The 101,512-nt window shown below is 42.3% G+C and overlaps 1 protein-coding gene across 1 annotated transcript; it reads right to left on the bottom strand.

Moving 5' to 3' along the window:
• Nucleotides 1-5,077: 5,077 nt before the first annotated feature.
• SMURF2 (SMAD specific E3 ubiquitin protein ligase 2) lies at nucleotides 5,078-99,579 on the bottom strand. Its single transcript, XM_004592976.3, has 19 exons — nucleotides 99,443-99,579; nucleotides 56,391-56,429; nucleotides 54,010-54,118; nucleotides 49,515-49,648; nucleotides 47,018-47,083; nucleotides 42,403-42,487; nucleotides 38,782-38,865; nucleotides 36,919-37,121; nucleotides 34,911-34,995; nucleotides 32,048-32,206; nucleotides 27,365-27,560; nucleotides 25,742-25,845; nucleotides 21,866-21,980; nucleotides 16,316-16,494; nucleotides 14,304-14,441; nucleotides 11,367-11,487; nucleotides 8,014-8,215; nucleotides 6,602-6,677; nucleotides 5,078-6,168 (listed from the first exon to the last, which is right to left on the bottom strand). The coding sequence occupies exons 1-19, from the start codon at nucleotides 99,492-99,494 to the stop codon at nucleotides 6,069-6,071; spliced, it is 2,247 nt and encodes a 748-aa protein (XP_004593033.2). The 5' UTR covers nucleotides 99,495-99,579; the 3' UTR covers nucleotides 5,078-6,068.
• Nucleotides 99,580-101,512: the final 1,933 nt, after the last annotated feature.

Genomic DNA, 101,512 nt, shown 5'->3' with positions numbered 1-101,512 from the left:
GCAGTGGGCTCCACAGCTAAGCCCCCAACACTGTACATATGGGTTTGGCCAGCATGACTGGACAATGAGAAAATTGCTACACTACAGCTTCTCCCTAGGAGATGCGGCAGCAGGGGCCAGAGAGCCAGTTTGCAGACCACAGGTATACCAGTCACCACCACAGGTGAGCAGCCACAGTGCACTGGAAATGGGCCCGTCCAAGCAGAACTACACTCGGTGGTAGGATCCTTTGGTGAAAGCCAAGACTTACGCACAGCTGAAGATACGGCGACTGTGTTGATGAAAGCCAGAGAGGAGCAGAACAGAGCTGGCAGCGAGCTTAATGCCCCATGGGGGCACAGAGAAGGCAGCAGAGATGAGAGTTCCTAGGGCCCGTGCAGGTGTGAAGGGGTGAGAGCCGACCGCCCTGGAGGGAAGCATAGGTGAAGAGCCACTTCCATGGCCACGGTGCTGCCCTTGTGGAATGACAGCTGACAGAAGGCTGCACCGGCAGGCAGGGCTTTCTGTGAAGACCTGATGACGCAGCCAAGTTTAGGGCACCATGAAGAGAGAGACCCGCAGACAACACACACACTGACAAGGCAGCAAATGCAGAAGAGAAATGCATGAGGTGAGGCCAGCAAGGGAAGACCTGGAATCTAGGCTGCGGAGAGATACAGTAGACCTGCATAGAAAGATTGCTATAGTGTATTCTTGAGTAAAATGGGTGAATCAGAAACTATAAAGTATGCTATTTTAAAAACTGATCAGCCTTATAGAATGTATACAGTAAAATGATTTTAAAGGACACATCCCCAAACATAATCATACGTGATTCTAAATGGTAGATTGTCAACTTTCTGCTAAACATACTTTAATCTGAATTTGTTTAGGCAACTTTAACAATGTGCAGTATTTTAACATTCTTAAGTCTTTAGTTTTGGTAAATGATTGCCACAACATGGTAAAAAAAGTAGCTAGAAATGTCTGAGAACTGACTGAAGAATAGGACTGCTCAGCAAATGTCAAAAACCAGAAGGGACAGGCAGGGATTCAGCCTTCACTTCAGAGTCCCCGGCTTGGAGCGTGGCTGCACTCTGACCCAGCTTCCTGTTCGTGTGCACCTGACAGGCAGCAGCAGCTTCTCCCACACGGGAGGCCGGATGGGGGTTCCTGCCTCTGACTGCAGCCTGGCTCAGCCTCGGCCCGGGGGCCTCCAAAAAGGTAGTTGGCAGATGAAGATCAATAGCTCTATTTCAAGTAAATAAATCTTGAGCACTTAAAAGAACCAAAATAAAAGTATCATGAGGACTCTTTAATAAGCGCATGGAAAATGTATTTGTGGTTTTTTTCATGAGCTACACAGATTGCAACAACAAAAAATTTGCTCCAAAGGAAACATCTTTTAAGTGCATTTTCCATGAACTCTGAACCCACCTCAGGTTTCTGGCAAACAGCAAATAAAATGACAAATGTAGCAAGAGGAGGACACTGAGATTCAGTTGCTACGGGGAGAGAGTTTTACCTGAAGCCAGCTTGCTCATCCTCGCACTTTTCAAACATTATTTAGAAACTGACATAATCATACAGATACGGGCTCAGTGGTGGAGAAAGGGGTACAGTGAGCCGCCTGCTGTGAGAACCAAACCTCTACTGCTAACAATTGCAAACGACAATAACGGAAAGACCAGAAAGGCAAAAAGCTTTAAAACAATTCAAGTCTTAAAAAATTATTTTTGGAAGGCAAAGAGATCTTCATTCACTCCTTCATTCCCCCAAATCCCTCCAAACATCCAGGGCTGACCAGGCTGAAACCACAACCTGGCTCTTTGTTGGGTGCCAGGGGTCCAAGCATTTGGGCCATCATCCATTGCCTCCCAAGAGCATTATTTGAAGCTCGACTGGAGTTGCACCAGCCAGGGCAGTGTGACCTGCTGTGCTACAACACCTTGCCTGTCCCTGTCCCTCTCCACGCTTTTTTTTTTGCCATACTAGCATGAACACGCACGCTTAAGATCATCTGCCTGATTCCAGAGTGACCAAATTTGAGGCATCATGGAGGCAAAGGTCACAGATTCTTCTGGAGTCAAACCAGTGTTTTTAACACCAAGTCCGATTTGGGTCCTTGCTGAGCTACAGTATTTAATCATGTGCCTTATCCTGACCAACCTCGTTGCTGAACACAAATCCGTTTAGGGTACTTCGGTTTGAACCAAGACAGAAGCTGGGAACAGTCTGGAAGCTTTCTAGCCGCTTCGCCCAGAGCCTGGCACACAGATAGTAAGAGTGTTAACACGGTGTTCGCCTTTCTGGGTAATTCTCTCCTTCCTTGCTGTGTGGTGTATGTCCTGTTGGAGGCAATTGGCACATCAAGTACAAATCCATGCAGTGAGTGACAGGATACCACATGCAGGTAAGACTTCTCATATTATTCAGGCGAAACTTCTGAGTAATTTATGGATTACAACACCAAAAATCTTTAATGTACTAAAACTTCACAAACTATGAGTAAAAACCAATAAGTGTGGCAACATAAAATGAAGTAAAAAATAAGAGATTATAAAAAAGACTACATTTCCCCTTTGAATAATGTACCACTGCTACTCACATGGCACATCCTGGTGGCGCCATCCTGCTGGCAGGCCACACTGCAGGCGCACACGTCCGTCATTCCTCCTCTGCCCGCATATCTGGTTGGACTTGCATCCACTGGCATGCAGAGCTGTGACTCATAAACCTTCCCGTCCATGGCTGCTGCTTTTCTCTGGGCAATGCCGAGTGTGAGGCCCTGCCCACAGCTCTGCCCTCCAAGCCCTAACAGACATGGCTGCACAACAAATCACCCTGACATTCAGACCAGCCTCAGAACTCCATCACTACATGGCCTCCAACAGCCAGCGCCAGCCAGTGCCAGCCAGTGCCAGCCAGCGCCAGCCAGTGCCAGCCAGCGCCGGGCCCTCCTTCCCACCGAAGGAGCCCTGAGCCCGCCACAGCTCTGCAAGGGCCCCAATTCAGGGAGATGCGTTTGAGTCTCCCGTTCTACAGCTGACCCTCTCAAAGCCAGTCTGCAGCTTTTCAAAGCAATTACAAACTCCAGATTCTTTAAAAACAATGCTGTGGCAGTGCAAACAGCATTCATTTTATTGCTCAATGCCGCATGGACACATACAAGTTAATTTTTAAAAACCATTTATACAGATGTTATTGATAAAGCTCATGTAACAACTGAGTAAAAATACAAATATCAAAGCTAAAACACTCTGTAATAAATACAAATACAACGAAAATGATAAAACTTTTTTTAAAGTCAGTTTGAGAAAAGGAAGAATATTACAAAAAGTGAACTAAGTACATTTAGCAGTAAAACAACTCAGTGTTTGGTACAATCATCATCCTAACACAAGAGTGTTAAATCCCGTAGATGGCACGTGCTCCCCTTAAGCAGCAGCAGCTGCTGGGACCAGACTGCGAAAGTGGCGGCACAGCCATCTCTGCACTGAAGCTCAAAGCAGAGTTAGTGTTAACATGAAGCCATTACCTTGTATGTGAAAGGGAAACCTGTGTGTGCTCTGGACTGTAAATACAAGAAAAAAAATGACTTGTACAAAATGAGCCCATCCAGGGCAACAAACTATGTGCAAACAAAATTACACTAGACACGGCACCACTTGAGAACTCCGAGACACACAGCCCTTGGACACACTCACCTCCACACTGCACGTGAGCTCTACACAGCAATCACTGCTCATAATCAAGCACTCAGTCATGGCGGAAAGGCAGTCACATGGAAAGGTGACATCACACACCTGAAATCACAGAACTAGAGGGAGGATAAGAAAAAACTCGGTTAAGAGGGACATGTGGAAATAAATATTCACATTAAACATGAAGTGCAAGTCCAAAGTGGGATGACATCTTGGGGATCTGTTTGCTTAGCACCTATATGGAAGCCATCAGCAAATAACTAATTTTGAAACTGAAATCTGAAATCATGTTTTCATGTATCACATAGGTGATAATACAGACTGTGTTGGAGGGTAATTTCTTTTAAAGCTGTATTAAAGTTCTAACATTAAAAAGGCACTCAAAGCGATGGTATCTGCCTGCTTTACAGTGATCGGAGCATTGCATCCTAACTGCATCCCTGTCCACTAGGACTTGTATAAAGTGTTCACCATGTAGTTTTACTGAAAGGTTTTAACAGTAGGCACAAACTGTGCTAGTGCTTTAAGACAGAAGAAAGATGGTCCTCAAACAGAAAGGTGCTGTCATGAAAGCTAAGAATGACTGATAATGAAAGACACAGAAGCCACTGCTATACATTCCAAGATGCTCTATTATCAATACAACCAAGAATGTGATGCAAATACTTGGAGAGGCTCGTGTAAGCACTGCAGTTAGGACTGTACGTAGCTTACTGTATGTAGCAGCTGAATATGCCCAAATGAACTTAGAGAAACTACACAAGTAGTTAACGTGGTTTTTTTTTTTTTCAAAGCAGCAAAATTTCCACTTCTTTAATTCCCCAACCTTTCCCCAAACCCACCCGATGAGAACTTAGTGGAGATTAACTAGAGCCTCTCTGTGTACAGGGGCTGGGCAGTTTGATACACCCCCTACTCAAATCCTGAAGAGACAGGCCCCCCCTCTCCCTTGCCCTCCTCTCTGCATTACTTCTGAGGTGCTCTGAGGAACTCTTCGGCTTCAACAACACAGAAACTGCTCAGTCACATGAGACAACACAGAGGACCTGTTCACTTCTTATTACATATTCAACAGAAGTGGAAAAAAATATGCGTTTTGGGTGGTTGAATGTAGAAATCCAACCACAATTTCCCGGTTTTCCAATTCCTCACCCCACATTTAGGTTGCCTCTGGACTACGCAACGTACTGTACAGCCTCTCTGACACCGAAGCAGCTGGTTCCCTTACCTCCAACGTCAGCCGTCAATCCCAAGTAACGCCTCCCCTGTCCAGCTCCCCCTGCACTCTTCCCAGCTCACTGTGGTAGGGACAAGCTGTTTTCTAAGCTTACTGAACAATCTAGAGCAACATTTTTCCTTTTTTCATGATTTTAAATTAAGATTTCAAGCATCTAAAAGTTTCAGGATTTTTTACTTGATAGAAATATACACTGTAACTGAAGTATAAATTAGGTGCACTTGTCAGACTTTTTGGTTTACAGGAATAGTATACATACATATAAAGGTAAACTGACCCGGCAGAAGAATGCAAATCCTATCCTGTCCAATGCTCCACAAAGCTAGCAGAATGCAGTAATTTAAAATGAAAGCTAAAGCCAAAATACATGATCATATTAATATAGAAATACTGGGTTTTTTTAAAAAGTTATTTAAGAATGGAACCCCTGAACATATTTTACTGCAGCAAATAAACTACTAAATTTAGACCATATGGTTGCATTAGAAATCTGACAACCAAAATGACACAGCTGGACTCCAGGAAATTCATGCTTTAAAAATATAAAAACCCACTTAGGCTAGACTGAAACATATATAATGCAAAATATAATGCTCTGTTATAGAAAAACACAACATGTAAATGGTTTAACTTCTTAAAGATAATGATCCTTTTAGCCAGTTGTTTATAAAGGTAGAATAATTCAAAATAACTTTATTATTATTTTTTTTTACAAAGAACAAGTACAGGAGCTGTTCAAAATCATGTATTTGATCAAAATGAAATGTGACTTGTACCGACTGCTGAAGTTGTCTTGATGTTTGAGAACGTGAAATCTTTGAAGCAATTTGAATAGATTACCTTTTACAAAAATAGTAGTAGTCTTTAAGTGTAGAATACTGCCTAACTCTGGAAATGTAGGAAAAGCCAGCATTCTTTAGGTTCAAGATATTAATTTTAAATAGCAGCTGAATCTGGCCTCATGGCAAAGCATAAAGACCTTCTATTCCTTGAAAAGGAATTTCAGAATTGTCCTTTCCCCTCACAGTGTCCTACAAACAATTGAAGCAGGGAGGGAGGTTTTCCTGTATTTCAGCATTCTTTCAAATTCTGCTGAAAAGGAGGCGGTCAGGGGTATAAATAGCGTCCAGGTAAGTCCTTGAAGTCCGTCACTCCACAGCAAAGCCACATGTCTCTTCGATGGCCGTTAGCAGCTTCTCATAGAGCTTTTCATAGCTTTCATAGGGCGGAATGTCTATTCGATTGAAACTGTGAATAAGCAAATCACATTTTATACAGTTCACTCAAAATAAGTAGACGTGTCTAGCAAATGTACACTGGCAATGGCCACACTGCTCTCTCACAGAAACTTTAAAGGCTATACTTTCTATTAATTTCTGAATAAACTTTAAATCACTTAGAAGAGTTGCTTATCATTCCTCCTTTAAAAAATCCTTATTTGGGCTCGGCAGCGTGGCCTAGTGGCTAAGCCTCGCCTTGATCCCATATGGCTGCTGGTTCTAATCCCGGCAGCTCCACTTCCTCTCTGTCTCTCCTCCTCTCAGTATATCTGACTTTGTAATAAAAATAAAATAAATCTTTAAAAAAAAAATCCTTATTTGCTAGTACAAATGATGATGAAAAATCAAGTATTTCACCTATGCACACAGAGTAGGGGTAGGGGTCACCCACAGTAACTCACCAAGTGTGGGCTTTTGGCAGATGGTTAGTGCAGGCATCGATCTGGTGTATGGTAAAGAGCCGCGGGCCTGCAGCACCTGCAAGCGAAGGAAACGTGGGTCACGGCACTGCAGGCCAATCACCAGGCTGTAAACTCTTCGGCTCAGAGTGGTACCAAAACCACAGGGTCCACGGATAGGGAAGACTGGCAAACCCACACATGCGACCCAAAGGCAGCAGCAAGGACTCTCCATTTGAAAGCAGAATTGCTCTTGGATACGGCTGGATTTCTTAATATGCTGGCATTTCAGAAATAGTTCAAAACCGAAATCCTTTTGCCATCTTTTATAGAAAGTCAGTATCCCAAAAGAAAGCAAGCTGAAATTACATATGCAAAAACTGAAAAAAATGGCAACCTAATACAAATTTAGATTTCATGATTCCAACTGGGCGGACGGCACAGGTTAACAGCCTATGCCATCAATTCCAGTTAACATGGAAATCCATACAACCAGCTGCAGGAAACTGCAGCCCATGACGCCTCTGCAGCAGCCAGGTACTCTCTAAACAGAGGCGGTAAACGTGACTCAGCAGGCCGAGCCCACACGGTGTGCGGTAAACGTGACTCAGCAGGCCGAGCCCACACGGTGTGCGGTAAACGTGACTCAGCAGGCCGAGCCCACACAGTGTGCGGTAAACGTGACTCAGCAGGCCGAGCCCACACGGTGTGCGGTAAACGTGACTCAGCAGGCCGAGCCCACACCGTGTGCGGCCCTGGGGACACCTGCACCTGCCGTGCTTTGTCATGCGTCACCAGCAGCGGCAACTGACAAGGTAAAGGAAGCAGCTGCCACCCAGGATGCAGTTATTAGCAGTATTACCAGTTTATCCGAAATTAAACAGCTATTCCAAGGAAACAATTCTTTAAAATGGAACATGGTTGTAAATAAATGGTTGTCATGCAATGGTTTAAGGGCTCTGATCAAACAGATGGCTTCCGTGACTCATGCCTGTTTCTATTAAGAGAAAGAATAAAAAGACAGGAGATGCATCCAGGTGGGTAGATGTTTTGCCAAGATGAGATGTGAAGATGAAAGTGGAAAACTTCCCCTACAACGATGTGCAACAGAATCAAAAGCAGAGTGGGCAGAAGATCAAAGGCGAGCATTACCACGTACAGTGCAATCTAACATGCGGCACTCACTACAATCACAGAGAACCCCGCAGAAAAGGCTCTTGGGAGAGGAACAAGAGGAAGGAAGGAGAAGAAGGCGTCATGGTGTGAGAGTTCCAGGTAAGACACAGAGTGAAAACAGAATCTGTTCATAAACACATGGTTTGTAAAATATCCATATTAACCAAACACTGTCACTCCCACCCCCAGCCCAGCCCAGGGGCGACGCCCAGTGGCATGTCTGGCCCTAGCCTTTTTACCCTGTAACGCCTTGAAGCCCTGGAGAGGCACTCTAGACGACCCTGTCACAAACTGGAGTAATCGTGCTCGCCGCTCTTCATCAAAAAACTCCACAGCTTTCCAGAACCACTTGACCACATTGCTGTCTGGCGTGCAGTGTTTCAACCTGGTGTTTAGCTTCCAGTCACTCACATCTATCTTTCCAAGTCCGCAAACAATGAGCTGTCAAAACAGTACACAAGTCAGTACCCATGGCAACCAAAGCCACACCTTCAGTTCCTTACTACATAACTCAGAATTTGAAGTGTTGGCCCTGTTTTGGTGGTTTTTTAATTCAAAGTTATACATCACTATCATCTGGAAAGCTTTTCAAGTCCACACTCCAGCTCTATGCCCAGAGATGCCAATTCTGGGCATTGGGGCTGGGAAGATGCAGATTTTGAGATCTTTTTTTTTGTCACTGATTCAGTACTTTATTTCGTGTCAAAACATCTGAACTGTGGGTTATATAAGTGATCTCATCAATAACTTTAGAAGAAATTCTTGAAAATATTAATTGTGCTATTTGAAATATTGAAGGAGTTACCTGCATAAATGTTCCATCAAGTTAATTCAGTTATTTTTAATCATTTAGATATAAAACTTTTTGTAAGAAAACTTATTGCATTATAATTTCATATATTAAAGGAGTCAATGCAAACTCACAGGCATAAATATATACATGATGGAACCAAATCATAATGTAATCACTAAAAGATTTAAAATGTAAAATTCAAATTTAACAGGCAAAATACTTAATATGGCTTTTAATGGAAAATAACTCTTAAGAAATAATTCATATTGCCCATTCTAGTCATTCCCCATCAAGTAAAGATAAAATTATGATTCCCCTTTTTAAAATGGTACATGTTTTATAAGCCCATATGTTACACTTTGTAACATCTAATAGGATTGGTGACCTTTCACAAATATACATACATATATACAGATATTCAGTACAAGACAGTGCTGTAATACCCCTGAACATCTTGGTTAAAACTGTTACAATTTTTCTATTATAAAACTACTTGAAAAGTTGGCATAACTTCTTGGTATTGCAGTTCAGTCTTACAGAATTTTTTTTAAAAAGTTGGCTATAAATACATAATACATTCTTTACAAAAGAAATGAATAGTGGTCCCGCACTCTGTTTATATTATAATGAAAACACTGTATTCATTGGAAGGTATTTACATCTCGTTGCCCTTGGTTTCTGTGTGAAATATACAGAAGTTAAGAGTGAGGGTCAGAACCACCACCGCGATGGAGTGGACGAGATCAAAGAATTCTGTTTCCTGATTTCATAACAGAATTCGACACTTTCTTCAAGTTGAGAGATTAACTACAGCTCCTATGTGTCTTCCACAGACCTGCATCATCTTAGCCTGGCCTTCCGAGATTCGCGAGTTGGGCAGCCCAGCTCACTCCCTCGGTTAGCAGTTCTCCGCTGTCACAGGGAAGCAGCCACATCTGTTTCACTAGCTCCTGTGAAAACAACCCATGGTGCCCAGCAACCCACAGAATGTGTGCTGAGTAAATAGTGCTTATGAATCAGCTATGATTCACTGTGATTAATCTTAAAATCATGTTCAACATAAACTACACGAACACAGAGAGCTCTGCTTGGCAGCCTCATGCAGGCTCGGCACAGATGAACAAAGTCAAAATCTCATTGATATTATCAGTGCTCATGTCTCCCTAGGCTCCTAGACCAACGCTATTGCCAACCTAACATGCTTATGACACTGAATCATGACAGTGTGTAAAATAAAATATAACTGGTCAATTTTATATAATAAATCCTGTTGATACAGTACAACACTAGTAATGTTTTTTTCCTAAAATTATAAGGCTTTGTTAGTGGAAACCACATATTAACACAACTGCTGCTAAACAAAACACCTGACAAAGCTACTGTGGAGCCCTTCAACACTGTTGAATCCAAGCCACACTTAAGAGAGACCAGGAAAAAAAAAAAAAAAACAACTATGGATTTTTGCTTTTAATACAAAAGATAGCACCTAAATTCCTTTCCTTAGAGTAGTGGCAATTACAAGGCCAAATTCCTCAATCATTGTTTAAACAGATGAAAACCAGATGATATTCTTGCTACATTCTCCTCCTTCTGGCCACTCTGCTACAGATAATTTAATCATAAAGATGCGAGGATATGATGGTTCAATCTGGGACCTTTGGTAGAACATCATTTAAAAAAAAAAGATTTATTTTATTTCAAAGGCAGAGTTTCACAGAGAGAGACAGACAGCTCCATCCATGGGCCCACTTGGCCAGTCTCCCACCTGGCTGTAAGGGGGTGCCAAATCATTTGGGCTGTGTGCTGCTGCTTGGCTAGGCCATTAGCAGGGAGCTGGATGAAAACTGTAGTGGCCAGTACTGGAACTGGCATTCATACGGGAATTACTGGTGCCACAAGCAGAGATTCAACTTACTTACCATGCTACTGTGCCGATCCCAAACTTCATTTTTTTGAAATAGTTCAGCAGAATATTCAGATACATCTGATTTATGAAATAGAAAACCAGATCTGAAATGCTTGAAGAATCAGCCTTAAGAGGAAACAAAATGCCAGCATTGTGGCACAGCACACGCCCGTGACGCTGGCATCCCACAAGGCTGCCAGTCGAGTCCTGGCTGTTTCAATTCAGCTCCCGCTAATAGCCAGGGAAAACAGCAGCAGTTAGCCCAAGTCCTTGTGCCCCTGCACCCATGGATGGACTCTGAGGCTGCTGGCTTTAACCTGTCCCAGCGTCAGCCACTGCAGCTATTTGCGGGGTGAGCTAGTGGAGAAAGACTTCTCTCCCTGGCTCGCCTCTCTGTAAATCTGTAATTTTGCCTTTCAAATAAATAAATCAATCTTAAAAAATAACAATAATAAAATAAAGAGATGTTAAATGGTTAGAGTGTTCTAATTATTTCTTCTATGACCTTGTTGACCAAACACCTTCTTGTAAATCAGTTTAGTGAAAACCCATTGGAGCTAGTCTTCTCCACAGAAATTTTAACATAGTGGCACCAGGTAATGAGGATTTCTTTACGACAATAACCACTCTACCAGGGAATAGGGAAAAAGCATTTAAAAAACATATGTTAGACATGAAATCTGTTCTGGAAAGGACAACATGAAAAAATAAAAATGTTCACAACATTTAAACATAAGAGACTGCTCATTTAGAAATTCTGAACTATAAAAAGAATTCTCACAGCATTGAACCACAAAATTGTAAAAGCACCAGAAACACAACTTTCCTCTAAAACTGAGAAAAGAGCCAGTCCTTTGTTTCTCTGGATGATGTAACAGCGTGAATGCACTAACCTCTAACTCCTTTTCATCAAACGTCTTCAGCAGATGCTGTGGGATGACCTCATTAAATCCCTTCTGCAGGGCCAGGAACTGAGCCTCAATGCCTCGTAAGAACCTCCAGTTCACATACAGCCTGCAGTGTGCGGTAAGAGTTTCACAGGACCACATACATTTAGATTTGGAAATAACTATGTATTTCTCCCTCAAGTAACACAGCACAACAAGCATCCAGCAGAAAGAATTCAGCCTGAAGTCCGGAAGAAGTTCAGACTAAGGGGATAAATGGAGCCTCCACTGTAAGACCATCCAATATGGATAGTAGGTGGTAACCCTCCACTAACAGGAGCCGCATCAAACCCGAGAAGTCCCTAGGGAACTTTCTTGATAAAAATGTCTTTATAAACTTAAGCATACACACCGATAACCAGAACATAGTGTTCATTCATCCAAAAAATGGTAATTTTTCTGGTTTTACTTGAAAATATAATTGAATGCTGGGTACACTGTTAATGTATGGTGGGAGTTTGTGAAGAGAAAGCAGGGGAGGGTTGTGTTAGGAAATCTGGAAGTGATAGTGACAGCCAACAGGAAGCAGCTTTTGACGGCCAATCAGTCCCTCCTAGATACTGCAAAAACCCTGAAGAGACGCTGTTCAACAAGAACACACGGAACTACTACCGCGCAATGTTACCTCTTGCGCACGGCCTGCAATCACACATGTACTGTTTTTATTGATCTATCCGTCCAGTGAAACCTGTCTCAAAAATCTTGTCAAATTTGTTACTGACATTTGCTTTTCTAAACTAGGGAATTTTTTTTTTCTGGTTGGTTTAAGGGACAGAAAAGTTGCACAACTGTGAAAGTCTGTCTTTGTAATTTTTCTCCTGCACATCTAGAGTCGGCCATCTCTGTCCCTGCAGCCGTGCCTGCTGGGCCTTCCTGAGCCCAGCGAAGCAGCCAGCCACGAGCAAGCCAGCTCAGCCCTCCTCGCTGACATCTGTGGAAGAGCAGTAGGCCATTCGTCCCTGCTGATCTCTGCCCAAATTAGTCGACCCTGGATTTGTGAAAAATAAGACAATGGTGGTTTTTAAGTCGCTAGACTGTCGAAGCCTGTTCTGTAACAGTAACTAAAACTATTTAAATACCTAAATGCCTCAGCTGTAGGCAACTGCTTGGGTTGCACTGTACCTAGGTAAGTGTTCCACTGCTGGGAGAAAAGCAGCTAATAGCTGGCAGGCATCCTGGGCCTGGTTAATGCCAAATTTGTGTTAACTGTACCAGTATGCCAGCATAATTAGCTATTCTATTTTTTGTTTGCTTGCTTTAAGATATGTGGGGGCAGATGCCAGCACACCAGCAGATAGGGTCTGGGGACCTACACATGGGTGTGCATGGGCCTTGGGTAGGTTGGTAGGCCCCAGGCTGGCACAGCACATGGCTAGAGGACCAGGCTTGGGGATTTCTACACTTGCAGGATGAGGAAGTGTGGATTGCTCAAGAAGTGGGTCTGGAGATGTGTGGCAGGAAGACTGCTGAGGGAGAACCTGACAGATAGGGAGTGACTTCTGGGGGACTTCCACCAACCAGACCACGGCACTTGCAGGTAACTGTGGGGGCTAAGACCGGAGGACCTTTTAGAGCCAAACCAATACACCTGCACACGTGGGAGACCTGCGCTGGACTGTTGTTATCAACCATCTCCTACTGGCACATACAAAAGCCATGGCTGCGGGGCCTGCCCGGTAGGGCTCAACCACAATACCCGCCAACGAGTGCTGGAACAGGGAGTGGACCATGTTAAGCTGGGCCATGACATTAACCAGCTCATGAGAGAACTGGTCTGGGAGCAGATTCTGTGGGGAAAATCAGAGGTTCACCCCTGAGGGGCTGCAGTACTAAGTGATTTGCTTGAGGGCTGGATGTGGTGACAGGCCGAGCTATGACCATGTAACTCACCAACACTCATGGGTACTGGGGTTGGGAACAGGTTGGGCTGTTCCATGCTGTAGCACCCACAGGCGCACTTAAGAACTGGAGCTGAGGCAGGCTGGGCCACAACATCCACCAGCACCCATAAAAGCCAACAATGGGGGTCAGACTGTGCTGCAGTTCCCACTGGTATATGTGAGGACAAGTGTGTGATGGGCAGGGTTAGGCTGGACTGATTGTGGTTGACAGACTGAATTGGACTCCGCACTAACTAGCACACACAGGAGTCACATTGGGGTCACCTCTGGTGAGATTTCATTGGATGTACCCTCAACTGGATCACTGGACTCAGAAGAACCATGGTGCAAATCACAGGATTTGACCGTACATGTGTCAGAACTGGGTCTCCACAGATGCTGAGGCCTGCGCAGCGGACAACAAGCTCATACTCATGGGGCACATGACGACCAGTTCACTGAGGCCTGCACAGAATGTCTAGTACCATGCAGGGCAGAACAAATTGGACATTTCTCCCAATCAAGCTTTGACACCAAGCATCTTGGCAAATTGAGACTCTACGGTGTTCTGTGTCAGCAAATGGACTTTGGAAGGATTTTCTCAACCTTGGAACAATAAAATCAACAGCCTTTTAGAACATTCAAAACCACGTATTAGTATCCTCATAACATGCTCCACGTTCAGGACCCTGAGCTAACACCAGGTGGCCTTCCCCAATTCCTGGGTACTGATGCGGTTGGGCTGCTGGGAGTGACCTCTCCCCTCTCTCCCCACTTCCCCCAGATACAGAAGAAAAAAAAGAGATTGTCTCATTGACAAAAAATGAGAGTTGTCTCACTGGCTTTCTCCCATTCCTGGACCTTCCCCACTCTAATGCTAATCAGTGGTTCACATGGGCATGCATCCTTCTCAACTATGTCAACATCATGAAAAATAAAATGTTTTATGCACTGCCATTCTGGAGAAAAAACCCTTCATCACTGACAACATAAAAGTATTTACCTGACATACTCTTTTTTATTTTCTTCAGTAACAGGGATACTTTTGCCATTTGGTTTAAGTTCATGCTGGATAATTTCACCATATGCATTGTGTTCAACACAAAAGGTATGGTCCAACACACCTGTAATATCATTTTCACTGGGCAGGAAAGAGAGGAAAGGAAAGATAATTAGAAAATCTAAAATACAGACCTGTTAAGTACACTGAATAGCAAGACATACAAATAGGACAGCTCCATTTGGGACACACAGGTCAGATTTCTCTGAGTATTCTTGTGTTCCCTCACTACTTAGTTCATGGAAAAAACAGAGCTGTAACCTTCATACCCATCAGAAAACATTTCACTTCCTGAGGACTGAGGAACAGCTCTGGTCAAGGCTGGGCTCTGCTAGAAATCACCACCTAAGACAATTTCACATCTTGGCAGTGAGGTGGGAAAGTCTACTGAATGTGGGCACCGCAAGTGTCCAAATGCCTTAGAATCTTCAGTATTGTCAGTGTATCTTCATAAAACAATGGGCTCCTGCAAATAACACTGATTCTTATCTTAAACAGCATTTATTTCTGACTTTTAAAGTACAGTACTGTGGGGTTAGCATGTTAATTTACCACTTGCGGTGCTGGTATGAGGTCCTGGCTGCTGCACTTCCGAGGCGGAGAAAGCAGCAGCAGATGGTCCAGGTACCAGGGTCCTGACCGATGTGGGAGACCTGGAAGCAACTCTTGGCTGCTCACGGCTCCAGCTCTGGCCACCGCAGCCACATGGGGAGTGAACCAGCAGATGGAAGATCTTTTCCTCTGTATTTTTTTCTTTTCCCTACCTTTCTCTCTAACTCTGCATTTCAAATAAATATATACATAAATATGTATATGCATACATATATACGTTGTATATAAATATATACATAAATATGTATATGTATACATATATTTGTGTGTATATACTTCTTATTTAGGAAAAAAAAGGAAGCAGTTCTAGCAATCACTTCATTAAAAACAATGGAGAAGGAATTTGCCTATCGTAACACATGCAGGATTTGGAAAGAATTTGCAGTACATTGAGGATATCATTATACATAGTTTTTTGGCTTGTTTGTTTGTTTTAATTGGAAGGCAAATCTACAGAGAAAGATCTTCCAACTGCTGGTTCATTCCCCAAATGGCCACAATGGCCAGAGTTGAGCCAATTGTAAGCCAGAAGCCAAAAGCCTTCTCTAAGTATCCCACGACAGGTGCAGGGTCCCAAGGCTTTGGGCCGTCCTCGGCTGCTGTCCCAGGCCCCGAGCATGGAGCTGCATGGGAAGCAAACTGGTGTTCATATGGGATCCTGGCGCTTGAAGTGGACAAGCCAATCAAGCATTGCGGCTGGCCCCATATATACTACTTTTAAAATTGATAAACAGGTTGACTACCTCTTTAAAAACAAAAATGTTCCAAAATCTAAAACTTTCGGTGCTGATGTAACACCATTTCACAAATCTGGCCTCTTGAGATAGGTCATAATAGAAGCACAGCACCAAAAATATTAGATACAATGACCTTCAAGGCAGGGTTAGTAGATATCTATGTAGCATAAATAAACCTCCAAAATGTCTCCTGCCTGAGGGCACTTCAGAGAGTTTTGGGGAAATGGAATTAACAGAAAAGCTCATTTTGATGCAAAAAATGCTGAAATCCAAGTATTTTTGTAATACATATTTTCCACGAACTTTTTAAGAGCCTTCATATATATGCAAATATTTCAAAATCCAAAGCACTTCTAGACCCAAGCATTTGAATAAATAATATTTAACCAGCATGAGATTTTCACCCTTTTAAAAGTAATAATATTAACAACTTGAAACAGATAGGAAAGCAATGGCAAAGAGAAAATTCTGATATGGTCATGTCATTCAAACACCCTTAATATAGTTTGTGCACAGTCTTTAAAGAGGTACATAAATTCTTTCTTTTTTTTTTTAGTACATGAGTTGTAACAGATGTGGGCAGATAAAGAAATACTCCATACATACAGTATCCACACTAAACTGTTATGAAGATCTGGATCAACTAACTCCATGTCATCCAAAGTAATTGACTTCCCAAGCAACTGTTTATAAAATGGCAATGTGAAGCCACCATCAATATAATGTCCATGAAATACAGCCATTCCCATTATTCGTCCAACAAAATGGAAATATGACAAATGTTCCTGAAAAACAAAAGTTTATATAAATTCTCAAGTCATAAACATCTAGAGAATCTAGCACATTTTAAATGAACACTGATCTTGATAATTTCAAGTTCGTATTCTACATGCATTTAGAACACAATGAATCATCAGGAAGTGTTCTATAAGGCACACTCAATTCTCCACATTACTATAAAACGGGTGAAGACCATCTGGCCTGCCATCCTATGACCCACGAGACCACCTGGCCTAGCCCTGCTAATGCACCTTCAGGCTGGACTCAACATCCAGCAGATCCTCAGCAGGCTAACTGGTCAGCTGATAATTTTGCGTGTGCTGCATATGTTATAAATATCCATATGGTCCTTGGTAGGAAAAAGGTTCTTCAGCCCTGCTATAATATATACCTGTTTATGTATATGTGTATAGCACATGTCTATGTGTATGTACACAAACACACACAATGCCTCTACAGCATTCTGTGCAGTTGACTTTTTAACCATTAAGCTTGACCCCATAGTTCACAGTGGTCTTATTACACCCCTGGGAGACCCAGTTCTGCCCTCACCTCTCACCTCCTGCTGAGCCCTTTGTCATGGAAAAAAGCTGTCAGGATTCTGACAGTTGCTAGCTATGCATACTTGGATTAACCCCATGGGAGTAATTGTCCACAAGTGGAAATGGGAAGATACAAGTTATCTAAACACAGTCTCTCTCTGGGAAGTACAACAAGGTCATAAAACTCAAGACATAGGCCCAGCACAGTAGCCTAGCGGCTAAAGTCCTCGCCTTGAAAGCCCCGGGATCCCATATGGGCACCGGTTCTTATCCCGGCAGCTCCACTTCCCATCCAGCTCCCTGCTTGTGGCCTGGGAAAGCAGTCGAGGACGGCCCAAAGCTTTGGGACCCTGCACCCACACAGGAGATCAAGAGGAGGATCCTGGCTCCTGGTTTCAGATTGGCTCTGCTTCCGCCATTGTGGCACTTGGGGAGTGAATCATCAGACAGAAGATCTTCCTCTCTGTCTCTCCTCTCTGTATATCTGACTTTCCAATAAAAATAAATAAATCTTTAAAGAGACAACAACCACCACCAAAAAAAAACCCTCAAAGAAAATCAAGATGGTGGAATAGGATAAGGGCACGTTTAAACAGACTGAGAAATATTAGCCAGTGTGAAGCAGAAAGGGCACATTCCAGGAAATAGGAGAGCACAGTACAACAGCAGAGGGGTACCCAGAGACTGCCAGACACAGGAAAGCGGCAGACACAACAGTGTGGTGTTGCAGTGACTGATACTCCAGCGGCATTCAGCGAATGGCAATCTGAACTCCACAGCCACCAGCAACAAGGTGGAAAGAGACGTTTACCCGGAGCCTAGGAAGTGAACCCAAAGACCTGCTGCTCGTCCAGCTGATCTGTTTGATTTGACCAGGAGCAGAGACAGAGTAGCAGGTCCCAGATGGGCAGTGTAGGAACAGGGTGGATTTCACAGCCCAGTTTGCCTCCTACAGCTGAATTAGGCACCATTTTGTTTAAGGAGGCAAGGGCTATGGACAGTACTGCACTGAGCTGTGAGGGAACTCATTTCTGACTCAGTGAACTGCAACAACGTGGCATTCTACAGGTTACACCGAAGACAGGACCAGGTAACCCTCAGACCTGATGGCCAGCAGATCAAGAACTCTAATAGTGGCACATCAGGCACCATTTCTTACAGTGTGGCAAAGAATTTAAGACTGCAGGGACAATAGTGAGCTGTGCATTTGCTGAGCTCAGTGGGAACTCACTGTGGCCCTCAGACCTAATAGCCAACAGGTTCTGGCAAGACCACAACCACCAAAAACCTAGCTATATAGGACACCTGGTGTCTCACTAATCCTGGGACCTGCTCCAACTGGAAGTGGGAGAAAGGTTGTACAGACAACGATGCAGCCTCAGCACTGTATCACAAGAGGTGGAGACAGGTGAGCCAGGAGCTGGGGCTACGGAGACCATGGTGGAAACCTAACATGAGAACCCAGACCTGGAACTAGCTGGAGGGAGTGGCACAAGTGACTGTAAACAAAGAGCCATGTACCAACTATAATAAGTAAAATCAAACTGTACACCTGTGTGTGACACAGCTTAGAAACCTGCCCCCAAAAGAATCTGCTAACCAGAAGCACAATGACCAAGAGCAAAAGAAGAGTAGAGGCACAATGAATATTACTGAAGACTCCCCTGCAAAGGAGCAAAACCCTTTGCCAACCTCAGAGTTAACTGTGGAGGATATTGAGAAAATGGGGGATACAGAATTCAAAACACTTGTTATAAAACTTATCAACAATGAGAAGCACGTAAAGCAGGCATTCAAGGAATTTAAGGAACATGTCACACAGGAAATGAATCAAATGAAAGCCGATTTATCAGAAATGAAGAATACAGTGGAGAAAATTAAAAGCACAGTGGAGAGTCTCCAAAATAGAATGAAGCAGGCAGAAGAAAGAATCTCAGAATTAGAAGATATTTCCTGTCACCAGGGGGAAACAAACAAAAAGCTGGAAGCAGAGCTGGACCAAGCCAAAAAAAGTATTCAAGAACTCATCTGACCCAGTGATGTGAATAAAGGTTTATTAATTTACAGAAAAAAAAAAAAAAAAAAAAAAAAAAAAAAAAAAAAAAAGAACTGAAAGACACTATTAAAAGGTCAAACATGAGAGTTATGGGATTCCCAAAAGGTGCAGAAAGAGAAGCTGGGTTTACAAATGTATTTACTGAAATAATAAGGGAAAATTTCCCTAATCTAGAGAAAGAATTGGGAAACAACATCTAGGAGGGGCACAGAACTCCCAAAAAGTTTGACCAAAAGCGATCTTCACCACGACAAATGATCATCAAGCTCGAACCTAAGGAAAAGATCCTCAAATGTGCATGTGAAAAAAATCAACTGACATATAGAGAAATGCCAATTAAACTCACAGCTGACCTCTCACAGGAAACTCTGCAGGCCAGAAGAGAATGGGGTGAAATATTTCAGATTCTAAAAGCAAAAGATTGTTGGCCCAGGCTAATGTACCAGCAAAACTTTCCTTTGTCTTTGAAAATGAAATAAAATTCTTCCACAGTAAAAAAAAAAAGTTAAAAGAATATGCCTTGGGCCCGGCAGCGTGGCCTAGCGGCTAAAGTCCTCGCCTTGAATGCCCCGGGATCCCATATGGGCGCCGGTTCTAGTCCCGGCAGCTCCACTTCCCATCCAGTTCCCTGCTTGTGGCCCGGGAAAGCAGTCGAGGACGGCCCAATGCATTGGGACCCTGCACCCGCGTGGGAGACCCGGAGGAGGTTCCTGGTCCCGGCATCGGATTGGCGCGTACTGGCCCGTTGCGGCTCACTTGGGGAGTGAAACATCGGATGGAAGATCTTCCTCTCTGTCTCTCCTCCTCTCTGTATATCTGGCTTTCCAATAATAATAAAATCTTCAAAAAAAAAAAAAAGAATATGCCTCTTCCAAACCTGCCCTACAAATGATACTTAAAGATGTTCTCTTGTCAGAGAAAAGGAATAGCGCCCACCAAAACTAAAGGCAAATGCAAAGAACATCCCAGTAAAATAACAAGACTAAATCAATGGACAACCCATGGTTAAAATGACAGAACCAAATTACCACCTATTTGTATAAACCCTGAATGTAAACAGCTTAAACTCATCGATAAATTAGAAGGCTGTATTAAAATCAAAACTCATCTATTTGTTGCCTACAGGAGACACATTTCACCAACAAAGATCAGTGAAAACTATATCTCATGGATTTTGTGTTGTTTTGTTAGTTTCACCTCTTAAAAACACTTTGTTCTGATTAAATTCTTCAATGGCTCATAGATCATACAGTAACATCATTTTCTTCAAAAAGGTTCTTGATTTTCTTTATTTCTTTAGCAACACATTAGTCATTCAGTAGCATGTTATTTAACTTCACAGTGCTGCTAATTTCTTTTTGCATTCCTGTTGTTGATTTCATTTTGTGGTGTTTTATTTAAGGGGATGTATAGTATCTGTGTTGGAGACTATCATATCTAACAGCATGTTATTTAACTTGATGGTATTGTAAATTTCTATTTTTCTTCCTGTTGTATCCTATCATACCCAGATGTGAGGATACATTGCAGTATGCATCTCTACTTCCAGACAAAGATGGACTTACAACGAAACTGTTTACTATATCTTGACAATAGGATGCTGGACTCTCTGCCATTGTCCATTCCCGCAATGATGGACGTATGACTGTGTATGAAGAACTACAGTATAGCAATCATACAGGGGAACTCAGTGAGGGACCTATGAAACTGTATCATAAAATGATAATAGTAAAAATAAGTAAAATTAAAACAAAAACTCAAGATGTAGATCTGGCCTTTGGGAGGCAACCCCAGAGGTGAACTGCCACTGCAGTGGGGATGGGGGGCTTCCATGAAGAATCTCCATCTGAAAAGCTTCCCCTAAGACTTCCCTGCAACAAATCTTACATTGTGATAATGTTGGCACATACATGCTATTTCCAGTTCTGTTAGCTGGATATTTTAAAGTTTCTTTACTTCCCCAATTATATTCAACTAAACTTTACATCTTAAAGATTTTTATTCTTTTTAAAAATATATTCACTACAAAATATTTACATAAAATAGGGAAGTGTAAAAATAATCACCCATTATCTACTACTTACTCTCAAAATTATACAGCCTTTCAATGTTTACATATGTATCTACTAAAATTGCATCATACCACTTAATAACTTTCTTTTCTGTTAACACATCTTCACATGTCATTACCTATCACATAATATATGATAGCATTTTGGTGGCCGTGTAGTATGCCCTTGTATGGAAAGATATCACAACACAAAACAACAAAAATTCCAAAACTGAATTTGTTGAATGCCTACTAATGTATAATACAATGGAAAGGGTCCTATTTAATTCTCACCACTCTCCTCTGAGGTATGTGCTGTGGTTATTATTATTGACAATAACACTGAGGCTGATGTCAATGAACTCATCCAAGGCTACAAAGCTTGTAAGTGATCAGACCAGGATATTCTTCCACATCTAATTCCAGACTCTACGCTCTTCCTCGCGCAAACTGTTTTACTTTATAACTTAACACCACCAAAGCCCCACTCTTGGGGACAGCTGTGTGGTTTCTAACTGGGACCATTACAAACAATATCATCCTGGGACCAAAACTATACATATACATAGTGATTTACTTGAGAATTATTTCCCAAAAGAAATTGCTGAATTAAAATATAAGACAAGGCTAAGGACAACAATTCTTACATAATTAACTGAACTGACATTTCAGATGTAAAGCACTGGAGGTCACAACTGAATTCACATCACCGTAACTGTAAATCATACCGGATTTACTGCAGAGTCGGGGTTTATCTGCAACGTATAGATATCATCTCTTGAATACTGGAAAAGGCCATAGTATGGATTCAACATTTCATGTGACAGGAGATACAACCATTCCCTAGAAAATCAGAAATGACAAGGGGATTTTTTTGTCAATGAAAATATCTTTTATCAAAAGATGCCATTAACTACTTCAATAAATTAAAAAAAATAATAATTTTTTTATTTTTACTGGAGAGTCAGTTATACAGAGAGGAGGAGAGACAGAGAAAAAGATCTTCTGTCCGATGGTTCACTCCCCAAGCGGCTGCAACAGGCAGAGCTGTGCTAATCTGCAGCCAGGAGCCAGCAGCCTGTTCTGGGTCTCCCACACGGGGGCAGGGTCCCAAGGACTTGAGGCATCTTCTGCTGCTTTCCCAGGCCTTAAGCAAGGAGCTGGATCAGAAGTGGAGAAGCCAGGACTAGAATCAACAATATATGGGATGCTGGCTCCGACAGGCAGATTAGCCTGTGAGCCACCGTGCTGGTCAATTTACAATAGCAAAGACATGGAAACAACTCACGCCCATCCAGAGAAGTGGCTAAAGAAACTGTGGTATATCTACTCCATGGAATATTATTCAGCCATTAAAAAGAATAAAATAATAAATTTGCAACTAGATGGTCCCAACTAGAGACCATTATGCTCAGTGAAATAAGTCAATCACAAAAAGAGAAATACCATATGTTCTAATATAAGGAATCCATCATGCAAATTGGAATGTATAGTGGTGGAGTAATGGACACTAGCATATCCAGAAGTGAAGACACAATACAACATGCATCTCTGCTTCCAAACAAAATACGGGCTCCCAATGAAAGTGTTGGATATATCTACACAATGGGATGATGGACTGTCTGACATTGTCTGTACCAGCAATGTTGAGGCACACTTAAATCGCAGACTGATGGAACTGTAACTCCTTATGAAGAGTGTGACATTATGGGAAAAATCAATCGGGGGCTGGAAAATGGGGGGAGGGGAATCCCACACAATACAAAATTGTACAATAAATTTCAAAAAAATCTGCAAAGTATAAGTTACTACTCATCTTGTTAAAACAAAATCACTGTCCTGGGACTCAAATATAGTTCTAGTTTTCATTCTTGCCATTCTTCACCCAGGGAAGATTACCTAAATAACATGTTCTGATGATTATTAAACCAATCAGCTTACTTTTAGCAAATGCAATGGAATACTACTAACGTCTGAAGAGAAATGTCTCAAAATCTATGATGTGGTACAACCTAAATCAAATTATTACCATTATGAAACATGTGAAAAATCTGTGCAGAGATTTTTTAAAACTCTCCACATAAGTAGTCTCCTGAATACACAAGGCACTCACCTGATGTTTGCAATGTATATATATGTGTGTTTCTTTAACAGAAAGCTCAAATGTTTGTTTCATTTCCTTAAGTATTTTAAACATACACAAGAGAAGAACTCAACTATTTTAGGGTTCTCCTATGGAAGAAAGTTCAAGAAAAGCAGTTTACTGCCTAAACACTAACAGTACTAAGGTTAAAAAGCAAACAAAAGGGGGCCAGCATGGTGGCTCAACAGGCTAATCCTTCACCTGCAAGCACTGGCATCCCATACAGGTGCTGGTCTAAACCCAGGTCCTCCACTTCCCATCAGCTTTCTGCTTATTGACTGGGAAAGCAGGAGATGGCCCAAAGCCTTGGGCCCTGCACTCATGTGGGAGACCTGGAAAAAGCTCCTGACTGGAGGTTTGTGATTGGATCAGCTCTGGCCACTGTGGCCATTTGGGGAGTGAACCAACAGGTGGAAGATCTTTCTCTCTGTATCTCCTTCTCTCTGGAAATCCGCCTTTCCAATTACAAAAAAACCACTATAAATAAAATAAAAACAAAAGTAGGGACACTGAAACCAACCCCCAATTAAATATAAAAAGTAAACAAAAAGCACATTACCTGTTTGATCTACACATACATGCCATGAACAAGCCACCCAAAAAAAACCCCACGAATTCCAGAGAAATTATCAAATCCTAAGTATGATGCTCAAGCAAACATTTAAGAAAACTCAAAGATTTTTGTAGGGTAAATGACAGGATGAAAAGTTTTAAAAACACAATGATGCTAAATCACAATGATGAGATTTAGTGAACCGAGGTTAGGTTTATAGGAAGCCGAATTATGACAGGCCCTGCAACATTTCAACAGAAAGCTATAATATTGCTCCAATATCTACATCAAGTTAATTTCCACACATGGGAAAGTATTTTGGTAGTATACATGTACTATCAACAATAAAACCAGTGACTTGATGTATAAATCATGAGTGCAGCGACACAGCTGTTACACAGACACACTTAAAGGATTATCATGACACAGACATGTACACACACATGGGCAAGCACACAGGCACCTGCAAGCAGATAAAAACACACGGCAGGAGTGGGTGTTTGATGCAGTAAGTAATACACCATGTGAAACACCCACATCTTTTACTGAGAGTCTAGCTTTGAATTTTGGCTCTGTCTTCAACTCTAGCTTCCTACTATGCCATTCTTGGTGGCAAGTGCTGGCTCAAGCGTGTGGGTTCTTGCCACACCCCTATGTGGGAGACCCCAGTTGACTTCCAGCCCCCTCACATGAGCCTGGTCCAGCCCCCTCACATGAGCCTGGTCCAGCCCCCTCACATGAGCCTGGTCCAGCCCCCTCACTTGAGCCTGGTCCAGCCCCCTCACTTGAGCCTGGTCCAGCCCCCTCACATGAGCCTGGTCCAGCCCCCTCACATGAGCCTGGTCCAGCCCCAGCTGCTGGGAGCAAATGGGGAGTGAATCAACAGCTGGAAGATCTCTGCTTCAGTCTCTTTCTGCTTCTAAAAAAAAAAGTGTGAGGTGGGGGTCAGTGCTGGGGTGTAGTCATAAAGTTGTCACCTGTGATACTGGCACTGCATATGTGCTGGTTCAAGTCCTGGCTGCTCTACTTCCACTTCTGATCCAGCTCTCTGCTAATGTGCCTAAGAAGGCAGAGGAGTATGGCCCAAGACCTTGAGCCAGGATGGCCACATGGGAGACCCCTAAGAAGCTTGTGGCTCCTAGTTTTGGACCAACCCAGATATAACCATTGTGGCCATTTTGGGAGTGAACTAATAGATGCAAGATACCTCTTCCCTACATAACTCTGCCTTTCAAATAAATAAATAAAGCATAAAACAAAAAAAGTGAGGCAGGGAAGGGATATTGAGATGAGAGGGAAAACTGCTGGTTGCAACAGCAGCAACCTGTATGTGCGCCAGTTCATGTCCTGGCTGCTGCACTTCCCATCCAACTCCCTGTCGAGGGGCTAGTACTTGAGCTCTTGGACCCATAAAGGAGTCTTAGATGAAGCTCCTGGCTTTGGCCCAGTTCAATCCTAGTCATTGGTATTTTTGAAATAGGTCACCAAATTAAAACTTTGAGTCTTCCCTTATAACTCTTCCAAATAAATAAATCTTAAAAAAAAAAAAAGGCATGACAATGGAAACAAAGGGATACAGTAGTCAATTTAGATTAAGTATCATTAGAGTCTCAAGACTTCCTGAGATGGAGAAAACACAGGCTCTGGGGCTGGCTGTCAGAACAGGGCTCCCTGGGCTAAATGATCCACGATGGAGTTCTAAAATACCCACCAGCCAGCAATACTACTGCAAGTACTCTGTATATGAACTTATCTGTTGATAGCTTCTGTGTTGCAAACAAGAGAATATTACATTAGAGAAATAAATATCAGTGAGATAAGTTAAACCACAGAGAGTATTTTATATCTACAAGCATAAAGATTAACACAAAAACCCACACCATCATGAAATGACAAGCAAGTCTTTACCTGGCAACCCCTCCATAGTCAAGACCTTCTTCTCCACGGAACTTTATCATTAATCGTTTCCAGAGATCTTTTGGTCTCATTTTCATAACCTGTCGATACGATTCCTGAAAAAAATTTATAATAAACTATTGTGTGCTTGTAGCCTATAACTATTTAAACCCTCTCACATTCTACCCACAAAACATAAGTTAATTTAAATAAGGTAAAATAAGTTCATTAAAACAATGGATCAACTCCAAGTGCTTAAAACTTCATAAGATTAAAAAAATAGGTATAGCTTAATCCCACCAAAAGCTAATCTTTGATAGATATTGTATTACAAGTCTACTAGGTACAAAACTTCTTATTTTAGTTCTGAGGACCAAAGCAATGGTACATCATTGACATTAAAAATAGAATTTGGTAGAAGTAGCAAATTATTTTTAAACTTGGCTGACTGATTTCTAGTTAGGACACAGACAGTAGTAGAAACTAAACATAAGAAAAAGTTTTAAAGAAACATACATATCATTAATATGACTATTACACAGAAAACTATCATATTACAATACAAATGACTGACCACAAAGGTCGGTTCTGTTCTGAGAGAAAAAGCTCATCCTTGCCCTGGAATCTTCTTATTAGTGGGAAGCCCCTGCCTTTGGATGTCACTTGCTGTGCATTGATTTTGAAGCTGGTATTAGGGCTATAGTACAAAGAGAAGTATATACCAGAAAGCAAAATAATTCAATAAACTATGGAAGGAGGCAAATAATAGACAAAAGACCCTTGTAAGAGTCCCTTGGGCCTAGTGGTATGCACTTCAGGTTAAGCTAACGCCTGCTATATCAGCACCCCTTATGAGTATCAGCTGAATTCCCCGACACCCACTTCTGAGCCAGGTCCCTGTTAATGAACCTGGGAGAACAGCAGAAGGTGGCCCAAGTGCTTAGGACCTTCGTCCACATGGGAGAACTAGATGAAGCTCCAGGTCTCGGCCTAGCACAATCCCATCCACTGCAGCCATTTGAGGAGCGAACCAGTAAATGGAAGCTCCTTCCCACTTTCTCTTTAATTGCACCTTTTAAATAAATACGTTTAAAAAACAGTCCCCCTCCTTTTTTAAAAGATTTATCTATTTTTGTGGAAAAGGAAAATACACAGAGAGAAGGAGAGACAGGAATATGTTCCATCTATTGATTCACTCCCCAAGTGGCTGCAAAGGCCAGAGCTGAGCTGCTCCAAAGCCATGAGTCACAGGAGCTTTTTCTGGGTCTCCCACTCAGGGGCAAGGTCCCAAAGGCTCTGGGCCATCCTCCACTGCTTTCCCAGGTCACAAGCAGGGAGTTGGGAGGGAAGTGGAGCAGCTGGGGCAGGAACCAGTGTCCTTATGGGATTCCAGTACATGCAAGGGGAGGACTTTAGTCACTAGGCTACTATGCCAGGTCCTCTTCATTTCATTCAATAGCTCACCTTGCTTATGAAACTTCTCCAACTGGATTGCCTCCACTCCCCATCACTGAGAGAAATTAATGAGAATTCTCTCAAAGAGAAATGCGTCCCAAAAAAGTATTTTTGGAAAGAGAAAAGTCAAATTCTAAATTCAGTTTTTCTCTGTTTTAAAATAAGACTTACAGAATTTACCTCAAAAATCTCTTCCCTGGAAACCTCGACGCGGCAGTGGCCAGCCTGAGGCTGCTGTTGAGAAAGTTCCTGCCGCAAAATTTTTAGTTTCTGAACCAGGTCTCGTTTATACCTTGGGACTGTCAGACACTCTGTGTCATCAGGGCACAATGGTACCACTTGCTGTTGCTGTTGGTCTTTCAACTGGTTTTGCCGGCTAGAAAAGAAAAGAGATGTTACTATTAAACTATTTTTAAGTAGACATTGCAATTATACATTTAAAATAGCATCATACTGTAAAACAAGTTATACCATGCCACTGTCTAAGCATTACTAGGACCAGCTAGTATTTTTGGCACTAAACCAACTCCAAAGTTTACTTCCCATATGAATTAGCATAATCAGATAATGGAGTTTTATACAGTTGCTGGGAACCAACTTTTCAAATACGGTCTCCTTATTCTTCCACATAGTTTACAATCAGCATTTCAGAATCCAAGCATATACCAAATACTGCTTGTTTCTGAGTCTGTTTTTCCAGAAGACCCAGACCAGCAGCTTGACAGCAACTCCTAGACCTGCCACAGTCTAGACCATGGGCATGTGGGCAATCTCATCTATGGTACTGGCAAAGAAAAGCAAGCACTTTACAAACAAGTGTATGTGGCTCATCAAGTGGCTGCTTTTTGTGCGTGGTAAAATACACATGTACCATTTGAATAAATGTTCAGGTATACACTTCAGTTCTAGATTAAGTATGCTCATATTATTGTGTTAGTTATTTCTAACTGCATATTATGTGTTTATCAAAACATGAAAGTAGGGCCCCGGCGCGATGGCCTAACGGCCAAAGTTCTCGCCTTGAATGTGCCGGGTTCCCATATGGGCGCCGGTTCTAACCCCGGCAGCTCCATTTCCCATCCAGCTCCCTGCTTATGGCCTGGGAAAGCAGTGGAGGACGGCCCAAAGCCTGGGACGCAGTACCCACATGGGAGATCTGGAGGAAGTTCCTGGCTCCTGGCTTCAGATTAGCACAGCACCGGCCGTTGTGGTCACTTGGGGAGTAAATCATTGGACAGAAGATCTTTCTGTCTCTCCTCCTCTCTGTATATCTGACTTTGTAATAAAACTAAAATAAATTTTTTTTAAAAATATGAAAGTAAAAAGATACTTTGTCCAAACTGTTTATTCTCCTGGCATAAAATATTGTATAACACACCTGAGAATTTTTCAGGACTTCATGATACAATGTAGCTAATTTCAACAGGCTATCAAGAAAATTCGAAAATACAAGACTCACTGATATCTATGCAGTCCCTGAGGGACATAGTTGAGGCTTAAAATTTATTTTATGGGGCCCGGCGGTGTGGCCTAGCAGCTAAAGTCCTCGCCTTGAAAGCCCCGGGATCCCACATGGGCACCGGTTCTAATCCTGGCAGCTCCACTTCCCATCCAGCTCCCTGCTTGTGGCCTGGGAAAGCAGTTGAGGATGGCCCAATGCATTGGGACCCTGCACCCGCATGGGAGACCCGGAGGAGGTTCCAGGTTCCCGGCATCGGATCGGCGCGCATTGGCCCGTTGCGGCTCACTTGGGGAGTGAATCATCGGATGGAAGATCTTCCTCTCTGTCTCTCCTCCTCTGTGTATATCTGGCTGTAATAAGAATGAATAAATCTTTAAAAAAAATTTATTTTATGCATAATGGACGAATAAAGTCTCCTTTAAAAGTGAAAGGCAAGGGTAGTTACATAATACAAAATAAATTTCCATTCTAACAGATCATCCAAATTTATTCTGCATATACTGACGTGCTAGGCCAAATCTTGCACCTAAAACATTATCAGAGAAAATTCAGCCTTGTCTAAAATGTCAAGTCAACATGAGCTGTTTTTTGCAATATTATAATAAAGGTGGTTTTATACACATGCACAGAACCCAAATAGATATTATAACTATTCTATAAATAATAGCATAATTCTGTTTTTTAATGAACTTGGGTATATCTCACATCAGAAAAAAAATTTTTAAATGTACTGCAGACTTCAATTAAAAACCTAAAGCCATACAACTTCTACACAAAAGAAGAAACATGTGAACTATGTTGGGCAATGACTTCTTAGATACACCACACTCCAAAGAACCAACGCACAAATGGGATTGAGTCAAAATTAAAAAAAAAAAAAAATTTCTGGTCTTGAAAAGACACCCAAGAAAATAAAAGGACAAGCCACAGACTATAAAAAAAAGTTTTGCAAAAACTTCTATTTAATCTCGACATATCTAAGGAACACTTAAAACACAACAATACTTTGGGAGTGAACCAGCAGATGGAAGCGCTCTCCTTCTGTCTCCGCTCTTTCTAACTCTGCCTTTCAAATAAACAAATCTTAAATAAATAAATAAATAAAATCCCAAATAGCTCAGTTGAAAAGTGGGTAGAGGGGCAGAAAATTTCAAAGATGACAAGATACTCAACATCACAAGTTACTAGAGAATTGCAGTCAAACTTGAATGAGATACCAATAGCACCTCTTAGAATGGATAAAATCAGTAAGAGTAAGCAGCTGGAACTCTCTCAAACTGATGGTGGAGATGAAAATAATACACCTGCTTTGAACAACAATCTAGCAATTTAGACGTTAAACATAAATCTCATATGCTTCAGCAATTGATTACAAGGTATATATTTACCCAGTAAACAGTAACATTATGTCCATACAGAGGCTTGTGCATTAATGTTCACAACAGTGTGTACTTGTCATAAAAGCAATGCAAACAATCCAAACGTCCATCGACAGGCACATGGATAACGGAACCATGGTATGGTCACACCATGGGAGGGTGAGAGGGAGGAGAGGTGCAAACAAAGAAAGGCAAAATAGAAAGCAAAGAGAAAGAAGGAAGGAAAGAAATGAACAGTGTGGGCAAAGCACAGTAGTTCAGTGGCTCAAGTCCTTGCCCTGCACGCCCCGGGATCCCATACGGGCATCAGTTCATCTTTCGGCTGCTCCACTTCCCTGCCAGCTCCCTGCTTATGGCCTGGCTGAGCAGCTGAGGACAGCCCACAGCCTTGGGACCCTGCACCCGCGTGGGAAGAGCTCCTGGCTCCTGGCTTCAGATTGGCTCAGCTCCATACATACCTCAAAATAATACTGGGTAAAAGAGACCAAATGAAAGAGCTGCTGTGTGGCTCCCTTTCTCGACAAGTGAAATACAGTGACAGGAAGCAGTTCCTGGCTGGCTGAGGGTGGGTGTGCTATGGTTTAAACTATGTCCCCTAAAAAATCTGCAGAAGTCCTAACCGCTGGCAACTGTGAATGTGACTTTGCTTGGAAACAGGGTCTTCATAGATGCAACCAAGATGAAGTCACACTGAGTGAGGCCCTAAATCCATTAGTCTTCTTATAAACTGGAATCCTTATTAAAAGGAGTAAATCCGGATTACAGACATATAGGAAAAAAGGGACAGAAGACAAAATAGAGTTAACACATCTACATGCCAAGGAACACCAAGAAGCGAGGTGAAAGGTATAAAACAGATTCGGTATCCAGAAGGAATCAACCCTGCCTAACCCCTCACTCCAGAACAGAGCTTCAAGAACTGTAGCAGAGGGCCCAGTACAGTGGCCTAGCAGCTAAAGTCCTCGCCTTGAACACAGAGATCCCATATAGACGCTGGCTCTAATCCCTGCAGCCCTGTTTCCAGGATGGAAGATCTTCCTGTCTCTGCTCCTCTCTGTATATCAGACTTTGCAATAAAAAATAAAATAAATCTTACAACAAAACAAAACTGTAACAGAATGAATTTCTGCCATTTTTAGGACACAAAGTTTGTTACTACTTTCTGGTGTTTTTTAAACTTATTTTTAATATTGTTTTACCTAGTTGAAAGAGATGTATACCTATGTGGGCCTCAAATGAGGGAGGGAAAGGTGGAGGTATGGAGGAAGGTAGGTGAATGTTTAATTTTTTTTCTCCTGTGCCCACAGGAGAGTGGAGGGTGGGAAGGGGGATCCACTCCTTGCTGCCAAAACTACATCAGCACCAGGGCTGGGGAAACAGGTACTTGCTGATGCCTTAGGGACCCTGACACGGAGAAAAATGTTCTGAGGCTACTATTCAAGTGGTTTTGATGTTATTACTTGGTTACAGCAGTTCTAGGAAGCTAATATCCATCACATGAGGACAGGAGGGGAAAAATTACAAAGGTGCAAGAAAACTCCTGTGGGTGAGAGGGTATGTTCTCTCTTCACTGTGGTGAGAGCTTCCTGGGTAAACTCGCGTAACAATTGATGCAAGTGGTCATCAGATCAAAAGATATGATGACAATCTTCACAAAAATGGGAAATCTGAATGGTCAATAAATCTACAGAAAGGTATTCAATCTAATTAGTAATTAGGTGAAATCAAATTAAAGACACAAAGAGATGACAAAAAACATCATACTGGCAAAGGAAAAAAAAAAACTTAAGGTCCAACACCTGCAAGCACTGACAAAGTTCTACAGCAACAGGAACTCTAGATACTGTCTACTGGGAGTAAAGAAGGTTGGCACCACCACCTAGACAAGTTAGCCTCATCTACCGATGTCAGACAGGACAGGGCAACTATTACCACGCAAGCACCGGAGCAGCGTTACTCAAAGGGTAGAGCTTCCTCTTGTTCAGACTCACACCGTTAACATGTACTGTTTCAAAAACTTACTTTAAAACTAAATGCAAGTTAGCAGAAAGCCGAGGATCTGTAAATTGTGTTGTTCTGTTGTTATGGTCAACAAAATACACTCTGCCTGTGGCCGTATTACGAATCTCCCATCCAGGAGGCAAAGGCCCAAGCTCTTCACAATTGATGTTGCTAAGATCCCTGCGAAAACAAACATTAAAAATACCTCACTGCTGAGTCTGCTGAGCAAGCAAGTTTAATGACACAGGACAATTCCATAAAGTCTGAGAAAAAAGTATTCCTCAGAAACTTGAGATATCCAGCTGGAATCCTTAGTTCCCACTGGTTTAACAAACATTCAAAGCCCAATTCATAAATGTATCAGAAAAACTTATCATAAACCCTACATCTGGGGCCCGGCACGATGGTCTAGCGGCTAAAGTCCTCGCCTTGAAAGCCCCAGGATCCCATATGGGCGCCGGTTCAAATCCCGGCAGCTCCACTTCCCATCCAGCTCCCTGCTTATGGCCTGGGAAAGCAGTTGAGGACGGCCCAAGGCTTTGGGACCCTGCTCCTGTGTGGGAGACCTGGAAGAAGTTCCTGGCTCCTGGCTCCTGGCTTCAGATCGGCACAGCACCGGCCATTGTGGTCACTTGGGGAGTGAATCAACGGACAGAGGATCCCCCTCTCTGTTCGCTCCTCCTCTCTGTATATCTGACTTTGTAATAAAAATAAATAAGTCTTTAAAAAAACAAACAAAACCCCTACATCTGTACTAAGTTCTTGCACTTCTAATATACAGAGTTTAAGTTAATATAACAACAATCAGAACATTCGCCAACATAAACTGTAAAAAGGTACTTGTTTGGACAAGAAATGTTTTAAAAGGGTCAGTAACCTATTTTCTAAAAATTTCCTTCAATTATTTCTTTCTTTACTGCACCATAACATTTGTGTAAATAAATGTATATTCCAGGATTTTTACTTCTTCAACAAAGCACAACTGGGAATGTTCATTGCTGTTATGATTCTTAAAATAACCTCAGTGTATTGCTTAAAGGATAACCTTTCCTGGGCCCAGTGCAGTAGCCTAGTGGCTAAAGTTCCCGCCGTGCATACGCTGGGATCCCATATGGGCACTGGTTCATGTCCCAACAGTCCTGCTTCCCATCTGGCTTCCTGCTTGTGGCCTGGGAAAGCATCGAGGACAGCCTAAGGCCTTGGGACTCTGCACCTGTGTGGGAGGCCCAGAAAAAGCTCTGGGCCCCTGGTTTCAGATCGGCACCGCTCCAGCCTTTGCAGCTGCTTGAGGAGCGCATCAACAGATGGAAGATCTTTCTCTCTGTCTCTCCTCCTCTTTGTATATCTGACTTCGCAATAAATAAGTAAATTAAAAAAAAAACAGGGCAGGCATTTGGCACAGGGGTTAAGACACCACTTGGACTACCAATGTGCCAAGTTGGAGTGTCTTAAGTTTGATTTGCTGCTTCTATTCCAATTCCAGCTTCCTGCTAATGTGCACCCGAAAGGCAGCAGTGATGAGTCATACTCAGATGTCTGCTACCCACGTGGGAGACTCAGATTGAGTTCCAGTTTCTGGCTCTGGCCTGACCCAGCTTCAGCTGTTGCAGGGATCTTGGGGAGTGAACCAGTAGATACAAGATCTCTATCTCTGCTTTTGCTTTCCAAATGAAATGAAAGTAAGGAAATACACATTTTTTAAAAACACAATGGGGGGTTGGCATTGTGGTGCAGCACATTAAGAAACTGCCTGTGATGCTGGCATTCCTATTGAGTGCTGGTTCATGTCCCAGCTTCTCCACTTTTGATCCAGCTCCCTGCTCGAGTGCCTGCCAAGGAAGCATAGGTACTTGGTACCAGGTACTTGGGCCCCTCCCACTGACATGGAAAACCCAGAAGAATCTCCTGGATCTTGGCTTTGGTCTGGCCAGTGCTGCCATGTGGCCACTGGTGGAACGAACCAGCAGATGGAAGACTTCTTCCTCCCTCCCTCTCTGTAACTCTGCCTTTCAAATAAATAATCTTATGGTTGGGGGAGGGACAGTAGAAACAAACTTTATATACACTGAGTAACTGACAGAGAACAACAGAGTGTTACGTAGCCATAAAAAGTAAGACAGGCCTGTATTTCCAGGCCACAGTCAATATGTAACATAATGAGACAAGGCAATAATGATTGTTTTGAAGAAAAATATAAAACATGGTAAAATGGGATTCCTCAGATAAATCTAAATAATTAAATACATTAGATATCTATACATATTATATCTAAATATATTAGATATCGTTAAAGCTTTTTTATTAATTTTTAAGATTTCTTTATTTGAAACATAGAGTCTGAGAGTGAGAGACAGAGATCGTCCATCCACTGGGTCACTCACCCAATGCCTGCAATGGCTGGGGCTGGGCCCAGCTTTTCCAAGTTTACCCAAGGGACAATCTCTAAACTCCAAAAAGACTAATGTTTTTGCCCTTTTTTAAAGGGGAGCAGAGAAGAGGGTTCCAACTCTGTGGTGATAAAGAACTGTGCTGTGACTGCAGAAACAGGGAGGACTTTCTCCTCAATGCCAAACAAGTCTTGGCCGTAACAGTTAAGTACCTGACTCCCATACTCGGAAGCTGATACAACAGCTGGGTGTTCTTGTCTCCCTCTCCTTCTTCCCTCCCTTCTTTCCTTCCTGCCTCCCTCAATCTCCACTTCCACCACTTTCCCTTCTCTCTGCCCCTCAAATTAAAAAACAAATAATAAATCTAAATAAAGATGTTAAACTAAAATGTCTCAGAAAACTACATGAACTATTTTTAGAATTACAGATTTACAAAGCAAAGGAATTCTAAGTAAAATGAATAGTCAATGGTATGAGGAGTTAAAATACATGCTTACCGAGGCACCCTTGGATCATGCCACGTACTCACACCAGTCTGAGTATGTAAGAAGTACACCTGACCTTGCTGCGTTGTCCTCTGTTCTGTAAAACAAAAAAACACTAATAATAGAAATGTATTCAGAATATTCAAATTAAAGTCCCATATACTTGAACGATATATGGGTGAAATTTTCAAATTACCTCATTACAAAAAATGGATTTATAATTTTGTTCTGCCCCCAGGAAATAGTATTTTAAGTGCTGATAAGGGTCACAACCAGGTATTTGAAAGCTAATTAAATTTATGATGTGGTTTAAATAGTAAATGTTGCAATAGAAAACAGAAAACAAGGCTGTCACAATACTAGCAAGTAAAAGATGAAGAAATGATCTCGGTTTGTCTTCAATGCAGAGACTAACAGGAATGAGCTCAGGGGAAGAAGCTGGCAAGTTTGGGGAGGGTCGAAGGGGACTTTCAGAAATTTTCCAATAAATGGAGACTGATAATGCTTTTTATCATGATCAATTTGTATCTTTTCCTGACAGAGGTAGAGTCTAAAGAATACATATGGGCTGAAACAAAAGCAAAGCTGATGGTATACCAGGGAGGAATTCTAAAGTCAAGAACAGGTAAAGATAAAAAAATAGCCAAGTTAGAAAACAGAGGACTAATAAGCAAGTGTATACTCTGAGGCAGAAAAAAAATTAAAGATGAAATAAGCTCAAAGTCCTTAGGAAATAACTGGGGAAGCCAGAGAGAAGAAAAAGAATCTATAAAAAGCATGCCCGGTGCAGTAGGAGATGGTTCAAGCATCTGGCTCCTTGTCACCCAAAGGGAGACATGGATGATGTCTGGGCTCCCAGCTTTGGTTGGCCCAGTCCTGGCTCTTACGGGCATTTGGCAGGTAAACTAGCGTCCTGAAGACCCATCTGTTTGCCTTCACATAACATGGAAATAACAACAGAGAAAGAAATGACATCTGAAGCACTTTCTACGCCAAACATTGTCATGTACTTAGTGAGAATACATCATCTACTTCTTGCAATAAATCAACATGATTGGTACTTATTTTTTTCCATTGTATAAAAGATAAAACTGAGGGTTAGAGAGGTTCATGTGCTCCTCATAAGGTGGCCAGGCCAATATATGAACCTTTGTCTACTTCATACTCTTACCACGTTATAAGTTAATTTGTGAAGGCACGTTAATGGGGTAATTTTTTTTCCTGTGGTTACAGAGCCAATATGTCACACAAAAAATTAAAATCTTGCTTTTACAGAATGTTTTAAAAAATATTTTCAAATGAAAATCAATCACGGGTTAAGTGCAGCAGCTCCCAGTGTTGGCCATTAGGTGTCACCATCAGCCCAAAATAACACAAATACGCTGGCTAAATTTAGCGAAGAAGGACTGCACACAAATGTGATCAAGCTGTGATCAATTTAGAAAGTTCTATATTCAATTAAGTCAGGTTCTGTGTCACCGTCCGTGCAAAATTCTATGGTCGACACTAGATAGCGCTGTTTTCATTTTAGAGGAACACAGAAGCCATGTCATTTACAACTATCCAATCACTCAGATAATTCAAAATTACACATAATACCGACATTACGCATTTAAAATATGCCTTGGAATTATTTCTAAACATGGCTGTCCAGAAAATTATTAATAGGTCTGATTTCAGATTACTATTATCAGGAACAGTACCACCTTTACCTTTATGTAGTGCCTATTTACAAGATAGTCCCATCGTTTCATACGCTCCTCACAATGTATTTGTGATAAGGTGTTCACCTTGTTTCATCACAAAACAGCACAAAAGCTGAGCTTAAACGATGAGCCCAAGGTCATACAGTCTTCTAACACTTCAAAGGCTTTTCAAAATTGGGAGTTTTCACACTATTTTTTGTTTTCATGTAGAATCCCTAAACCTAGATTAGTAACTCCTTTGGAAATTGATTTTCCACTGTCAATCAAGCTGAATACAGGCAAATCCCACTATTCTCCTCTGCTAGCTGTCATACCATAGCCTTCTGGGAGGTCCGGAGGGGTATGCAGGTGTGTTCTGCTCATGTAATTCCTATGGCGCTGTGACCTGACCCTCCTCTCTGCCAGTCTGGGATCTGAGGACTGCCCACACGTTGCACCATTTGTTCCACTAATTGGAGTGTTCTCATCAACAAAGCAGCTAAGAGGTCTGCCAGGACTAGAATATTCAGAAGCCGGCCTGTTGAGAAGTCAAAAGGAAAAAAATGTATTAATTTAGATATGAAAGGTAACTTTCTCTACACAATATATATACTGCAGTAACAATCATGTATAAGAAAACAGAATGACTAATACAAATTTAATGTTCTCAAAAACTCTAGTGAAACTAAGCCTGCATTCTCTAAGCACCAAAAAAACTGGGTTGATAAGCATGTCATTAAATATGTTTAAATGATTTTATGTTAACGTCTATCACATTTTATATAAAATCCGCATAAAATATGGATATGAGTACTGTTTTACAACCTACTCTTTGATCCAACTGTAGGCCCATCTCTCAGACCTGATTCACCAACGTCCTTCTCACTCTGCCTTGCCGCACTAATGCTGTTCCTGTGTCCTGAACAAAGACTGTTACTCTTTGACGGAAGCTGCTTTTCCTTCCACCTGGAATAGTCTTTCCTATTTTCCCTAGATTTGGTTCTTTAGTGACATCTAAACACTGCCTACACTGTCCCTCCAGCCTCCCAACCTAAAGAAGTCACCTAGTCACTGGATGGTACACATGTTCCCCAAATTATAATGATCCAACTTAATGATTTTCTGACTTCAGGATGGCGTCAAAGGCAATCTGCATTTGGAAACCACTACTTTGAGTTTAATCTTTTCCAAGATGGTGTTATGCAGTGTAATACTCCAGCCTCACCGCCCATCAGCCCTGTAAACACAAGGGAAGCCAGAACACTCTCTACAGTGTGCTGTGCAGCTAAACTGCAAGGTTTGGCTGCCTGCTGCCATTCAATGTATTTTTTACTTCAAGTACTTTCAGCCCACAGTGGGCGTACCAAACATAATCCCATCACAAGTCAGCACATCCGCACAGCTTAGCTTCGCAGTTCAGCAACGACTTCACATATGTTTGCTGCTTAATGGTGCCCTTGATTGTGTTCATCTCCGCCCCCTCCCCAGAGTACTTCTTCAGAGAAGAGAGCCTGCCTAATTCATTCCCAACAATAAATATTCAGAGCACCTATCACTGGACATATAATAGTTTGTCTCTTCAAGAGGCTGTCAATCTATTGTAGGCCATTGTGGTCACCTAGAGAGAAACCTGGCATATGGAAGATCTCTGCCTCTTTCTCCACCTTGACCTCTAACTCTACCTTTCAAATAAAAGTGAAATAAAATTTATAAACAAAGTAAAATAAATTTTTTTAAATGTCACCACCTAGAAGATCTACTGGTCTGTTGCAGTATAAACCAAAGGCGGAAAAAAATCTAATAAAGCTACCAAAGAGCAGAAAAGAAAGGAACTCAGGGGCCCGGCGGCATGGCCTAGCAGCTAAAGTCCTTGCTTTGAGTGCCAGCATCCCATATGGGCACAGGTTCTAATCCCGGCAGCTCCACTTCCCATCCAGCTCCCTGCTTGTGGCCTGGGAAAGTGTTGAGGACGGCCCAAGGCTTTGGGACTCTGCATCCGTGTGAGAGACCCGGAAGAGGTTCCTGGTTCCCAGCCATGGTGGTCACTTGGGGAGTGAATCATCGGATGGAAGATCTTCCTCTCTGTCTCTCCTCCTCTCTGTATATCTGACTTTGTAATAAAAATAAATCAATCTTAAAAAAGAAAGGAACTCGGGAATATGACTAACATAGAGGATGCAGAACATCCGTGTTCTTACCGTGTTGGACGTTCCCACTGTGTAGTTCTTGTTATGTGGTTTAGATATTGGATTCTCCCAGATGCAGTTCGCCTTTCTTCCCAACTTAAAAAAATATTGAAATATAAGACATTAACAGACATTAATGGACATGGAATGTTTATAGTACAGCTTGGCAAAGCCAGGAACGCACCTTCTGTCACAAAACAGGAAGACCAACTGAAAGATTAATTCATAGATTTGGACTTTAACTTTGGTAACGACATTTTATGGAATTTCAAGGCATCCACGACATTAAAACTGAAATGTAAAAAGCGTTTGCCATGAGCCAAATTCTGAGAATACTGTAATAATGTCAACACTCAATTCTATTAATTTCTGCAGAACTGTGTGGAAAATTAATACCCTAAAAATACATTTAGCAGGCGTTGGCATTATTCGCAGGTACAGCCGCTACCGTGATGCCAGCATACAGTAAGGGCACAAATGGGCTCGGAAAAGCAGCAGCAGATGACCAAGTGCTTGGGTGCCTGCACCCATGCAGGAGATCCACAAGATGCCCCTTTCTTCCGGCTTCAGCCTAACCAGCCGCAGCCATTAAAACCATCTGAAGAGTAAACCAGCAGACAGAATCCCTCTCTCTTCCTCTGCTCTTCAAATAAACAAATCTTCAAAAACATAACTAAAAATGCATTTATCTATACAGTTAATTATATTTGCTATTAGGTTAGTAGGCAAAAGAGTAAAAAATAATGCCAAAGTGGTTTAAAAGTAAAAATCAGGGCAGGTGCTGGCCCTAACAAGGAAGGCACTGGATACAATGCCCCACAGCTCACACAGGAGGACCATCCTGACATACCGCAGTGAGCCCAGCGGGAGTACTTGGGCTCACTGTGCACCTCAAGCTCCTGATTCCACCCTGGAAGCATCAGGGATTTCTCAATACTGAGTTCCTGTCACTCACATGAGCTCCCAGCTTCAGGCCCAGCCAGGGCCTCAGGGGCAACTGTGGCCATCTGAGGAATCAAACAGGAGACAGGAAAATCCTCTCTTTTCCTTTCTAATAAATTTGACATAAACAAATACAATATATTTTAACCAAAATTGACCATGAAGCATATAAAAGTTTTCTAAAACATTCAATGTACTCATTTTTTTAAATTAAGAAAAATGGGCCTGGCACAATAGCTCAACTCACTAATCTTCCTTCAAGCACCAGGTTCCCATATGGGTACCAATTTGTGTCCTGGCTGCTCCACTTTCCTTCCAGCTCCCTGCTTGTAGCCTGGGAAAGCAGTGGAGGATGGCCCCAAGAGTTAGGACCCTGCACCCATGTGGGAGACCTGGAAGAAGCTCTTGGCTCCTGGCTTTGGATTGGCTCATCTCCAACCATTTGATACATGGGCAGTGCATCAGTGGATGAAAAATCCTTCCCTGTCCTTGCTTCTTTCCGTAAATCTGCCTTTTCAATAAAAATAAACATTTAAAAAAAAAACAAAACTAATTCATTCTCAACCCTTTATTATAATTCACATGACTACACAAATGTATTAATATTTCTACCAAATATTGGCAGAGACTTGGAGTATTAAAACAGAAAAAGCAAGTGTTTGTAGTAGCAATTAAGTCACAGCTTAGAACACTCACATCCTACATCAAAGTGACTGGGTTCTAGTCCCCAACTCTGCTTCCAACTCGAGTTCCTTCCTGCTCATGTGCAGCCTCAGGAGGCAGCAGGTGATACCTTAAATACCTGGTCCACGACACTCACATGAGAGAATCAGAATGAGTTCCAGGCTCTCACAACTACTGCCTGGCCCTGACTCAGCTACGATGGGCACTAGCAGAATGAATCAGCAGATAGATCTCTCAGGGATGAAGTTGTGTCATAGTAAGCTAAGCCTCCTCCTGCAACACCAGCATCCCATTTGGGCGCTGGTTCAAGTCTCAGTTGCTCCACTTTAGATCCAGTTCCCTGTTAATGCACCTGCGAAAGCAGTGGAATATTCCCCAACTGCCTGGACCCCTGCACCCACTTGGCAGATCTGAAAGAAGCTCCAGGCTCCAAGTTTCGACCTGGCCCAGCCCTGATTGTTACAGCAAACAACTAAGTAGATGGAAGAGTCTCTTTATCTTTGCTTCTCTCTTTGTAACACTATTTTTCAAAAAAATAAATAAATCTTCTTAAAAAAAATCTTTTAAAGTTAATCTAGAAAGTGACAGAACTGGCACTTAAGACAGCAGTGATAAACATTGCAAGCTTCAGAATTTTGATTAAGGTTTATATTCCAGCTCTGCTATCTATGTGGACTTAAGCTAATTAAAGTCTGAATTTCAGTGGTTTTTTAACCTTAAAAAATGAATGAAAATTAGAAAGTATAGTAGCTAATTATTTAGTAAGTTCTTACTCCTCCCTCTTTGAATAATGTAAACTTAGTTTACAGAATTTAAATAAATCAGTTCAGGAGGTAAGGCTAGTAAACAGAAGTATACCGACTGGAACCTTGGTCATCTAATTCCAGAATGACAGGCAGTGCACTACTACCTACTACCTACCAATAAGCCATGAGAACTGAAAGACAAAATCTGCTTATAACAGTATGTGACACATAATGCTACTTTGTGGGCCCAGCGTGGTAGCTTAGTGGCTGAAGTCCTTGCCTTGCAGTCGCCAGGATCCCATGTGGGTACTGTGTATCCCAGCTGCTCCACTTCCCTTCCAGCTCCCTGCTTGTGGACTGGGAAAGCAGGGGAAGACGGCCGAAAGCCTTGGGACCCTAAACCCTTGTAGGAGATCTGGAAGAAATTCCTGGCTCCTGGCATTGGATTGGCTCAGTTCCGGTCACTATAGCTGTTTGGGGAGTGAATCAGCAGATGGAAGATTTTTCTTTGTCTCTCCCTCTCTCTGTAAATCTGACTTCCCAATAAATAAATAAATCTTTAAAAAGAAAATGCTATTTTGTTATAATTGCTACTACCTAAATTCTCTTTCCCATCCTTCAAAAAGCAGTATTTCAAATTCAGAACTGGTATATCCCATTTTGAATTACTTAATCAAGCAAAAAAACCTTCTTTCAAATTGTGCTTACAGAACTCTACCCATCAAGAAATCTGATTTATTTCTTAGCTAAAACTCTTAAAAATCAATGGCAAAACAGGTAAAGCTTCCATCTGTGATGCCAGCATCCCTTATGGGCATTGGTTCAAGTCCTGGCTACTCCAATTCTGATCCAGGTCCCTACCAATGGTCAGGTAAAGCAGCAGAGAACAGTCCAATGCTTGGGTTCCTTCATCCATGTGGAAGATCTGGAAGAAGCTCCTGGCTTCATTTGGGCCCAGCTATGGTCACTGCAGCCATTTGGAGAGTGAACCAACGGATAAAAGATTGCTGACTATGTGTGTCTCTCTCTCCATAAATTTCCCGTTCAAATAAAAATACCTTAACCTTATTTAAAAAATCAAATTTAACGTGTCAAATCCGTGTTTTAATAATTATTAACTAATCAATTTTCTGAGAAGGATAATCTCTACCTGGAATTTTTCATAGCACATTTCCAAAGTTAAGTATTTAAGAAGCAACTTATTTCTCATTATTTAAAGGAAGCTCTCTATTTCTCTAATGATTTTGTAATGTAAGCTTACCCGTCTGGTAAATCATTGTCAAACAAACGACTGCAGTCCACAACTTGTCCTCCCGTGCCTATGCGATCTCTGGACTGAAGACTCACTGGTAAACAACAGAAACGTTACTGATCCACAGGACTGGGCAGAATCATTACATAAACATACTTACCTGTGAAAGTGGACCTGGCTGGCTCATTTCATTCTTTGTTTTTCATTAGAATCTATGAATTCTTTCCCCATAGATTTTAAAAAATCACTTTAATAGGGCATTGCAAGGTCACAATGCACTTAGGAAGCAGTCTAACACATTAAGGTTATAAAATACATATACACTGGATTCTGGCAACAGGGCATTCCTTGGATTCCGGGAGCTTTAAGCATACACATCATCACATAAAAGCACCTCTATAAACTTGAAGCAGTAGAAATACAGTAGGCTCTATCAACTAGTTGAGTACCGATACCTTGGACAAAACACTTAACATGCTTATGGCACTACCTGAATAATGAGGAAGTTAAATAGTATCCCTGAAGTCCTTCCTTGTTGCTTAGTGTTTATTCTGTTTTTAATAACTTTCCCAAAAGAATGAAGTACAAATTTGACTATAACTCACCTTTCTTTTCCTTAAAGTATATGTGTGTGCATACATACATACAGATATGTATGCATGTATTTTTATTTTATGTGAAAGGCAGACAGAGAATGTGAAAGAGATCTTTTATTTGCTGATCCGCTCCCTTCAATGGCCTCAACAGTCATAGCTGATAATCCAACTTATGAAAAAATTAAGGTGGGGCCAGTGTTGTGGCAACAGTGAGTAAACCTGCCACCTGTGATGTCAGCATCCCATATGGGGGCTGCTTTGTGTCCCGGCTGCTGCACTCCTGATCCAGCTCCCTGGGATGGCCTGGGAAAAACAGCAGCAGATGGTCCAAATGCTTGGGTTCCTGCCACCCCAGTGGGAATTCCAGAAGCTCCTGGCTTTGGCCAGGCTCAGGCCCAGCCATCGTGGCCACCTGCGGATTAGACCAATAGATGGAAGATCGCTCCCTGACTCTCCCTAATTCTATTTTTCAAAAAATAAATAATTTTAATAAAAGGAATTAAGAAGGTTATCACACAAAGTATGGTTTCTAGGGACTCTCAACTCAACAAAAGGTCTCCAAAATCTGAAAGTCGACACCTTTGTAAAAACGTGTTAAGTTGGGGGCCAACACTGTAGCAGAGAGGATTAAACTACCTCTTACCACATATCAAAGCACTGGATGCAGTGCTCCAGCCAGCTCCAAAGATGTGCCCAGTAAATGGAACAGGATGGCCCAAGGGCTGGGGCCTCCGCTACCCAAGTGGGGAACCTGGACGGAGTTCCAGAATGCTGGCTTCAGCCTAAACCAGTTCTGGCTTTTACAGCCATTAGGGAAGCAAACCAGCAGGTGGAAGACCTCTTTGTCAGTCTGCCCTTTAAATACATAAATATTTTTAAAGTTTTTTTTTTTTGAAAAATCAAGAAGTTCCATTTACAAGACAGAACAAAGCAACAGAACTCCTCAATGGATATAAACAAAATGTTATATGAAAACTGTACTAAAAGCCATTACTAATTTTCCATATGTATTTATCTTTATTGGAAAGGCAGATCAGATTTAGAGAGAGGAGAGACAGAAAATGATCTAGTAATTCCCAACTATGAACCCAGTTCACAGCCTTGTCCTCTAAGTGCCTTTGGGAACTAAAACTTCTTTAGATTCATAAGGAAATCACCTTATTCTAAACACCCCTATCACTAAGGGATAAGAGTCCAATTGCATTTACCTACTTTAATGCAAAAGGGGCCTCAAAGACACCCTCCTTAAGGGCATAACAGTAACTATTACAATTACATGCAAAAAGTCTTGGTCAATCAGGAGCAGGCCAGGCTGAATCAGTTCATGTCATCCTCTGGCAAATCCGATCACCAGAACAGAGTGTGGAATGGGCCGGGTTTGGTTGCGACAAAACCAGTACACATTCTGGAACGCCAGGGCGTGGTTGCCTGTACTGGATATGAATGCAACACCCATCCAGCACACGTGAGATCCAGGAAGGGAGGGGCAGAGCTGGCGGGGGGGTTAAGGGGCTGGTCCCCTCGCTGGACAACCACTCCCACTGGAGAGTGTTGGCTGGGATAGAGACAGACACGACTAAGCAAGGCTACAACACCTGTGCGCTGCATGTGGACAAGATCAGGGCCACAGCATCAGCTGGCAGAAGCTGGCACTGGGGACTAATTCTGTCGAGTCAAATCACAGGACCACCTAAAGAGTGCATAAACCGGGACAGAGAGACCTGGGAGGGAAAAAGTGGGTTCCCCCTTCTTGGGTCACTATTCCCGTGGGAGGGCATGAAAACTAGGACGGGGGCTGGGATGGCTAGACAGAGGCACTCAACAACATCTGTGAGGGCTGGATGGTTGAGTCGATTAGATAGAACTAAGCTTTAATACCCATTGACAAGTACCAGAGCCAAATGGGATGGGGGACAGACTGGTCTTCTGCTACACAAATTGGCAAACCAGGGTAGGGGGCAGGCTTGGTGGGGGTTATTGTGGGTCGCCCCGACTAGGCTGCAGCTCCCACTGGTTGATGTAAGGGCCGAACCAGACTGGACTGCAACACCCATTGGTTCCAGTGCAACTCGGGACTGAAAACAGAACCAACACAGCAATTGCAACCACCAGCTGATCAGGGTGATGGACTGTGCCGGGCCCTGTGCTTGCTAGAACATACAAGAATCTGGTCTGGGAATACCTCAAAGTATCTTTGGAGATCTCCCCACTTGAACTGCTGGACTCAGAATTCTAACCAAGAAAAGACAGAAGACAGAATAGGACAATCATTCATCCCAGCTACATGTTGGCAGCGAAATATGGGACAAATGGAGACTTCATGATGGACAATATCAATCAGTGGACCACCTCATCGAGCGAAACTGGCAGTGACTCATAACTGGAGAACTATTAACTCCACTTGAGCACATATCTCAGAGCATGCCCCACATATGGGACTTGGGGTGGGCGGGAAACCGGGTGGGGCTTCTCCCTCAATACCCCCTTTTACCTCAGATACATGATGGAAACAATATGGACATAATAGCATTGCCCACCTCCCTATCCCCCTGAACCTTTTTTTTTTTCCTTCTCTTTCTTGATTTTCCTTCAACTATAGTTAACTATGTAAAGATTGTCAACAACAATACAATAAAATGGATTATATATAAAAAAAAAAAAAAAAAAAAAAAAAAACAAACAGAAAGAGGAAATACAAAATTTGAAAATAATCACACCCACTTATCACTATCTCTCAATCCTTCCTACTGATCAACGATGTAAACAACAAATAAATATATAATTGATCAAATTGCAGCACCAATTCTTAAGAAAAGCCTCAAGAAATTTTATATCAACCATTTCCTCTAGGTCAATTCAAAATAAACTAACAGTCCATATCTACCAAGTACCTTATAAATAAGTCAACAGACAAGATTGGGGGTGCTCAGAGTGGTATGGCTGGAGACAGGACCTGGCATGGTAGCTCAGTGACTAAAGTCCTTGCCCTGCATTTGCCAGGATGTTCGGCTGCTCCGCTTCCCTTCCAGCTCCCTGCTTGTGGCCTGGGAAAGCAGCAGAGGATGGCCCAAAGCCTTGGGACCCTGGACCCACTGGGGATACCCAACGGAAGCTCCTAACTTCTGGCTTTAGATCAACTCAGCTTCAGTCATGAACCAGTGGATGGAAGATCTTTATCTCTCCTCTCTGTAAATCTAACTTTCCAATAAAAATAAATTTAAAAAATAATAAGGCAACAGTTTCTTCGTTTTTCCAATCAGCATGACATTACCACTGCTTACACCACTTTTTTTCCAATCAGCACATATATGTATCTTTTTAACTGTGACGCACTGGGCCCAGCACAATGGCTCAATTGGCTAATCCTTCCTCTGCTAGCACTGAGATCCCAAATGGGCGCAGGTTTATGTCCCAACAGCTCCGCTTCCCTTCCAGCTCCCTGCTTGTAGCCTGGGAAAGCAGCCGAGGATGGCCCAAAAGTTTTGAGTTCCTGCACCGATTTGGGAAACTCAGAGGAAACTCCTGGCTCCTGGTTTTGGATTGGCTCAGCTCTGGCAATTACAGTCATTTGGGATGTGAACCAGCAGATGAAAGATCTTTCTGTCTCTCCTCCTATCTATAAATCTGCCTTTCCAAAGAAAATTAACTAAATAAACTGTAAAGTACTAACCATTAAACAAAGAGTTCAACAAAAAATGTTCTTATTACTCAAAATGTGTTTGAGACTAATTTTTAGAAAAATTAAACATCATGTATACAGGTATACCATTCTCTCAGTGCTGTACTTTATTTGTATCTTTTGAAATATTATTTCCTACAAGATCACAGTTCTTTACAAACAAGTTGCTATTTTCCTTTATATTATATAAATTAATGATTAACCTTATCCACTTTTTGTAGCACATTACTTGATTCACATTTAATTAATACCAATAATGATGTTTGTAATTAAACTTTGATTGTAAAACACTCAGATTTCTGGTCAGTGTGTACAAGCCCAAAATTCATACTTTAAACTTCATACTTACCTACTATCTGTCCTCTAACTGTATCATTGTCATTTGGCCCAAGCTTGCATAGATCCAACCTCTGATCTATTTCAAATCAATTTAAAAGAACAATTGCAAAATTAGCTAGTATCAGAAACTCTAACAGCCATACAATAACAAATTTACCCAATCCTTTTAAATCACCTGAACAATTACATTTTAACTACAAACCCAGTGTACAAAATTCTCTAATTGCATACACAATTGATATGTCCACAAATTTTAATAAATTCAGTTTTCAAAATAATAAAACACCTCATGTTCTACTGCCACTGTGAAGTTACTTTCTCTACAAAGCTTGCAGTTCATGCTGGTCTGTGTCTTGGCTTGTCACGTCCTAACTAATGATTTTAGGCAATTTGTGGTGACCATGTTATCTCCCATACAACAATATTTATCTCCGATTTTTTAAAGACCAACTCAAATAATACATAAATCTCACAGCAAAGTCTGTACACAGGTGTTCAATAAATGACAGTTGCTATCAAAGTTATTATTTATCTAATCATTTCAAATGACATACACAAAAAGAATATTAATATGAAGCTAAGCAAAAAATGTTGGGTGACTCAATCCTGCCATTAACTCATTTAGGGTCATCCCTCAACTCGTATCTAAAACAAATATAATACTGGCCTGGCACTCAAAGTTACATAGAAGAACAAGGTCACTCACATGGCATGCTGGTTTCACTTTTAATATAGCATTTATAGCTTAATTCTTTTACATCTGTATACCATAAATAAGTGTGAACTAGTAGAAGGAGAACATGTTAAGTCTACATTCTCCACTGCAATCTGGTAGAATTCTGCATCAAGTGCCCAATAAATATTTGATCAGTACAGCTGTACATAAGGAAATGTCAATCAATGTAACACAGCAGAAAAAGAATTCTATTCCCAAACCATAGCCTTTAGCTATCCAGTCAAAACTACAGACACTTCTCCCTCTGCAAAATAAATGGGCACTTCTAAGTCAGCTGCAGAGTGGACTTCCGCCGTCCAGGTGCCCACTCCCTGTCAGGTCTTTGTCCTGGCTGCTGAGAGGGCTTTTTCACCCGTGTATCACCAGTGTTTAGAACAGGGGACATGAGGGTTTTAACTATTTCAAGAGATTGCTGTTTTCAGTTCATTCGTGATAAATTGTGTGTTTTACTTTTAATTTCATGATTCATCAGCTTTAAACTATATCTGCTAACTGAGGGAAAATGAGCTTAAATCATCACACTAACTTTCAACTTTACTAGCGCCCAATATTTATTATTTATATTATTATGATTCTTGGCATCATATTTAAGACTTTATATTCGTCAATACATGCTTCTTGATTTTTGTAACTGAATACTATTGTGTAATTTCACATTACTCAATATGAGAAAACTAACAACAAAAAAATGCTGTCAGGGATAACTACAAGTATCTCATCTCCACAGTTTTAGTTTGCCCGCTGGAACAGGTAAGAAAACCACTTGCTTTTTAGTATATAGATTATCTCCAGTTCTCTTATCTTCTCTGTCCTGTTGGTCATTTTGTCACCCCGGAAGCACGGATTCCACAGGCAACTTTACATTTCCATACCTGACTCAGAACTTCTAGCTCAGTCTTCTCCCATTCTCTTTTTAACAGGTCAGTATTTATGTATGAGAGCTGTGAAATGCTACATTCAAAGGGATCATCTCTTAATATACCTAACATTCAATGCTAAATTCACTGTTTTCTGCTAACTGATATCCTTAGCTAGATTTTGAGTTTATTTAGTACAGTATTCTGGGCTAAAATCTCATGACAATGTTTAACAATATTTTTTATACTATATGAAAATTCTGAAACAAAAAATGCTAAAAATACATCATTATCTATGTTTCAATGGAAAAAAAGCCCCCAAAAGATTCTCTGTCACCTGACTGTAGGAGTCACTTACACGCTAAGCCAGTTTATCATTCCATTGTGGAAATGCTGTGATCTTGTGTCATCTCCTAAACGTCCAGAATTGTGATAAACTGAGCTATGACTAAGTAATTAACACAACCACCTTAGGCTCAGATAGAGTTATAGCTTATCTTTCTGTATAATTCACAGCTTTTCTGTATTATACTACTGTTACCCACCACCAATTCCCCTTTAACTGTTACCTCTAACACTCCAATCACCTAAACAAACACTTACTTCAGCTTACAAACCCACCGCACCAAGAAGACTGAGAAGCTCAAAGGCATATCCTCTTTGACACTGTTCACCCTTCCGGGTATCAGTCACTTCTTAACATTTACACATTCAGGAAGTTAAGCATCAGCTCTGATTCGGCTCCAGGTCATAAAAATTAAAAACGTTTCGTTTTTCCAAAATAAATTCAGACCAGGAATTTTAACCAATATTTCAGAGATACACAGGGAATTTTGGAGTCCAATCAACATAAATATTCATGTGTACATAGATCTATTTCTTTTTTAATTCACAAAGCTCTAGTATCTACTCACAGCCCGTGTCTTTGAGGCGGTTGATGGCATTGGACAGAAGACGGACACAACCAAGAAACCCAGCACCCTGTTTTTTATGAATCTTCTTGTGATTCCATACGCTGATCGTGACGGAATCAGATTTTCCAATATACCTACAAAACAAAAAGGCTACATGAATTACCTGACACAAGTAGAATAAAAATTTTCTTTTTATATTCTGAAGTTACAAATATGCTGCAGAGCATGACTAGATAACTCAAAACATGTTCAAAGTTCAGGCAATTCATAGCATGGAATTATGAAAATCTTAAAAAGTAAAATCTAAGAATAATTTTTAATACATTCTTAGCATGTCAGCCACTCCCAAGTTTGACAACAATTCTAGTTAATAAAAGCATTATTTTGGTACCTATCATGCAGTAACCAGCTTACAACAATCACATCTTTCCAGGAACAGAAATCGTAACAGATCTTTGATGACATCTTCATCACATTTGAAAACACACTTCGGTGGTATGACCTTTTACTTCAAAGAAGACTAAGTTCAGTTTCAAGGCTGACAGACCAAAAATCTGACCTACCTGTTATATTTTAAAATGCTGCAGAACAAAAGTTCTTTGTAACGCTTTTCCCTTGCTTCTCTCCTGTATGCAGGCCTTGAGCGAGCAGGACTCTTGCAGCTTTCATTTCACTGCCTGCAGACAAGCAGAGCAGGGAAAAGCGTTACTGTACCTTTTGGTGTATATGCTGCGTATGCCTTGCAAGTATGTAAATTTCCATTACAGCCATTTGTTAACATGGCATCAACCCATGCAAAAATGCAATAAAGTGAATAAAATTTAATTCTAGTTCAATGATTCTAAAAGGTCAAATTTTTGGTCCAGCAACCTTGCTTTCCAAGCATTAGAGTAAAGCGGTGCTATCAGAAAAAACTCACCTATTCTATTAAACCTAAGCCTCTTAAGTGAGACTGGATTTTTAAATGGGGAACACTGAAGGCACACTTGAGTCCCTGATTCTGGCTGTGTCTAAATCATACCCATCCCTGGGCTTTTAATTATGTATGTCAGTACATTCCCTCATAAATCTTAAACTAGATTGAATTCTGCCTTCGTTTTTTTTGTGTTTTTGTTTTTGTTTTTTTGTCTTTCTTAACTGCAAAGGAAAAGACCTGATAAAATGTCACTCGGCATGTGTGCTTTAACTTACAAACACACGAGCAAATTCGTTTTGGCAATTACCTACTGCATTCTAAGCCAGAATTTTAGAACTAGAATCGATGATTAAACACCTAAATTGTCTCAAAACCAAATGCCGATTTTTAAAAAAATAAAAAATAAGGGGCCAGTACAATTGCCTAGTTGCTAAATCTTCACCTTGCACACACCAGGATCCCATATGGACGCGAGTTTGTGTCCCAGCTGCTCCACTTTCCATCCAGCTCCCTACTTGTGGCCTGGGAAAGCAGCACAGGATGCCAAAACCTTGGGGCCCTGTACCTGTGTGGAAGACCAGAAGAGGCTTCTGGCTTGTGATCAGCTCAGCTCTGGCCATTGCAGCCACTTGGGGAGTGAACCAGAGGACAGAAGATCTTTCTGTCTCTCCCCCTCTGCATATATCTGACCTTCCAATAAAAATAAATAAACCTTAAAAAAAGAAAGAATGAATGACAAAATACTAATCTCCAAAGGCTCATGGCAGCCTGAGTCTTAGCAACTCCAGCTATTTGGTACATCATATTTTTCACAAGCAGCATGATATTAAATTTTGAGAAGCTCCACATTAAACAGTAACTATTTGTTAAGTACAAATGTTCTAAGAGACCATGAATTACTAAAAATTGTGAATCACACTGAATTACGTAAAGTATATACATCACATTCTGTCCAAATATTCCTGGACCAGAAATTAATCAGAGCACTTAGAAAAGTGCTCTTACTTTAAGGAAATTCTGTGTAATATCTGTATAACATACATGACAAAGTGGAATTTTTACAATAGAATATTCAATAGAAAGCTCAATTAGGTTCTCTAAACTTCAACTTCACCAAACACATTATTTGTAAACATGTTTCAGTGTTAATCCCATAATGGATGTTATGGAATGTTTATTCCAGATGGATGTGAAGGACACATCAGTAGAATATATAATCTTTGCATATAGACCAAAATATGACAGAGCTAGGATTTGGGGCTAAAATTTAATGCTTAGACTTCTGTTTGTAGATTTTATCAATTAAAACCAAGAGTTTTGCAAAGTGATCCTAAGTGTCTCCCTGACCACATACAACTGGAAAAGAAAGAAAAAAAAAAAAAAAAGCTTAGGTAGCCAGTTAAACATAAATTCTTAAACAAGAAAAAAAAGTACATGAAAAGATAATCAATATCACTTGTCCTTAGGAAATGCAAATCAGAACTCTATTCTCACTGCGGAGGTTATAATTTTGAAATTAAAACAACAACTACTAGTGACAGAGGGGTAACAAAATCTTATTCCCTGCCACTGGAAGTGAAGGACCAAAATCAGACACCAACAACATCCTAAATGTGCATTGTCCACATGGTGGCCATAAGCCACAGGAACCTGCTGCCCACTTTAAATGTGGCAGATGCGTTCCCATCTGTGGCTCCTGTTCCTATTCAGACAAGCTGATCGTGAGCTAGAAGATAACAGACTAACATATTCAAACTTTGAAGAAAATGGTGCTTTATCTAGAAGTCTATACTTAGGCAAATTATCAACTATAAGTAACATAAAAAATACATTTTCAGATACAATCTCAAAAAAAAGCTTCCACCTTTGTATTCTTTTTTTAAAATAACAATGAAGATAGACTATCAAACTGGGAAGTAAACAAACATAAACTGAAAATCACTGGACTTAGAAAAAGACAAAGGAAATTCTCCCAAAAAATAATAAAGACAAGTCCCAGGTCTTAGAGGTCACACTTGTTGGGGAAAGAGGACACAGGTTCCAAATAATGTGTCTCCAAAAAGAAAAAGCAAATGGAATCCTGACATGATTTAACACGTGGCGAGGAGATGTTCAGTGTGAGCACTGATCAATGTGATAGAAAACTGACAAAGGACAAATAGTTATTTACTTCAGATACAAAAAGATGGGGATGGCATTGTGACAGCTACGTTAGCCACCATCTACAATGTTGGCAACACATATGGGCACAGGTTCAAGTCCTAGCTGTTCCACTTTTAATACGGTTCCCTGCTAATGCACCTAAGAAAACAGCACAAGATGGTCCAGGTGCTTGGGCCTCTGCCACCAGTGTGGGAGACCCGAACGAAGCTCCTGGCTTCGGTCTGGCCCAGTCCCAGCTGGTGCAGCTATTTGGTAAGTAAGCAAGCAAACAGAAGGGTTTGTCTCTGCCTCTCTTTGTGTTCCTCCCTCACTACTTTTCAAATAAATTTTGTTTTGTATTTGGGCTCCGTGTGATGGCTCCGTGGCTAAAACCTTACTTTGCAAGTGCCAGGATCCCATATGGGTACAAGTTTGTGACCTGGCTGCTCTACTTCCCTTCCAACTCCCTGCTTGTGGACTGGGAAAGCAATAGAAGATGGCCCAAGGTCTTGGGACCCTGTACCTCGTGGAGACCTGGAGGAAGTTCCTGGCTCCTTGCTTCAGATCAGCTCAGCTCTGGCTGAAGCGGCCATTTGGGGAGTGAAGCAGTGGATAGAAGAGCTTTCTCTCTTTCTCTCCGTAAATCTGATCTGCCTTTCCAATAAAAAAAAAATCTTAGGGGGGAAATTTTTTTTTTTTTTTGCTAAAAAGGCAAATTTACAGAGGGGGTGGTGGGGAGAGGCAGAGAGCAAAAGATCTTCCATTGGCTCCCCAAGTTGTTGCAACGGCCAGAGTTAAGCTGATCCAAAGGCAGGACCCAGGAGCTTCCTCCTAGTCTCCCATGCAGGTACAGGGTCCCAAGGCTTAAGGCCATTCTCCACTGCTTTTCCAGGCCAAGCAGGGAACTGAATGGGAAGTAAAGCAGCCAGCATATGAACTAGCACCTATATGGGATCCCAGCACTTGCAGCAAGAGGATTAGCCAATTCAGCCATCATGCCAAGTCCATAAACAAGGATTTTCTAAAAACAATAAAAATCTTATAGTACCATTTGCCTTTTTAAAAAGGCACCTATATCTTATGACTAAAAATAATTTAAAAGAAAGCTATTCACATGGAAATAATTCCAATGTCTAGTGTTAAATTTCCAGTTGCCCTAAGGTAAATTAATACCTTTATTTAACTGAGGCTGGGGAGTTGGGAGACTATTTTGTGAACCAGTTTTATTTTGTAATTCATACGCTTACTGGGGGCATCTTATCTTTCAAAACCAACTACTAATAAGGCAAAGCATTTTTCCATTGAGTTCTGTACCCCTTCTGTAAAGACCAAATTACACCACAGATAAAACTCAGATCATTTTCTATGAACTTATCAAAGACTATATCAAATAACGTTAATTCTAGGTTTCATTTCAAATTAATCATTTAAACCTACAGATCATAATGCTGATTCCACTTCGGATCAAGTGTATTCTTTACAGTATCTGTAGAATGGCACTGCCCAGATCCATCAACCACCACCTTAGCAAACGGGTCAGGAAGTCCTGTGAAAAAAGGGCAAGTTGCTTTTTCAAACTTCAGAATATTCTGGCATTTAAGATACATGAATAATTATATAGAGATCACTATTTGCTACAAAAGATAATTCCATTATTTAATTCTCTTTGACAATTTCAGCTTTTAACCAGAAATTTATCAGACCATTTAAAATCAAACATTAAATTTACTGCCATTCTAAATATCAAAATCATATTTTTTCTTGTTTGTCTCAAAAAATACTCAACTATCAAAATCTAGAGATTACCTCATAATATGTAAATTTTTTCATAGTGTTACATGTCCTTTGTCCCCAGGAAGGTGAAGGTTGGAAATGCTCATTGCTTTCCTTCCAAATAACCCCGCAGCAATTCATTTAAACAAACAGTTCACTAAAGGGTTTTACACAGAACGGAGTATAACCAGCCAAGCAATTTTACTGAATAGATACTATGAATGATGAAAGAATAAAAAAATTAGTAATACTCTGCCATAAGGAAAATTACCAGCCAATTAGGGAGATTAAAAATCCTATACATGAAGGGCCCGGCGGCGTGGCCTAGCGGCTAAAGTCCTCACCTTGAAAGCCCCGGGATCCCATATGGGCGCCGGTTCTAATCCCGGCAGCTCCACTTCCCATCCAGCTCCCTGCTTGTGGCCTGGGAAAGCAGTCGAGGACGGCCTAATGCATTGGGACACTGCACCCGCGTGGGAGACCCGGAAGAGGTTCCTGGTTCCCGGCATCGGATTGGCGTGCACCGGCCCGTTGCGGCCACTTGGGGAGTGAAACAACAGATGGAAGATCTTCCTCTCTGTCTCTCCTCCTCTCTGTATATCCGGCTTTCCAATAACAATAAAATCTTTAAAAAAAAAAATCCTATACATGAAAACGAAACAAAATCAAGCTGAAACTAAACAAGTGCCCAGCTATAGTGATTACAATAGTTAACACTATGTCAGGTTCTATAGTAAATGTTTTATCAATATCTTCACAATAACCACCTAAGATGGATAACATTATTGTTCCTATTCTAATGACAAGGAAACTGAGGCACATAGGGGTTGTTAGCTCCAGTTCACACAGCAACCAGTGGTACAATCAGGGTCCAAAGTTTGGGTTCTAAAGCTGCGGATATGTGGTCTGGCTCTAGACTTCCTGCTCTGAACCACTGCGCTGCACTGCACCTTTCATTTACCAGGCAGTTTAACAACGAGCTCAGTGAGAGCTCAGAACGATGCAGACAGGCTTAGGGAGGAGAACGGACTCCGCTGGGCTGGAAAGGACACGCGGGAAGGAACCTGCCCAGCAACGAGAAGAGTGCCAAGGAAGGGACAACAGTATGTGAAGGCCTTTGAGGGTCATCAAAGCTTCTGTACTTCAGTATAAAAGACTTTAGCAGAGACACAACTGATCCAGCCTGACCGCTGAGACTCAGACAAGAGGGCTTAGAATGACTGTAGATAATAGGGAGCCATCTTGGTTCCTGATGCTGACTATAAATCCAGTCATTTTTCTACTGGTGGTCGTCAAGACAGACTAGGACAAAGAAAGGGTAGCGGCAGAGACCATTTATGAAGACTTCGTAATAATCAAACAGCTGAATGAGAACTCCCCAGATAAGGAAAAACCACATGAAAGAGAAAAGAACTAATAGTTAAGAGAGCTACTCTGGGGCCTGGAGCGGTACCCTAGGGGTTAAAGTCCTTATCTTGAATGCGCTGGAATCCCATATGGGTGCCAGTTCTAATCCCGACAGCCCCACATTCCATCCAGGTCCACGTCTGTGGCCTGGGAAAGCAGTCGAGGACAGCCCAAGGCTTTGGGACCCTGCACCTGCATGGTAGACCTGGAGGAAGTTCCTGGCTCCTGGCTTCGGATCGGCACAGCTCCAGCCATTGTGGTCACTTGGGGAGTGAATCATCGGACAGAGGATCTTCCTCTCTCTCTTTCTCTCTGTATATCTGACTTTCTAATAAATATAAAGTAAATCTTTAAAACCTCCTGAAACTTTCTGGTAATCTAGTGTCATACACACCTTCAACACACACTAAGGGTTCTATATGCACACAACTGAATATGCACCTAAGTATGTGGTAGGCCAATAAAGGGGAAAGGGCTGTCTAAAAAGTAGGAAGTCTTTAAAAAATTTTTCAAAACAAAAGCATTCATAAAACAATGATTTTCTAAATAAAAAAATCTCTAAAACCAGACACTTCTGAAAATGCCACCCAAAAATACACAGAATATACAACATGTGTATTTAAAGTTAATTTACTTACGGAAAAAATCCTTTTTCACCAAGTTTTTTGCACAGAGTACTGTAAAAGAAACAAAAAATACATAGGAAAAATTAAAACAGTAAGACTGCATTATTTCATTTTACAATCCCGGGAACAGGAGTGGATGATTAAACTTGCTGAATACAGTAAGGTATGAGATATGATCACAAAAGACAGCTGGAACACTGCGGCTTTCCAGATGATCAGAACCAACAGCTGACGGCAAGAAAGTTTCTGATCTTCCATCAAGATCTAGTCTCAGAGAAATTAAGCAGCAATGGGTAAACAGCAGTGAGGAGGAGATGGAAGTTCAGGTTGCCATATCTATGCTAAGGATAAAATACTTTCATACCGAAGAGGATCGCTGATATGATAAACTAAGGTTTTCTTGACAGAGGTGAGATTATTTAAAAAGCAATGTTCTGCTCCCATGTAAATATGAGATACACGACAGAAGAAATTATTTTCCCTAAATCAACCCTAGTACATGTTCTAGCACATGTGTATATAATATTACAATGTATATTAGAAGGAAATTAATGTATCACTGTTTATAATAGAACCTACAGAAAGTAGAAGATTGGGAATTGCGGGACTAGGGAGGAGTGGCAGTGTGGGAGAAAGTTTCATTTTTATTTTCTAGACATTTCTTAAGGACAAGGAGTGTGTGCGTGTGTGTGTGTGTGTGTGTGTGTGTATGTAAAAGAAACCTTGCAAGATGAACAAGGCCAACCTAAGAATAAGGAGAAAAAGAGCTCGCATTATGGCAGCAGGTGTCCCGTATACACGCATAAGCTCCAGTACCAGTTGCTCTGCTTCTGATCTAGTTCCCCGCCCCTGTTCCTGGGGAAGCATTGGAAGATGGCCCAAGTGCTGCAGACCCTAATAAAACTCCAGGCTTTGGCTTTGGCGTGGGCTGGCTCTGCCACTGCAGCCATTTGCAGAGCCAAGAGCTTCCCCAGGTCTCCCTTGTGGTACAGGAGCCCAAGGACTGGGGCCATTTTTCACTGCTTTCCCAGGTGTTATCAGTAGGGAGCTGGACTGGAAGTGGAGTCCTTGAACTGGCACCCAAATGGGAAGCCCACACCACAGATGGTGGCTTTTTAGTCACCATGCCACAGCATCAGTCCCTATCTTTAAAAAAAACTAATAAGCAGTATAGAGTTTCTTTTATACAGCTACCAGTTTTTCAATCTCTTTAACATTCAATCAACTTTCTGTTGTAGCATATATATATATATATTTCTGTTGTAGAAATCTTAAGTACATTAATTCAATTAATTTTCAATAAAGTTTTGCCAAAAAACAAAACTTTACATTTAGTCCAGAAATTTAAGTAGCCACAGGCCAGTTTTGATTAATGCTAACTGCAAATGTGGCAATATATTAATATATCACACCACAGTATCATGATTACTAGGGACAATGTCTCAGAAAGCCTCTAGATGTGCACTAGATTAAGCTGTTACACCTCTTTGATCATGTAACCATCCTTCTCAAAATCCTTCAAAGCACTTAGGTGTACCTTCCCCAAACCAAGCTTTCTCTATTCTACCCAGGCCTTCTTACACATATGAGGTTTCAGAAAAGAGATGATCCAAATAAACCCAGGCAGTCACGCTGACATGTTGCCGATGCCACTCTATTTCATGTGGCTGTAAGTAGGCCCCTTTACTCTTTCATTCAACATTTCCTAACCATTTGATTTGTGCCAAGTGCTAAGATATATTCTGCAGATACAAAGACAAGACATGGCCCTTTGCTCTCAGGCATAACTCAAGCGTTATTTCACAAATGCCTTCTGTAGTTGTTTTCTCAAGGAATGATTTTAAATTTTCAACAATCTCTTTTCGTGTATTTTATTTGAGGCAACAACTGGAGAAAATGATTTGCAGAAGTACAGACGGCAATGAATATTATTACTATTTTCACTTGTCAATACTTTTCTTTTTCTGGCTGGAGAGGAATTATCTATGTATACCACACCATGTAGATACTATGACTACAGCCCGCTGCAGACACAGAACACTGTGCTGTTCTTACTGTATTCCAAAGGAATGGCTGTCTGTACTTCATCTGAAGAAAGCTCCCAACTGCTTAGTATCCCTCTGCCAAAAGTCCCCTCCCTCCTCCAGAGTGGAGCTGCATTCCTATTACACTGCTGATTGGAATGAGGCTGCTTGAAACAACAAAAAAAAATTCAGACATCCTGACTTCCTAAGCTCCACAGAGAAAAATTTAGTAATATTCTTCTTAGAACTCAAAAACTGTAGTCTAATTTTGAATGGTACGAATTTTCTGCACGTTGTTTGAAATACAATCATAAAATAAAACTGAAGTTCAAAATAACGTTGCTATGCAATTTACAGCAAAATGGCTCAGTGTTTTCAAAATGTCTAATGTGCACCCTCCTGACATTAGCACATGACAATTTAAATCCTTCTGTTCCAAAAAAAAACTCTAACTCCTGAACATGAAATGAAAATGAAATATAAAGAGCATGTTGAATTATTATACAGCCATTAGAAATTAACTATACTTATTAATATCTTCTAAATACACTGTTAGGACTAAAAACTCATTTATAAATAGCACATTTAATAAAAATGCCATTTCAGTAAGGAATAAAAATATTGGGTAACATTTATCAAGTATTTACCATGTGTGTATAATAGCCATTCTATGAAGTAAGTAATAGCATTATCTACATTTTAGAGATGAGAAAATTGAAGTTCAGGCATAAAGGTTTATTACAGACTACACCATAAACATTAGAGTCAAGTTCTAATTTACGTTACCTATTTCCAGGAACAAAATAATTACAGCTATTTTCAAATCCTTTAAAAATGTTATTAACATTTTATTTGAAAGGCAGAATTAGAGAAAGAGAGAGGACAAGATAGACAGATCTTCACCCACTAGCTCACTCTCCAGATGGCCGCAATGGCCAGGGCTGGACTACGCAAAATCCCAGGAGCCAGGAGCTTCTTCCACGATACCAAACGAGTACCCAGACTCATATACTAGATCTTGGATCATCTTCTACTGCTTATCCTGTCACATTAGTAGGAAGTTGGACTGGAAGTGGAACAGCCAGGATACAAACCAGCGACCCAAGTGAGTTGCTGGTGCTGCAGGCAGTAACTCAACCAGCTGTACCACAATACTATTAAAAAAAAAAAAATTATTGGGCCCGGTGGCGTGGCCTAGTGGCTAAAGTCCTCGCCTTGAACACCCCGGGATCCCATATGAGCGCCGGTTCTAATCCCGGCAGCTCCACTTCCCATCCAGCTCCCTGTTTGTGGCCTGGGAAAGCAGTCGAGGACGGCCCAAAGCTTTGGGACACTGCACCCGCGTGGGAGACCTGGAAGAGGTTCCAGGTTCCTGGCTTTGGATTGGCGCAGCACCGGCCATTGCGGCTCACTTGGGGAGTGAATTACCATATGGAAGATCTTCCTCTCTGTCTCTGCTCCTCTCTGTATATCCGGCTTTCCAATAAAAATGAATAAATCTTTAAAAAAATTTTTTATTTATGATAGTCTTACTAAGGAAGCTCTCGGGGGGGAAATAAAAAGCCAGGAAACAAACCAGCACTCCATTTAGAATATGAACATTCCCAAACCACAGCTTAACCAACCAACTCAATCACAATGAACATTTCTTTAAATCCTTTTTTCTACAATTTCACTTAGATTAAAGCAATTATTGGTGACATGGGTTCATAAAAGGTTTATGAAAAAGTTCACTGAATCAGAGGATGCAGGTAAAGCTTCCAATGTGGTAAGGTATTTTGTTGAACTTGGAGAGTGTTAACTGGGATTTCTGACATCTCATGACTGGGTTCACTAGTTGTTAGGAGGAGGACCACAAAGGAAAAATATCATTCTCATCACATAATATCGTGGGTACATTCTATCACGATGGCTTAGCAATGCTGACATTAACCTTGACCTGCCCAGTTTGTCAGGTCTCTTCACAGTTAAATTGCTCTTTTTTTCTCCTTTTCCTTATTACAGACCACACTCAAAAACCAGAGAGCCATCTTCTGCCTTCATAAGGTGAATAGCTACATAAATTTGGAATGTTTCTGCATAAGATTTGTCTATCCTCCATCTACCTTTTATTTTGAACTAAAATTCCTTTTTCACTCAAATGGTTGCAGCTTTGCCCCTATGTCTTTGACACTCCCACCACTAGGAGGCGAGGACGGTGAGGGAGTGCGTTTTCATACTAACACTAGAAAGTGCTTTAGGTCCATCTATCATGTTCCTTGTTCTGGTCCTAGAAACCGTCATTTTTCCAAGAAGCCCTAGAAATTACCACACTTAAACATCTATCAACACTCAGGTTTTTCAAATATCAACAGTTAAAGTCAATGAACCCTTCAGCTCTGAAGGTATTTCCCCAATATATGACTGAGTGCCACGAAGTCAAGAATCTAACCATGGCCTCCACTGCATCTTCAATGTCTAGCAAACGTTGTACAGAATAAACACTACACAAACACTACAGACACTTGAAGTCTTAAAATCTGAAGGCTCCAGGGCCTACACTGTGGCTAATGATGCCAGCATCCCATATGAGAGCCAGTCCAAGAGCCAGCTGTTTCACTTTCAATCTAGATACTTACTAATTCACCTGGGAAGGTAACCCAAGCTGGCCCAAGTAGCTGGGCCACTGACACCCATGCAGGAGATCTGGATGGAATTCCAGGCTTCCCGCTTCAGCCTGGCCCAGTGACCCCAACCCAGGGGATGAATCAGCAGATGGAAGCACTCTCACTCCCCCTTTCCCTTGCTCCCTCCATCCCTCCCTCCTCTATTTGCAACTCTTTCAAATAAATCTTAAAGAAAAAAAATTCTAAGACTCCAGTAGAGGGTTCACAACTGAGTCATAACATAACTCCCCATTCCAATGGAATCTGATGAAATTTGTCATGTTTACATTACTGTTCAAACATCACTGTCTAATTCACTGCATTGTTTTTACAGTAAACACACTTCCTTTTTCCACTGCTCCTCCCACTTATTCCAATAGAAGCCAAAAGTTTAAACATTTCTCAGTAAAACTTCTAGTGAAGAGAACATGTAATCATATTTCCCAGCTGCTTTCTACAATGGGGCATACCGCCATCTACATAATCCTTGCCCAAACTTTATTTAAATGACCACTTTAACTTCCTATGGAAAGTTCAAATGCAAGGCATAATGCCAAATCCTTATCAACTTTAGCAGAAGAAAACTCACTGGTAATTAAAAATACCAAAAACCTGATACCAACTGTACATGATGCCCTCAAAAAACTCAGTTAATTGGCCTATCAAATAAGATCTGAAATCACTATATTTTATAAATCTACAATCTAAATTAAACACAAACTGTCTTATCTGCACAATCTGAGTACCTAAGAATGTTTTCCCAGCTCCCCCCAAATATATGCAAAACAAGCCAAAATTATAAAAAGATCTCTCTACTAAATATCTTAGTATCTATGATATAATATTCACCAGTTTATGATGGTTTGTTTAAGCTACACACACAAAAAAGAAAAACTCACCACTAACTGCAAGGCAAGTCAGGAAATCCTACAAATTGAGTCCTACTTTAGCCTGAAAAAGGTATCAAGAGTGTCCTAAATTATACTACCTTAATAAAATACATCCACGAACTGGCACTATGCCATAAATGAGCAGAGTTGTTTGCCTGTGATGCCAGCATCCCACATGGGAGCTCATTGGAGCCCCAGCTGCTCCACTTCCAATTCAACACCATACTAATTAATGTGCCTGGGAAAAGCAGAGGAAGACAGCAAAAGTGTTTGAGCCCCTGTACTCACGTGGGAGTTCAAGCTAAAGCACCTGACTTCGGTCTGACCTAACCCTGACCATTGCAATCACTGGGTAGTGAACCAGTGGTTGAAAGACCTCTACGTCTCTCCCTTTCTCTCTGTAATTTTACCTTTCAAGTAAGTAAAATAAATCTTTAATAAATAAACCAAATATATCTGTAGCTAGAACATAAATCAGAGCCACAGAAAGTAAGTGATCTTGACCCACTGTCCACACTTATCTTTTTGTATTAGTTTAAGAGGTTGTTTTCTTTTATGATAAAAGCAGAGGCTGGCTTTGTCATAACTGGTTAAATTGCCACTTGCTATGCCAGCATATGGACGTCTGTTGGTGTCTCAGCTGCTCTAATTCTGATACAGCTTTTAGCTAATGGCCTGGGAAAAACAACTGTTTGGCCCTGGTCACCCATCCAAGAAACGCAGGCGCAGCTCTGGGCTTTGGTCTGGCTCAGCCCTGGCCATTGTGGCCTCCTATAGAGTGAATCTGTGAAAGGAAACTCATTCCTTCCCTCTGTAACTCTTTCAACTAAATACTAAATCTTATTAAAAACTGACTTACAATGCATACACAAAATACTATCTATAGATCAGAAAGTATATTTAATCAAAATTACAAAATATGTTAAATTCCTTAAACCATTAACATTTTGTAAGTCAAAATGTTTCCACAAGTGAGTTCTAAGTTTTCTTTTAAAGATTTATTTTATGGGCCCGGCGGCGTGGTCTAGCGGCTAAAGTCCTCACCTTGAAAGCCCCGGGATCCCATATGGGCGCCGGTTCTAATCCCGGCAGCTCCACTTCCCATCCAGCTCCCTACTTGTGGCCTGGGAAAGCAGTTGAGGACGGCCCAATGCATTGGGACCCTGCACCCACGTGGGAGACCCGGAAGAGGTTCCAGGTTCCCGGCTTTGGATCGGCGCGCACCGGCCGTTGCGGCTCACTTGGGGAGTGAATCATCGGACGGAAGATCTTCCTCTCTGTCTCTCCTCCTCTGTGTATATCTGGCTGTAATAAAATGAATGAATCTTTAAAAAAAAAAATATTTATTTTATTTGAAAGGCAGATTTACAGGGAGAGACACAGAGCTCTTCCTTCTGCTGGTTCACTTCCAGATGGCCATAAAGGCTGGAGCTGGGCAGGTCCAAAGCCTGGAGTGTGGAGCTTATTCTGAGTCTCCAACCCAAAGACTTGCGCCATTCTCCACCACTGTCCCATATCAGCAAGGAACCAGATCAGAAGTAGAGCAGCCGGGACTAAAATTAGCACCTATATAGGATACCAGCACTACAGGCAGAGGCCAAAACTACTATGCCATGACACTGGCCCCCCATGAGTTCTAATATTAAATAACAAAAAACTGGTCTTTATAACTCATAACAAATGCAACATAACAGCAGTGACGCTATGATTTCCAAGACTAGAACATAAACAAAGCATTTCCCAGCTAGTTCTTGCTCTCTGCCTCTTGGTACTCATTCTGAAAAGCAATCACGTGACAAAAAGAAGTCACCTCTTGATACTTCAGCTAGGAGTCCCAGCTAGGGTTCCAGATGACTTGAGTTAACTGCTGTAAATATTAGTGAATAAACCTTCAGATAATATGCAGCTTACACTTTAAGCCATCCCAGCTGACACCGAGCACAGACAGGCCAAAACTGCCAAATCCTACACAAATCACACAGAGACAAAATCAATGTTGTTTCAAGCTCTCGTATTTGGGATGGTTGTTCAACATTACCAGATAGTAAGAAAGCCAAAAGCTGATATTTTCCACACTAGATCACTTTTCAATCTTTTTAGCTACACAACTACATCCCACTGTCTCTCCTAACAGCCACATCCTCATTCCTAAAAGACTACTGAATAATAATCCCTGACCCGGTCACCTAACCAGCTGACAGTAATACAGATCTGACTAGGTAATACAATCTTAACTTACATATATTACATTCAAAACAGACAGCTGTCCTTTCTATCACCTACATGCCGCAAACCATCTACAGTCAGTTCTGCGCCTACCAACAAATACCCCAGACATTACTTGTCAAAAGTACAAAGATTTGGCTTTTTCTTTTTTAATGAAATATACTTCATGATCTTTTGGCTGAAAGAACCTATTCCATTTCTCCATTTTTGAGAGCCTGCTTACATGGTGTTAGATCAAGTTCTAAGCCTTTTTACCTAATAACTAATCTTCGGTTTCTAATAGCCTTTTTATTCCAACAGCTTTAGAGGTTCCACAGAGATCATATGACCGAGCCATTAAAAAAAAGCCAACAGAATTCTGATACTTGAAAACCCACTGAACCCTGGTTTCAGCCAAGTTTTGGGCAACTTTTTAAAAAATGTTTATTTTTATTTGAAAGGGTATAGCTACAGAGAGAGACGAGAGAGGTGCACGCACATACACACAAACACAGAGAGGGAGAGAGGGAGAGAGGGAGAGAGGGAGAGGCAGAGATAGACAGTCTCCACCCACTGGTTCATTCTCCAAATGACTGCAACTGCAGGAACTGGGTCAGTCCAAAGCCAGGAGCTTCTTCCACGTCTCCCATTGGTGCAGAGCCCCAGAGTGCCTTCTGCTGCTTTCCCAGGCCATTAGCAGGAAGCTGAACCACAAGTGAAACAGCCAGAACTCACACTGGCACATATGGGATGCCAACACCATAAGCACAGGCTTAGCCCCCTGGCACTTTCCGATGGTGATTCAGCTGATTTCACCTCTCTCATGTGTCTCACAAGTTTCTATTTATTATTATTATTATTATTATTCCTTGTGGATAGACCTGGAGAGGAAATCTGGTCACCTCCTTGAGTGACAGGAGTAAATGTATTCTTTGTATGTTTAGTTGATAGCTCACCTATGTCTTCTTTAAGAGATTGCATCAAAAATACAGTTTGCAGGTCCAGCGTAGTAGCCTAGTGGCTGAAGTCTTCATGTTACATGCCCGGGATCCCATATGGGCAACAGTTTGTATCCCAGCTGCTCTCTTCCCATCCACCTCCCTGCTTGTGGCCGGAGAAAACAGTCGAGGACAGCCCACAATCTTGGGGTCCTGCACCTACATGGGAGACCAGGAAGAGACTCCTGGCTCCTGGCTTTGGATCAGCTCAGCTCCGGCTGTTGCGCCTACTTATGGAATGAACCAGCGGATGAAAGATCTTTCTGTCCCTCCTTCACTCTATAAATTTTCCCAATGAAAATAAATCTTTAAAAAAAGAAATACAGTTTGCAGCAAATTGAAGGATTGTAAGTACCAGACTACTGCATCTATTGCAGCTGTCTATGTACTTTATGTACACACATATCTATCAGAGAAGAAATCTCAATTTTGTTGTTTGAGATCATAATCTAAGTTCCATTTGGATTTCTGAGCCTTTTGTTATTTATGCTAGATTCATGCACATGTCTGATACTATGTAGTATTATATTAAGTTATAGCTTGTAACTGCATTGGTCACTTTGGAGGATTCACAATTTCAATTGAGGCTTTTATTCCCTAAATGCTTAAGCAAGTACACCAAGATATCTAATGCCTCAGCAACTCAAAATTAACTTCCTTGAAAGATTCACCAGCAAAGTAAGAAGGCAGCTCTTCTCCATCCCTGTCTTCCTCCCTTGAAGGCTCAGCCTTCATCCCATCTGCCAACGTCCTGACATTCTCGCTCTACAGAGAGGATCTCCATTTCCCACAGCTTCCTTAGCACCGTCGGTTCCCTAACGTCTTCCTGACTGTCTTCTCCCTGGTGCTTAGAACCTACACAGTAAGGGACAGATAACCTCCGAATTTCTACTAATAACTCACAACCACGCTTCAAAAGAAGCTCATGCGATTTTTTAAACTCTTAACCCAGGCTGAATTTCCCAGTCTACAGGATTTATGAAGAGCAGAGAGCTCGTTTTTACAGTATTTTAAGAGCTACACTCCCAGCCTGCCAGGAAAAAAAAAAAGGTAAAGGCTTAGGTCCAGGGGAAGATAGAGAAAATTTATAAAGACAATAACCTGGAGCAAAGTTTAGAAGAATGACCTGGGGGCTGGCACCGTGGTACAGCAAGCTGTTGCCACGTATGACACTGGCCTTCCATATGAGTCCCAATGTGAGTCCCGTCAACTCCACTTTTTTTTTTTTTTAAGATTTATTCATTTTATTACAGCCAGATATACACAGAGGAGGAGAGACAGAGAGGAAGATCTTCCATATGGTAATTCACTCCCCAAGTGAGCCGCAACGGCCGGTGCTGCGCCGATCCGATGCCGGGAACCTGGAACCTCTTCCAGGTCTCCCACGCGGGTGCAGGGTCCCAATGCATTGGGCCGTCCTCAACTGCCTTCCCAGGCCACAAGCAGGGAGCTGGATGGGAAGTGGAGCTGCCGGGATTAGAACCGGCGCCCATATGGGATCCTGGGGCTTTCAAGGTGAGGACTTTGGCCGCTAGGCCACGCTGCCGGGCCCGTCAACTCCACTTTTGATCTAGCTCCCTACTAACTGCCTGGGAGTACAGAGGACGACAGCCCAAGTCCCTGGGCCCTTGCACCTATGTGGAGAGAAACTCCTGGCTTCAGATCGACTAAGCTTCAGCCAATGCGGCCATACAGAGTGAACCAGCGGATGGAAGATCTCTAGCTTGCTCGCTCTCCTTCTCTCTGTAAATCTGTCAAATAAAGAAAGAGGAAAAATGACCTGGGAATCAAATGAAAGGAAACACAGGGATAGAGTTATTCAATAGTTCAAACAAGTGTCAAGGCAAAGGACAAGAACATATTCCAATTACACAGAACCCGGAAATACTCTCAATATAAAAACCAGCTGTAAACATGACCTCAGCGAACATGGTCGTTTTACAAGACGACAGTGAGTGACAGAATAGTCACATGAAGTGGCTAGAGGTGGTAATTATCTGTGTCCCTGAAATAGTTATGCATGTTTAATGCAGACTAACTGGTTCACAAAAACTCTGGATTTTGTTGTTTGTGAGCCTTGCAAAGATTTTGTGCCTGCATCAAGCAGAAAATCTCTTCATTTTGAGAGATTATCAGCCAACTGGGGATTTCTAACAACAAATTATCTTGTTCAAGTTAGTTAACACAAAAAGTAGCCTGTTCACTCAGTAAGTGTATGAAAAGCTTACCACTCAAAACACAAGAAAATCGGTTCCTGGCACCTCACAAGCGGAACAGGTTAGCTGTAAATTATAAGGCAGGAAAACTGTCTCTTCATCAAATAGAGCACAAGCAGGTTTTTTGTTTGTTCTTAAAAATCAGAACTACCCAAAGTTTGTCTGTCGTTGATTGAGCTGATAATGGTTTCCACAAACTCATTCCACAAACACAAACTGGCTTAGAGCTCTTATTTGTAGCACTGAGAACTTTATCTTTTTTTAAATTTTCATTTTTTATGATGTTTACATAGTTAATTAAGGTGGGAAAGGGCAAGGGTTAGAGGAACGTGGGTGAGATCATTGTTTCCACATTTCTTTTTTTTTCTGTCTTCCTGCATCTGGGTGAAGGCAGAAAATAAGGGAGAAGTCACACACAGCCTCCCAACCGTCTCCATCCCTGGGACGGGGGACAGCCACCTGAGGTCATCCCAGGGTCCCCAATGTGGGACACGCTCCGAGGATCCTGCTCAAGTGGTTTTGATAGATCAACAGTTCTGAAATGCTGTCAACCTTGGCACTCCAAGCACGATGAGATTTCTCCATGATCCACTGACAGAGTCCACCTGAGAGTCTCCATTTGTCCAGGTATTCACTGCCCACTCTTGGCTGGGGTAGTTGATCGATTTGTTCTGTCCTTCGTCCTCTGTTGTGGTACCGGGTGCCCTCTGCAGGCTCCAGTGCACTGTCATATCCTCCATGTGCACCTGGATATGCTGTCCCCTGCTCCGTGTAAGCCACTGAGGAGGCCCAGCTCTGACACATGCACTCCACGGTCAGACCATGCAACCTACAATTCTCCTCCTAGTTGGAGTTCTGAGTCCAGCAGTTCAGTTAGTGGGGGGATCCCCAAAGAAACCTCATCTGAGGTGATCTCAGACCTGAATCTTGTGTGTACTTGCTAACACAGGGTCTGGCTCAGTCCGTCACCCACATCAACCTATACACACTCTGGTGGTTGCAATTGCTGGGTCAGTTCTGTCTCCAGCCCCATCTCCTACACAAACCAATGGATGTTGAAGCCCAGCCCAATTTGAAGAGAACTTTTAAAAATACAGGCCTGGAAGTCTACTTTCACTGCACTTGTCTGGCTCCAGGGTGTCCCTGAAAAGCAACTTTAGTCAAATAAAGTAGTGAGGTCAAGAAAGGAAAAGACAAAAGCCTTGGTTTCATCAGAGCTCCAGTACCTTACAAAGACTGAATTAGTACATAAATTAAAGGTGAAAACAGACAGAAATGAGAACAGACTACTCTTTTCAAAAGTCCAACCTGAGGGGTGGTGATGGTTAAGCCATCACTCAGGACACCTGAATCCTATGTCACCGTGTCAATTTGATCTTGACTTCTTGGTTTCTGCTACAGCTGCCTGTTCATGCATCTTGGGACCATGCCACCCACTGGACAGACCTGAGTGGAGTTTCTTGTTCCAGGCTTTGGCTTGGATCAGCCCTGGTAACTGGCAACCATTTGGAAGTGACTCATGGCATGGATGATCTCTGTCTCTTCTCTCCACCCCAGACCTCGTGTCTTTCTGCCTTTTTAGATAAAAATAAATCAAAATTTTAAAACACATACCTGAAAAGAGGGAAATGCAGATGTTATAGAAACAGATAAAGGAAGAACTTTTGAAGATGAAAGCCATGGGGTTATTTAAATTCTACGGGAAATGAGGGGAGAAGTACCTTGATAGGACAAAATTCCACAGCCAAAATAGGGGAACTTATCTAGAAATCACAAGGAACACACTTTGACATTTGAAGACCAGTTCAGTGCCTACAATCTACCCTTTCTGAACACAAAATGAAACTTGACAGCATCCTGATTTTTACCTCTTTCCTCTTTTTTCACTCTGGATTGGGTCTAGGACACATTTGAACAATTATTAACATTCATTTAGTGTTTACTACCTCTCATACACTGTGCTATATACATTACATAGATTATCTCATTAAATTTTCTAGTTTGATAGATTTGCCACTCTACAAATGGGAATTAAAGGTTAAAGGGGATCAGCAAATGAGAACACCTAGTGAAGTCACACGGCACTATCATGCATGACCTCTCAGCATCTATTAACTATTCATTGTTCTGCTATTTCAAGCCCCTCTTTTTAAATGGGGAGGGGGGACGTGTGGCATAGTTGTTTAAAGTCATTACCTCCAATGTAGGCATCCCATATAAGTATGGTTTTATGTCTCAACTGCTCTGTTTCTAATCCAGGTCTCTGCTAAAGGCCTGGGAAAAGCCGTAGCAAAGGGCCCCCAAGTGTTTGGGCCCCTGTCTCCCATGTGGGAAAAGCCTCTTGGCCTCCACTCACCCATCCCTGACCTTTGCTGCCATCTGGGGAATGAACCAGCAGATGGAAGAGCTCTCTTTTTCCCCTCTCTGTAACTCTGATTTTCAAGTAAATAAATAAATGGGGGAGGGAAGGCAAAGCATTTAACCTGCAGAAGTTTTGACTGTTGGTACATTAATCACAAATTTCTCTAGTAACCAAGATTCCTGAAATAAGACTGACTGAAGTTTCTTGTATAAACCATGCCACATGGTTAATAGCTGATCAATCCCCAACACTGCTAGCATCAACCCTCCCAGGGAATGTGTGCTGATTAAATAAAATAAATCTCAAAGTGACAGTGCACACACACACACACACACACACACACCCCTACCGTCTCCTAATTCAAAACACATACTCAGCCTATTTGACCTAAAATTTGCTTCTAAAGGAAGTTAAAAATGCTTCATCTACTCTTTTTTAGCTGATGGAGGGAAAAATCAGACAAAAACTAACCACTTAAGTGGGAAACAACTGCTCACAGGTCTCTAGATCACTGTCCAGAGACCTGAACAACGCCAGAAGGCTTTTTAGAGTAAAACACAGCTGGGTGCAAACTACAGCCCTCCACACCTAACTAGCTGTGTGTCCTTGGACAAGTTAACTTCACTGAGATGGTTTCTGATGACGATATTTCTACTTACCTACTTCACAGCATTACTTTGAGGAATGAGATGATTTAGGTAAATAATGTCTTAAGGCAAGGAGGCACACCCAGTTTTTATTATTACGATAAAAGATAAAATCTCTAGTAATAGATTCCGCTATATCCATGTACTAAACTGAGAATATGAGGGGCTTTTTAAATAGAAAAAAAAAGTTTATGTATTTGAAAGGCAGAGTTACACAGAGAGAGGGAAAGACAGAGATCTTCAATATACTGGCTCACTCTCCAAATGGCTAGAAACATCCAGGCCAATATCAGGAGCCTGAATTGCCACCCTGGTCTCCCACATAGGGTTCTGGGTCCCAGTTACTGGGGCCATCTTCCATATCTTCCACTACTTTCCCAGGCACATAAGCAGGCAACTAGATTGGAATCTAACCAGTGCTCATTATGGGATGCCAGCGTTGCAAGCATGGCTTACCCAGGAGCACCACAACCAGAGCCATGGTCAGGAACTCTTAAAATCAGATAGAGGAAATAATTCTGAAGGAAAAACAGAGTGTAATAAAAGAAGCAGAGATGGGCACAGAGCCTGACAGTGCTGGTTAGGATGTCCACATCCCATATCAGAGTGCCCGGTTCAATTCCCAGCTCCAGATAATGCAGATCCTGGGAGGCAGTGGTGAAAGCCCAAACAGCCAGGTTCTCGACACCCACGTTAGAGACTTAGATGGCTTGGGGCTTCCCACCAGTTCCCCGTTGTGGGGATTTGTGGAATGAACCTGCAGATGAAGTTTACCCTGCATCTAAAATAAACAGAGGAGGGCCCGGCGGCGTGGCCTAGTGGCTAAAGTCCTCACCTGAACGCCCCGGGATCCCATATGGGCGCCGGTTCTAATCCCGGCAGCTCCACTTCCCCTCCAGCTCCCTGCTTGTGGCCTGGGAAAGCAGTCGAGGACGGCCCAAAGCTTTGGGACCCTGCACCCGCGTGGGAGACCTGGAAGAGGTTCCTGGTTCCCGGCTTCGGATCGGCACGCGCCGGCCCGTTGCGGCTCACTTGGGGAGTGAAACATCGGATGGAAGATCTTCCTCTCTGTCTCTCCTCCTCTCTGTATATCCGGCTTTCCAATAATGATAATAAAATCTTTAAAAAAATAAAATAAAATAAAATAAACAGAGGAAGAAAAAACAATTTCCTTCTAACTACTTCACAACTACTCAGTACCGTTCCAATCCAGCAACAGTTGTTTTAGCCCGGAAAAATAATAGCACTTACATGAACACCTTTGCCTATATTAACCATGCACCTTAATAATAACCACTAATTGTAGCACATTTGTTTTGTTTCAAGCTGAAATTCCAGAACTCAATGCTTTTAGTTGGTTAGTTGTGCACATAATATGATCTCACAGCTTCATTTAATTAGAGGTATGACAGGTTTCAGTAAAAGCCTAATCCAATCTAAATATTTCAATGAAATACCCAACACAGCAAACAACTCTCAGCACTAACCCTGATTTAGATCTAACTTAAGGACACAGGCAATTGCCAAGAGAACAGTGCCCCAAATAGCCTGAAGGGTTTTACATACTCCATGCAAAACTACTATAAACACAAACCATACAGGGACAAGCATTGTGGCACAACAGGTTAAGGCACCACTTGCAATGCTAGCATCCCATCCTGGAGTCCGAATTAGAGTCCTGCCAGTGCCACTATCACATTACCCAAGTTACCTGTCAATATACCCGGGAAAGAAACGGGTATTCAGGCTGCCATGACTCATAGCAAAGACTCACATGGAGTCCCTGGATCCTGGCTTTTGATGGCCCACTGTGGCTATTGCAGTCATCTGGGAAATGACCCAGTGGACAGAAGATCTCCATCCCCCTCCAAATACCCACTGCTCTACCTTTCAAATAAAATATTTTTTTAATGATTTATTTTTACTTGAAAGGCAGACTTAGAACCAGAGGTGGAGATATCCCCCATTTGCTGACTCATTTTCCTAATGGGTATAATAACCACAGCCAGGAGCTCTTCTAGGTCTCATCCCTTAAAAATTTTGACAGTATTTAAACAGTCCTAATTTCAAATTTTTCATGCAATGGAGGAATTCTGGAACTCTGTATGTTCTGCCCTTCAGAATTTTATAATCTAGTTATAGCTTGAAGCTACAACTAAGAAATAACACAGCTACAAGATAATGTTAAACAATTAGGATAAACTGAATTACCAAAACATTTGTAGTCAGCACAGAGGGTAGTTCAAAATAAGAAAGTTCAGTTAACAATACAAATATTTATCAAGCACACAACTATATAAAGGCACTATGTGTGGAAAATAAGCATCCAACAAGGCAGTTAAGACAAAAACATGGTAACAAACACCAGCATCCTATACATGCCAGTTCATGTCCCGGCTGCCCCACTTCCCTTCCAGCTCCCTGCTTGTGGCCTGGGAAAACAGTGGGGGATAGTCAAAAGCCTTGAGGCCTTGCACCCACATGGAAACCCAAAAGAAGTTCCTGGATTCTGGCTTCAGATCAACTTAGGTCCAGCTATTGTGGTCATTCGAGGAGTGAACCAGTGGATGGACAATCTTTCTCTCTTTCCTCCTCTCTGTAAATCTGACTTTCCAATAAAAAATAAATTCTGACATTCAAACCAAACCCATAAGATCCCGCAATGATCAAAAGATATTATTATTAGGATGGAAAAGGCAATTTGTACCTTAGAAAAAAGCCACAACACAACAGAATAACCCCAAATATTTCCTTAAGTATACATTCTGCAACAGTATCAAAAATAATTTAAGAGGCTGGCACTGTGGTACCATATGGGTACCAGTTTGAGTCCTAGCTGCTTCACTTCTGATCCAGCTCCCTGCTTGAGCCTGGGAAAGCACTAGAAAGCCCCTGTACCCAAGTGTGAGAACCAGATGAAGCTCCTGGTTCAGCCTTGCCCAGCCATGGCCATCAAGGGCACTCTGGAGAGAGAACCAGTGGATAGAGGAATTCTGTCTTTGCCTCTTTATAACTCTACCTTTCAAAAAAATATACATATATATATATTTTTAAATTAAAATCGATAATGGAAAAGCTGACTTTAAGACTTTAAGCCTCTGCCTGCAGCACTGGCAGCCCATATGGACATCAGTTTGTGTCCTGGTTGTTCTACATCCAATCCAACCCGCTGTTTATGGCCTAGGGATGTAGCAAAGCTCAAGTCCTTGGGCCCTTGCAACCACGTGGGAGACGGAGAAGAAGCTCCCGGCTTTTGCCTTTGAATTGTGCTATTGTTGCCATTTAGGGAGTGAACAAGTAGAGGGAAGATCTCTCTCCCTCCTTGGTCTCTCCTCCTAACTCTGCCTTTCAAAATAAAAAAAAATAAATATTTAAAAACTTTTCCCCACCTTTTTTCAATACAGAAAAAAATCTTATTATTCATAATGCTGACAACTACTTGAAATGTTTATTCCAAACTAGTCACATTTTTAAACGGTTTTAGAGTAAAGTATATCATTTACTCATTCAGGATTCCAAAGACAGCATCACAGAATGCACTCAAAAATGGAGTCAGCATGGCAGTGTTAAATAGATTACTTATCTCCTCCGAGTATCTTTTTTCTGTGATGTGATGAAGTTGGACCTTATGCTGAGGAAAAAGAAAGAGTGTCCACAGTACCATTTGACATGTGATCCCGAAAATCCACAGTAACCTCTACAGCCAACCCACAGACTTAAGGGTCTATATATAACAGGTTAAAGTAATTGCTTGGATCTCAGCCAGTTTGAAAACTTCAGTGTTTCCGCCAAGCATTTGTTAGATAAAGCCCTGAGAAATAAAGCAGAGAAAAAGTTCCCAACAATAAAAGCAATCAATTTCACTAATAAAACTTTCAAATTCAAAAAATTTAAAAGAAAACAGCTTCTTCTACAGATCTGTACAACACTATATGTATGTGTGTGTATTTATATTATATATAAAATGTATGACTGGCAATGCATTTTTCACAAATTTGAGTTTGGACCATTTGTAAACTACAGCACCAATACAGAACCTTTCCCTAGGAAAAATACACAAGACTTTTTACAGAATTTCCTCTTCCTGTTATGGATTAGTTTGCTCTTGATATTCATTATCCCAGGCCCTGCCCATTGCTCTGTCGGCCTCTCCCTTGAATTAAGGACACAATCCCCCGTTTTCTTCTTGCACAGTGGTCTCTCATTCAGGTGTATCCAAGAAGGAATGAGTGGAATCAACTTTTTGTAATCCGACATGCTTTGTAAAATGCTTTCCTTTTGCTTTTACACTTCACTGAGCATAGTCAGGTTCTAGGCTAGACACTGTCTTCCTTCAGAATTGTGAAGGCGCCGCGCAGCTGGTACTGCTGCTGAGAAGTGCGTGCCACCACCTCTAAAGCTCCACATGAAAGTACAAAGTCTAACAACTGAGTGCCAAGTCTTCCTCCCCCACCTGGCAACTGACAGCTTGCATTTCAGATATCTGGCAAGATGCCCCAGCTGCTTCATTAGGAGACTCCAAAATTTAGAAATGTTTTCTCTGGAGCTGCCCAATATTTTTCCAGAAAAGACTTCTTCATGAAGGACAAAAGCTAGTGTTTTTAGCTGCTAGTGTTCCTGGAGCTGAAGAGTACAATTAGGCTGGGAGAGTTGGATCACTGAAGATGAAACCAGGCTCCTCATTTTCAGGTGGGCACTTCTCTCAACCTTGCACAGTGCCATGGTCTGGAGTCAGTTTGGTTAACTCTAAGTCTTCAAATTTTTGTAAGGATGAGGGAGAACAGTCACCCACATACTCCACATGTATGTACAGAACCTTTTTCAGAATTTCAACCAGTTCCTGCTATCAGCCTCACATCTCGCTTGCACCCCAGAGCTATCTCCTGCCTCCAATTCCTCAGACTTTCTCAAAGCCCATGAAGCTGAGTCCATCAAACACTTGGCATCTCCCTCCCTCTACAGATATTCAGTATACTGAAAATTCTGTACAGCCCTCAACAGCTCTGCGCCCCCCAAAAACAACCATACCATTCCTGCCAGCATTCATTCTTAGTTTTCCTTCCCTCCTTGTCTTCTGGCAACTAGGAAATTTTTTTGTCTATGGATTTGCCTCAGTTTGTATCTCTAAAGAATCCTACAATATATGGCTTTCTGGATCTGCCTACTTATCCATGCTCTAGCTTGTATCACTACTTTATTCCCTTTTTTCAGCTGAATAACATCCCACTATACAATTATACCATACAGGGGAGCAGATTTTTGGGGTGTTTTTAAATTGTTTTTATTTATTTGAAAGGCAGAGTTAAAGAGAGACAGAGAAAGCATCTGCCATTCACTAATTCACCCCCCAAATGGCGACAACTGCACAGCTGGTCCAGGCCAAAGCCAGGAACCTAGAATTTTACTAGGGTTTCCCATGTGGGACGCCATCTTCTGTTACTTCCCAGGCACATTATCAGAAAGCTGGATCAAAAGTGGAGCAAATGGGACTTGAACCATTGCTCATGTGGGATGCTGGCATTACAGGCAGCAACTCAAACTGCTGCACTACAAAGTCACCCTCATCCTATATATTATTTTATACATTCACTTATCAATAGACTTTAGGTTGTTCCCACCCAACTATTTGACTAGTATGAATAATACTAAGTGCAAATTTTACATGAAAATTCTTTGAAAAATTTTATTTTTATTGGAAAGGCAGATTTTACAGAGAAAAGGAGAAAGAGAGAAAAAGATCCTCTATCTACTGGTTCAGTCCCCCGATGGTCACAACAGCTGGAACTGGGCTGATCCAAAGAGCTTATTCCAGGTCTCCCACATGGGCACAGGGGCACAAGGCCAGGGATCATCTTTCTCTGCTTTCCCAGGTCATAAATAGGGAGCTGATAGGAAGCAGAGCAGTCAGGACACGAACCAGCATTCATACGGAATGCCAGTGCTTGCAGGCTGATGATTAGCCAATTGAGTCATCACACCAGTCTTGTGTTTTTAAAACTCTTATATTCATACCTAGAAATGAAATATATATACATATCATTTATATATATATATACTTCACATATATATGTCATTTATATATATTTCATATAGATATAGATATATACGCCAAATAAAACTCCCATTTACTGGTATACTTTCCAATGTCTGCAACAGCTAATGAAACTGAAGCTGGAAGCCAGGAACTGAATCAAGACCTCCCCAGATGGATGGCAGGTGCCCAATAATTTGAGCTGTTACCAGGGCCTACACCAAGGTCTGCATTAGCAGGAAGTGAGAATTAGAAGCCAGAGCTGGGAATCAAACCCAGGTGTAGAGAGACAAGCATTTTAATCACTAGGCTAAATGTCTGTTTTCCATTAAATTAAATTTCTTAAAGAACTGTCAAATTCTATCACAGTGGTTGAACCATTTTACATTTCTTATGCTTTTATTTTTAAGATTTATTTTCTTTGAAAGGCAGAGCTACAGAGAGAAGGAGAGTCAGAGAGAAATCTTCCACCCACTTGTTCACTCCCCCAAATGCCCACAACAGCTGGAGCCGGGCCGATGCAAAGCCAGGAACTTCTTCCAGGTATCCCACATGGGTACAGGGTGTTTTCCCAAGCCATCAGCTGGAAGCTGGATCAGAAGTGGAACAGTCTGGACTAGAGCCAGCACCCCAAATGGCATGCCAGCACCACAAGAGTAGGAGTAGCCTATTATCTTACTTTCATGCTGGCCCCTGCATATTTAGTTCTTTAGTCTATTTGAGATAAGGTTCACTTTCATTTATATATATATACACACACACACACATATATATATTTATATATATAATTTATAAATATATATGTATTATTTATTTGAAAGGCAGAGCAAAATAGAGAGGCAGAGAGGGGAAGGAGGGAGGAAAGAAAAGCACTACTGTCCTCACATTGGTTCACAACCCAAATGACAATAGCCAGGGCTGGGTCAGCCCAACAGCAGGAGCCAGGAACTCCATCCTGCTCTCCGACATGGATGGCAGAGGTACAAGCACTTGGGCCATCTTCCAGCACCTTCCCAGGCAAATTATCAGGAAGCTGAATCAGAGGCAGAGCAGCCAGGATTTGAACCACCATTCTGATGCGGTATGTTGTGTCACAAATGCACTGCATCACAACACCAGCCCCATGCCTTCATTCCTGAGAATGTGGACGCCCAGTTGTTCAGCAGCATCTCCTGAAAGAACTAGTCTTTCCCCCTTGAATGGTCTGGGCATCTTTGTCAAATATCAATTGACCGCAAATACGTGAGTGAGCTTCTGAACTCTCCCTTCTACTGCACTGATCTAAGTGTCAACTCCTACCCCAGTTTCTGCACTTCTCTCATTGAGTTCTGTCATTTTCTATATAAAAAATGGAAAATTAATCCAGTCCTTTCCTCTAGCATGATTAAACACAATTTTGTTGTTATTGATAGCTCAGAAGTTTCTTTTAGCACAGGGCCATTATCTGTAATGTTATGTAAATTTCTAGAACTGCGGTCAAACTTGGGAAATACTTCACAATTCTTCTGAACTTGTGATATTTGGAAGAATTTTCCACAGACTGGCTTTTGGCACAAAACTTTGTTTTCCCTCCACTAACCACATGCTTTGGGTGCCAGATGCCGTAAGACATGTTCATGTCACTATACTACCCCAGGCTCTGCACATTAATGTCACCAAGTAAGTCAGGAAACAGATAATATTCCTAGAAATCACCTTGTACTGGGATGGCTAGCAAGTCTGTCTAAACATGAAGGGACTGGGAACCACATAATCATATCCTGCTGAAATCCCACTAACTGTTATCTCCTGGTTTATTTCCCCAAAGCCAGATCCCCTAGAAGCCCACAGACATTCCTACCACCAACGTAAGAACTTCAACAGAAGGGAAGCCAGGGTAAAAGAGAGAGGCAAGCAAGCACAAAATCTTAACTGATTGTGGTTAAGATAACTTACATCTGCAGATTTTTTTTTAAATAAGTAACCAAATAGTAGCAATGTTCTGCTTCTTGATATAAGTGTGTTCAGTTTATAGACTCTGAAGCTACACACTTAAAATCTTTACATTTTTTCTGTTCATACACTACACACCAAAAAAGTTTATAACACAATTTTATGTCTTTTTATTTTTCTTTCACTTGAGAAACAGAGAGAATACTCCTACTGCTGGCTCAATTCCCACGGCTGGGTCAAGTCCAAGCAGGAGCCTGGAATGCCAACCAGGTCTCCCAGACGGTGGCAGGGGCCAAACCACTTGAACCATTACTGCTGCCTCCCAGGCTTCATATTTGCATGGACCTGGAATCAGAGGAGAGTCAAACACCCTGAAATGGCATACAGTGTCTCAAGTACCATTTAACCTCTAGGTCAAACATGTGCCCCAAAACATTGCTTTTAAATGGCCATGTAAACACTGCTGGAGTCTCCAGACTGGATCCTGAAAAATCCGCTTCATTACTTTCACAATAAAATCGTGTGTGTGTGTGTGTGTGTATTGCACACAGACATGCTAGATGTGGTTTCTACCATCAACCATCTGTGGCCCTTAAAGACACACGTCACCTACCTAAAGAATTTTCTCCCCTAAAATGAAGACTATTAATTCTAAGACCTTCTTCTAGATATGATTCAAAAAATACTCCCTGAGTGCCTCATGTATAGCATCATATTAGATGCTTAAAACACAGACTTGGTTCCTGCCCCATAACACGCAACCTAGGATCCAGTAGATGATTACACAAGCGTGAGTCGTTGCCACAGACATGGCAGACCCGCACTGACTTCTGGGTTCCTGGATTTAGAATGGACCAACTTGAACTGCTGCAGGCAATTCTGGAGTGAACCAGGAGACAGAAGATCTCTTTCAAATAAAACAAAAACAGGGTTTTTTTTTTTTTTTAAGACAACGAACATCATTAGGTAAAAACTAATCTGAAATATGAATTAGGTATGATTTTAGTTAATGATATTATACCAATAGGATCCTTAACTGTAGCAACTGTTCTATTTCAATGTAAAATTAGTTAGCAAAACAAAACGCATATACAAAGCATAGGAACTCTATTATCTTCACAATTTTTCTATAAATTTACACCTATTCTGAAATTGAATGCTCATCTTTAAGATGAAAGCATGTAAACAAATTAGTATGAAGATAAATTTATGACAATTTCTCTGAAATTAACAAGATATTATTACAGAAACCAAAAAGGTTAAAGGCTACTTCAAGCACAGTGATTATAGGAACTCTGGGATGACACTTACGCTAATAGAAAAATTACAAGCAAAAAGAAAAAGAAGCTTCCCACAAAAGAGAGACTATATAAAGACCAACTTATTCACTTAAGCTATTTAATTCAAATACAACCTGTCCTCTTTTTTGTTTACCAGTCTGCTTCTCTTTCCATTGAATAACCTTTACCAACACAATTTTGTTTATACTTCAACAGATAAGTATCAGAATTCTTCCAAAGGCTGTCAAAAACTTTTGTGCCATTTGTTGAATGCTCTGTAATAAAATTCCTAGGAACTTCAAAGGCAGAACATAAATCATTGTAAAACTGGAAAATGGTATCTGTGGATATTAGTATGCTCAGTCCAACAAACAAAAACTAGCACTAGCACCTGTCACTACCTATGGCAATTTTTAAATGGCTACAAATGGACATATTTTCCATTAAGAGACAAGTCCTAGGCCCGGCAGCGTGGCCTAGTGGCTAAGTCCTCGCCTTGAATGCATCAGGATCCCATATGAGCGTCGGTTCTGATCCTGGCTGCCCCATTTCCCATCCAGCTCCCTGCTTGTAGCCTGGGAAAGCAGTTGAGGACGGCCCAAAGCCTTGGGACCCTGCACCTGTGTGGGAGACCCAGAAGAAGCTCCAGGCTCCTGGGTTCAGATCAGCACAGCACCGTCCATTGTGGTCACTTGGGGAATGAATCATCAGACACAAGATCTTCCTCTCTTGTCTCTCCTCCTTTCTGTATATCTGCCTTTCCAACAAATCTTTAGAGAGAGAGATACAAGTTCTATAGTCCGTCCCCTTGAATCTAGAAACCAACAGGATGCTGTCAAGATTTCTCAGCCAAGTCAGAAAAAAGCTGCAACTTTCACCTTGTCCCTCGACAACTCCTGCTGGCAATGCAACTGCCCTGATGCACACAACACAGAAAGGAGGAGAGGGAGAGCGGGGGAGAAAGAGTGAAACTGAGAGAGATCCTCCACCGACTGGTTCACTGCCCAGATGACTGCAATAGCCAGCACTTGGGCTGGTCCAGAGCCAAGAGCATCTGGGTCTCCCACGTGAGTGCAGGAGACCAAGGGCTTAAGCCGTCCTCTGCTGCTTACCCAGGCCACAAGCAGGAAGCTGGACTGGAAGCAGAGCAGCCAAAGCTCAAACCAGTGCCCATGTGGAATGCCAGCACCACAGTAGGGCTGAACCTGCTATGCCACACTGCCAGTCTGATCTCTGTTTCTCCCCCTCCCTCTGTAACTCTACCTTTCAAATAAATAAATGAAATCTTTTTAAAAATCAAGTTTCCTGGGCTCGGCAGCCTGGCCTAGTGGCTAAGGTCCTCGCCTTGATCCCATATGGCTGCTGGTTCTAATCCCGGCAGCTCCACTTCCTCTCTGTCTCTCCTCCTCTCAGTATATCTGACTTTGTAATAAAAATTAAAATAAATAAATTAAAAAAATCAAGTTTCCCCCATTCCTAAATAAAAACAACTGGAAATACATCCCAATGAGATGAATGAGATTTTCTTATTTTCTATTAATTCACATATTTATGAGTGAATATTACTTGTCACTGAAATAAGTATGGGTAGAGCATAAATTCTACTGCTGTTTTTTTCTTTATAAGTGCTAAGGAAACTTAAGTTAGTAAGAAGTTGATAAAGAAGTTGTTATAGCAGTGCCATTATTTTTACTTATCTTACATATACTCAGAAAATTTGTAATTATTAAGCATTCTGGAAAATAGTATTTATTTTACTTCTGTATTTTTCACAAAAATTATTTTTAATGATCAACTAAAACACTGACCAAAACCCTCAATTCTGGTGAATAAACAAACTGGCTTACAAAGAGATGCTACTCCCGACTTGCTGCCTTCTCAGCCACACCACAACATTCTTCTGCAAGGCCACTCCCCACCTGAACGCTATGCTTGGAACAGTTGGCTTTTGTACAGCAAAATGTAGGAAACAAATGTGAAACAGAACATTTTAAACACATTCTCCTTTGTACGAGTGAATTTTATTTTAATCATATATACAAGTAAATGGGTCTGCTCTTGGTCACTAAAACGCATTTTTTCAGAGCTGCAAAAAAAAAAAAAAGAAAGAGGAAAAGAGGGCCCGGCATGATAGCACAGCAGTTAAAGACCTTGCCTAGAACACGACAGGATCCCATATGGGCACCAGCTCCACTTCCCTTCCAGCTCCCTGCTTGTGGCCTGGGAAAGCAGTTGAGAACAACCCAAAGCCTTGGGGCCCTGCACCCACGTGGGAGACCTGTAGGAAGTTCCTGGCTTCAGACTGGCTCAGCTCCAGCCATTGCGGCTGCTTGGGGAGTGAACCAGCGGATGGAGAAACTTTCTGTCTCTCCTTTTCTCTGTAAATCTGACTTCTAATACAAATAAAACGCTAAAAGAAAAAGTTACTACTGCATAAGTGTCACAAATTCCATTATTTGCTTCAAATGAAGTCTTTAAGACCATAGAAGCTTTGTTGAAGTCTTAAATATTTGTTCAGAATGTACTAGGTAGTAATAATTGCTGTGTTACAGATGGTGGTTTTATTTAGTTATTTTTTAACCTCTAACTCATTGTGCCACGCCACCAGAGCCTGGATGGTAATTTGAATGTAAGGTCATTTTTTAAAAATTTATTTATTTCTATTGGAAAGTCAGATACACAGAGAGGAGGAGAGACAGAGAGAAAGAGCTTCCATCTGCTAGTTCACTCCCCAAGAGGCCACAACAACTGGAGCTGAGACAATCTGAAGCCAGGAGCCAAGGACTTCTTCCTGGTCTCCCACAAGGTGCAGGGTCCCAAGACTTTGGGCTGTCCTTGACTGCTTTCCCGGCCACAAGCAGGGAGCTGGATGGGAAGTGGGGCCGCCAGGATCAGAACCGACACCCATATGCACTGCTGGTGGATGTAAGGCAAGGACTTTAGCCACCAGGCTCTAGACCAAGCCCACAGATCACATTCAGATTTAACTTTAAAAACCTGGGATCCACCCTCCTCCTTTTACAAAATTCTAAAAGTTCAATTCAAAAATGTTCTACTAACCTTATTTAATATTGTATTAGTCATTTGCTTCTGAATAATTCAACCAATAAATGAGTAGATTTTCTTATTCATTATCAGAAGTCATATTTAAAGTCTGATGACACTCAACACACAAAAAACTTACTAATATTTGCAAAAAGAACTCTATTTGTTCCTGTAACATGCATAGAGCTTTTACAACTCTAAATTTTTACTTATGCAACCCACAAAAAATATACTTTTAATACAAGAAAGATTATACTAAAGTACAGATTATCAATAAAAATGGAGGTATTATTAGAAACATTTTTAATTCTTCAACTCAACTAATTCCAGCATTTAATTTTTGGTTTGTTTTCTTCACCATTATCAAACATCTACCTGTGCAGAAATATCCCCATCTACTGGCCAAAAATGACACTACAGGCTATTATTGAAAGTACCAGCCTGCTGCCTCCAAGTACCCAGTTACCCCACGGCCAAGTCCCAACCTCCTGAACTTTTAAATTAGCCAAATTCTTACCCAAAACTTTTCGGTATCTTACAAAAATATTGGAGAGGAAGAACAGCTAATTGTTTAAGTATTTATTACTTTAAGAGATTAAAATTTCCAATTCGGCTAATTATATTGTAATTCACTATAAAAATCATTTTATAACACTGATATCCTACACATGCCATCGCTAAAATATTGTGTCAATGTAATCAATTTTTATATTAATCATTATTAATATTGAATCTGCAACTTCAAATATAAGACATAATTGTGTTTTTTGTTTTAAAGATTTATTTATTTTTATCGGAAAGACAGATCTACAGAGAGGAGAGACACAGAAAAAGATCTTCCATCCGCTGGTTCACTCCCCAAATGGCTGCAATGGTCAGAGCTGAGCTGATCCAAAGCCAGGAGCCAGGAGCCTCTTCTAGGTCTCCCACACAGGCCGTCCTTGACTGCTTCCCAGGCCACAAGCAGGGAGCTGGATGGGAAGAGGAACAGCCAAGACACAAACCGGCACCCATGTGGGATCCCAGTGCATGTGAGGTGATGATTTAGTCACCGGGCTACCGGGCTGGACTAAACATAACCAGTTTTGACTAGTGTATTTAGAACACAATCTTCAATCAAAAATTATCAAATACATGTGTTATTTCTTCTCCAGCAGATTCCTAAAATAAAAAGCATCCACTTTAAGCAGGAATTAAGCTAAAGGTACAGGCACTGAGAGGATAAGTCACTCACTTCAAGTCACAAAACTCCCAAGTGACCTACCTACCTGGGGCTGAACTCATTGTTGGCTTCCCAGCTCTACACTTTCTGTAACATTCCAACAGCCTCCCATGAACTGCAAGCATATCTTACATAGGTAATAAGACCTGCACTGTGGAACTTCCTTTTGTGACAGCTACAGGTATGGGCTGTGGTCAACAAAAGCTTGTTGAGATTTTATTAAAATAGCCTGCTTCTTTCTTTTGTATTACAAGAGAAAGGGGGCAAAAACAAATACACATAATCCATACCGCATTTAACACAACTGCAATTTTTCTATCGTCACATTTCAGCTGTGTTTGTTCTAGCTACTCCATATTTTTCCAACAATGATTGAAAAAGTTGATAGCTGGTAAACAGGCAAGCTTTTTTTTTTTTTTTTGAAATAGATGTCCAGCGAGAAAGAGAGACAGAAAGATCTTCCATCCACTGGTTCACTCCCCAGATGGCTACAGCAGCCGGACCTGAGCCAATCCCAGGCCACAAACCAGAGCTTTTTCTGGGCCTCCCATGCTGTTACATGGTCCCAAGGCTTTGAGACATCCAAGGCTCATTAACTGGGAGCTGGATTTGAAGTGGGGCAGATTAAAAAGTTAAAGTTCCAAATAGAACTCCTGAAAAAAAAAAAAAAATGGAAGGCCTACTCTAAGCTTACTCTGATTGATCATACTGCCATTCCTGGTAATACGTTATAAATATCATCACTGGCCCACAGAGGGCAAAAACAATAAACACCAGTAGCCTGAATAAGTTCAATAATGGCTCTAAAGCTTTACAAGATCCGGAATTAAAGATGTAATTATGCTCATTTTTTTTTTTAAGATTTATTTTTATTTGGAAAGTCTGATATACAGAGAGGAGGAGAGAAAGAAAGATCTTCCATCCGATGGTTCACTCCCTAAGTGACTGCTAAGGCCGGTGTTGCGCCGATTTGAAACCAGGAGCCAGGGGTCTCTTCCAGGTCTTCCATGCGGGTACAAGGTCCCAAGGATTGGGCTGTCCTCCACTGCTTTCACAGACCACAGGCATGGAGCTGGATGGAAGCAGGTCGGCCGGGATTAGAACCGGTGACCATATGGGATCCTGATGTGTTCAAGGCAAGGACTCTAACCACAATGCTATCGTGCTGGGCCCGATGCTCATTATTCTTACCAAAATGTTTATGAAGAGCTTTCCACTTGAGTCCAGCACGGTAGCCTTAGAGGCTAAAGTCCTCGCTTTATAGGTACCAACATCCCCATATGGGCACCAGTTGATATCCGGCTGCTCCACTTCCCTTCCAGTTCCCTTCTTGTGGCCTGGGAAAGCAGTCGAGGACGGCCCAAAGCTTTGGGATCCTGCATCTGCCTGGGAGACCTGGAAGAGGCTCCTGGCTCCTAGCTTTGGATTGGCTCAGCTCCAGCCTTTGCAGCTGCTCACTTGGGGAGTGAATCATCAGATGGAAGATCTTCCTCTCTGTCTCTCCCGCTCTCTGTATATCTGACTTTCAAATAAAAATAAATAAATCTTCAAAAAGAAAAAGCCACTGCCCACAACACTGGCAACCCACATGGGCTCAGGCTGTAGTCTCAGCTGTTTCATTTGCAATCCAGCTCCCTGCTGATGTTCCTGGGAAAACAGTAGAAGACTGCCCAAGCATTTAGGTCCCAGCACCCACAAGGAAGATTTAGAAGCTCCTGGCTCTTAGCTTTGGACCAGCCTAGTTCCAACTGTTGTGGCTAGGGAGTTAACCATACATGGAAGATTTGTGTCTCCTTTTAATTCTTAAAGAGTGTTTTCAAAAAGCATTTAGATGCCAGCACTGTGGTGCAGCAAGCTAAATCTCTATCTCAGGGTGCTAACATCCCATATGGGAACCAGTTCATGACCCAGCTGCACAATTTCCAGCACAGCTCTCTGCTTCTAGTCTGGAGAGCAGCAGTGGATGGTCTAACTCCTTGGGATCTTTGCGCCCTCATGAGAGGCAAGAAAAAGCCTCTAGTACCCAGCTGTGGATGAACTCATTGCAGCCATTTTGGGAGTGAACCAGCAGATGGAAGAGCTTCTCTTTCCATCTCTCTGGCTCTCTGTAAAATCTGCCCTTTGAGTAGCAGAAAAAAATAAATCAATAAAAATAAAAGTGGAGCCCAGAGCATTGGTTCAGTGGTTAACTCCTCTGCTTGCAAGCACCAGGATCCCATATGGGTACCAGTTCATGTATTGACTGCTCCACGTCTCCTCCAGCTCCCTGCTTGTGACCCGGGAAGGCAATCAAGGAAGGCCCAAGGCCTGTAGTAGTGTGGGAACCCTGGAAGAATATCGTGGCTCCTGCCTTTGGATCACCTCAGTTCTAGGTGTTGTGGCCATTTGGGGAGTGAACCAGTGGATGCAAATCTTTTTCCTTCTCTCTGTAGATCTGCCTTTCGAACAAAAATAAATAAATCTAAATAAAGTCAACTTTAAAAAAATTAAATCCATAGTAATCAAGACACTCTAGAATCATAAAGGATAAATTTGCAAGAGATAGGGCCCAACACAGCAGCCTAATGGCTAAATCCTCACCCTGCATCTGCTGGGATCCCAGACGGGTGCACTGCCTGCTCCACTTCCCATGCAGCTTCCTGCCTGTGGCCTGGGAAGGCCGCAGAGGATGGCCCAAAACCTTGGGACCCTGCGCCCACACAAGACCAGGAGGAAGCTCCTGGCTTATAATGTATAACCAATAAATGAGTTAATTCTCTTTAAAAGGATCATAAATGTAAAGGTAAAACCACAATTAATTCAGAACAGACAAAAGGAGAAAATTGTTAAACTACAGATTAAAAAATCATTTAGGACACAAAAAGCATGAACCATAAAAGAAATAAAAATGACAAAAGCTGTTTATCAACACTGAAAAAATCTGAAACCATAATGGGAGGAAGAAAACGCCACGAACTTTGAAACAATATTTGCAAAAGGCATATCTGTTGCAAGACTTCTAAAATACATAAAAGTCTCAAAATTCAGTAAGGGGCCCGGCGGCGTGGCCTAGCGGCTAAAGTCCTCGCCTTGAAAGCCCCGGGATCCCATATGGGTGCTGGTTCTAATCCCGGCAGCTCCACTTCCCATCCAGCTCCCTGTTTGTGGCCTGGGAAAGAAGTCGAGGACGGCCCAATGCATTGGGACCCTGCACCCGCGTGGGAGACCTGGAAGAGGTTCCTGGTTCCCGGCATCGGATCGGCGTGTACCTGCCCGTTGCGGCTCACTTGGGGAGTGAATCATCGGACGGAAGATCTTCCTCTCTGTCTCTCCTCCTCTGTGTATATCTGGCTGTAATAAAATGAATAAATCTTTAAAAAAAAAATTCAGTAAGAACAACACCCAATTTTTAACAATGAGCAAAGCAGTTTGACATATTTACCAAAGATTACATGGATGAAAAGTAAGCCCACAAAAAGGTGTTTAATGTTTTAAGTCACCAACAAAATGAAATTTAAAACCATAATGAAATATCTGTATCTCCCAGTTGGAATGAAAAAAAAAAATCAAAGCCTGACAATATCAAGTGCTGGTCAGGCTGGGGAGCCACCAGAATACTCAAATACTCGGAAACGTGAAAAGGCACAACTGTGAAAAACGCAGACTTCCTGAAGTTAAAAACATACTTACTGGATGACTCAAAAGCTCCACTCTTCTATACACACAAACAAAAAAATTCAGAGTCATGAGCTCAAATGTTTCATAAAGGCGAAAAAACCAAACATCTTAGGATATTTGTGAACAAATAAACAAACTACGGTATATTTGTGCAATGCAATATTTTCAAATGAAAAAGAACAAAGTGGATCAGTCTCAAATAGATTATGCTAAGTAAAAGAAGCCAGACCCATAAGACTTTGGGCTGTAAGATTCATTTATACAAAATTCTGGTAAAGGCAAAACTTTGAGCTTAATGACATCCGGCCTACTGGTGATGACTAGATCTGCAGACGGGAGAAAGGGAACGAAAGAGCAGCAAGACACTTGGGGGAAGAAACACTCTTTGTACAACATTGGGGCAACTCTTACCTAGAAGTGATTCAAGAAGCAGGCTTTAGCCGACTGTCAATCTTTTATAAAGAACAAAACCACACTCCATATCAAACATAAGATATAAAACATATGGGCCCGGCGGCATGGCCTAGCAGCTAAAGTCCTCGCCTTGAAAGCCCCGGGATCCCATATGGGTACCGGTTCTAATCCCGGCAGCTCCACTTCCCATCCAGCTTCCTGCTTCTGGCCTGGGAAAGCAGTCGAGGACGGCCCAAAGCCTTGGGACCCTGCACCCGCGTGGGAGACCTAGAAGAGGTTCCAGGTTCCCGGCTTCGGATTGGCGCGCATCGCGGCCCGTTGCAGCTCACTTGGGGAGTGAATCATCGGACGGAAGATCTTCCTCTCTGTCTCTCCTCTGTGTATATCTGGCTGTAATAAAATGAATAAATCTTTAAAAAAAAAAAAAAGATATAAAACATACTTCTTATTACACCATAAATGTGGTTTTTCTTTGTTGTTGTTGTCTTAATGACTTATATGTCTGAAAAGTAGAGGTACAGAGAGTAGGGCGAAGACAGATCTTCTATCTGCTGGGTTCTCCCTCCAAATGGCCACTACAGCTACACTAGGTCAGTCCGAAGCCAGGAACCTCGCTTCCCAGCTGCCCTCCCAGGATCTCTAACAAGCAGCTATCCAAGATACAGGCACCAAATGTGCCAGCCCCACCAGCCACTCTACAGTAAAGGCCCCCAAATGTGCTTTTTAAAACAGTCATGGAGCCTGGCACAGTAGCTTAGCGGCTAAAGTCCCTGCCTTGTATGGGTCAGGATCCCATGTGGGCGCTGGGTCTAATACTGGCAGCCCCACTTCCCATCCAGCTCCCTGCTTGTGGCCTAGGAAAGCAGTGGAGGACCCCCCAAAGCCTTGGAACCCTGCACCCACATGGGAGACCTGGAAGAGGCTACTGGCTCCTGGCTTCAGATCAGCTCACCTCCAGCCATTGTGGCTGCTTGGGTAGTGAATCGACAGACGGAAGTTCTTCCTCTACTCTCGATTTATTGGAAATTTTTTCCAATAAAAATATTTAAAACTAAAAAAAAAAAAGTAATGAATGCCTTCAGAAGTCATTCTAAAACAAATCTAATTCCTCGCTTGGTTCATTGATTTATACATTAGTGGAATAAACTAATGGAAAATAAAATTTTTAAATGTTAACATGCAATTGTAAAATTTGCCAAATTCAATCTAGAAAACTAACATCAAGTGAAATACTAACAGGTTCATGTTCAACAAAGTTGCTTTTATCTAGTAAAATTACATAACTACAGGTCTAAATAAGAGCAGTACAATTATAAAACATCACAAATTAATTAAAAACAAGTGAAAACACAGGATGAAATTTATAAATTGTAATGAGTCAAATTTTAAAGAAATGTAAAAATCATGATCCTAGGTGAGAAAAACACATTTAAACACCTCCTTTTCCCAAAGGCAATTCTAATTCCAATGAAATTTTCTTTTAAGGTTAATATTTATATTGAAGAGTAAAGAAGTAAGAATAGCATCTACCCTAATAAGAATAATCTAAACTTAAAAGCTACAATAAAAATAGTATGGCACTGAACAATAAATCTTACTTCATAATTAATTTAACATAACTGAAAACATTACATCATTGTGCAAAAGACTTGGTTAATAAATAATGGTAAGACAGGGCCTGATATCTGGACGTAGCAAATTAAGCCTGTCTATGATGCAGGCATTCCTTATGGGCACTGGTTCAAGTCTCAAATATTCCAATCCAGCTCCCTATTAACATGCCTGGGAAAGCAGGGTAAGAGGACCCAAATCCTGAGGCCCCGGCACCCACGGGGGAAACCCAGAGGAAGCTCCTGGTTTCCAGCTGGCCCATACCCAGGCACAGCAGGCGGGCCCAGTCCCACATATTACAGGCATTTTGGGAGTGAGCAGCAAAGAGATCTCTTCTCTGTCTCTCCTCTCTGTAATGCTGCCTTTCAAATCAATCTGTAAAAATAAAAAAATAAAAATAGTACCCAGCCAGTAGCCTAGTGGCTAAAGTCTTCATCTTGCACAGGCCAGGTTCCCAGCTGGGTGCCAGTTCAAATCCCACTGCTCTACTTCCCATTCAGTTCCCTGCTTGTGGCCTGGGAAAGCAGTTGAGGACAGCCCAAAGCCTTGGGACCCTGCACCCATGTGGGAGACCTGGAAGAGGATCCAGGCTCCTGGGTTCGAATCTGCGCAGCTCCAGCCAATGTTGCCACTTGGGGAGTGAATCATTGGACAGAAGATCTTTCTCTCGGTCTCCCCTCCTCTCTGTATATCTGCCTTTCCAATAAAAATAAATAAATGTTTAAAAATAATAAAAATGATTAAATGGACAAAGAATTTAGGGTATATTCATGTTTTAAACTTTTTTAAAAAACTCTAAAACAAAATGTACTCGAATGTGAACATGTACCAAGCTTCCTGAAAAAAATGTCTTCCCAAAAATAGGAGAAAAAAACAAAAGAAAATTTGGACAGATTTGACTTCTAAAATGACAATTTAATCATATTCAAAACAGTCAAAATTACAAGAAAAATAGACCATGGAAACATCTATAGAAAATACAAAAACAAATCAATACATTTAAAAAACAGAAGCAGATCAATAAAGGAATACTAAGGCCCTAACAGGTAACTAACACAAGGACAAGTGGGTCAAAAAAAGCAAATGGGAAAACAATTTCATGACTGTTAGACACAATATGCCAGAAAATTAGTATTCACTGGGGTCGGTGCATTGGCTCAACTGGTTAATCCTCTGCCTCCGAGCACCAGCATCCCACGTGGGCACCGGCACATGTCCCATCTTCTCCACTTCCTTTCCAGTAGTTTATGGCCTGGGAAAGCAATAGAGGACAATCCAATGCCTTGGGTCCCTGTACCCATGTGGGAGACCCAGAGGAAGCCCCAAGCTCCTGACTTAGGATTGGCTCAGCTCCAGCTAGCGTTAGGGTTAGGGTTAGGGAATGAATCAGCAGATGGAAGATCTTTTACTCTCTCCTCTCTCTAAATTTGCCTTTAAATGAAAATGGATACAACTTTAAAAAAAAAGAACTCATGACATTATTTCTATCAATATCCTAAGAAAATAACCCTTCTAAAAAATTCAGTGTCAGTCCCGGTGCAATAGGGTAGTGGTTGAAGTCCTTGCCTTGAACGTGCCGGGGTCCTATTTGGGTGCCAGTTCTAATCCCAGCAGCCCCGCTTCCCATCTTGTGTCCTGGGAAAGTAGTCAAGGATGGCCCAAAGCCTTGGGACCCTGCACCCGCATAGGAGACCCAGAAGAGGATCTGGGTTCCTGCCTTTGGATCGACGCAGCACCAGCTGTTGCAGTCACTTGGGAAGAGAATCATCGGACAGAAGATCTTCCTCTCTGTGTATCTGACTTTGTGATAAAAATGAAATAAATCTTAAAAAAAAAAAAAAAACCTCAGTGTCAGAGCCCATGTTGTGGCGCAGAGGGCTGGGCCAGTTTTACTACACGATGAGTCCTAGATGCTCTGCTTCCAACCCGGCTCCCTGCTAATGTGTCTGGGAAGGCAGCAAATGATGGTCCATATACATGGGTCTCTGTCACCTATGCAAGAGATGTGGATGGAGTTCCTAGCTCCTGGCTTCAATCTAGCTGATGCAGCCATCTGGAAAGATGGACAAATACCTCCTTCCCCTTTCATCCTTCTCTCTGTAATTCTGCATTTCAAATAAATAAATATATCTTTTTTTTTTTTAAACTTTCTAAAAAAAAAAAAAAAGACTCACAGAGAAGGAAGCAATCTACCTTCCATCCACTAGTTCATTCCCCTAATGGCTGGGCCAGGCTGAACCTGGAAGCCAGGAGCTTCTTCTGGTCTCCCTCATGAGTGCAGGAGCCCAGGCAGCTAGGCCATCCTCCGCTGCTTTCCTAGGCACAGCAGTAGGGAGCTGGATGGGAAGTGGAGCAACCAGGACCCAAACAGGCACCCATGTGACATTCTCAGTAGAGGTCAATTCAGGGCAGGGAACGTGTTAGTAGTAAAGACAGTAACTGAGTTGTGCCTTAAAAGATGAGCAAGGGGGCCCGGCGGCATGGCCTAGCAGCTAAAGTCCTCGCCTTGAATGCCCCGGGATCCCATATGGGCGTCGGTTCTAATCCCAGCAGCTCCACTTCCCATCCAGCTCCCTACTTGTGGCCTGGGAAAGCAGTCGAGGACGGCCCAATGCACTGGGACACTGCACCCGCGTGGGAGACCCGGAAGAGGTTCCAGGTTCCTGGCTTCGGATCGGCACACACCAGCCGTTGCGGTTCACTTGGGGAGTGAATCATCGGACGGAAGATCTTCCTCTCTGTCTCTCCTCCTCTGTGTATATCTGGCTGTAATAAAATGAATAAATCTTAAAAAAAAAAAAAAAGATGAGCAAGGAACCCCAAGGGGTGAAGCAATTTCAAATGAACAAAACATGTTTGTCTTTCTACACAGACCCTAATGAGTCTGTAAGACTTTCTAGACAGATAACTTAGGTTTTGATATGTACTTCATCTCTCCAAATCTGTTTCTCCTACTACAGAGCTATTGTGAGAAGTAAGTGTGATAACAGATGTAAACTCAACAACAGGGTCTGGCATCTAATAAACACTCAATATATGTAGGTCACACAGAAACACCTAACAATGTTGACTATAACAACATATTTCAAGGTTCCACCGTTCTTGGACAGAGAAAGTAACAGTAAAAAGAGAGGCTGGCACAGGGGGTGTGAGTATGCTAATCCTCTGCCTGCAGCAACAGCATCCCATATGGACACTGGTTCTGGTCCCTGCTGCTCTACTTCCAACCCAGCTCTCTGGTAATGGCCTGGGAAAGCAGCAGAGGATGGCCCAAAGCCTTGGGCTCTTGCACTCATGTGAGAGACCCATTAGAAGCTCTTGGCTCACAGCTTCAAACCAGCTCAGCTCTAACCACTGCAGCCATTTGGGGAATGAACCAATGGATGGAAGCGCACTCTCTCGCTCGCTCGCTTGCTCTCTCCCTCTCTCTCTAACTTTGAAATGCAAGAAAAAATAAACTAAGTCTTAAAAAAAAAAAGGCGGGGGGAAGGCGGCAAAGAGAACAAGCAGACAAAGTTAAAAACCTATCATCATTTAGCCAGGGTCAAATAGTTCTCTACAGATCACGATATATCCTCATATTATGTACTATAACAAAATAATGACTGACATTCCTAATGATAATGCATCATAAATAAAACATTAAATTCTGCCAACTGTAGCCTATTTGAACTACAGATATTTTACAATTTCAAAGGACTCTAATCTTGGGTCTGGTTTTGTGGCACAGTGTATAAGCCTATAACATCATCATGCCATATGGGTAACAGTTTGTGTCCCAGCTGTTCCATTTCCAATCCAGCTCCCAGCAAATGGCGTGGGAAAAACAGCAGATGACGGCCCAAGACCTTAGGACTCTGCATCCACATGCAAGATCTAGAGAAGCGCCTGGCTTCTTCTGGGCCCAGACTCAGGGCCTTTGCAGCCATCCAGGAAATAAACCAGTGGATAGAAGATCTCTTTCTGTCTCTCTCATTCTCTAATTCAGATCTTCAAATGAATAAATAAATCTTTATTAAAAAAAAAAGTACTGATTACATACAGGCATTCACAACCTCTGGAGTCTACAGGAGCTGCTGAGGAAAACGAAAAGAACAATTTGCCATTTTCAGTAACTAATGATGAGGACGATGTGCTTTGGATCTGGATTTGCTGCACTTTTCTTCACAGCAAGACATCACCTGCTTCAAGAAAATGGTTGCTTAATTCATCAATTAATGGATACAAAGAGCAAACTACGAGGTACAATTTCCAAAAAATGCATTATGGGGTAAGTGTGGTAGCTCAACTAGCTAATCCTCTGCTTGCCTATACCAGCACCTGCAGGGTACGCAACACTTCTGACACAATTCCCTGTTTATGAACTTGGAAAAGCAACCAAGTATGGCTCAAGTCAGCCCCAGTAGCCATGTGAGAGACCCAGGAGAGGCTCCTGACTTCAATGGGCTGAATTCCCACCACTGAAGGAGTGAAGTAGCAGACAGAAGACCTCTCTGTGATGCTTCCCTCTGTAAATCTTTCAAATAAAAAATAACTAAATCTTTTTTTAAAGATTTATTTATGGGCTTGGCAGTGTGGCCTAGTGGCTAAGGTCCATGCCTTGATCCCATATGGCTGCTGGTTCTAATCCCGGCAGCTCCACTTCCTCTCTCTCTCCTCCTCCTCTCAGTATATCTGACTTTGTAATAAAAATAAAATAAATCTTTAAAAAAAATTATTTATTTATTTTATTACAAAGTCAGATATACAGAGAGGAGGAGAGACAGAGAGGAAGATCTTCCATCCGATGTTTCACTCCCCAAGTGAGCCGCAACGGGCTGGTGCGCGCCAATCCGAAACCGGGAACCTGGAACCTCTTCCAGGTCTCCCACACGGGTGCAGGGTCCCAAGACTTTGGGCCGTCCTCGACTGCTTTCCCAGGCCACAAGCAGGAAGCTGGATGGGAAGTGGAGCTGCTGGGATTAGAACCGGCGCCCATATGGGATCCCAGGGCATTCAAGGTGAGGACTTTAGCCGCTAGGCCACAGCCCTGGGCCCAATAACTAAATCTTTTTAAATTTTTTTTTTAAAAAAAATGGCTCAATCTCTTGACCTTATACAGAACATTAGATGTTCATAAGTTTTTCACAAAAAAAGACCCTCATCAAAAGTATCTAAAATAAAAATCATGTATGCCTTAAGTGCAATCATTCAATTACTTTTAAAATTGAGTTGGGCCCGGCGGCGTGGCCTAGCGGCTAAAGTCCTCACCTTGAAAGCCCCGGGATCCCATATGAGCGCTGGTTCTAATCCCGGCAGCTCCACTTCCCATCCAGCTCCCTGCTTGTCGGTCTGGGAAGGCAGTCGAGGACGGCCCAAGGCATTGAGACACTGCACCCGCATGGGAGACATGGAAGAGGTTCCTGGTTCCCGGCATTGGATCAGTGCGCATCGGCCCATTGCGGCTCACTTGGGGAGTGAATCATCGGACGGAAGATCTTCCTCTCTGTCTCTCCTCCTCTCTCTGTATGTCTGACTTTGTAATAAAAATAAATCTTTAGAAAAAATTGAGTTATATATGAAATTGGCATAAATTAGCTGTTAATATGTTGTGATGGTAACAACTCAACCAAAAGGGTGGCAGGGAAGAAGCTATGATGAAAGTATACACACTTCACTCACCATTAAGATCAAACCACATAAGGAACACAGGCATGTCCTACAGCCTGTCTGAAGAGGGTTAGACAAAAAGAACGTAAGAGAAAAGGAAAGAATCAAGCAACAATGGCTTCCTACTCAGAAACACCATGAAAGCGGCAGTAACGGCAGACAGTTAAATTTCTAACACTCCTAGCATAAGTCACCATCACACACAGGCACCTTCATACCAAGAAACTTACTCAATATAATCATGTTTTCATCTGTAAAGCCTTGAATCAGGGGCCAGCGCCTGCATGGCCAGCATCCATCCCATGAGTGACAGTTCAAATCCCAGCTGCCCCACTTCCAATCCAGCTCCCTGCTAATGTGCCCGAGAAAGTACCACAAGATGGCCAAGTACTTGGGTCCTGCACCCACGTGGGGGACCCAGAAGCTCCTGGTTCCCAACTTCATACCAGTCCATCTCTGGCCAATGTGGCCATTTATTTTCCTTTTATTTGAAAGGTAGATTTAAACAGAGAAGATGCAAGGATCTTTCATTCGCTGGTTCATTTCCCAAGTGGTCAAACACCTGGAACTGAGCTGATTCAAAGCCAGGAGCTTCTTCTGGGTCTCCCACGCAATGGCATCAGTCCTTGAAGATTTTTAATTAATTTTCCTTAAAGTTACAGACAAGGTTAACCTTTCTACTGACAAGGATTTTATAAATTACTAACATGAGGGGAAGCACACAAAGACACTGAATTTACAAAAAAGATATAAAATCAGTGTTCTAGATAAGTAATTTGTCATTTCTCCATTCCTAAGAATTTAAGACATTAGAAATTACTAAAATTAAACTGATTTTTCCAGTCTTTCATTTTCAAAAATGGCATAAAAAATTACTTCATGGGCCCAGCATGGTAGCCTAGTGGCTAAAGTCCTCGCCTTGCATGCATCAGGATCCCATTGGGCACTGGTTCTAATCCCAGCTGCCTCACTTCCCATTCAGTTCCCTGCTTATGGCCTGGGAAAGCTGTCAAGGACGTCCCAAAGCGTTGGGACACTGGGCCCACATGGGAAACCAGGAAGAAGCCCTTAGCTCCTGGCTTTGGAGTGTCTCAACTCCAGTCAGTGGGGCCACTTGGGGAGTAAACCAACAGATAGAAGATCTCTCTCTCTCCTTCTCTCTGCAAATCTGCATTTCCAATTAAAATAAATAAATGTTTAAAAGTTACCTCAAATGTTTTTACCATATACAGAGAATATTGTTTATCACAAACTGTAAGAAGTCTGTCTGATATCCATAACACTGTATGAAATACATATCTTATAATCAATTTATTCTAGAAATACTACTTGATTCATAGCATTACTACACAGCCTATTTTAATGATTAAGTGTAATTATTACCCAAAAAGTAGAAGTTTATGAAAATGATATTTTAATCACCAACAGCCTGAGAAATCACAAACTGGGCATTTAATTAACCTTCCCTTTTTACCATCAACAAACACCAAACAGTTCACTAACTACAATAACAAGTAGAAAAACCTAATGTCTGTGGTGGGCAAAAGATTTCACAGCTCAAATATTTCATTATCCATTAGTGTATGGGTATTACCACACAAAAATTCCTAACTTTCAGGAAAGGGGCAACACCTAGTGAGAATATCATTGAGTAACTGCAGTTCCCAAAGCCCCTTGGAATCAGACACTATTCATTCACAATACTAGTTGGCTATTGAGCTAAATAAAGCATTGAACAATAACTTTAAAACATCTTACAGCTCCAGTGCACCATAAACCAAATAAAATTCACTGTAAAGTTAACTTCTTTTTTTTTTTTTTAAGAGATTTCACCTCTATTAGGGAACCTGGATCTAAATGAACTGCTAAACACTTAGTCTCAAGGTATGCCAAACATTTCCTAAGGTCTTAACAAAGAATCAACTTTTTTTTTTTTTTTTTTTAACAAAACGAGGCCTAGGTTAAATATTTTACTTGGCTTCTCAAGATGGACTAAGAAGCTGGGCACCAGCTCCAGACCGACTCCTGGCCGCACATCAAACACAGCCCTGTCACTTGTCCAGTCAGTCAAAACAATCTTTTCCATCTATCCCTTTAATGTTTATGTCCTAAAAAGCTGCTAATTGAATCCAGCTCTTGAAATCTATTTGTTCAAATCTATATACTGTCTAATTTGTAAATGATGAAGTAAAATAATGTGTGTATGTGTGTGTGTGTTAACTTTCCTGGCAAGACAGAAGAGATTCCACCAATGTAACAAGGAAGGGCAATGTTTTTAATATCTGTCAAACTTTAAGGAAAAACTACTCAAAAATTCCCAATGGTTTTAAGAAATTGAGAGTACCTCAAACTGTTTTTACAATTAAGGGGACAACGGCTATTTAAAAACCCTCAGAAAAATCTAAATACACCAAATCACTCCATGAATTTAGTCCAAGATTCCCTCTTGTCCCAAAACAGAGTAAATGTAATCTTTCCTAACAAATTTACTCATCAGTTTCCGTTGGATCATATGCAGCAAGGAAACCACAGATAAACACCTTAAGATCTACACACTCACATCAGAAATCTGAAAACTCGGGTCATTCACAGAAAGTCAAACCCCTGCTTCCTGGCACCTGATCACTCTCCAGGCGCCCGGACACAACCTTGAGGGAAGTCAATGACAATGATCTGCTTCTGATGCTTCCTGCACACCTGGTATCACAGGTTCCTTCTATGATTGCTGACTCCAGGCGAGAACAGCAACAAATAGCCCTTAAAGGACTCCACTGGCTTGGCCCACAGCCAAGAAACTCCAAGCAGGACAGGGAGAAGCATCCCTCAAAGCAGACGGTCCATGAACAACCACTTGGTTCACGACTATGCGATTTTCCAGGGACAGGGGGGCAACACCGTCGTAAGAAAGATCGCTTTATAATTGCAGCCAACTCAAGCCAGCTTCTCACATACCAAACTCGCTGCAGGTTATCATCTGGAGGGTTCAGCCAGTGGACTGGGAGGTGACACACAGCATTCAGCTACAAAATTAGTCCGTCTAAATCTCAAAGTCTAGTGTGGGCAAACATAATTACAGTTTATTCTTAAACACACACACACGGACACAAATCGAGGAAAAACCATCTTTCTCACCACACGTTCGAATGTAAGCATGTCCAATTCATTAATGGTTAAACGCTGAAGCTAGAAGGATGACACTGCCTTCAACTACCCTTTCCAAACCAAGTATAATTTTTCCTAAAAATTACAGGGATATGTTGATCTAAGAATACTCAATACAGCTCTGAAGGCAAAACGTTCCTGGGATAAAGATTACAGGCACCTGGAATCGAAAACACCTTAGAAGAATAGTCTTCTTAACAAACCCCAATGGACCTTCTTTCCCGTTTAGAATTGGGAAAGGGGGAGGGTGGAGAAAGTGAAAGTTCCCTTGAAAGTTCTGTAGAAGCACCCACTTTGACAAGTACCGCCGGCCCATTAAAAAGGGGGGGGGTAGTTTTTAAGGCAGGTCTAGAGTTAGAAGCGAGCCACAAGTTCTGCGGCCTACAAGGAACAACCCAAAACACGCTACCCTACAATCAAACACTTTCCAAACACAGAGCGTACATGAGTCCGAGCCGTGGGATCCGCCAGACACACCGGAAAAAGTCAACCTCAGACTCCTTCCCTACCCGAGCCGTGCGGTCAAGGTGTGTGGCACTGCCACTGGGGCTGGCGGCGGAGTGGAGGTTTCGCACGCGGGCACCAGTGGGTGCTCAAGTTAACAAGCTGGGCACACACACGCTGCACCCTCCCGTTAAGCGCTCCATCTTTAAGGAGGGTTTACTGCGCGCACCAGCAACCGGGATTCAATCAGCCCTTCCACGACCCCCACCTGAGCAGCTGGCAACCCCCACCCCCAGGCTGCTCCCCGCCAAGCCTGCAAGAATCGGGCTCCTCCGCCAAGACGTCCAGACCTCAAAGCCGTCTGCGGTTCGACCCGATGCACCCCTCACTTCCACAAGACACCCACCGCCCCCCCCCCCCGTTCCACCGGGGATCACCCTCGCCCGGCTTCCCAACAAGCTCCCAACCCCAGCGAGTGGTTTTCCAGCTATACTCCCTGAACTAGGCCTTCCCACGCCCCCAACCCCACCACCACCTCACCACTGATTGCGACCCTGGCCCTTCTCCCAAGGCCACAGGCACCCCCCAACCCCACGCCGCCTCGCCCACCTCGCGCCCGACCCCCTTCACCTGTCAGGCGCAGCTTGACGGGCCCGTTCCGCCGGCCTCCGGGGTTAGACATGTCCCCGGCGGCGGGGACAGCCGGGGTGGCGGCGGCGGGGCTCCGGGCCGGCGGGCGGGGCGGGGGCGACGGCGAGACGCGGCAGCCGAGTCACTACTGCGGCCGGGGCTGGGGCCCGAGCAGCCGGCGCCGCGGCCGTGGCGGCCGGAGGGTCCCGGATGTGCCGAGCGTCGTCGCCATGAGCCGCGGAGGGAGCGGGACGCCGAGCTCCCCCCTCCTCCCACTTCTCCTTCCTCGGCCCGGGCCGCACAACAAAGCCGCAGCCGCGGCCGGCCGCGCCGCCGCCGCCCGCCCGCCCGCGCCCCCGCCGCCTCCTCGCAGTCGCCGCGGCCTTCCTTTCCTCCCGACTCCGGCGAGGCCCAGGAGCCGACGGGACCGGTCGGTTGAGGCGGGCGGTGCTCGACGCGCCGGAGCTGGACTCGGGGCTCGGCCGCTTCCTCCTCCACCGCCCTCTTGTCTGAGCGAACCCGGTCCCGAAGCCGCCGCCGCCGCCACTCGTCGGCCCGGGGGGTGGGGGGGTAGGGGAGAGGCGGGGAGGAGACGGAGGCGGGACCGACGGGCGGGGGCGGGGCCGCGGCGGGGCGGGCGCGCGCCGGGTGCCCGGGGCGCGGGGAGGCTGAGGGAGGCGCGCGGGCTGGGCCTGGGCGCCAGGCAGGGAAAGCGGGGGACACCCCGCAATCTGAGGGGAGAGGGCGGAGGGTGGCCCTGTGGCATCTGGAGGGGCTTCGCATGCAGCCCGCTTCAGGTAGAGCGTGTGTCGGTGCAGGACATGTCGCATGTATTGGACACCCACTGTGTGCGGGGCTCTCGGAGCGGGTGTGGGTTGTAAGAACCCGGAGTCCGCGGCCCCCGGATACTTTAGCATCTCTCAGGCGAGGGGAGAAGCCTCGCAGCCGCCACCTCCCTCCCCTGGAATGCGTTGCTGATGGACTTATGTTAGCCTCCACTCTCCGCACTCAGCCGGTGGGGAAGATCGGGTTACCTCTGGGGCGAGGATAAGGAGGTGATAGCCATGCCTTAAAGTATTGTCAGCCAGGTCGGCCTTGAAGAGCTGTGTGTGCAAAGCTGTTCCTAGTGTTTCGTTATCTCGGGAGGAGAAAAAAATTACATGTACCTTACACTTTGAACCTGTGATTGCAGGACTAGTAATGTTTACGAATGCGTAGCAATACACAAGACATTCTTTACTACGTTTAGATAGTAACAAGGGGAATGGACAAGCAACCTAATGGTGAATTATATTACATCAGCGGCATTTTTTTTTCCGTGTGCAGCCATTTAATTGGCAATTATGAAGATCGCTTACTACGGGAGAGTTTATATGTCAGGCAGTTTAATAAAAACGCAAAACAATTGGTGTCTGGCGAGATGACTCAATGGATTTACCTCATCTGGCAAGCACCAGGATCCCATATGGGCACCGGTTCCTGTCCCAGCTGCTCCACTTCCCATCCAGCGCCCTGCTTGTGGCCTGGGAAAGCAGTGGAAGATGACACAAGGCATTGGGACTCTGCACCCATGTGGGAGGCCCAGAAGAAGCTCCTGGTTCCTGGCCGCAGCTCAGCTCAGCTCCTGTTGTTGCAGCCATTTGGGGAATAAACCAGCAGATGGAAGATTCTGTCTCTCACTGCCCGCCTCTTTCCTTCATAAAACTTTAATTTCGGGCCCGGCAGCGTGGCCTAGCAGCTAAAGTCCTCGCTTTGAACGCCCTGGGATCCCATATGGGCGCTGGTTCTAATCCCAGCAGCTCCACTTCCCATCCAGCTCCCTGCCTGGGAAAGCAGTCGAGGACGGCCCAAAGCTTTGGGACCCTGCACCCGCGTGGGAGACCCGGAAGAGGTTCCTGGTTCCCGGCTTCGGATCGGCGCGCACCAGCCATTGTGGCTCACTTGGGGAGTGAATCATCGGACAGAAGATCTTCCTCTCTGTCTCTCCTCCTCTCTGTTTATCTGACTGTAATAAAATAAATAAGTCTTTAAAAAAACTTTTTAATTTCATTTATGTAAGAATCTTAATTA

Source organism: Ochotona princeps, chromosome 17, assembly GCF_030435755.1.
Source record: "Ochotona princeps isolate mOchPri1 chromosome 17, mOchPri1.hap1, whole genome shotgun sequence".
Lineage (NCBI taxonomy): Eukaryota > Metazoa > Chordata > Mammalia > Lagomorpha > Ochotonidae > Ochotona > Ochotona princeps.
The sequence above is the reverse complement of the archived record's forward strand: the minus strand, read 5'-3'. Positions and strand labels throughout refer to the sequence as shown.

Coding starts and splice junctions, on each gene's coding strand:
- SMURF2 (XM_004592976.3), bottom strand. CDS start 99,494: ATGTCTAACCCCGGAGGCCGGCGGAACGGGCCCGTCAAGCTGCGCCTG. Junction 32,207..34,910: donor CATGATCCAAGGGTGCCTCG/GTAAGCATGTAT, acceptor TTGTTTTCGCAG/GGATCTTAGCAACATCAATT. Junction 6,678..8,013: donor GGGCTTCAAGGCGTTACAGG/GTAAAAAGGCTA, acceptor CTTCGCTTGCAG/GTGCTGCAGGCCCGCGGCTC.